At 41.2% G+C, this 144179-nt stretch overlaps 3 protein-coding genes across 5 annotated transcripts; 2 read left to right on the top strand and 1 right to left on the bottom strand.

Moving 5' to 3' along the window:
• The first annotated feature begins 4007 nt into the window (after positions 1–4007).
• On the top strand, positions 4008–10714 carry LOC110530043 (profilin-2). Of its 3 annotated transcripts, XM_021612817.2 has the most exons (4): positions 4009–4343; positions 6575–6767; positions 8587–8642; positions 8911–10714. In XM_021612817.2, the coding sequence occupies exons 1-4, from the start codon at positions 4215–4217 to the stop codon at positions 8914–8916; spliced, it is 384 nt and encodes a 127-aa protein (XP_021468492.1). In that variant the 5' UTR covers positions 4009–4214; the 3' UTR covers positions 8917–10714. The 3 variants fall into 3 exon arrangements, with proteins under 3 accessions (XP_021468490.1, XP_021468492.1, XP_021468491.1); XM_021612815.2 differs by lacking the exon at positions 8911–10714 and having other exon boundaries at positions 4008–4343; positions 8587–8904; XM_021612816.2 differs by lacking the exon at positions 8587–8642 and having other exon boundaries at positions 4013–4343.
• Positions 10715–23271: 12557 nt separating this feature from the next.
• LOC110530928 (protein crumbs homolog 1-like) lies at positions 23272–48642 on the bottom strand (the record flags this gene model as incomplete). The annotated part of the gene is made up of 7 exons (XM_021614224.2): positions 23272–23530; positions 24433–24555; positions 24748–24789; positions 25006–25927; positions 33394–33559; positions 45718–46271; positions 47604–48642. Coding segments are annotated over 7 exons (3105 nt in total), but the record flags the coding sequence as incomplete, so codon positions are not given.
• A 24814-nt stretch (positions 48643–73456) lies between these two features.
• Positions 73457–135455, top strand: LOC110530042 (potassium channel subfamily T member 2). Its single transcript, XM_021612813.2, has 28 exons — positions 73457–73779; positions 73987–74066; positions 74314–74413; positions 77573–77621; positions 77804–77863; positions 78274–78348; positions 78799–78882; positions 79135–79229; positions 87592–87772; positions 88462–88626; positions 88901–89037; positions 89299–89362; positions 93832–93940; positions 94171–94279; positions 94548–94697; positions 100091–100293; positions 100547–100763; positions 101621–101726; positions 102022–102194; positions 103934–104005; positions 104355–104489; positions 121869–121980; positions 125185–125286; positions 125718–125801; positions 126242–126370; positions 129877–130189; positions 132964–133054; positions 133942–135455. Exons 1-28 carry the CDS (start codon positions 73685–73687, stop codon positions 134054–134056), a joined length of 3405 nt encoding a protein of 1134 aa, XP_021468488.1. The 5' UTR covers positions 73457–73684; the 3' UTR covers positions 134057–135455.
• Positions 135456–144179: the final 8724 nt, after the last annotated feature.

Here is a 144179-nt window from a genome sequence, read left to right as displayed (position 1 = left end):
CTGTGCAATGGACCATATAGGCAGGGTCGGTTCCAGGCATAAGCGTTTGCTTGGTCATGGATCCCTCTGACATTTTCATTGCGCACACCTGTCCCCTATTCCCACTGATTACTATTTGTATATACAGTTGAAGTCGGACGTTTACATACACCGTAGCCAAATACATTTAAACTCAGTTTTTCACAATTCCTGACATTTAATCCTCGTAAACATTCCCTGCCTTAGGTAAGATAGGATCACCACTTTATTTTAAAAACATGAAATGTCAGAATAATAGTAGAGAGAATGATTTATTTCAGCTTTTATTTATTTCATCACATTCCTAGTGGGTCAGAAGTTTATATACACTAAATTAGAATTTGGTAGCATTGCCTTTCAATTGTTTAACTTGGGTCAAATGTTTTGGGAAGCCTTCCACAAGCTTACCACAATAAGTTCTGTGAATTTTGGCCCATTCCTCCTGACACAGCTGGTGTAACTGAGTCAGGTTTGTAGGTCTCGTACCGTGGGTTAATCATTGTGCGAGTGTATTATTTATTCGAGGTACTCCTCGCTGTTTTGTTTTGGGTTTATACCCTGTGTTTTGTTACGTGTTTGTTTGGTCTTCGTCCCCATGCCTTTACACGGCACGCCGTAATTTGGGCTTAATAAAAAACCTTATTACGCATTCCTGTCTCCCGAATCATTCATACCAATGTGACATGCTTAAACAGCGAAATTGGAAATCAGCCTTGTTTGCATAGCGATGATGAAAATAATGTAATTTAGGCTTTAATGACATCCAACATTAGGTCATCACACCGTTCATATAGCAACAGACGCTAATAATTTATCGAATCCCACTGTGATGTAGAAGGGGACACTATTTGGCATGGGGACATTATTTGGCCCCCCAAAAATGTAATCTCTCTATACTGTACATACATTACCAGTCAGAAGTTTGGACATGCATACTCATTCCAGGATTTTTCTATATTTTTACTATTTTCTACATTGTAGAATAATAGTGAAGACATCAAAACTATGAAATAACACAAATGGAATCATGTAGTAACCAAAAAAAAAAAGTGTTAGGAACATTTGGGCGGTCATGATAAAATATTTTGAAAATAACTACAATGATTCATTGGATCAGTCTAAAACGTTGCACATACAGTGCTGCCATCTAATGGACAACATCGAAATTGCACCTGGGCTGGAATAATACATTATGGCCTTTCTTTTGCATTTCAAAGATGATGGTACAAAAAATACAAGAAAACGGTTGTTTTTTGCATTATCCTTTACCAGATCTCCTACATTCATGTTATATTCTCCTACATTCTGTTCACATTTCCACAAACTTCAAAGTGTTTTCTTTCACATTGTAACAATAATATGCATATAATTGCTTCAGGGCCTGAGCCACAGGCTTTAGGCGAAAATTGAAAAAAAGGGGTGGATTCTTTTAAACAAATCAAAATATATTTTATATTTGAGATTTTTGAAAGTAGTCACCCTTTGCCTTTGATGACAGCTTTGCACACTCTTGGCATTCTCTCAACCAGCTTCATGAGGTAGTCATCTGGAATGCATTTCAATTAACAGGTGTGCCTTGTTAAAAGTTAATTTGTGGAACTTCTTCACTTCTTAATGTGTTTGAGTCAATCGGTTGTGTTGTAACAAGGTAGGGGTGGTATACAGAAGATAGCCCTATTTGGTAAAAGACCAAGTCCACATTATGGTAAGAACAGCTCAAATTAGCAAAGAGAAACGACAGCCCGTAACTACTTTAAGACATAAAGGTCAGTCGATCCAGAACATTTCAAGAACTTTTTCATCAAGTGCAATTGCAAAAACCATCAAGCAATATAATGAAACTAACTCTCATGAGGACCACCATAGAAAAGGAAGACCCAGAGTTACCTCTGTTGGAGAGGATAAGTTCATTAGAGTGAACTGCACCTCAGAAATTGCAGCCCAAACAAATGCTTCACAGAGTTCAAGTCACAAACACATCTCAACATCAACTGTTCAGAGGACACTGTGAATCAGGCCTTCATGGTTGAATTGCTGCAAAGAAACCACTACTAAAGGACACCAATAATAAAAAGAGACTTGCTTGGGCCAAGAAACACGAGCAATGGACATTAGACCGGTGGAAATCTGTCCTTTGGGCTGATGAGTTAAAATGTGAGATTTTAGGTTCCAACCGCCATGTTTTAGTGAAACGCAGAGTAGGTGATCTGCGCATGCAAACGTCCCACCATGAAGCATGGAAGAGGAGGTGTGATGGTGCTTTACTGGTGACACTGTCAATGATTTATTCAGGTATGCAGGTAAGACCCAGAACTTAAATATAACAATGGTTTAATAGTCCAACAGGGGCAGGCACTAGACAGGTCAAATCAGGCAGGGGTCAGTAAACCAGAGGTGGGGGAATGGTACTGGATGGCAGACAGGCTCAGAGTAGGCAGAGGTCATTAATCCAGATGTGGGGCAAAGGTGCAGGCAGGCTCAGGGGCAGGTAGGCAGGTTCAGAGTCAGAACAGGCAAGAGTGAAAAAAAGAGAGACTGGGAAAAGCAGGTGCTGAGACAAAAAACTCTGGTTGACATGACAAACTGGCAAGAGACAATCAGAGAACACAGGTATAAATACACAGGGAATAATGGGGAAGATGGGCGACACCTGGAGGAGGGTAGAGACAATCACAAAGACAGGTGAAACAGATCAGGGTGTGACAAGTAGTTAGTCTAGCCAGCCATCTAAACTTGTATTAATCATGGGCATGGACAAATCCCGACCTGGGATGCAGGGTCCCTTACCTCCAGGGGGCCAACATTGGCTGTATTAGTCATTTTCACTCAGATATCATATTAAATCAAATCAAATGTTACTTGTCACATGCGCCGGATACAACACGTGTAGAGCTTACAGTGAAACGTTTACTTTCAAGTCCTTAACCAACAATGCAGTTTTAAGAAAAAGTATATAGTTTTGTCTACAGTTTATCATGGGATGATTTTTAAAAATGTAACCAGGCAAGTTAGTTCAGAACAAATTCTTATTTACAATGACGGCCTTCCCGGACGACGCTGGGCCAATTGTGCGCCACGCTATGGGACTCCCAATCACGGCTGCATGTGATACAGTCTGGATTCGAACCAGGGACTGTAGTGACATGCAATGCCTTAGACTGCTGCACCACTCGGGAGATACTCTACCTCAGGCAAGCAAAACCTAGAGACTTCCTTAGATATCATGCACCAGCTGTTGTTTACAAATATACATAGACCCCCACCCTTTGTCTTACCAGAGGCTGCTGTTCGATTCTGCCGATACAGTGAATAACCCACCAGCTGTATGTTATTAATGTCTTCGTTCAGCCATGACTCGGTGAAACATAAGATATTACAGTTTTTAATGTCCCGTTGGTAGGATATACGTGCTTTTAGTTCATCCAATTTATTGTCCAGCGGTTGCACATTGGCCAATAGGACCGATGGCAAAGGCAGATTAGCCACTCGTCAGCGGATCCTCACAAGGCACCCTGATCTCCATCTATGATACCTCTTCTGTCTCTTTCTCCTTTCTCCTCCTTAAGTCATTCCAAAATGGGTATGATTGCAGGAAATGAGCTGTAACTCAAATTGTTATCTCCTCCCCATGGTAAAATGTGTACAATTGCAGAAAACTTGCTTTAAAATTGCAAAATGTTCTATATGCCCATGGCAAAATTTGTAGAATTGCAGGAAATTAAAAACATCTTTCTACGAGCCCCCAAAAAGGCTAGATACAGAGGTCCTCAAATCATGAAAGATGTTGCTTTACTGCAGCAATGTTCTACAGACACTCACCCTGTCTATTCATTCCTCAATTTATCTCACAATATAGTTTCGAGAAGAATATTACACAAATCACATAAGTACTATAATCCAAAGCGTTGCAAACTCGTGAGGACATGTTTTAAAATTATTTTGCCCCTTTAAGTATATAGTGCCAGTGAGCACATTGTGCGGAGGGATCTGATACTGACTACGCTCAGGCGCTGCATGATTACATTGGCTTTCTTTCCTGCTCGAGCCAAGACGTGTGTTAACGTTGAAGTGGGGGTAGCTATAGTTGGAGACACTAAATTGACCCGTAAGCAGTGCAACATTGGCTGTGAAGGTCTTGTCCTAGAAACGACATATTTGAGTGAATAGGAAGCTGTATATTTTTAACAAATTCAAAAATGTCTTGGCAAAGCTACGTGGATAACCTGATGGCCGACGGCAGCTGTCAGGATTCCGCCATTGTTGGGTATACGGACGCCAAATACGTTTGGGCAGCACATGCCGGTGGTACTTTTAGCAACATAACGGTAAGAAATGAAAGGGAAACCAATTGTTATATATAAATAAATAAATAATGAATGCCACTAGTGGATATTTGTCAATCAGAATGAATGCTGCCTGGGATAATCACAACCTCGCCGGACCTAGCAAAGAATGAGCTTGCTACCTAATGTTAGCCAGTTAACTAGTACAGTAGCTAGCTACCGTTAGCTAGCTTCACCGCATATCCCCTTTTGGCCAGCAAAGTCGATAAGTCAGCAAGCTAGTTTGCTATTGCTAACGTCAAATTGGTACACTGTGATTTGTTGGCCAATAATAACCAAACAACTACTCGAATGCCAATTATGCAATATTTGCTGGCTGCTATCAATGTTAGGTAGCGTTATGTACTAGCAGTCTGCTTGCCGACGTTAGACAATGAATGAGTGTCGTTGTCTGAAGCTAGCTAACGTCAGAGCCATATATTCGACCCACTAACGTTACTAGGCTAGCTTAGCCAATAGCCAACTATCGTTAGTTGGCTAGGTAAGTAAATTAAGACTTGTCTTGCCAACGTTAGCTAACGTTAGTATACACGAATAAACAGTTGAGGCCGCTAGCTAACGTTAGTTGCTTACTGCTAGTAGTAAAGTTATTTGGCTAATAGCCAAGTTGGCTACCTAATGTTTCGAATTGGAGACGCTAGCCAATATTTGTGCATACATTTCGACTTTATCATATCTAACTGTCTGGATAAGTAAATGTACTTGGTAGCTAGCTATTTTCTTAGCTAACTAGCTGAAAGAATGCTTAAACGGTTTGCTCAAATCAGGACCAAGATGGCTGCTCCCCATGTCATCCACAATGGGTAAACTTGCTAACTACCTAGATAAGTTTGCAACCAGTTATTGCATTTTGACATCAGATTAGCTAAATGCTGTACTACTTGAACCATATTCCCAGGTGTAATCAAACCAACTGGTAATTCGTCATGTGTTAAAAACAGAGGCTCCCTAGAGCAAGAAGGGGAGGACCATCAGTGAATTTCAAAGAGTAAAACATATAAAGTTAAAACTATACAAAATATATTCACGTCACCAAATAATTAAAACACTGTTTTGCAATGAAGGTCTACAGTAGCCTCAACAGCGCTCTGTAGGGTAGTAGCTGGAGGACAGCTAGCTTCTGTCCTCTGGGTACATTGACTTCAATACAAAACCTAGGAGGCTCATGGTTCTTACCCCTTTAATAGAAATACACAGTAATTATGACCACTTCCGTAGGACGTCCTCCAACCAGTCAGCGCTCTTGTAGCATGAACTGACATGTTGTCTACCCAATCAAAGGATCAGATAATGAACCTAGTACTGAAAGCATAAGCTACACGTAGCACTGCACAGTGCATAACATGTGGTGAGTGGTTGACTCGGAGAGAGAAAGATGATAGTTGAACAGTTTTGAACCAATTAATATGTTACATGAAGGAGAAGCAAGAGAGCAATATTTTGCTATGAAAGTGATCTGTATTTACATGTGACCAGGAGTGTAGTCATTCTGGTGGTGGGGGGGGGTCTTAAATGGTAGCAAATGGAGATAAATATTCTGGAATTTGCCCGATAGAAACTCGTTTGCAGTTGTTGGACTGATTACACCCTGGATTAGCTAGACGCAGGCAAGAGTGCAAGGCGGATATTGAATGTGTCACTGTCTGTCACGTCAAATTTTTCTTTCAACCTGTGTTCAGCTTCGTTGTAAATGTTGATGTTACATTGAACTGAATGACTAGAATATGACTGAGAGCCATGAAATATGGACATGCTCGTGAAGAAAAACAAATCTTCCTCCCTCGTCTTAAACGTCACTGACCGCCACTGGTTCAAAAGTAACATTCATACTCCCCTTCAAACTGTATAAATTAACAATCAATTTTGGCAAACATGAATACACCTGTGATTACTACAGCTGTGTGTTATGAAAGGACCAGGGTGGTGTAAAAAAAGCTAATGGGTGCTTTTATTAATAAGTGGTACCACAACCACCAATAAAATCAAGATTTGACTAAGACAGGTTGAGGTTTGCAGTTTTCTTAAATTAATAAAAGATCACCTGTGCATTAGAATACTTCTGTTGTGCTCTTTTTCGGGAGATACCGTCGCCCTTTAAAATATGACTTAAACCCAGATGAGCACCCCATTCCATAGAAGCTTTTAGTGGCCCATGTCATTTCTAAAGGTAACATGTCTGCATGAACTTTCTGTGTACTACCACTGTTTTTCAGCCTCAAGAAATTGATGTCCTCATTGGAAAGGACAGGACTAGCTTCTTCACCAACGGCATGGCCTTGGGTTCAAAGAAGTGCTCGGTCATCAGAGACAGCCTCCATAGTGAAGGGGACTGGACAATGGACATCAGGACAAAGAGTCAAGGAGGAGAGCCAACGTACAACATTACTGTAGGCAAAGCTGGCAAAGGTAAAGGGTGACCACTTTTTATAGTGGTAAAAAAAGTCAGGTATTGCAACATTCTAGGATGTATCTGTGGCTATAACATACTCAAGTGTTGTCCTTAATCAACGCAAGCATCTTGCAGATTGTTGGTGGTTATTTATTCTCTAATGCTCTCTGTTCTCATATTAGTATATGTAGTTTAAAATAAAAAAAAACAGCAGAATATATTGTTAGTCTGAGCATGAAATATTGCAGAGGGAAGTGTGCATTTGTTCCATCAATTTAGACGAGGGGTACAATTTAAGGTATGACATTGTAAGCCACAGCAGACAGAAATTGGAGAACTGTTAAATTCTCACTGGTCGGCAAGATGTCCATTGTGGCAAAGTTCATGTTACTTCCTTGGATCCATACTTTGTTTGAGAAATGCTAATGGTGCATTAGGCTTCATTCTATTTAGTGTGTTGAGGTTCAGAAATGACATGAGAAAAAAAACAAAAAGCCCAGGTTTACCTACTAAGTCAATTTGCCTTTGTGGTCCTTGAGGCTTGCGCACATCGCACAGAATGTTGATCTAGAGTTCGTATGCCGATCGTTCAATGTGCTGTAGATTTCTGGCTCCAGACATTTTTCACAGATGCTACATGTGAAATCAGTGTGTACTCGGGCTCACAAATTACTTTGAGGCGCTAAGTGCTCTTGGTCAGCTAACTCTATTGGTGTGTCTGAGCCCTTTACTCTGATCGTCTGTCATCATATGAGTCTAATCAACAACTCTGAGGGTCTTTACCTTTGATTATTTTCTTAAGCTGCTCCTTAACTATTGGGTGGTTGTCAACCTAACTAACATTTTAGCTGCATGCTTTGGGTAGTCTGTTTAATGCCTATATTATTCCTAGCCATCTTGTCACTCTGGACAGTAGCCTACAATGTCTCTTCACATGTTGAGGACTTGATTGCAAGCAGTATGGGTTTATAGCCGGCTTAATTTTGGATAAACTAGCAGTCCATTGACTTCTGTTTTCAAGTCAGTCTGTCACGTTTTGAAATGCTACATGAGATAATAATATTCTGGCTCAAATGTTTTTGGGCAAGACGGATGAAGAGAAATGGTAGGTGACTGTCCAATCACCCTGTGAAACTTTGCCTCTAACATCACTAATAATCCTGACTCGGGTGCCAGTGAAGAAGTGGCTCTAAAAACACCACACACATCCCTCACATTACTCTTCAGGTGGAAGGTTGTGTGTGTGTGTGGGGTAAACCAGGTGGTCGGTAGTGGTTATGATGACCCTGATAAAAGTAGCCTAATAAACCAGAGATTATACGAGCCTGGCCTGTATACACTCCTATGGGGCAGAAATCTTTTTGACTTGCCTTTTTTAGAGTCAATTTGGCTTTTACCTGGTGTCTGTACAGTTGACCAGTTTCTAAAAACATTTGTCCTCCACATTTGCAAGTGTGCATTGAACTTGTATGCAAGTATTCAGTGAACTTGTGAAGGATAGATTTTTCTCTGGAGTTACTGTGTCTACTTGGTTTAATGTAAAGCTTTAGAGCTTATAGTAAATACTTTATTTGCTCCTACAAAAAGGATAAATCATACCATAATAGTTGGCTGTAGTATTGTAGGTGTTTTGACCACTGACAAAGGCTTTATGGGTATTTCCCTGCAAGCATGCTCTTCCCTGTAATACAAATGTAAAACAAGTAGCCATAACTTTATCTTCAGTTGTGCCAACTGTACACCTCCATTTTGTTACTAACCTTTCCTTCACGTGACTGCCTTTTCTTTAACCTCTTAATACTCTAAACTTTTCCCTTTTCCTTTCTTCTCTTTCAGTCTTGGTTCTTGTAATGGGCAAAGAAGGGGTCCATGGAGGCGGATTGAATAAGAAGGCATACTCAATGGCAAAATACTTGAGGGATTCGGGGTTCTAGTGTCACCAAGCTTGCTTAGTTAAAATTGAGGGACAAAAAGAAGAGAATAAATATTGCTTTTAAGATTTCTTCTGCAAACAGGCAAATGTCGTGGAAACTTTAATAGCAATGAAGAGTAATGGTCGTGGTGGGAACATCCTATGTCACTTTTATCCCCACTCTTAGTGGGGAAAAAGACTATTTTCAGTTTTGTTCATTTTTCTTTTTGTTTCCTTGTGTGCTCCAGCATTAGTTTTAGTCATGGGAAAGGAAGGGGTCCATGGCGGACAGCTCAACAAGCAAGCATTTACCATGGCTGAGCACCTGAGGAAGTCTGGATATTGAAGCAGCCTCTACCCATCATCTTTCTCACCTCCATTGTGTTGACAGTACTTTGAGGATTAGTTAGCAGACACATTAGTACTCTTCCCCAGTTCCATTTTTATGTACACCCTTTGTTTTATTTTTTGTTCATTCATGTTTTTTTTGTCCCTTTTCCTCACCATTCTTTCTCAGAGCATTAACACTATGTACCCTATTTCTGACACTAAAGTAAGAACATGTTCATCAGAAATGGTTGAAATGTATATTTACCAAAAGGGAAATGTGCAAAGAAATTCATAAAAAATATAATTAAATTGTGTACCAAATTTGGACTTGGCTTGTATAAACAAATACTTAGTAATTGGAAAATGACAGGAGGAAGCATCCCTTAATTGGTTGCGTCGTTCGATGGTGCAGACAGTTTCGCATAGGAAAATGTATTTTCAGAATTTTGAAGCGATGACCGTCTGGTGTGGTCTCTTTCCTCAGCATGTCAGGGTTTGAAAGTTGCATGCATATCTTTTAGTCGCCTTTCCCAAACCTTTATATTCCATCCAGAAATGTTATTTTAATTCAGTCCTTCTTGCATTGTCATTTGATACATACATCCATTAAGGTAAAGATTTCCTCCAGCATAGTCCTCTAAACATACTTTGAACCCCCTCAGCTGAGTCAGCCCACTATTTCGATTTTATTTTCTTTAGGTTGCATTATCTTCCATCAACTGCTTTTGCTGTTGTAACTTGAATGTGGTCTTACAAGTCATTGATGTGGTGTTGGAATATTGTTTGAAAGTAATGGCAGATAAGATCAGCATTGCTGAGTTAAAAAATATATATATATTCCTCCCATGAACCTTCAATACGTCTTAAAGTCCTCATGGACATTCCATCTTTGCAATAGCTCAGGCACATATCTAGGATATGCCAGCTCCTGCAATTTTATTTCACGCTGCTGACATTGCGCAGTGTATCGTCCCTACAAACCATGTTTTGGCAAGTTATTTTCCATAGGACCAATTGTCTGTCAGGGTGATTTTCAGAATAGCTTCAAACCATTGTGAAAGATTGTTGCCCTCATTTTGTCAGTCATTAGACACTATACTTCAGATGGCTTTAAAACACTTACTGCTTCTTTAGATTACTTAGAAACTAATTGATTTACTGCTAATTTGTTAACGGGTGAAATTGCAGTCTCATTGGACAACTGGTAATGAGTGTATTCTTAGTGAATGACCGTAAACCCAAGCTCTGCTGGGCAAAACTCTTTGAATGAGTTGCCTTGTGCTCTACTCATCAAAGATGTATCAGCAACTGTCAGCACACTACTTAACAGTATATTAAAAACAACATTGAAAGTGTTTACACTAAATTGGTGGAAAATGGTGTTGGTTGGAATAAGAACACTAGTGAGTTGTCTTGTGAAAACTTTCAAAGAAAACTATCCTGTGCCATAACGTAGATCTGATTTGTTGCTACTGTGAGTTAGATTTTGAACTTCTGCCCCAGCAAGGACTATGGCTCTTTCCTCCTGTAAAGGCTTTGTGGAATATGTCCAGAACTACACATTTCACACTGATTAGTGATTTTTCTTTCCCCTATGCATTTGGATTCAGTCAGTTATTAAATTTGCATTTTGATACATGTTTGGGGGAAAATGCCATAAATTGATAAATCACCTTGTTTACAGACAGATCAAATAAAAGTTATTCCAACCAGAACTGTCAACCTGTGTTTGTGCTTTATTTCCTGATAAAGTTCTGTTTAGGTTTTAATCCATCTTTATGGTGAAAGTGCTCAAATAGAAATGTGGGGAAACAGGCAAGACACTTTACAATTTCTATGTTTACACAGGCAGCCCAATTCTGATCTTATTACACTAATTGGTATTTTGACCAAAAGCTATTTTGACAATAATTGGACAGGCGTTCAGAATTGGGTTGCCTGTGTAAACAGCCTGAGAGGATTTCGTGTGAAAGCAATATTGCTTATGGCTTTCATGCATGCCTAATTCAGTCTTTCAACCAATCACCGATCTTTACACATCAGGTATTTTTCAGAGCTGAGGGGTATATTATGATTGAAGCTAAATCTACTCTACTCTCTCAAGCCGCTAAGGCTTGTAACTGCACATGCATTTAGTACGTGTCAAGTCAAACGCTGAACTCGTCATTGAGGCAATGCTGAAACATCAATCAACAGGCGAGTCTGTGCCACATTTGAACTTTTATTTCGTTTTTGATCTCAGCACAAAGTCATCTTTCAAATTCTGCGGGCTATGGTATAAAATAGGCTTGTTGAGGTGCTGTCTTTATTGATTAACGTTAATGCAGTCTTTGGTGTGCTTGTCAATGCACGAACACCTTCCCCCTCAGTTGACCAGTTACCTTGATGGAAAATATTCTAAGCATGTACATCAAAGAAATACCACTAATTCATCATATTATCAGTTGCTTTCACATGGATAGAAATATAGGTTGTAATGTAGAGAAGACATGCCTCATGTAGAATAGGGACTTTTAGCTATATACAACAAATTTACCCTCCTGAATGTGACACAGGTCATTTGATTAGAGACACCTGTGAATGGGAGTTCTGAAGTCGGGTCGGTAATTATCTTCAGCCCACAAGTAACCTTACAGCTGTATAAACCCAGAATCTGGTGACAGTGAACACCTTTACATGCACACCAATGTCCTGTTATTATTCGGGATACTCAAGTATTCTGTTTTTGAGTTGACGCATATAAACATCCTATCCCGTTTACAATGACCCTAAAAAGCTTGTATCCCGGTTATGATAAACCCGGATAAGATGCCTGTGATAGGCTGATCTTAAATGGTATACTGTTGCATGTCAACACCTTATCCTGTTTACTGTTGTTTTTTGCAGTCTGGCATACTCAGTTTCACGTGATGGTGTTTTCATCGGAATCTCAAACCAATCGCGTTAAAAAGTAGGATATACCTGCACATTTCGAGCCACCATAGTAATTCCATAACTTATTTTGCCTATACACTGTATTGGACCTTATAGCCAACTGGCTTAGGCTACTTTCACCCCTAATTTAGATATGTTTCTGCTTATAATTTCCGACATTTATTAGGCCATTTGTTTGTCAACTATAGTTCTAGTAAGTAAAGTAGTGCTCACAAGAATGTCTTACATCGGTAGAATTAATGCATTCATAATCTAGTTAACGTTGGTAAAGTTGTCTGTTTCGTTTAGGGACTGGGGAGAAAACTGAATAACTCCAAAACAGTGGAAAGATTGTTCCTGTGCAAAATGTCCAAATGTCATCAAATTTGACAGGTTTTAAAGAAATGAAAATCTGATAAAACGATTAAACACGTTTCTGTTAAGACTTCAGTTTGTCTTGGGTGCACATTTTGTGGTTGAAATACTGTCTGCTTGCATAAGTGTCAAAGATAACACATTACATGCACATTTGCATTTTCTCAAGAGATGAAAAAAAGAAGTCCTCATTTCCTGGTCCCTAGACAAAATGAACATTTGTTGTATAATTGAACTTCAAGAAATGCATAATTCTGCAGCATTTAATATTATATTAGGCTACATGTGAGAAGTTATAGGCCTACAGTCAGTGTCAGTGTCTATTTCAGTTACTATTCCATTTAACCCATATGAATTTAAATTAGGAATATTCTGTTTATTCATGGTACAGGGAGATAATCGTGAGTGGAATATCAAAGGTGCATGTGAAAAGCGTATCCCGAATAAGACCTTAAACGGTGTATGAGCTAATATCTGGAATACGGTGTGCATGTAAACTTGGTCACAGAAAGAGACCGAAATACCTGAAAAAGTGGGAGGAGTGGTTGGGGAAATTCACTTCATCCATACTTTGATGAAGAGTCTCTACCTTCTCATGTAACGTTCTGCTTTATGAGATCCTTCGTGCCCAAATCCCCTCAGTGTAATAATTGCAAAATATTTGGTCATGTGGCAAGTGTATGCAGATGGGAAGAGTATTGAATGCCAGTTGAGGTCATATGCTGGTGAACATGTGCCTGAATTCCCAGATTGTCCTGTAAGGGTAAATTAAAGTTAGGTGAGGATGGAGAACAATCCACACTTTTTTGGGGGGGACTTTTTGATTGTTCTCCATCCTCCCCTGATTCAGAATGTACCATTTTCATGCCATGCTTGGTTCAATAGCTATTGATGAGAGAACTGAATATACAGTTGAAGTCGGTTTTCCTCCTTACTGCCAATCAGTTGTGTTGTGACAAGACAGGGTAGTACAGTTGAAGATGTACACCTTAACCGAATACATTTAAACTCAGTTTTTCACAATTCCTGAAATTTAATCCTAGTAAAAATTCCCTGTTTTAGGTCAGTTAAGATCACCACTTTATTTTAAGAATGTGAAATGTCAGAATAATAGTAGAGAGAATGATTTATTTCAGATTTTATTTCTGTCATCACATTCCCAGTGGGTCAGAAGTTTACATGCACTCAATTCTTATTTGGTAGCATTGCCTTTCAATTGTTTAACTTGGGTCAAACGTTACGGGTAGCCTTCCACAAGCTTGCCACAATAAATTGGGTGAATTTTGTACTATTCCTCCTGACAGAGCTGGTGTAACTGAGCCAGGTTTGTAGGCATCCTTGCTCAGACACGCTTTTTCAGTTCTGCCCACACATTTTCTATAGGATTGAGGTCAGGGCTTTGTGATGGCCACTCCAATACCTTGACTTTGTTGTCCTTAAGCCATTTTGCCACAACTTTGGAAGTATGCTTGGGGTCATTGTCCATTTGGAAGACCCATTTGCGACCAAGCTTTAACTTCCCGATTGATGTCTTGAGATGTTGCTTCAATATATCCACATAATTCTGTTGCCTCATGATGCCATCTATTTTGTGAAGTACACCAAATCCACAATTAACTTTTAACATGGCACACCTGTTAATTGAAATGCATTCCATGTAACTACCTAATGAAGCTGGTTGAGAGAATGCCAAGAGTGTTCAAAGCTGTCATCAATGCAAAGGGTGGCTACTTTGAAGAATCTCAAATAAAAAATACATTTTTTGATTCCGTATGTGTTATGTCTTCACTATTATTCTGCAATGTAGAAAATAGTAAAAATAAAAGCCCTTGAATGGGTAGGTGTGTACAAACTTTTGACTGGTACTGTATATACGTATATTATTTATTTTAATTTTGTTATTGCCTCTTGTCATACATGTTGGCTCCAATAGACCCTAATCGTCCATGTTGGCCCCTATCTGCTGGTGTTCCTGGTCGATCTCCTGGCCATCCTCATCAAGGCGCAGGATTATGTAGGAAATGAACTGGAAGATGTATTGCCACAGCACCAGGGCCAGGTACAAGTAGAACTCGCTGCAGTCGACTGTGCATTGGTTGCCTGAGAAGTTGCTCTCACAGTCACAGTGGAAGCCATTGGGGAGGTTATGGCAGTAGCCTCTGTTATCACAGGGGCCTGATGAGCACTCATCGAAGTCTAACTCACACCTGTACAGAAGGGGGATTTTTTTTAAGTATAGTATTTCATGAAGTAAATAATATCAATATTTTATATAAATAAATACATTTTGTTATTCAAATACTTTGGTACAATATTACAAGACACAGATATTGGCTGTCGTTTACTAAACATGCGAATGCACAGATTTGTGATTACATTGTGAGGTGAGCGTAAATTGACCAACATTTTGTATATTCCCAATTTGTGTTTTTGAGTATGAGTCAATTTACAAATAAAAATGAGCTCAAATCTTCATTTAGGAGAGGGATAGTTATGGTAGCAATAAGGTCCGCGGGGGTGTGGTATATGGCCAATATACTACGGCTGAGGGCTGTTATACACAACACAATGTTGATTGCCTGGAAACAGCCCTTAGCCATGGTATATTGGCCATATATCACAAACACCAGAGGTGCCTTATTGCATTATAAACTGTTTACCAACGTAATTAGAGAAGTAAAAACCTGAGAAGTCAAACCTGTGGTTTACGGTCTGATATACCACAGCTGCCAGCCAATCAGCATTCAGGGCACGAACCAGCCAGTTTCTAATCATAATGATATGATAAACATTTCTAAATATTGACATGCTGTTGCGTTCTTCTCAACAGCTGATGTTGCGCTTATCTTGATTGATTTAAGGATTTCTCCAGTAATTAAAACAAATATTTTATACATTTGTTGTATTTGGCACATTACTTTAAGCAATCCAATAAAAGTTATTTTCCAGTTCCTGTATTGTATTTATTACGTATACGTACACAATAATATTAGAGTAGCATAAACATTAATTGAAAAATTATCGATTTAGTTTATTGTGCATATTTTATGGTGTGATAATGGATTCTGTAGAATATACAGTATTATATAGTATCTGCTAGTAAAAACATGTCTTAAAACCTCTTAAGTATCCACCCCTTTTTTTCAATTTTTCACCTAAAATAACATATCCAAATCTAACTGCCTGTAGCTCAGGACCTGAAGCAAGGATGTGCATATTCTTGATACCATTTGAAAGGAAACACTTTGAAGTTTGTGGAAATGTTAAATCAATGTTGCAGAATATAACATTTTAGATCTGGTAAAAGATAATACAAAGAATAAAAACAAGCTCTTTTTTTGTACCATCTTTGATAAAAAATTATGTGTATATACTAGGGCTATCAGAGTTAATCATTAGGGTTTCTGTAATTTTAGTGCACCCAAATACATAATATATACAGCTAAAACCAGCAATGCAATGTAAAAACAAGTTGACTTTGAGTTTAAAGGTCCAATGCAGCCATTTTTAATCGCAATATCAAATCATTTCTGGGTAACACTTTAAGTACCTTACTGTAATTGTTTTCAATTACAATTATCATAAAGAAACAAAATGGCTTCTTAGCAAAGGGTAATTTCTCAAGCAAGAATCTTGCTAGGTTTTTACGGACATGATTGTAGTATAATATAGCATTCACTGTAGTGTTTTTGTGGACTTCACTGTAGTATTCACTGTAGCTTTTTGTGGACTTTAATACTGTAATATTTACTGTAGTATACTGTTGTATTTACAGTTAACTATAGTATAAATCATGTTTATAGTACAGATTATGGTATACTGTATTATTTACTGTAGTGTTTTTGCGGACCTTAATAATTTACTCTTGTGTTTTATTATCTTTGAGATAGAAGTGGAGGCTTTTTCTTTGATGAAACATACTGGAGAAATACTAAAACAGCACATTTTCAATAACCTGTAAGTAGTTAGTATTGGCATCTATTTACTATAGTTCAGAGTTTCTGCTATTTTCAATAACTTTAAGGAACACAATATACAGTGCATTCGGAAAGTATTCAGACCACTTCTTTCCACATTTTGTTACGCTACGTCGTTCCCCCTCCCCCATCAATCGACACACAATATCCCATAATGACAATTCAAGAAATATTTGCAAATTTCTATAAAAAAAAACTGGAAATATCACATTTACATAAGTATTCAGACCTTTTACTCAGTAGTTTGTTGAACCTTTGGCAGCGATTAGAGCCACGAGTCTTGGGTATGATGCTACAAGCTTGGCACACCTGTATTTGGGGAGTTTCTCCCATTCTTCTCTGCAGATCCTCTCAAGCTCTGTCAGGTTGATTGGGGAGTGTCACTGCAAAGCTATTTTCAGGTATCTCCAGAGATGTTCGATTGGGTTCAAGTCCGGGCTCTGGGTGGGCTACTCAAGGACATTCAGAGACTTGTCCCGAAGCCATTCCTGCTTTGTCTTGGTTGTGTGCTTAGGATCATTTTCCTGTTCTAGGTTTTTATGAAGGATCTCTCTGTACTTTGCTCCGTTCATCCTGACTAGTCTCCCATTCCCTGCCACTAAAAAACCTCCCCACAGCATGATGCTGCTGCCACCACCATGCTTCAGTGTAGGAATGGTGCCAGGTCTGCTCCAGACATGACCTCTGGCATTCAGGCCAAAGAGTTTAATCTTGGTTTCATCATATCAGAGAATCTTGTTTCTCATGTTCCGAGAGTCTTTAGGTGCCTTTTGGCAAACTCCAAGTGGGCTGTCATGTGCCTTTTACTGAAGAGTGGCCTTATTGGTGGAGTGCTGCAGAGATGGTTGTCCTTCTGGAAGGTTCTCCCATCTCCACAGAGGAACTCTGGAGCTCTATCAGTGACCGTTGGGTTCTTGGTCACCTCCCTGACCAAGGCCCTTCTACACCGATTGCTCAGTTTGTCCGGGAGCCCATCTCTAGCAAGAGTCTTGGTGGTTCCAAACTTCTTCTATTTAAGAATGATAGAGGCCACTGTGTTCTTGGGGACCTTCAATGCTGCAGACATTTGTTGGTACCCTTCCCCAGATCTGTGCCTTGAGACAATCCTGTCTCAGAGCTCTACAGACAATTCCTTCGGCCTCATGTCTTGGTTTTTGCTCTGATGTGCACTGTCAACTGTGGGACCTTATATAGACCGACAGGTGTGTGCCTTTCCAAATCATGTCCAATCAATTGAATTTACTACAGGTGGACTCTAGTCAAGTTGTAGAAACATCTCAAGGATGGTCAATGGAAACAGGATGCATCTGATCTAATTTTCAAGTCTCATAGCAAAGGTTCTGAGTTCTTATGTGAATAAGGTATTTATGTTATTTGTTTTTAATAAATTAGCAAACATTTCTAAACCTGTTTTCACTTTGTTATTATGTGTAGATTGATTAGGGAACATTTTTTATTTAACCAATTTTAGAATAGGGCTGTAACATAAGAAAATGTAGAAAAATACTTTCTAAATGCAATGAATGGTCTTGCCTCTCAAATATAATCCAGTTGAATCAGGAATTCCCCAGAGTAGCTGTTTAGGCCCCTTACTTTTTTCAATTTTTACTGAGTAAAGCCAGAGTGACTGTATGCGGATGACACAACACTATACACGTCAGCTACAACAGCGACTGAAATGACTGCAACACTCAACAAAGAGCTGCAGTTAGTTTGAGTGGGTGGCAAGGAATAAGTTAGCCCTAAATATTTCTAAAACTAAAAGCATTATATTTGGAACAAAACACTCACTAAACCCTAAACCTCAACCAAATCTTGTAATAAATTATGTGGAAATTGAGCAAATTGAGATGACTAAACTGCTTGGAGTAACCCTAGATTGTAAACTGTCATGGTAAAAACATATTGATGCAGTAGTAGCTAAGATGGGGAGAAGTAAGTCTATAATAAAGCGATGCTCTACCTTAACAACACTATCAACAGGGCAGGTCCTACAGGCCATAGTTTTGTTGCACCTTGACTGGACTGTGAAGCAACACAAACATTGGCACAGACATGCATAAACACACACACAATAACATACACACTATAGATACCCATGGATCTAGTACTGTAGATATGGTGGAGTTAATCTCATTTTTGACTGCACTGGGCCTTTACGAAAGTGCGCTTTCTCAATTTACCTGATTTTGCTAACTTTGAAGTAAAATCAAGACATCAATATTCTCGTAGTATTTCTTTGTATGAAAAATCTGAAATTACAGCTTAATTTATGCAAATTCAGAATGAGCAATTAATCGCTAATAATTACAGTAAATCGTGCAATTAATTCTAATTGATACAATTATCGTTTGACACCCCTAGTATATACACAATAAATGCACAAGCTATACATAAATATCAAATGGGGTTTATATCAACATTCTGCTTCATTACAACAACAAAAAACATGCAATACCTTTGGAAAAAGTTCAGTGAAAATGTATTCAGATTGTAAGGCACAAAAACAGCCTTCTACCATTTTTTTGTGAAGAATCAACAACAAGTGGGACACAATCATGAAGTGGAACGACATTTATTGGATATTTCAAACTTTTTTAACAAATCAAAAACTGAAAAATTGGGTGTGCAAAATTATTCAGCCCCTTAAGTTAATACTTTGTAGCGCCACCTTTTGCTGCGATTACAGCTGTAAGTCGCTTGGGGTATGTCTCTATCAGTTTTGCAAATCGAGAGACTGAAATTTTTTCCCATTCCTCCTTGCAAAACAGCTCGAGCTCAGTGAGGTTGGATGGAGAGCATTTGTGAACAGCAGTTTTCAGTTCTTTCCACAGATTCTCGATTGGATTCAGGTCTGGACTTTGACTTGGCCATTCTAACACCTGGATATGTTTGTTTTTGAACCATTCCATTGTAGATTTTACTTTATGTTTTGGATCATTGTCTTGTTGGAAGACAAATCTCCGTCCCAGTCTCAGGTCTTTTGCAGACTCCATCAGGTTTTCTTCCAGAATGGTCCTGTATTTGGCTCCATCCATCTTCCCATCAATTTTAACCATCTTCCCTGTCCCTGCTGAAGAAAAGCAGGCCCAAACCATGATGCTGCCACCACCATGTTTGACAGTGGGGATGGTGTGTTCAGCTGTGTTGCTTTTACGCCAAACATAACGTTTTGCATTGTTGCCAAAAAGTTCAATTTTGGTTTCATCTGACCAGAGCACCTTCTTCCACATGTTTGGTGTGTCTCCCAGGTGGCTTGTGGCAAACTTTAAACTACACTTTTTATGGATATCTTTAAGAAATGGCTTTCTTCTTGCCACTCTTCCATAAAGGCCAGATTTGTGCAATATACGACTGATTGTTGTCCTATGGACAGAGTCTCCCACCTCAGCTGTAGATCTCTGCAGTTCATCCAGAGTGATCATGGGCCTCTTGGCTGCATCGCTGATCAGTCTTCTCCTTGTATGAGCTGAAAGTTTAGAGGGACGGCCAGGTCTTGGTAGATTTGCAGTGGTCTGATACTCCTTCCATTTCAATATTATCGCTTGCACAGTGCTCCTTGGGATGTTTAAAGCTTGGGAAATCTTTTTGTATCCAAATCCAGCTTTAAACTTCTTCACAACAGTATCTCGGACCTGCCTGGTGTGTTCCTTGTTCTTCATGATGCTCTCTGCGCTTTTAACGGACCTCTGAGACTATCACAGTGCAGGTGCATTTATACGGAGACTTGATTACACACAGGTGGATTGTATTTATCATCATTAGTCATTTAGGTCAACATTGGATCATTCAGAGATCCTCACTGAACTTCTGGAGAGAGTTTGCTGCACTGAAAGTAAAGGGGCTGAATAATTTTGCACGCCCAATTTTTCAGTTTTTGATTTGTTAAAAAAGTTTGAAATATCCAATAAATGTCGTTCCACTTCATGATTGTGTCCCACTTGTTGTTGATTCTTCACAAAAATACAGTTTTATATCTTTATGTTTGAAGCCTGAAATGTGGCAAAAGGTCGCAAAGTTCAAGGGGGCCGAATACTTTCGCAAGGCACTGTATTACAGTGAAAGAATACCATGCTATTGTTTGAGGAGAGTGCACAATTTTGAACATGAAATGTTATTAATAAACAAATTAGGCACATTTGGGCAGTCTTAATACAACAGTTTGAACAGAAATGCAATGGTTCATTGGATCAGTCTAAAACCTTGTGCGCGCGCGCACACACTCGGCTGCCACCTAGTGGCCAAAATCATAATACATTAGGGCCTTTCTCTTGTGTTTCAAAGATGACAAAAGTACAGTTTTTTTCTTTGTATTATCTTTTACCAGATCTAATGTCTTATATTCTGCTACATGCCTTTCACATTTCCACAAACTTCAAAGTGTGTCCTTTTCAAATGGTACCAAGAATATGCATATCCTTGCTCCAGGGCCTGAGCTACAGGCAGTTAGATTTGGGTATGTCATTTTAGGTGACATTTTTAAAAGGGGATGGAATGCCCCTAGATGTGATCTGAGGTCTGTTTTTCCATTCCACCCCCTAATGGTAAAGGTAAGGATATGGGGAGGGTATACTGATCCTAGACCTGTGTCTAAGAGGTGTGGGCAACATCTACGCAAAACTTTCAATCAACTCGTCATAGCACATGTTGACACCCAATGGTCCCTAGTCATCCATGTTGGTTCTCAATGGCCCTTAGTTGTCCATGTTGACTCCCAATTGGCCCTAGTCATCCATGTTGGTTCCATTAGCCCCTCAGTCTGTCCATGTTTGCGCTCAATGGCCCTAGTCATTCATGTTGGTTCTCAATGGCCCCTAGATGTCCATGTTGACTCCCAATGGCCCCTAGTCATCCATGTTGGCTCCATTAGCCCCTCAGTCATCCATGTTGGCCTCAATGGGCTCCTCGTCGTTGTCCATCTGCTGGTGTTCCCAGTCTATCTCTGGGCCATCATCAATGTGCAGGATGAGGTAGGAAATGAGCTGGAGCATGAATTGCAACTGCACCAGGCCCAGGTACAAGTAGAAGTCATTGCAATCAATCGTGCACTGGTCGCCTGAGAAGTTGATCCCACACTCACAGTGGAAGCCATTGGGGAGGTTTTGGCAGTAGCCTCCGTTATCACAGGGGTTTAACAAACACTCGTCGAAGTCTACCTCACACCTGTTACAGACAGGGAATTTAATTAAATACATTGTTATTTTATTAATTAAATAAGAACATTAAATATTAATTAATTTAATATTATAATGTCAATAATATTATTATGCATTTACATTGGTACGATATTACAAAACAGACAGATTGGTGCTTGTAGTGGCCGTAAAATAAATTGACAAAACATTTTGGCATTCATCATTCTTTCTCATCAGAAATTTGTTCTTGAATTCTATGACCGCCTCAGACCACTTTCCTTGTTGAAACAAGTCAATATACACATTTAAATGATTTATTTTAGGAGACATCAAATCAAAAAATGTGATTTAAACACCTGACATATGAATTCTTGAGGAGAAGGCTGGTTAAGGTATCACAATATGTGGTTCTGTGTGGCTCAGTTGGTAGAGGTAGAGCTTGGCGCTTGCAATGCCAGGATCGTGCGATTGATTCCCTCTGAGGTCTCCCATTAGGAAATGTATGCACACATGACTGACTGTAAATTGCTTTGGATAAAAGTGACTGCTAAATGGAATATGTTATTATCAGGGCTGTCAGAGTTGATCAGTTAACTTTTTGTAATTTTAGTCCACTCGTTTTATTTTTATCGTAATTAATCACATTGTCTGAAAGCCTTTTAAAATACACTGAAAACATCCAAAATACATAATCTACACAGATAAAAACAACAATCCAATGTAAAACAAGTTTATATTGAGGTTAAAGAAAGTGTGCTTTCTCAATTGACCTAATTTTGCTAACCATTACTTTAGACAAAATCAGGATGTCAATATTGTTTTGTTTTTGTATGAAAACCTGTGTGCAAATTTGTTCAAATTCAGGATTTGCAATTAATAGAAATGAATCACAGCAATTCCTGAGATTTGTTCTTTAATAACTCGATTACATTTTTTTTATCGGAATTGCAAGGAAGTAACCCGAAAATGTTTACAAAGTAATTTTCCATTGTCACTATTCCCTTTTTGTTTACAAAGCTCTACTACACAAGCCTATGGCTTTCCTAACTTCGTTGAAGAAGTATAAAAACATGAGTTGCCAAACCCGTTCACAGGGTTGGTTAACATTTGAGGTTCCTCGGGTCTCCACGGGTCCCTCGGGTCTCTTGTGTCAAATATTCAGTTTCTTATTATAAATGACCTGCTAGTAACAACATTTCACAACTATAGATGTTCTCACTGTTTTACCGGCGCGCAACTCAAAAGAATAGGTACAGTATGTACAAAATATATACACAAGTTATACATCCATGCATGCATGCATGCATACATACATACAAACAAACAAACAAACAAACAAACAAACAAACAAATGGGGTTCTATTAACATTCATCTTCTTAAATTAGAAAACATAAACACCTTTAGAAAAAACATTGTTCCCACAAATATTTTCTTGTTGTAAGGCACAGAAAAACAGCCTTCTACCATGATGGGCTTTCAGTATGAAAGTCAGATCTGGATGGATATAGACATTAAAATGAGCATACTCTATGGTAATAGGAAGAGCTGCAGGTCACTTAATTAGAAGCGTTAACTTTAATCTGTTCTAATCACGTCACCTTCTTTGGCTGACTTGTTTAACGCAAGCCATGTTGATACACCATACAGTACAGAAATATGTACAGTATCACTTCACCTCTAAATTGTCCAGATTAGCTAATTGGGAGTGGGATGCCCCAGGAAATACTGAGGATAGGATTTCTATGTACCCCTTAATGGTGAAGGTAAGGATTTGGGAAGGGTGCACTGATCCTAGAACTGTGTCTAGGAGGTGGGGGTAACATCTACCCAGAAAACTCAATCAACTCTTCGTAGCACATGTTGGCTCCCAATGGGCCCTTAGTTGCCGTCCATCAGCTGGTGTACCCAATCAATCTCGGGGGCATCGTCGAGGTGCAAGAGGAGGTAGGATGTGAGCTGGAACATGTATTGCCACAGCAGCAGGGCCAGATACAGGTAGAAATCATTGACATCGATCTGGCACTGGTCACCTGTAAAGTTGATCTCACAATCACAGCGGAAGTTGTTGACGAGGTTGTGGCAGTAGCCTCCGTATTCACAGGGACACGACGCACACTCATCAAAGTCTACCTCACACCTGTTGCAGACGGGGGATTTCATGAAATATAACTCTATTACTTTATAGTTATTTGATATTTTAATAATAAGATTATTATTATTAATATACATTGGTGCAATAGACCAATTAGACCAGAAGTATCAGCTATCCCACTGTGTAAGGTAACAATCTCCCAATTAAAATGTTTTTATAAAATGCACCTACCTGGATTTATGTAAACTCTTTCAGACACCATAAAAGGCATTTCATTTTCACATTTATTGTCCAACAATAAATGTGTTTAAAGGCCTTGATTGTTTAATTCTAATATTAGATTATCCAAATATGTCATACAAATGTATGCAATGCAAATCTCCAAACTTATTTTTGTTTGACTTATACCACTATATAATGCTCCAGTGCTAATTCTGTTGATAATTCATATTTTATCTTAATCTTCAAGGGAGATGGCGTTGACAGGTTATGGTTTTGACCATGGTGATATCAATATGGTTTGTTTAAATCTATCACAAGTAGAGAACTTATCTGACCCTATGAGGTCTCGTCTTGTTACACTATATGCAATCAGGAAATGAAGATGGGGTCCTCATGATATAGTTGACCCTGTTCATTCCTCAGTCATTTAGGATTTTAAGAAAAATCATTGACCAAACCACGGGACACATCTTTAAGGAGTCACAGTTTAAAGTCACAGAGGGTTAGTGCAATGAACTATATAAGAACCGTTTTTGTATTTTTTTGCCAGTTACAGTTTTGGGGGGGAGTTTTGGAGATTGAAATTGGGATCCTCTGCTCAGGACAAGGATTGTCTTTATCTTCAAGAATGCTTGAATTACATTTAAATTACACTTCGGCTTCATTAAGATTCAGTGATGCAAGCGTTTACTACAGATGTACTATTGTTTACAGCCATGGCTTACCATTGCCCTATAAAACCTGGCAGACAATCACAGGTGTTGTCCAGTTTAGAGCAATTCCCCCCGTTGAAGCAGCTGTAGTTCCATCTGTGGCCAGGACACATGGATACGGGCAGGTTGGGGTATCTAGAGTAGAGCGACACAAATGTATAAGAATGAGATATGACAGTTAAGAGTCTGATAGCTAGCATCATGGTTCAAACAGGATTGTTAGCTAGTTGACTCAGTTGATGTGTCTAGTCACTCTGCGTGAACCTGTATTGGCTTGAGACAAGATTATTTTTTACAAATGACTTGAAAGAACTTAAAATTTCTTACGGTATCTTTTCAATGTACCACGGGACTTCTGGAACCTTCTCACTGAAAGAGAATGATTTTAAGGGTCATTTTGTGTTCACATCACCCTTTTATGTAATATGTCACACACACAATTGAATCATAGCTTTGGATGGTTTTGTTGTGCTTTGCATATTTGTCTCTGGACATGTTCTCTTAGCGTTTAGCCTTATGTTAGCTGAATGGGGATTGTAGATAGGTTAGGGTTTAAGGGCAAAATGGGGAGTGTTTGAGACTCACTTGCAGAGGGGCCCGGTCATGTTCCTGGGGCAGAGGCAGGTGTTGTTTTGGAGGCCCCTGAGACAGGTGGCCCCTGGGCCGCACTTGTTGTTCTCACACGTATCCACATCTTTATCACACCTGGCCCCTTCGTACCCTGGCTCACATGCACATACGTAACCCTCCCCTAGGACAGTGCAGTTTCCATGTACGCAGGGCTTGACAGCGCAGGTGTTCGCATCATTCTGGCATTGTGGCCCAATCCACTCAGACGGGCACCTGCAGAGAGAGAGGTCAAAGAGGTCCTCACATACCCCCTGGTTCAGACAGGGGTTGGGCGAGCACACACTGGCTCCCCAGCAGCCATATTGTGGGATGGCGACACCGGGGATCCTCACAAACTGCTCCTCTTGAGGCCTGGGAAGGTTCAGGTCGGTGTCACCATAGTAGGGCAGCGGGAGCCCACCGATCTGGACGGGGCCCAAACATCCAGCCAGGTTCCCCCCAGCCTCAGGCCCCAAACCCCCCAAGAGGATGTCCACTCCCTCCCTGAGGAAGTCCAGGCTCCCAGAGGTGGCTTCAGACACCTCCTTCTCTCCTCCCTCTCTTCCCCCGTCCAGGACCATGATCCACCTGGAGGTCTGTAGATCCGGAGCTTCCATGGAGATCTCCACTGTGTGCCACTGGCCGTTGCTGAGAAGGCCTTGGCTTTGGACAGTCAGCTTGGGGGAGGCCTCGCCACTGCCTGCCTGTAGCTCCAGCACCAGGCGAGAGTCTTGGAGGGAGATTGTGAGGAACTCAGAGCCTTTCTCGGCATGTAGTAGCGTGGTGTCCGTTTGCCTGGTTCGCACACTGAGGAGGATGCTGCTGAGGTGGCGGCTGATCTTCTCATTGCCTCTGTAGGACAGTATGCTGTCATTCCAGAGGGTCACGTTGGACACACCTGGAATGCAAAACAGCAGAGGGTTAATTAAGACGTAGGGTTCTATTTTAACAAACTTAACATAAACCTAGTGCTGCCGGTAGCGCTATAGGCCCCGGGTGTGTCAGAAATAATTGTTCTATTTTCACAGCCGGAATTATGAGCGCAATAGCTGGCGGTGGCATGAAATGGCTGGGTTTTGATGAATAAACAAGTTGTAGGTATGATGAGGGTTTGCCAATCAAGGCATTCCTTGGCTTCATACTGCATGCATTTATCTCAGGTTGTGTAAGTTATTGACGGTTTTGCACCGTTATCAACTCTAATTCGGCCGGGGACACGGAATATTCTTGTCCTAGTCCATTGTGGATTTATACTAAGATGTATTAAAGAGCATAGGTTACAGTAATGAGTGATGGCAACATCCAGCATTTGATCAATATGTTTGAAGTGTTGACAATCAACATTGTTGTAATTGGCTTCAACGAGGCTTCTCCTCAAATAAAAAATACTAGGCTCCAGCATGTATGAGGCACATTCTCAGTAAGCAAGACATAGCCTAAGCCTACCGTTAATGATGTTTTTTGACTGAAAAATTTGAATATGTTTGGAGGAGTGCGTCTTTGGTAACTGGATAAGACGCACTCTTTGGAAATGGGGATGGATACAAGCCGAATGGAGTATGCACTGTCCTATGTGCAGTGGCGACCCGTCATTCAGGGCAGGTGGGGTAGACTCACATTTTCAGCAAAAAATGCCTGTTTTGCATGTTATTTTGGCATTAATACGTCAGATATCAGTTGGCAAACAATGTAAAAAAATAATATATTTCATTCAGTTAATAAAGCCGCACACAAACATGGTCTCTTGTTTGTTTTCTTGAGAAAGGCAGCTCCAAAATGTAGGTGTTTCAGCCTAGCTCAATGCTTTCTGTGGTGGTGGGTCACTCATGGTGACACTACGTCACTGCCAAGTCTAAGGGTAGACTTCGAAAATTCTAGCCCCTTGGGTGCTACGAGTTACATCAGAAGTGGCCAAGAAGGCTCAAGGTCATTGGCCACAGCTAAAATGACATCAAATCACATTATATGTACAGTAGTTTGATTGGCCTGATCATGTCAACATTACCGATCGCTGCCTGCACCTGCCCGCCTGTCCAACATCACTACTCTGGACGGCTCTGACTTAGAATATGTGAACAACTACAAATACCTAGGTGTCTGGTTAGACTGTAAACTCTCCTTCCAGGCTCACATCAAACATCTCCAATCCAAAGTTAAATCTAGAATTGGCTTCCTATTTCACAACAAAGCATCCTTCACTCATGCTGCCAAACATACCCTTGTAAAACTGACCATCCTACCAATCCTCGACTTCGGCGATGTCATTTACAAAATAGCCTCCAATACCCCACTCAATAAATTGGATGCAGTCTATCACAGTGCCACCCGTTTTGTCACCAAAGCCCCATATACTACCCACCACTGCGACCTGTACGCTCTCGTTGGCTGGCCCTCGCTTCATACTCGTCGCCAAACCCACTGGCTCCAGGTCATCTACAAGACCCTGCTAGGTAAAGTCCCCTCTTATCTCAGCTCGCTGGTCACCATAGCAGCACGCACCTGTAGCACGCGCTCCAGCAGGTACAGTGCCTTGCGAAAGTATTCGGCCACCTTGAACTTTGCGACCTTTTGCCACATTTCAGGCTTCAAACATAAAGATATAAAACTGTATTTTTTTGTGAAGAATCAACAACAAGTGGGACACAATCATGAAGTGGAACGACATTTTTTGGATATTTCAAACTTTTTTAACAAATCAAAAACTGAAAAATTGGGCGTGCAAAATTATTCAGCCCCCTTAAGTTAATACTTTGTAGCGCCACCTTTTGCTGCGATTACAGCTGTAAGTCGCTTGGGGAATGTCTCTATCAGTTTTGCACATCGAGAGACTGAAATTTTTTCCCATTCCTCCTTGCAAAACAGCTCGAGCTCAGTGAGGTTGGATGGAGAGCATTTGTGAACAGCAGTTTTCAGTTCTTTCCACAGATTCTCGATTGGATTCAGGTCTGGACTTTGACTTGGCCATTCTAACACCTGGATATGTTTATTTTTGAACCATTCCATTGTAGATGTTGCTTTATGTTTTGGATCATTGTCTTGTTGGAAGACAAATCTTCATCCCAGTCTCAGGTCTTTTGCAGACTCCATCAGGTTTTCTTCCAGAATGGTCCTGTATTTGGCTCCATCCATCTTCCCATCAATTTTAACCATCTTCCCTGTCCCTGCTGAAGAAAAGCAGGCCCAAACCATGATGCTGCCACCACCATGTTTGACAGTGGGGATGGTGTGTTCAGCTGTGTTGCTTTTACGCCAAACATAACGTTTTGCATTGTTGCCAAAAAGTTCAATTTTGGTTTCATCTGACCAGAGCACCTTCTTCCACATGTTTGGTGTGTCTCCCAGGTGGCTTGTGGCAAACTGATGAACTGTTGATTCTTCACAAAAATACAGTTTTATATCTTTATGTTTGAAGCCTGAAATGTGGCAAAAGGTCGCAAAGTTCAAGGGGGCCGAATACTTTCGCAAGGCACTGTACTTCGCCACCATGGCCTTTTTTGCCTTTACCTCCCTTATCTCACCTCACTTGCTCACATTGTATATAGACCTATTTTTCTAATGTATTATTGACTGTATGTTTGTTTTACTCCATGTGTAACTTTGTTGTTGTATGTGTCGAACTGCTTTGCTTTATCTTGGCCAGGTCGCAATTGTAAATGGGAACTTGTTCTCAACTTGCCTAGCTGGTTAAATCAAATATATTAGCTAGCAATCCTTTTTAATCCTTTTTATATGAAGATAAATAATGATGAGAAATTATAGATAAAATGTATCGTTGCTCATTGGCCATAAACATTACAGAAGTTGGAAATAGCAAATTTAACAATGAGTGGTTTGGAAGGAATCCGTGACAGTGGCTGTGTGGTCTCAAATTTGGGATTAAGGGACTCTTTTCCAAGTTTAAAATGATAAACATTCAACATTGGCCATGCTGTCAATGAAGCATGATTCGTGTCGCTCTCAAAACATATTAACTCGGACCTCGAAAACTTGACTTCAGTGAGATCAAGACAACTGGGAAGTCGGGAATAAACGAGCTCCGACTGGGAAAATACATTTTGAACGGTCATCCAAATCGGAATTGTAAATCCAGCCTCTTTCTAGAGCTACGACCTGAAGAGCAATGACGTCATCATGATTCAACCTTGTTTTTTTCAAAGTTCCCAGTTTTGAAAGCACCATAAATCTAAAGAATGCCAGACTTTGATCACAGAATTTGCCCACGAAGTACCGCCGCGACACCTTCATGTTCATGTGAGCACAGCACAGCAAGGTGAGTCCAAAAATGTATTGTATGCTGCTGAATCAATGATGTAATATGCTAGGGAGATATGTATTCTGTAGCTAAGAAACTAACATTAAATGTATATTGTGTAGTAAGATGTTAGTAGCCCATGTGCCTCACCCTAATAATTTGGTCTATTTATCCCTCTTAATTTCGTCTACTGTTCTGACCTGGTGGTTCACATGTAGCCTATAACCTATTTTTGAGAAATGCAATCAAATATTGTAAGAGTTCTCATTGTCTGCTTATATGCCCCCTTTATTTATCCTACGGTTCTGACTTGGTGTACAGGGAGAACACTGTAAGAATGGCCCATGTTCTGATTTATGTCGCTGGACATTTCAAAAGTGCTAACCAAATAGCTATATTGACTACGTCCGTCCTAGCTCGCTCATTAATGTCTTAATTGAAATTATGGATTGCTCTATCCGCTTGTCGTCTCCTTATGCCATAGTTTGTAAATCTCAATTGTCAGTAGAAACCACATTTGTTTAAAGCAAGTCAGGCATATTAGCTATATATATTATTTTAAAGTAATTGAGCCTGAATTAACTGTTTCGCTGCCAGACAAGGCTCCTCTGATAGTCAGGTGTAGTAGTCGTAAGATGTGGGGACTGCTGTTGGGACTGCTTTATGTAGGCCCTAACAGTTTGTGGGCACCGTTTGTCACCGTTATAGTGCAATTAAAGTATTGTTTAGTGTTTTGTTGTGTTGCTGGCATGCATCCCACATTTTTTTGTTTGTTTGCCCCACCAAGATTTACATGCTAAAAATTGCCACTGCCTATGTGAATAATGCAAAAGCATGATGGCAAGAGCCTTGAGTAGACCCTTTAGAAACCTTTAATGGATAGGCTACTTGCCTAATTTATGGTCAGGATAAGAAAGACACCAGAGGCATCAAACTAAACGGAAAATAACTTAAATGTTTCTAAATAGGAGTGTCACTGGATTATTTTATTATCCATCTCTTCTTCCATTTGACAAACATCCAAAATAATAACAGGAGCTGGCTAAAATAATGTACAACAATTGTTTTGCTGCTCCCAAACTTGATATTTTAATAAAGCTTTGGTGATTAAGGTTTATTTCAAAGCAGTCTCACAAGCCAAACCCTGTATTGATAGTCTTGACTACTTGGCGAATGCTTTGGGCAGGACAAAATCAACTGCCTTCATTGAGAGGAATGGAGGCTATGCTTGGTTTTTAATCAAATTAAACAATTAAAGGCACATCTCTCTTGTTCCCTGTGCATATGGGCACTGTGCGTCACGGCTGGATAGGCTGCGCTTCCGCTGTCAAAATCCATGCCATAGCCAACTGCTAAAATCAGCTTTTGGTTGGTCTTAAATATCCTCACCAGCACATACTGAAATTGGCACACGTTTTTAAGGACACAACTCAAATATTGCTACCCCCCCCAACCTCAAAGCTCATATGACAGGTAAATTACCACTCTTGGCACTAGGATTAGAAAATAGAACAGGTTGAAATTGCAAACAATTTGTTAAGACACAACAAGTGGGCTGTTGACTGGAAATCAAATTACAGATTGCACCTATATACATTGTATGTTACAGTACACATCAGTAAGCTCTACTGGATGGGGGGAACCTTACATGACACGTTATCAGCGTTATCCATCCATATGGTCTGGATTTACTAAGTGGTTGCACCAGGTGCAAAGGTTGCAGTACTTCCAGATTGAGACAGGTTGTTTAATTGGGAATTAAAGGATAAGTTCTCTATTTTAGACCTTAGTCAGTAGATGTATCTGCCAGGAAAGACTGTAAACCATGGTTTGAATTCATTATAATGGATTCTATTAACATTCTATTCAGCTAATTTTAGCCACTGCCAACCAAAAATCTACGAGAGAGATGGGTGCAAGTGCAATGTTCAACAACTGGGCCAAATCACCTTTCAGTTAGGACTATGACATTTTGAACATTGAATGGTTGTTGCATCTCTCCAACTGATTTTTTTGGTTAGCCTTAGCTAAAGTTGTCTGAAGTTGTTAGTGGCTGTTTAAAGAAAGCAGAGCCATGGATTACAGTCTCTCCTGGCCCATAGACTACTTTCAGGGTAAGGAACCATATACGCTGCCTTCGGAAAGTATTCAGAGCCCTTGACTTTTTCCTCATTTTGTTACGTTACAGCCTTTTTCTAAAATTAAATTAATCTATGCACAATACACCATAATCACAAAACTGAAATATCACATTTACATAAGTATTCAGACCCTTCACTCAGTACTTTGTAGAAGCACCTTTGGCAGCGACTACAGCCTCCAGTCTTCTTGGGTATGACGCTACAAGCTTGGCACATCTGTATTTGGGGAGTTTCTCCCATTCTTCTCTGCAGATCCTCTCAAGTTCTTTCAGGTTGGATGAAGGGGGCGTCACTGCACAGCTATTTTCAGGTCTTTCCAGAGATCGGGTTTAAGTCCGGGCTCTGGACACTCAAGAACACCTGAAGCCATACATGCATTGTCTTTGCTGTGTGCTTAAGGTTGTTGTCCTGTTGGAAGGTGAATCTTCACCCCAGTCTGAGGTCCTAAGTGCTCTGGAGCAGGTTTTCATCGAGGATCTCTGTAGTTTGCTTCGTTCATCTTTCCCTCGATCCTGACTAGTCTCCCATTCCCTGCCGCTGAAAAACATCCCCACAGCATGATTCTGCCACCACCATGTTTCACCATAGGGATGGTGCCATGTTTTCTCCAGACAAGACGCTTGGCATTCAGGCCAAAGAGTTCAATCTTGGTTTAATCAGACCAGATAATCTTGTTTCTTATGGTCAGATTCCTTTTGGTGTCTTTTGGCAAACTACAAGCGGGCTAACATGTGCCTTTTACTGAGGAGTGGCTTCCGTCTGGCCACTCTACCATAAAGGACTGATTGGTGGAGTTCTGAAGAGATGGTTGTCCTTCTGGAAAGTTCTCCAATCTCCACAGAGGAACTCTGGAGCTTTGTCAGAGTGACCATCGGGTTATTGGTCACCTCCCTGACCAAGGTCCTTCTCCCCCGATTGCTCAGTTTGGCCTGGCGGCCAGTTTGGCCAAACTGTGTTCTCGGGGACCTTCAATGCTGAAGAAATGTTTTGATACCCTTCCCCAGATCTGTGTCTCGACACAATCCTGTCTCGGAGCTCTACGGACAAATCTACAACCTCATGGCTTGGTTTTTGCTCTAACATGCACTGTCAACTGTGGGACCTTATTTAGACAGGTGTGTCCTTTTCCAGATCATGTTCAATGAATTGAATTTACCACAGGTACACTCCAATCAAGCTGTGGAAACATCTTAAGGGTGATGAATGGAAACAGGATGCACCTGAACTCAACTGTTTTAGTCAAGTATTATATCTGTTTGGGCCTCTGCAGTCAATTTGTCCCCCTGACCATCTGCTCAAGAAGAAAATCGGCCCCCGGCTGAATCTAGTTGATCCATGCACTACATAGTTATTCTCTTTAAACCTAGACGTATCCTCTATTTGCTTGTGTTGTAGTGATTATGTAGACAAAAAGAAACAGAGAAACAGAGCCAGAGCTAGATGTATTTTGTCAGTGTTGGAAAAACGCATTTGCAAAAATGTTTGGGTCTCACAATCACTCCATCAAATAAGTCTATAAAGGCAGAATAGCCAACAGTCCATTCAATGGATACACACTGACAGTATGAATAGGCCGACATAATAGCCTACTCTATACACAATATGCCAAATACAGAGAAACAATTGCTTTATGTCTGTATTTCCTAACCCGTCTTTGAGAACCCCCAGACAGTTTCACGTATTTGATCTATTCATGTACTGCACACTTGATCCAACTAATTAAGCAGACCTAATTCAACTAATCAAGCAGACCCATTCAGCTAATAAAGGGTTTGATGATTAGTGAGCTACCGGTAATTGAATCACGTGTGATGATACTGGATTAGGTCAATTAGTTTGAACTCTTTGGAGGTATTGAAGGAGAGGTTTTGGAAACATTGCTGTCAGTAATAGTGAATTCTGCAGAATGGAATTTGATTGATAATCTCTTTATAATCTGTTGAGGAAGGGATTCTCGAACTAACAACTCACACTCAAAGCCCTGGGAGAGGGACTGGCAGGCTGCAGTCGAGGGGCATGGAGACCGCTCACACCACTTGACCTCCTCACAGCAACGCCCTCCAGTGTTGGGAGGACAATTGCAGATGAAGTCGTCCCACATGGAGTAGCACACTCCGCTGTTCAGACACGGGTTTTTCTGTAGGAGACAAACAATAACTCTGTCAAGCAGTTGACTTTGTCATGGCGGGGCAACTGTGTTGGGTCATGGGGCAACTGTGCTGTGTCATGGGGCAAATATGTTGTCAAAGAGAATATGAATGAAGAGTTCCAGGATCTGCTTCTCCAATAGACATCCTTAAATCACACTTATAAGCGATGTCATTAGCAAGCTAAGCTCATGCTCAGAAATGAGAGAAAAGGGACAGACCAAGCAGGCAACGAAAGACTGAACTGAGTATGGTAGAAATATTAGAGGGTTTATTTTCCTAAACCTTAAATTACTCTACATGACCAAAAGTATGTAGACACCTGCTCGTTGAACAAATCTTATTACAAAATCGTGTGCATTAATATGGAGTTGGTCCCCCCCTTTGCTTCTATAACAGCCTTCACTCTTCTGGAAAGGCTTTCCACTAGTTGTTGGAAAAGTGCTGCGGTGACTTGCTTCCATTCAGCCACAAGAGTATTAGTGAAGTCGGCATTTCAATTCATCCCAAAGGTGTTCGATGGGGCTGAGGTCAGGGCTCTGTGCTGGCCAGTCAAGTTCTTCCACACCGATCTCAACAAACCATTTCTGTATGGACCTCGCTTTGAGCAGGGGGCATTGTCATGCTGAAACAGGAAAGGGCCTCCCCAAAACTTGCCACAAAGTTGGCAAGTGACATTCTAGAATCATCTAGAATGTCATTGTACGCTGTAGCATTAAGATTTCCCTTCACTGGAACTAAGGGGCCTAGACTGAACCATGAAAAACAGCCCCAGGCCATTATTCCTCATCCACCAAACTTTACAGTTGGCACTATGCATTTGGGCAGGTAGTGTTCTCCTGGCATCCGCCAAACCCAGATTCATCTGTCGGACTGCCAGATGGTGAAGAGTGATTCATCACTCCGGAGAACGTTTCCACTGCTCCAGAGACCAATGAAGGCGAGCTTTACTTCACTCCAGACTACTCTTGGCATTGCGCATCGGGATCTTAGGCTGATCGACCATGGAAACCCATTTTTCATGAAGCGCCCCACAAAGAGTTCTTGTGCCGATGTTGCTTCTAGAGGCAGTTTGGAACTCAGCAGTGAGTGTTGCAACCAAGGACAGACAATTTTTACGAGCTGTGCGCTTCAGCACTCGGTGGTCCCATTCTGTGAGCTTGTGTGGCCTACCACTTCGCGGCTGAGCCTTTGCTGCTACTAGACGTTTCCACTTCACAATAACAGCATTTACAGTTGACCGGTGCAGCTATAGCAGTTTAGACATTTGACAAACTGACTTGTTGGAAAGGTGGCATGCTATGATTGTGCCATGTTGAAAGTCACTGATTTTTTCAGTAAGGTTATTCTACTGCCAATGTTTGTTTATGGAGATTGCATGATGGTGTGCTTGATTTTATACACTTATCAGCAATGGGTGTGCTGAAATAGCTGAATTCACTAATTTGAAGGGGTGTCCACATACTTTTTTGTATATAGTGTATTTACAAAGTAAGATAATCAAAACCATAATGTGCATAAAATAGAATACATACAGTATAATGTCTGTAAATAAATACAAGTGAACTGATCTTAAGCTTAACTGAGGTTTACATAGCAAAAGTCATTCCGCAAAAGTCATTTGTATTTGGGACAAATAATTCACTAAACCCTAAACCTCAACTAAATCTTGTAATAAATAATGTGGAAATTGAGCAAGTTGAGGTGACTAAACTGCTTTGAGTAACCCTGGATTGTAAACCGTCATGGTCAAAACATATTGATGTAACAGTAGCTAAGATGGAGAGAAGTCTGTCCATAATAAAGCACTGCTCTACCTTCTTAACAGCACTATCAACAAGGCAGGTCCTACAGGCTCTAGTTTTGTTGCACCTGGAATTACTGTTCAGTCGTGTGGTCAGGTGCCACAAAGAGGGACTTATGTTCAATTGGCTCAGAACAGGGCCAGCCACAGAGATCAATCATTAATAATATGCATGTCAATCTCTCCTGGCTCAAAGTAGAGGAGATATTGACTTCATCACAGAGCTGTCTGTTTAAACAACTAGCACACAGCTCTGACATCAATGCATACCCCACAAGACATGCCACCAGAGGTCTCTTTGCAGTCCCCAAGTTCAGACCAGACTACGGGAGGCACACAGTACTACATAGAGCCATAACTACATGGAACTCTATTCCACATCAGGTAACTGATGCAAACAGTAGAATCAGATTCTAAAAAAAGGATAAAAATACACCTTATGGAACAGCAGGGACTGTGAAGCAACACAAACATAGGCACAGACACATGCATACACACACACACATGGATTTTGTGTTGTAGGTATGTGGTAGTGGAGTATGGGCCTGAGGGCACACACTTAGTGTGATGTGAATTCTCTAATGAATGAATGCATTGTAATGTTTTTAAAATTGTATAACTTCCTTAATTTTGCCGGACCTCAGGAAGAGTAGCTGCTGCTAATAGGGATCCATAATAAATACAGATACAAATAGCAGACCAGGAGCAACTCAAATGAAGGGTTTAACGAAAGCCTTTCGGACAGTTCCAAAAATATGAGGCGGGTAGGCTGTGAAGATACACACACATTTCATCCAAGGATCTAATCTTTTAACATTTTTACCATAAATATGATTTTAGTTATGCATTATCATTAACACGATTTGTTTTAATTACATCCATTTTAAATAGTGCATTCTAGCATATTTTGAGATGGGGAAATCAATTTCCCCTACATGCTGGATGGAGGTGGTATCACCCGACACCCCTTGATTCAGGATAATAGGAAGTGACAATGAGGGACACGCCCTCTAACAAGAAAACCTGGCAAACATGCTGCAGACATGGCACCACACCAAAAAAGAGCTGCGAGGATGTAACAAATGAAGAGTTTCATTACGAAATGCGCTATATCCATTTTCGGAAAAGTTGGTACATTTGTTTTTATTGTGTAGCCCTTTCCACTCTCAGCCAGTCATCCTGTATACATACGGGTTTAAAGTGTCAGATTTGGTCATTGAGAAGCGCCTGACTTGAAACGTAGTAGCTGTACAGTAACATGCTATACATGAAGTCAGGGCTCTGCTTCACAGCGCTGTATGGGTTTTGACTGACAGCCGCTATAAACTTCAGCACCGTGCGCCACAAGAATATGCCCCCTTTCCCTCCCGCTACATTTGTTGTCTGAGTGAGGGAAATGTGTTCTGAAAGATGAGAGGTTGAGGATTATAATGAATACCACTTTGATGTCATACAAGCAATCCACACACCCATGAGTCCAAATGTGCACTTCACATTTCCAATATTTGAAAACTCATGTCATTGTCGTTATCAACATTTATGATCACCATGTGTGATACACAGTTGCAAGGATAACATGCGTTATACCCTGGGTTGTCCTGAATACAATGAGCCTGTTTGTCATGTTGTGAAGAAAATTTGTCACGGAACACCCACTTGAATGCACTCATGACTCCTTTCTATGCACACCAACATTACAATCTGTCTGTCTGAGGTGCCTTTTGAAAGCCAAAAACTGTAAGATTGTATTTTATAACTTAGCTAGTCATGTTGGAACATTTAATAATGGAACATTTTTGGATTGCGTAAACAACAACAGTAATTGTGTGATGGTGGTGACGCATCACACTGGGCACACACTGGTTGAATCAACATGGTTTCCAAGTCATTTCAATGACATGACGTTAAACCAACGTGGAATAGATGTTGAATTGACTTTAGTGCCCAGTGGCAGGGCTGTGTTCCAAACAAAAAACTACAAGGGTGCTTGCTTCAGTTCCTTAATGGCAAAAAAAATGCACCTTATAGTTGAGGCTCTTTCCTTAGGTCATAAAAGTGCATTGAAATTATTAGCCTGAACTGTGCACAGTTTGGAGAGGTGTGTGGCCACTAGGAAACACCACTTAGACCTCTCACTCAAACCCGTGTAATATTTTTTTCTTATTAAATTGCAACTCTCCAAAATGTCAATGAATATTTGTATTATGCCACTGTAAACTCCAAGGCATTTTTTATACAAATACTTCTAGTAAGTTGAACCCAAGTCAATGAAAATAAATTATTACTTAAAATGTTTGTGGTACTGACTCAAAACTAAATGAGAAGTTACACCAACTCTCTTTTTAAAGTATTTTTCCCAGCATGCTCTACTGCAGGTAGATTTTTTTTACATGTACATTGAGTGATTAATCAATCAATCGTATGCTAAACAAAGATAAATTATATATACACTGCTCAAAAAAATAAAGGGAACACTAAAATAACACATCCTCGATCTGAATGAATGAAATATTCTTATTAAATACTTTTTTCTTTACATAGTTGAATGTGCTGACAACAAAATCACACAAAAATTATCAATGGAAATCAAATTTATCAACCCATGGAAGTCTGGATTTGGAGTGACACTCAAAATGAAAGTGGAAAACCACACTACAGGTTGATCCAACTTTGATGTAATGTCCTTAAAACAAGTCAAAATGAGGCTCAGTAGTGTGTGTGGTCTCCACGTGCCTGTATGACCTCCCTACAATGCCTGGGCATGCTCCTGATGAGGTGACGGATGGTCTCCTGAGGTATCTCCTCCCAGACCTGGACTAAAGCATCCGCCAACTCCTGGACAGTCTGTGGTGCAACGTGGCGTTGGTGGATGGAGCGAGACATGATGTCCCAGATGTGCTCAATTGGATTCAGGTCTGGGGAACGGGCGGGCCAGTCCATAGCATCAATGCCTTCCTCTTGCAGGAACTGCTGACACACTCCAGCCACATGAGGTCTAGCATTGTCTTGCATTAGGAGGAACCCAGGGCCAACCGCACCAGCATATGGTCTCACAAGGGGTCTGAGGATCTCCTCTCGGTACCTAATGGCAGTCAGGCTACCTCTGGCGAGCACATGGAGGGCTGTGCGGCCCCCCAAAGAAATGCCACCCCACACCATGACTGACCCACCGCCAAACCGGTCATGCTGGAGGATGTTGCAGGCAGCAGAACGTTCTCCACGGCATCTCCAGACTCTGTCACGTCTGTCACGTGCTCAGTGTGAACCTGCTCTCATCTGTGAAGAGCACAGGGCGCCAGTGGCAAATTTTCCAATCTTGGTGTTCTCTGGCAAATGCCAAACGTCCTGTAAGCACAACCCCCACCTGTGGACGTCGGGCCCTCATACCACCCTCATGGAGTCTGTTTCTGACCGTTTGAGCAGACACATGCACATTTGTGGGCTGCTGGAGGTCATTTTGCAGGGCTCTGGCAGTGCTCCTCCTGCTCCTCCTTGCACAAAGGCGGAGGTAGCTGTCCTGCTGCTGGGTTGTTGCCCTCCTACGGCCTCCTCCACGTCTCCTGATGTACTGGCCTGTCTCCTGGTAGCGCCTCCATGCTCTGGACACTACGCTAACAGACACAGCAAACCTTCTTGCAACAGCTCGCATTGATGTGTCATCCTGGATGAGCTGCACTACCTCAGCCACTTGTGTGGGTTGTAGACTCTGTCTCATGCTACCACTAGAGTGAAAGCACCGCCAGCATTCAATAGTGACCAAAACATCAGCCAGGAAGCATAGGAACTGAGAAGTGGTCTGTGGTTACCACCTGCAAAACCACTCCTTTATTGGGGGTGTCTTGCTAATTGCCTATCATTTCCACCTGTTGTCTATTCCATTTGCACAACAGCATGTGACATTTATTGTCAATCAGTGTTGCTTCCTAAGTGGACAGTTTGATTTCACAGAAGTGTGATTGACTTGGAGTTACATTGTGTTGTTTAAGTGTTCCCTTTATTTTTTGAGCAGTGTATATATGTTTTTAAACGGATCAATCTGGAAGCGGCGATATGGTATATAATATTTGTGAATACATTTTAAATGAATTAACTGGTGAGATAAGTATTCTGATGAGAAATCATTGTTCCATATCACCTTTCAGTTCAAATGTTCTCAGAACAACCTAGAAGTTCTCTGTTCCAGATGGAAGTGACCGCAGTTGCACTCTTGTCGGTAGAGTTACATTTGGAGTAGAGAGTGGAGACCAGGCCAATAGATTTGGGAATATTCAAAAGTCTTAACCAGGATCAGAGAATCCCAGGCTCTGCTCGGCTCTAAAAGCCTTCGGAGAAGATGATATGATTCTTTGAGGTCTTAAAAAGTTTGAAGACCTGAATTGTTAAAGATGTCACTGAGGGTTAAAATATTTCTACTAGAGCATTGAGGAAAATCAAATGGATTTAAGCCTGATAAGATTATGTTATTGTTTCATAAGTGAAAAGGACTGTGAAAATGGAATGAGATCATAAGATGGGCATTGGCCTGTCGCCACACTTTAACTGCATTAGCAATTATTGGACCCATTCTGAGACATGTAGATTTTTGTTTACAGCCAGAGAATACTTGTAGTCTAATAGGTTTTTTTAAAGCCTCTTCATTGGGTCCCAATGTGGCTTGATTAGTGGGATCTAGACAGATTTTCAGAAATCTCAAGTGGAAAGAAAAGTAATTATTTAAAGTTAGGTAGAGCCAGATACCAAACGGTTTGGGGCGCTGCAGGGTATTCTGGGTCGTTTGTCTTTCCAGATGAAATTCCTGCACAATATATACAATTCTTTGAAATATTGAAGAGGGGTGAATTGGGAAGCATAGAAAATACAAAATTAAAGCAAGGAAGAATGTTCATCTTAATCACTGAAATTTTACCCTGAAGTGTAATATGTAAGGGAGACAAGTGGGCCAAGTCCTCTTTAATTTTCCCAATAGTAGCTGAGTAATTGTCTTGTACCATTAGTTGGAAAGTGGGCTAGAATTTGATCCCCAGATAGGTGAAACCTATTGGATTTAATTGGAGAGTGTGTGTTGTGGGGAGATAATACTCCTCAGCTGCAGGATTTAGGGGCTATAAAATGGACCAATTTATATTATATCCTGAAAAGAAGCCAAAAGGTTCAAATAATTTAAAGGTGCAATCTGCAATTGCTACAGCCATTTTCGGGACTTGTGAATTAACAATGTGCACCCACCCATTGATTCTTGAAGAATATAATTCATAATTGCCTCATGAGCTTAGTTCAACTGTCAAAGCCCATCAGAACCAAAAATATATTTTACTCCAATGTTTGTAAGCAACGTAAATGTAAACAAACACTATAAAAACATGGTTAAAACTATCATTTTGATAACAGGGATGGCCAGTCTTTGCATCCATAGCTCCGTCTATGAATATGAGAGTGCTTACATTTCTTAGCCCCATCCCTCAGCTTTTTACAGAAACAGGGGCGCTCTGTTATTGTTTCAACTGCTGATTGCCATTTTAAGAGAATGACATGGAGTTAGAAATATCTGATAAGAAAACTAGATCATCTGCATACAAGGAAATATGCTGGACAGTACCTTTAATAATAATAGGTCTCTGGACTTTGTCGCACAGCCTGGGCAAGAGGCTCAAGAGACAAGGCAAATAAAATTGGGGATAATGGACAACCTGGTCTTGAGCCTCTTTGCACCCTAAACTGCGGAGAAGTGGATCAACCGGTGAGAACTCGAGCAAAAGGCTCGTTGTAGAGAGTCCTGTGAATGACAGAGGATCCCAACCCAAAACACTTTAACACAACCCATAAGTATGTCCATTCTAAGCAGCCAAGGGACAGCACCGAGGAACAGCACTGCACAGGAAGATTATGCACAGGAGCTGAGTCGATAACATGAAAGTGACATTGGATATTATCTCAGACGAGTCTGCCTCTCATAAAATGTGATCAAAATGGATCAAACCATGCACCTGCTTCTCCAATCTCTTTGTCAGCACCTTAGAATAGATTTTAAAATCGCTGTTCAAAAGTGCAATAGGCCTACCTATAGCTTGAGCATTCAAGAGGGAAGAAATAGGGAAATTAGAGCTGTTTTTTGGTCTCAGTGGAAAGAACCCATTTGTAAAGAGTAGTTTATTGAATTTAAAAATAATGGGCTATTTAAATACCAAAGTGCTAACAGGAGTTTTAGAGGTATACCTCCAGGCCTGGGGTTTATTATTTTTCTGCATAGTTAAGGTGGCCAATTTCAGTTCATGGATTGAAATGGGACATTCATCTTCTTCCGCTTGTTGTAACGAGATGGAAATCTCAAGTAGTTCAGATGAGGTTAGTAAATCAGGATCTTAAGAAGATTTGGATGTGTAGAGATTAACACCTGATTAATTTGGGAGGGTGAAGAGCATTAGAGTCTTTGATGGCGTCGATAGAGGCTAGACATTCAGATTGTTTTAGCTCCAAGAGCCTGCTAGGTCTATCTGCATTTTCATAATTTGATTGTCTAGTTTGTAAGTATAAGAATTCACATTTAGCATTTGGGAATGTTTCATATTCTGGTTTTAGAGAGGCTAGTTGTTTAGTTCTGTCTATTTGGAATTGTGATTTTTGTAATGGTTCTAGATGTGCTATTTCTTTCTCCAAACAAGCAATTTCAGAATAACAGTGTCTATTGAAATTGGAGAATGAAGTACAAGCTCCTGAAACATTTAGTGACTCCCCAAAGGCTATGAGGATTATTTGTTGTTTCAGAGTTTAGGTCTAAAAATTCTGTAATTCTATTTGAAATAAATGTATGGAAATAAAGATGTAATCCATGCGAGAGCAGGTCTTTCGCTTTGCAGATTTTTTTTTAGTCGCCACCTGTCAACAATGTTGAGCTCCTTTAGGAATGATTGGAAGTAAATTGAAGCGGTCAACGGGATGTAATTGTCACGCCTACTCCCGCTCCCCCTCCCAGGCTACCCGTCATCATGCGCAACTCTTACCATAATCTCTTGAAAGGCCTTTGGTGTTCAGACTCAATATATTAACATTGGTCATTGAGATATAACAAATACACTTTCTTGGTGAGTGAAGTAAAAATCTTACATGATCGAGAACTGTTTATCCAATATAGAAATGACTAACTTCACTTTAAATGTAGGAAAGGGATTACCTCAATTGTATCAATTAGCCTTAACTCAAATATAAATCAGTAAATGCAAAACAGTTAACTACACTCAAAGCAAAAATTCAGAAGCATTCTGTCTTCCTCTGTGTTGACTTTAGCCTAGAGCTCAAAGAGAGCGGTTGAGACCTGAGACACACGTGTAGTAGTTATCGGCCCTGTCATTACTCAAAACCATTCAAGAAACCTGTTTCACTAAATATATCTGAGTACAGTTACATTAAGTGATTTTTTAGTCATTACTCAAACCAATAGCAGCTACTGAGTACTGTTACATGCACACAATAATGTGATTATTGTGAATAGTTAGATTAATATAATAGTTTGATTAAAATGTTTACGTGCTTTGCAAGAAGAACGATTTCCCTTATAATCCTGTTACATGGACACATGAAATCAGGCTACCTGATGGCACTCTATTCAATGCAGAATATTGGCAATCAAAATAAACGTTCTACCACAGCGGCCATGTTATTTTTGGGAAGCATATTTGATTCTAAGTTCGGACATGTAAAGTTTGTATGTGAAAACTACTACTAAGACACATACATTCAGTTGTTTTGAACTCACTTCACTCAAGCTAAAGAGGTAGGCTCGCTCGGCTAGTGCTAGCACAAGCACAGATCAAATGAATAGTGTGCAGGGGCGTTCCTGCATGTGGGTATACGCACAACGTCTTCATGCTTGTGACACTTTTGAATGTACAGTACCAGTCGAAAGTTTGGACAACTTCTCATTCAAGTGTTTTTCTTTATTTTTCCTATTTTCTACATTGTAGAATAATAGTGAACACATCAAAACGATGAAATAACACATATGGAATCATGTAGTAACCAAAACAGTGTTAAACAAATCAAGGCAAAGGGGTGGCTACTTTGAAGAATCACATTTAAAATAAAACATCTATTTGTTTAACACTTTTTTGGTGACAACATGATTCCATATGTGTTATTTCATAGTTTTGATGTCTTCACTATTATTTTACAATGTAGAAAATAGTCAAATAAAGAAAAACCCTTGAATGAGTAAGTGTGTCCAAACTTTTGACTGGTACTGTAGGTCAAAAGGGAAATAAAAGTATTATCTAAGTTATTTTGCTCTCGTCTCTGGAGTCTCCCTTGCTAACTAGTAGGAGCGAAAGCAGTAGACAGCGTCCTTCGCTCCCACCTGCCGAACACCTGCTCTCACCATCATTAACAGAACTGAGGGAAAACAGTGCTCGACAGCCAGGGGCAAAGGACACTACCGGTCGCCCCTGCCTCCCGCTAGCACAGCAGGTGGGACGCTGAGGCGACAGTGTGGTAGCTAACTAGCTAGCTTGCTATACTGTGTGCTAGCTAGCTAGCTAGCTAGCATGTTAGTTAGCTAACTAACTCACACCCACCTTCTGTGTACTGGACTAGCTGGCTAAGTTAGTACACAGTGTTCTTCACTCCTGCCTGATGAACACCTTCCCTCGCCATCGTAAACAGAACTGCTGGAAAACAGTGCCCGACAGGTGGGGACAAAGGACACTGTCTACCGGTGTACGGCTAGCTAGCTACCATTGTCGCCCTCGCCCCTTCATTTTGTGGAGTTTATGGGCAGCTGGCATCCAATCTTATTGTGCATTAACGCCACCAACTGTACTGGAGTTCCCCACCTGTCCTAATAATTTTAAAAAATTGCTCGGAAAACTAGATGTTTTTATCAGTGTATGCTTACTTCGATTTTGCCTTTACACCAATTAAGTTAAGCAGAGTAAGCTGTTTAAATGACTATTGCACAATCTGCCTACTTCCATAATCAGTTTAATACCAAATGATTACTGAGCATGTAAACATGCCCACTGTGATCCTGTAGGGTTTGAGTTGTATCAGCGTGAAAAAAAAATCTAACGCCCCCACTAAGCCACACCTTGAGTGAATTGTAGTACCACCCATGACTGTATTTGATAGTGACAGTCATGGTTGTTGAATTTGTTCATTTTCAATCCTGTGGCCTTCACCAAGTGAGTTCCCAGGTGAATATTATCATTATTATTATATATCTCATAAGACCTCATTTTGAAGCCTAGCTTTACCCTAATACAGTGGCCTGAAACTCAACATAACAGGCCACATCAGCCCTGCAAGTAGGGTTGCAAAATTCCAGTAACTTTCCCAAACTTTCAAAAATTCTAGGTTGAAGGATTTCCAATCTTCCAATCGGGATTTCTGAAAAACCTGGGAGATTTTAAAGAATTTTGCAACCCTACCTGCATGTCACATTATGCTAGATTGTAAAGTGATATGTAGTTCATATTGGAACACAGCCAGAATTAGGATATCCAACAGTTGAAATTTGTATTCACCTGTAACCTGCATTCATAATGATTGCTAGGGTTAGGAACAGTCTACGAAACCATTTAAACTGAAACAACCATTTCAATAACTCTTAGTTCAGTCCGGAGCTATGTACATACGCTTCGGGAATGCCCAGTGGTCTCTGACCTCTGGACATACAGTACGTTAAATACCTTTTTCGCACCTTGATAAAGGTAAATGTACCTATGTCCCCTGGTCTGTTTCTACTAGGAAATATTTGACATTCTATTGGATTAGATGAAATTGAAATTGTTAATGTGTGCCCTAACTGCTGCCAAAAAGGCAATACATGTTTTGTTGTTGACCCAAATACTTATTTGAAATCTTGCTGGAAAATGTACATTTTGGACATTCTTATTCTAGAGAAATCCACAGCTAAACTGCATGGCACAGCTACAACTCTAGTGGGCAGGTTAAATCAAAGACATTTGTTAGGTACCCCTCATGTAATATTATCTCTCAATTGTTGTATCTTGAACTGCTTGTCAATCCCCCCTTCATGCTCATGTTTTGTTTCTGTGCAAATCATGTGACCGCTATCTCTTGTTTGATTGACATTGATACAACCCACTCCCACAAAAAAAGCATAGGGACATTTAGCTGTACGACTAGATGTGGCCTTCACACTAAGGAAGTTATTTTTCACGCTCCCTTTGGCTTCCCAAATCCCAGTCTGTTCTGTTTGGTCTGCTTTGCGGGCATCCCCGGAAATATTGGCCACTTGGAACTCTGGGTTTAAAAACGCGTATTTTCATGGCGCAACTATGTTGTGGCGAAATACCTGTATGTGTATAGTATACTGTATATTCAGCTACTCACGCTACAGGCGTCGTCACTGGTACATCCCTGTGTGACATTGACCAGCTTCACCAGGCCATACGAGGCCACTGGGGTTGGTATGGGGAAGAACTGCAACCGTTTACTGTTAATCCTCAAGTCCTGGACACAGCCTTTCAGGTAACCCCCAAAGGAGGCCGAGGCTCTTTGGTCGGCCAGGCCCCCGACGTAGACCAGGTCCCCTGGCTGAGCCACCACGGGCCGGACGGGAATGGTTCCCTGGCTATGGGCTGACTGGAACAGGGTCACAAAGTCGCCCTCCAGCCGCACCGTCACCAAGTGAAAGTGGCCGTCGCTGACCACGACTCGACCCGACAGGCTCTCTAAGTTGTTCACCTGAAATTTTATCCGGCCATCGTCCAGCCACAGGTGGAGGTACTGGCTGGTGCTGTTGGCCAGGACCAGGAGGAGGCCGTTCGAGCGCCGCGTGCGCACAAACATGGATATGGTGATGGTGCCTGGACCCGGGGGGTCATCCAAGGAGAAGACGGCATAGCTCGCCGCATCCTCGTTGCCGAACCTGGCCGGGTTATACTCTGTGTTGGTACAGAAAGAGAGAGAGTTTAACAATTAATAAAGTTCCATACACTATCCTACCAATTACTAAATGGATAGATGAAGAACTAACAGAGAGAGAGAGAGAGAGTCAAAATACAATAGCATGATTTCCACTACCTTTCGATCTCCGGGTGAACTACTGTGTGCTAGTGCCTTTTTTTGGTTTTGTTTACTGGCCTGGGTAAAAGAGTTGGTGCCAATTCCATTTCAACTGAGTCAAATCAGGAAGTGAATTCAAAGTTTTCAAATCATGAATTTAAATTAAATTGCCCCAAACTTTGACTTGGTATCACCCTGATATGTTTATATCACTCCTTCAAGTCACAGGGATGGGCAATTCCAGTCCTCAAGGGCCAGATTAGGTAAAAAGTGATACCAACCAACACACCTGATTAAACAAATTGCATTCTAAACTTAAGACCATGATTAGTTGATTGTTAGAGTCAGTTGTGTTAGCTGGGGCAATCCGGTCCCGAGCAGTTGCCCATCCCTGATTCTAGGTGAAGTGGACCTGTACGCAGAACAGTTATTTCCACCTATCATGTTAGAGCACGTGACAAACTCATTCCACGGAGGGTCGAGTGTCTGCGGGTTTTCGCTCCTCCCTTGTACTTGATTGATGAAATAAATTCAGTAATTAGTAAGGAACTCCCCTCACCTGGTTGTCTATGTCTTAATTGAAAATACAAAATAAAAACCTAGGCCTTCCATGGAATGAGTTTGACACCCCTGCGTTAGAGGATTGTTGCGAGAGTCCTTGGGAAACCCTGTTTTACGTCAGGTGAAGGCGGTCCTTAATCCCTAAACATTTCCTTAATCCTAGAGTCAGGTGTACGTGTGTGTAAGTGTGTGTTTACATGGTTGTGTGTGTATTATACATGCTATTTTAGCTAGTTCTCTAAGCTCCTTTGCAGTCTACCACAGGCTACTTTTATCCACCTCTTATGTGCCACAGGAGGATGTCAGCCATTTAGATTTTGGAGTGATTCTATTGAGGCTGAACTGTTGACCTCAGGTGATTAGTTTATGAAACTCATACCAGAGTCCTTAGTGAAGTCCAAAATGATCCCTACTTTCTGAGTTTGAACGTTTTGTCGTAAGCTACATTTATCAGAGCTCCATGATAAGCACACTGGCTCTAATAGGATATGTGAGATTATTGCATTGAAATGGAATAGATCTCATATTGTATCATTTTACTGCTTCGTTATGCCCATTGTTTTCATATGTTGCACTGTTCAAGTGTTTTGCTGCTACATTTACAGTGTTTTCAGACATGCAAGCGCAACACCACATCCCTCAGGCCTTACCCTCAGCGCAGTCCGTTGTCCCCTCGTACGGTCTGTAGCACTCACACACATAGCTCCTCCATCCCTGGTTTATGCAATGCCCCCGGTTCTGACACGGGCTGTCGTCACACTTGTCCCTGTCGTTGCACCCGGCTGTGACGTTGACCTGAGCTGGTGAGTTGGCGACAGCGGGCACTACCAGCCGTGACTCCACAAACACGTCCCGGAAACAGCCCAGGAAGTAAGCAGCTAGACCAGGTGGATCAGGCGCGTCTGCAGCCTCAGCATCCCTTTCCCCTACCACCCCACCGGAGCCCCAGCCCAGTCCCACCCCTCCTAGAGAGAGGCTGTGGCGAACCGAGCTGGGCTCTCGTAGGCCGGAGCCTTGCTCCAGCAGGGGTGTCTCAGTGGCGGGGAACTCCCTGGTGCAGCCCACCTCAGCGCAGGGGGAGTGAAGCAGCCTCACACTGCTCCCCTCCTCCTCACAGCCCAGCCAGGCCTCCACCGTGTGCCACTGACTGTCCGCCACACTCGGCGGTAGCTCCAGAAATACTGGGGTTCTTGTCCCTTGAGCTCTTAGCATGCTGAGGCGTAAGCGGCTGTCTACCAGCTCGATGGTGAGCAGCAGGTCGTCGACCCGGCGCTGGAGGAGGGTGCCGACAGGCCGGTCCGTCTTGAAGCTAAAGGTGACGTTGAGAGGGACTTCAGGGTCCGATATCTGGGTCTCCACATACATGTAGCCGCTGGACTCGAAGGAGAAGATGGTTGACGTCTGACACTTGGAGCCGGTGAAGCCTGCGCGGCAGGCGCAGGTGTAGGTGTGGCGGTAGTTCAGGAAGAAGGGAGAGCAGATGCCACCATTCTTGCAGCGGTTGCCGTCACAGCCCAGGAGGGCGACTGTGCAATTCTCGCCTCCGTACAGTAAGCCATCTTGGCTCTGTTGAGAGCAGAGGCACCTGTAGCCGCCATGTTGGCTTTCGCAGACGCCACCATTCTGACACGGTTGCAGTTCACATGCATAAGTGTCCTCCTCACAGAGACCACCTGTGTAGATAGGTAAACATAATCAGATAACATAACCAGTTGGCAATTCATTTTGCATCTATTTGGAATTGATATGTCATTCATATTATATTGGAAATGGACAAATTCTATATATTTTTTTGCATGTGAATTTGGCCATACTAAGAAACATTAATCCAAAGGTTTGGCCCATGACATGCCAGTGATTACTAGTTTGTTGTAAACAAATCTTCATCCATCATTATTGTCCAATATATCCATATTCATTCATAATATATCCATATATTATATCCATATTCACACTTAACTAGTTAATTACTTCATCTAGGGAAGTATGACACTATTGGTTGGTAAAACATGTTCACGTACTTGCACATGTTCATTACTTGTTCGATATCAAACAATAAATATAACTTTAATTCTGGAAATAGATACTTGTAATTTATTTTGTTACATTTAGTTTCAACATGATAGAAAATACATCATTAGGTTAAAAAGGTACAGTTGAAGTCGGAAGTTTACACACACACACCTTAGCCAAATACATTGTAAAAATAGCCAAATACATCCTTGTAAAAATTCACCGTCTTAAGAATGTGAAATGTCAGAATAATAGTAGAGAGAATGATTTATGTCATATTTTATTTATTTCATCACATTTCCAGTGGGTCAGAAGTTTACATACACTCAATTAGAATTTGGTAGCTTTGCCTTTAAATTGTTTAACTTGGGTCAAACATTTCGGGTAGCCTTCCACAAGCTTCCCACAATAAATTTGGTGAATTTTGGCCCATTCCTCCTGACAGAGCTGGTGTGACTGAGTCAGGTTTGTAGGCCTCCTTGCTCGCACACGCTTTTTCAGTTCTACCCACAAATGTTCTATAGGGTTGAGGTCAGGGCTTTGTGATGGCCACTCCAATACCTTGACTTTGTTGTCCTTAAGACCCATTTGCGACCAAGCTTTAACTTCCTGATGTTTTGCGATGTTGCTTCAATATATACACATACTTTTACTTCCTCATGAAGGAAGACTTTTACATACTTTTCTTTCCCCTTTTACTTCCTCATGCCTTCTAATTTTGTGAAGTACAACTGTCCCTCCTGCAGCAAAGCACCCGCACAACATGATGCCGCCACGGTTGGGATGGTGTTCTTCGGCTTGCAAGCCTCCCCCTTTTTCCTCCAAACATAACAATGGCCATTATGGCCAAACAGTTCCATTTTTGTTTCATCAGACCAGAGGACATTCCTCCAAAAAGTATGATCTTTGTCCCCATGTGCAGTTGCAAACCGTAGTCTGGCTTTTTTATGGCGGTTTTGGAGCAGTGGCTTCTTCCTTGCCGAGTGGCCTTTCAGGTTATGTCGATATAGGACTTGTTTCACTGTGGATATAGATACTTTTGTACCTGTTTCCTCCAGCATCTTCACAACGTCATTTTCTGTTGTTCTGGGATTGATTTGCACTTTTCACACCAAAGTACGTTCATCTCATAGAGACAGAACGCGTCTCCTTCCTGAGCAGTATGATGGCTGTGTGGTCCCATGGTGTTTATACTTGCGTACTATTGTTTGTAGAGATGAACCTGGTACCTTCAGGCATTTGGAAATTGCTCCCAAAGATGAACCATACTTGTGGAGGTCTACAATTGTTTTTCTGAGGTCTTGGCTGTTTTCTTTTGATTTTCCCATGATGTCAAGCAAAGAGGCACTGAGTTTGAAGGTAGGCCTTGAAATACATCCACAGGTACACCTACAATTGTCTCAAATGATGTCAATTAGCCTATCAGAAGCTTCTAAAGCCATGACATCATTTTTTGGAATTTTCCAAGCTGTTTAAAGTCACAGTCAACTTAGTGTATGTAAACTTCTGACCCACTGGAATTGTGATACAGTGCATTATAAGTGAAAAAATCTGTCTGTAAACAATTGTTGGAAGAATTACTTGTGTCATGCACAAAGTAGATGTCCTAAAAATATTGTTTGCCAAAACTATATTTTTTTAATAAGACATTTGTGGAGTGAAAAGAGTTTTAATGACTCCAACCTAAGCGTATGTAAACTTCCCACTTCAACTGTAAATGTAAACATTAGCATGATGACACAATTGTATATGCTCATTGTAACATTCAGTGCACACTATATAGCATGGGACCTCACAGAACAAACAACAAACAACATCCACTGGGCAACAACTAATTGAGTCAACATTGTTTCCATATCATTAAAAAAATATGCTGAATCAAATGTGGAAAACTGATTTGATTTTTTAAAAGTCATTAAGGTGAGGGGATTTTTCTTTTTTTTCACCCAACTTTTAACCTTGAATTCACGTTAGTTGACAACTCAACCAAATGTAAATCAAAGCTAGATGTAAATCAGAACTGACGTCTGTGTCCAGTGGGCATGAACAAGAGAGCAAAATTACCTGTGTAGCACAACCACAAAATCCAAACACACACGTTGATTCTCAACATGGTCCTTGCCAAGTCCTCCTAATCAGAAGAAAATTGAAATATCGACATATGACTCCATTGCATTTCATAGAAGTGGTTTGGAAACCATAACAACAGATATCAGCTTCTTCCCTTGTGTTTCCCCCATACATGAATGGCTGCCCAGTCCAGTCTAATGCTGGGATCACTACAAGCCATATAGCCTATTCTGGATTAAGTTAATGCACTTAAAATGTCTTACAAATCGAGTGTTGTCCAGGGAGGAGTTTACAGGACTAATTTGAGCAATGGTGAACATCTCCATTCTAGCAACACGAAAGCTTACATAATAGACTGGAACCTACCTCACATATATTTAGGAGTAGGAGGACCCGTCTCTTACCTAGTTGTTAAAAGCAGTGTGCATTTAGCCAGTTGAGGCAGCATCTGCATTGGCCAGAGGCCAGCGGAGGCAATATGGCTTGAGTCTGTCTCGCTGTGGCACTTCTGTCACCAAAACATGTTCCATAATGCAACACTGTTACAGGCGTTGAATCAAACCTACTGTACAGTAAAACACAGCGGTAGCGCACTGTACATAGGGAGCCAATTTGCATGACGTCATTAAATCTAACTGAGGCCTTGTTTTTACGTTTATGCTGATTAATTCATATTTGTTGATGCTGACATACTGAGTTGCCTAATGTACTGTATGTAAATAGCATGTCATAATCAAAATACAAATTGCAAGTGGGTCTGAAATGAGGGAGAATAAGGGCAGAACAGTAAAGGGGTCTATACTGTTGAAGTAAAAGGAAGGTTTGCTGCCCAAAGAAGACATGGAGAAGGACGAATGGGGATGAGATGAAGAATGCAGTCACCACGATTGTCAAAAGAGTACAGCTACGACTGGAAGTTACTTTTTGTAGTAGGTCAGGAGAGCACTCTAGCTATACCTAAACCTTTCCCTAACCATAATCTAATTATCCAAACCTGCTAAGTTAACTTACCCAGCAGGTTAGAGGAGTTTTCCTAACCTGTTTCTAAAGGACATCCCTGCCGGCCAAACCCTCCCCTAACCCGGACAACGCTGCTCCAATTGTGCACGGCCCCATGGGTCTCCCAGTCATCACCGGCATCGACAGAGCATGGACTTGAACCAGGATCTCTAGTGGCACACGACCACTGTACCACTCGGGGGCCCCTGATGTGTCTCTACACTGAGTATACAAAACATTGATAAAAAGAGATTTCACACTGGGATATTATGTTGATCTTAACAAGTGAAATGGCATGAACACTGAGTATGCAAAAAATGAAGAACATCTGCTCTTTCAACGACATAGGGGCTCCCGAGTGGCGCAGTGGTCTAAGACACTGCATCTCAGTGCAAGTGGTGTCACTACATTCCCTGGTTTGAATCCAGGCTGTATCACATCTGGGGTAGGCTGTCATTGTAAATACAAATGTGTTCTTAACTGACTTGCCTAGTAAAATTATAATGCTTTCGACACCTTGTAGAGTCCATGTCCCAGCTGTTCTGAGGGCAAAAGGGGTGGGTGCTGCAGTGGTCTAAGGCACTACATCGCAGCGCTTGAGGTGTCACTACAGCCCCAGGTTCAATACCAGGCTGTGTCACAACTGGCTGTGACTGGGAGACCCATGAGGCGGTGCACAATTGGCCCAGCGTTGTCCAGGTTAGGGGAGGGTTTGGCTGGGTGGGATGTCCTTGTTCCATTGTGCTCTAGTGACTCCTTGCGGTGCAAGCTGACTTCAGTTGCCTGTTGGATGGTGTTTCCTCTGACACATTGGTGTGGCTAACTTTCTATAAACACCCACTAGAGGGAGCCAAACAACACAATATACTGATAATGGCATACTGACAAAATACTGCTATTATGGCTGATGTAATGTGGACAAATTGGGGAGGGATGCAGCCATGGGTGGGCCTGGGAGGGCATAGGCCCACACACTTGGGAGCCAGGCCCATGCCAATCAGAAATTGTTTTTCCCCACAAAAGGGCTTTATTACAGATAGAAATACTCCTCAGTTTCATCAGCTGTCCAGATGGCTGGTCTCAGACGATCCCGCAGGTGAAGAAGACAAACGTGGAGGTCCTGGGCTGACGTGGTTACACTTGGTCTGCGGTTGTGAGGCCGGTTGGACGTACTGCCAAATTCTCTAAAAATATGTTGGAGGTTGCTCATGATAGTGAAATGAACATTACATTTTCTGGCAACAGCTCTTGAGGCGTCTGTGGCATTGTGTTGCATGACAAAACTACACATTTTAGAGGGGTCTTTTATTGTCCCCAGGACAAGGTGTACCTGTGTAATGATCATGCTGTTTAATCAGCTTCCTGATATGCCACACCTGTCAGGTGGATGGATTATCTTGGATTATCTTATCCATTCACTAACAGGTATGTAAACAAATTTGTACGAACAATTTGAGGGAAATACGCTTTTTTTTGTGAGTATGGAATATTTTGGGGATCTTTTATTTTACCTCATGAAACATGTTACATTTATACATTTTGTTCAGTGTATATAAATGCAATCACTTCCTTATTTACATGTCATGATCAGTTATGTGACATTGTTACTGTGTTGTTAAGTGCTACTAGTCATTCAAGAAATCTAATCTTTCACCATCCATTTCAAAACATTTGTTTTTGTTTTGCCTAACTTGTAACAGTACTAAAGAGACATAGTACAAAAGAGGGATATGAAACCTCATTTGTCAGCAAAAGTTCTAAATGTTTGTTGTCAAAGCTAGCTAGCTATTTAGCAGCCAGTGTTAGAGACCATGCTAGCAAAGCTATCTAACTTACAAATATTTTGGAAACACAACACATAAAAAATAACTGATACCCCCTAACATGTTTATATAGAATGTGTTGTAATTGTAGTATGTTTCTGACTATGTTTCACCTCCACACACTTTATCTTCTCCAGCACTTTGACTATCTGATATGGAGGAATACCAAAATCCTGCAGGATTCGGTTCTTCAGGATCCGTGTTGGGATATTCTTGGTCCTGCGGGAATTGCCAGGTCCTGCGGGAATTGCCATATCCTGCCGGAATATGAAAATCCTGAAGGTTTTGGTCCTGCAGGAATTGGACTGTTCTCTCTGTCACCGCAGGGCAAGCGGTACCGGAGTGCCAAGTCTAGGTCCAAAAAGCTCCTAAACAGCTTATATCTGCTGCTACTCACTGTTTATTATCTACAGTGCCTTCAGAAAGTATTCAGACCCCTTGATTTTTTTCCACATTTTGTTACGTTACAGCCTATTTCTAAAATTGATTCTTGTTTTTTCCCCTCATCAGTCTACACACAATACCCCATAATCACAAAGCAAAAGCAGGTTTTTAGAAATTTTTGCAAATGGATAAATAATAAACTGAAATATCACATTTACATAAGTATTCATGACTGTTTACTCAGTACTTTGTAAAGTACTTCTTCTTGGAGATGATGCTACAAGCTTGGCACAACTATTTGGGGAGTTTCTCCCATTCTTCTCTGCAGATCCTCTCAAGATCTGTCAGGTTGGATGGGGAGCATTGATGCACAGCTATTTTCAGGTCTCTCCAGAGATGTTCGATCGGGTTCAAGTCGGGGCTCTGGCTGGGCCACTCAAGGACCTTCCGAGACTTCTCCCAAAGCCACTCCTGCATTGTCTTGGCTATGTGCTTAGGGTTGTTGTCCTGTTGGAAGGTAAAACCAGCGATGGTTTCATCAAGGACCTCTGTACTTTGCTACGTTTATCTTTCCCTTGATCCTGACTAGTCTCTCAGTCCCTGTTGCTGAAAAACTTCCCCACAGCAGGATGCTGCCACCGCCATGCTTCAGGCCAAAGTGTTCAGTCATGGTTTCATCAGAGAAGAGAATCTTATTTCTTATAGTCTGAGAGTCTTTAGGTGGCTTTTAGCAAACTCCAAGTGAGCTGTCATGTGCCTTTTACTGAGGAGTGGCTTCCATCTGGTCACTCTACCATAAAGGCCTGATTGGTGGAGTGCTGCAGAGATGGTTTTCCTCTTGGAAGGTTCTCCCATCTCCACAGAGAACCTCTAGAGCTCTGTCAGAGTGACCCTCGGGTTCTTGGTCACCTCCCTGACTAAGGCCCTTCTCCACTGATTGCTCAGTTTGGCTGGGCAGACAGCTCTAGGAAGAGTCTTGGTGGTTCCAAACTTCTTCCATTTAATGATGAAGGCCACTGGGTTCTTGGGGATCTTCAAAGCTGCAGAACATTTTTGGTACTCTTCCCCAGATCTGTGCTTCAAGACAATCCTGTCTCGGAGCTCTACAGACAATTCCTTTGACCTCATGGCTTGGTTTTTGCTCTGACATGCACTGTCAACTGTGGGACCTTATATAGATAGGTGTGTGCCTTTCCAAATCATGTCCAATCAATTGAATTTACCCTTAGGTGGACTCCAATCAAGTTGTAGAAACATCTCAAGGATAATCAATGGAAACGGGATGCACCTGAGATCAATTTCGAGTCTCATAGCAATACATTTTTTTCTAAAAACCTGTTTTCGCTTCGTCATTATGAGGTATTGTGTGTAGATTGCTCCGGATTTGTATTTATTTAATCAATTTTAGAATAAGGTAGTAACGTAAGAAAATGTGGAAAAAGTCAACATACATATTACCTCAATTACCTTGACTAACTTGTAACTCCGCACATTGACTCGGTACCGATGCCCCCTGTTTATAGCCTCGTTATTATTATTTTTTGGTGTTATTTATTTTTATATATTTTTTCACTTGAGTTAATTTAATAAATATTTTCTTAACTATTAATTTTCTTAAAACTGCATAGTTGGTTAAGGGCTTGTAAGTAAGCATTTCACGGTAAGGTCTTCTACACCTGTTGTATTCGGCATGTGACAAATACAATTTTATTTGATTTGATTTGAAAATCTGGGACACTCAAATGAATATGATATGTTAAGTTTGGTTACATAAGACAGAAGGTTACTTAAGGCAAAAACAAAAAGAGGATGGTTGGTCGGGGTGGCTATATAACTCAAACGTCTAGCAACCCAAAGGTTGCATGTTTTAATCTCATCAAGGTCAACTTTGCAACTGGCACATCAGATACACTCCAAGAGGCACCCTGCACTTCTCACCACAGCATGGTGAACTCTGACCTTAGTGTGAGTATCACAACAGCATTAATGCATTTTATTATAAACAAATTATGGCTTGTCATATTCTGGGGAAGATAAATTACATATTTTAACATAGTCAACATTACTCTGATGGTCCATTAATGTTACCACATACTAATTGATTTTGCATTCAGTCCCTGGGTTTCCCAACATCTTAAGGGTGATGATTTGAGGGCCTCTTCACAGTTATTACAATGGTTTACTCTACAGATAGATGACACATTCTTATCGCTCAGGTTGAAAGTTGTATCCGCTTTTGGCCACAAGGTGGCAGTCTTGAAACGTTAATGACAGGGAACTGTATTGACCTGCCCAGATTTAATTTCTTCCTGTTTTCTAAGACTTCTCCGAATGGTATGTTATACACAGTTTTGGTACTTCACTGGTGACTATTACTATGGTGACATAGTCTCTTGGACTCTAGGGAAATTTGGTTTCCTGACGGACACCTTGGTTTTCCCCACCCTCCCGGATTCTTATGGGACTCTAGTACTGCTTCTATTAGTTACCACAGCCACAACTTCAAATTGGCGATATCGTACAAAATTTATGAAAACAAAAATTAGCTTTTTGGTGTTAATTTAAGGTTAGGGTTAGGCACAAGATTAGCAGTGTGGTTCCATCTTGGAGGGCGGTCAAAATGATTAGCCAAGCAAGGAAAGTTTGCAACGTAAGTCCCTCAGCCCTCATTTTTAGTCGAGTTTGCGTGTACAACTATGTTCACTTCAGGGCCTGTAACTCCCCATAATTCAATTCGCGACGATTGTACATCCGCCAAGAAAAGTTAGCCAAAAATGAAAACCACAATGTCAAAATGGAGTCAACATACAAGTGTAAGTAAAAAGAAATGTAAATAAGTTAGAGATTATGCTACTAATGCACATGACGGACGCCACAAACACATCACAAATACAAATGCTGTCACATGCGCCGAAGTGTAGACCTTACCGTGAAATGCTTACTTACTTAACCAACAGTGCAGTTCAAGAAGAGTTAAGAAAATATTTACCAAATAAACTCAAGAAAAAAAAAAAAATTGATTAAAGAGTAACACAATAACAATAATGAGGCTACATACAGGTTAGGTAGGGGTGAAGTGACCATGCATAGATAATAAACAGCGAGCAGCAGCAGTGTACAAAACAAATGGAGGTGGGTCAATATAAATAGTCTGGTGGCCATTAGATTAATTGTTCAGCAGTCTTATGGCTTGGGGGTAGAAGCTGTCAAGGAGCTTTTTGGTCCTAGACTTGGCGCTCCTGTACCGCTTGCCGTGCGGTAGCAGAGAAAACAGTCTATGACTTGGTTGACTGGAGTCTCTGACAATTTTATGGACTTTCCTCTGACACCGCCTATTATATAGGTCCTGGATGGCAGGAAGCTTGGCCCCAGTGATATACTGGGACGTACGCACTGCCCTCTGTAGCGCCTTACGGTCAGATGCTGAGCAATTACCATACCAGGCGGTGATGCTATCAATGGTGCAGTTGCAGAACCTTTTGAGGATCTGAGGACCCATGCCAAATCTTTTCAGTCTCCCGAGGGGAAGGCTTTCTCCCTATAGGCTTTCTCATCATTGTCGGTGATCAGGCTGGTGAGCAGGATCACTGTTGTTGTCCGCAAACTTAATGATGTTGGAGTCGTGTTTGGCCACGCAGTCGTGGATGAACAGGTAGTACAGGAGGGGACTAAGTACACAACCCTGAGGGGCCCCAGTGTTGAGGATCAGCGTGACAGACGTGTTGTTGTGACAGGTTAAAGGAAATATTCATAGCCTGTTAAGTATTAGTAAGTTCATAGTATATGAGGATCTTAAAACATCTAAGGTTAAAAAGGTCATGCATTCAGTATTAGTTGATAGAGATTGATAACATTCATATAATTGTGTTAAAGTTCAAATCCGTCAAGCGTACAAAGGGTACGAATTGTGAGAGTAATGTGTAAACGTTATATTGATCACTTTATTTTGTGGTGCCTAAAAGTGTTAATATGTGATCTACTAAATGCTCTTAATCTATGAGCCTGAGATCGATTGCTCTGGTCTCCACCCATGTTCCCGGGGAAATCGTGGTCTTTTCTCTTTGCACTAAAAGTTATTATTGAGAAAACAAGACCATATCATTCTCCTGATTATTTCTCCCCTTTTTCAGGAGCGTAATATTGTTGCCTACCCTTACCACGTGGGGGTATCCCGTCAGGAAGTCCAGGATGCAGTTGCAGAGGGAGGTGTTTAGTCTCAGGTTCCTTAGCTTAGTGATGAGCTTCGTAGGCACTATGGTGTTGAACGCTGAGCTGTAGTCAATGAACAACATTCTCACATAGGTGTTCCTTTGGCCCAGGTGAGAAAGGGCAGTGTGGAGTGTGATTGAGATTGCGTCATCTGTGGATCTGTTGGGGCGGTATGTGAATTGAAGTGGGTCTAGGGTGTCCGGGAGGATGCTGTTGATGTGAGCCAAATAATGATGCTTTTGGAAATTGTAGAAATAAAACACAATTTTCCTTTCTCAGAAGTTCCAGCTAGGCAGGCTAATGTTATTTAGCTAATTAATTTGCTAGCTATCATACAGTAAGCATATATTAATAATTATATATTTAATGTAAGTAGACATGCATTCATAATTGACTGTAGTGCATATAAAGCACCCACAAGCTACCGGTGGCTGAAAACACAATCATCACGGGATGAACAAGTGACGAATTTCCGGGCAAAGGCAGTCCACTTAAAAATCATTCCTTCCTCCCTTGCCCTGCAAGTGTAAACTCGTCAGACATCATGATATGTCATCAGAAGTTTTCCACTTAATTTGAGGGCTGAGGGGATAGGGTGCGTCTTTTAAGTGTTTGGATTGCAGACATTGTCTCAAGCAAGGGGCCATGGTTCTGGTCTTGAGTTACGGTTTCGACAGTTGAAAAGTAAGAAAAGATTAGCAAGTAAAAAATAAAATAAAAAAAGGAAATAGTAACACAATAAAATACAAATAATGAGTCTATATACAAAGACTACTGGTACCGAGTCAATGTGTAGGGGTACAAGGTTGTTGAAGTATTTAGGTAATGTGTACAGTACATGTAGGTAGGGGTAAAAGTGATTATGCAATCAGTGTGAGTGTCTGAATGTGTGTGTGTGGCGTCAATATGCATGTGTGTGTGTTTTATGAGTGTGTGTCTGGATGTGTTTAACTATTCTTGTGGGGACCAGAATAGTAAACAAACCCCCCCCAAAAAACAATTTACCAACTGGGGACATTTTGTTGGTCCCCACAAGGTCAAATGCTGTTTCTAGGGGGTTTAGGGTTAAGGTTAGAATTACGTTTAGGGTCAGGAGCTATGGTTCGTTTTGAGGTTAGGTTTTTGGGTTAAAGTTAGGGTTATGGTTAGAGTACGGGTTAGGTTTAGGGAAAATATAATTTTGAATGGGACTGAATTGTGTGTCCCCACAAGGTTAGCTGTACAAGATTGTGTGTGTGTGTGTGTGTGTCGGAGTGTCAGTTTAGCATGTGTGAGTGTAGCATGTGTGAGTGTGTGGGTAGAGTCCATTGAGTGTGCATAGGTTGTGGGCAGGCAGCAGTGGAGAGTTTCAAAAACTTCAAGGTCCTCAGCATGCACATCACTGAGGACCTGAAATGGTCCCTTGTCACCGACAGCTTGGTGAAGAAGGTGCAACAGCTCTTCTTCAACCTGAGGAGAAATTTGGTTTGGCCCCACACAAATTTCTTCAGATGCACCATCGAGAGCATTCTGTCGGTCTATATTACCACCTGGTATGGCACCGCCCGCAACCGCAGTGCTCTCTAGAGGGTGGTGAGGGTAGACCAACGCACACTGCCTGCCCTCCAGGACATCTACAGCACCCGTGGTCACAGGAAGACCAAAAAGATAATCAAAGACCTCAGCCACGGCCTGTTCACCCCGCTACCATCTAGAAGGCGGAGACAGTACAGGTGCATCAATGCTGGGACTGAGAGACTGATAAACAGCTTTATCTCCAGGCCATCTGAGTGTTGAGCTCAGTACCCTGCCCTGAATCTTAGACACTGTCACTAGCCGGCTACCACCCGGCACTCTACCCTGCACCTTGAAGACTGCTGCCCTATCAGTCATTGAACACGGGTTAATAATGTATACATACTGTTTCACACACATTATACAGTATGTACAGTACATTCAGAAAGTATTTATACCCTTTGACTTATTTCACATTTTGTTGTGTTACAGCCTAAATTCAAAATATATTAAATAGATTTGTCTCACACATACCCTCAAAATACCCTCAAAAGACCAAGTGAAAACATGTTTTAAGAAATGTTTGCAAATGTATTGAAAATGAAATACAGAAATATCAAATTTACATAAATATTCACACCCCTGAGTAAATACTTTGTAGAAGCACCCTAGGCGGCGTTTACAGCCTAAGACCTGGATTGTACAACATTTGCCCATTATTTAACAAATTCTTCAAGCTCCATCAATTTAATTGTTGATCATTGCTAGACAAGTCCAGTGTAGATTTGGCCTTGTGTTTTAGGATATTGTCTGTTGGAAAGAGACTGAACCAGGTTTTCAGCTAGTATTCTGCCTGTGCTTATAGCTGTATTCTGTTCATTTTTATAAAAACAACTCCCTAGGCCTTGCAGATGACAAGCATACTCATAACAAGATGCAGCTACCCCTATGCTTGAAAATATGAAGAGTGATTCTCAGTGATGTGTTGTATTTGCCCTAAACATAATGCTTTGTATTCAGGATAAAACATAATTATAATGTTGTTGAATCATCATCAGTTTTCTCCTATCACAACCATTAAACACTAACTGTTTTAAAGTCACCAATGGCATCATGGTGAAATCCCTTCCTTTTCGGCAATTGAGTTAGGAAGGGCTCCTGTATCCCCCCCAAAATAATCTACAGTTGAAGTCGGACGTTTACATACGCTTAGGTTAGAGTCATTGAAAGTTGTTTTTCAACCACCTCACACATTTCTTGTTAACAAACTATAGTTTTGCCAAGTAAGTTAGGACATCAACTTTGTGCATGACACAAGTCATTTTTCAACATTTGTTTAGATACAGTGAATTATAAGTGAAATAATACGTATCACAATTCCAGTGGGTCAGAAGTTCACATAAATTAAGTTGACTGTGCCTTTAAACAGCTTGGAAAATTCCAGAAAATTATGGTCATGGCTTTAGAAGCTTCTGAAAGGCTAATTGACATAATTTAAAAATATATATATATATTTTACCTTTATTTAACTAGGCAAGTAAGTTATGAACAAATTCTTATTTTCAATGATGGCCTAGGAACAGTGGGTCAACTGCCTTGCTCAGGGGCAGAACAACAGATTTGTACCTTGTTAGCTCAGGGATTTAAACTTGCAACCTTTCTGTTACTAGTCCAACGCTTTAACCACTAGACCACCCCATCATTTGAGTCAATTGGAGGTGTACCTGTGGATGTATTTCAAGGCCTACCTTCAAACTCAGTGTCTTGCTTGACATCATGGGAAAATCAAAAGAAATCAGCCAAGACCTCAGAAAAGAAATTGTAGACCTCCACAAGTCTGGTTCATCCTTGGGAGCAATTTCCAAATGCCTGAAGGTACCACGTTCATCTGTACAAACAATAGTACACAAGTATAAACACCATGGGACCAAGCAGACGTCATACCACTCAGGAAGGAGACGTGCTCTGTCTCCTAGAGATGAACGTACTTTGGTGCAAATCAATCCCAGAACAGCAGCAAAGGACCTTGTGAAGATGCTGGAGGAAACAGGTACAAAAGGATCTATATCCACCGTAAAACGAGTCCTATACCAACATAACCTGAAAGGCCGCTCAGCAAGGGAGAAGCCACTGCTACAAAACCGCCATAAAAATGCCAGACTACGGTTTGCAACTGCACATGGGGACAAAGATCATACTTTTTGGAGAAATGTCCTCTGGTCTGATGAAACAGTAATAGAACTGTTTGGCCATAATGACCATCGTTGTGTTTGGAGGAAAGAGGGGGAGGCTTACAAGCCGAAGAACACCATCCCAACCGTGAAGCACGAGGGGAAATTATGTGGATATATTGAAGCAACATCTCAAAACATCAGTCAGGAAGTTAAAGATTGGTCACAAATGGTTCTTCTAAATGGACAATGACCCCAAGCAAACTTCCAAAGTTGTGGCAAAATGGCTTAAGGACAACAAAGTCAAGGTATTGGAGTGGCCATCACAAAGCCCTGACCTCAATCCTATAGAAAATGTGTGGGCAGAACTGAAAAAGTGTGTGCGAGCAAGGAGGCCTACAAACCTGACTCAGTTACACCAGCTCTGTAAGGAGGAATGGGCCAAAATTCACAAAACTTATTGTGGGAAGCTTGTGGAAGGCTACCTGAAACGTTTGACCCAAGTTAAACAATTTAAAGGCAATGCTACCAAATACTAATTGAGTGTATGTAAACTTTTGACCCACTGGGAATGTGATGAAAGAAATAAAAGCTGAAATCAATCATTCTCTACTATTAATCTGACATTTCACATTCTTAAAATAAAGTGGTGATCCTAACTGACCTAAGACAGGGAATTTTTACTAGGATTAAAGGAAAACTGAGTTTAAATGTATTTGGCTAAGGTGTAAGTAAACTTCTGACTTCAACTGTATATATGTTCTCCTCTAATTGGCAATTGGCACCATATCAATCAAGTCAAAGCATCAGCAATTTTTTGGTTTACAGTAATATCATATGGCGTAAACTAAACAACATTACACTTACAGACTTGCTTTTTAACTAGTTGTTTCAGGGGTGGAATCCTCAGTGCTTGGGGCTAGAAACAAGTGGGAAAATGGTTGCAATAGTGGGATCAGGCACTAGACAGTTCCTGTAGGTCTGAAAGGATCACAAAATGTATGTGTAAATGTACAGTATGTGTTTGTTTGCCATATTGCTTACATCCTTAAAATACTTTGCATTGTTGTTGCTATATATTTATAAATCAGAGCTTATTCATATTTATTTTTTAAATATATATTTTTAGGGTGTAGATCACTAATATGGCAGAGAGATTGTGGCTTCTTTCAATGTAATTGTCGGCATCTTTTCCAACACCCCATATATATATTTTTTGTAAATATACAGTACCAGTCAAAAGTTTGCACACTCATTCCAGGGTTTTTCTTTATATGTACTATTTTCTACTTTGTAGAATAATAGTGAAGACATCAAACTATAAAATAACACATATGGAATCATGTCGTAACCAAAAAAGTGATAGAATCCTGTCCTTTACACGGAAATGTCTGACTCGCTCCTTCCTTCACAAACATATATTTTGTAAGATCCAGCAGGTCTAAAGTCCTTTGGTAGACTGTACAGGGATCTGGTATATAGGAAGTTGATATAAAAGACAATGATGGTTGATATATCATGAGACAAGACAGTTGGATGTGTGATTGTATCTTGCTCATTTTAGCTAGTGATTCATTTAATTACCTATACAAGTGGATTTGCTTGACCATTTGTGACCAACCGGCTCGATTCGGTCTTATGTAGCAAAATTTGAAATGGTGTTCTTTACAATGAATAAAAGTAGAGACTCAGAGCTTAGAAAATGGTACAGTGGGGCAAAAAAGTATTTAGTCAGCCACCAATTGTGCAAGTTCTCCCACTTAAAAAGATGAGAGAGGCCTGTAATTATCATCATAGGTACACTTAAACTATGACAGACAAAATGAGAAAAAAAATCCAGAAAATCACATTGTAGGATTTTTTATGAATTTATTTGCAAATTATGGTGCTTTTTGACTGACACCGGCCATATTCAATGGTTGTTGAGCGTTCATAAATTCATCAACTAGATAGCCAGAGCGAATTGACCAAATACGTCTATCAACAGTTGTCGCAGTGACATCATTAACATTCTATTGAAATGGTTAATTGCATAGTGGAGTCTTTTGTTAAGACATGTAGCTAGCTAAACAATGAACCATAATCCCAACTCATGACGTTACTACCCTGCATGAATCTGCAGGTAGCTAACCAACCAGGGTCAATTTATTTATTTTAATTTTACCTTTATTTAACCAGGTAGGCTAGTTGAGAACATGTTCTCATTTACAACTGAGATCTGGCCAAGATAAAGTAAAGCAGTGTGACACAAACAGCATCACAGAGTTACACATGGAATAAACAAGCGTACAGTCAATAACACAATAGAAAAAAAGAAAGTCTATATACAGTGTGTGCAAATGGCGTGAGGAGGTAAGGCAATAAATAGGCCATAGTAGCAAAGTAATTACAATTTAGAAAATGAACACTGGAGTGATAGATGTACAGATGATGATGTGCAAGTAGAAATACTGGTGTGCAAAAGAGCAGAAAAGTAAATAAAAAACAATATGGGGATATTAGCTAGCTAACATTAGGCTATAACTAGTGAAGCAAATGGCTCTGAGATACGAATAATATTACTACGCAGATCAATGTTAGCTAGCTAGATAACAGTACACTTTTACTTGAAATGAAAACAACTTTCTGACAACTTTAGAGGCGTGTAATATCTGACAATGTATCTTACCAGTATACATGGATGGACACTTCTCCCTCTGACATGGATGCCATGGTTGCCCTTAGTTTGAAGTTGTAATCCGGAGACAGGTGTTTTCTCCATCCCATAGCTATCATACTCTAATTCCACTGATTTCAAAATACAGTCCTCCAGAAAGTGGAGAGCAACATTTATGCACTTCTACTATGTGATATATTAAAAAAAAATCTTTGTTAGAAAGGATTACCTGCACATACTGACCAGCTCAAATAGACACAAGCGTGCTACATGGCAGACCAAACCGAAATCATCTCTCGGCAAGTCCAGCCTGTTCATTATTTCAGCCAATCGTGGCTAGTGGGAAGGTTGCTGGCTTTTTCTGTGGCTAAACCAATTTAACAATTGTATGGGTATTTACAAATGGCTTACAAGTTTGTTATCAAGGCACAAGAAAGTTCACATGTTCCAGAAGGCATTTCTGCCAAAATACGCAGTTTACGTTTGAATGGCTCTCCTGTGAAGAAGTGATGCCGTTTCCCGAAACTAGTCACATTTTCCATCACTATGACACATCACTTGCTCTGGGCCCTCAAGTTTATAAAAGTTACTACATGTGTAAGTCAATGCATTTCGATCGTTGTCACTGATAAAATCCCCATTAAACAACTGTTGGCTTCTCTCCACATCTAGCAACTGAAAAACAAGTACAACTCTTAAGGATAACAAGGATATGCACATATTGTTCTGAGACATTTCAGCTCATCAAGCAGGCCACTGCCAGATGAAAGGAACCGGGGTAATGTCAGGCAGCCGAGGGTAGAATGTAGCCGTACTACGCCACCTAGGTGTGATATAAGCCCAGTAAGAAGTCAATGGAATAATTACAAAATAGCAAGATCTTGGTTTAGGAGGGGAGCCGTGTAACAATTACACAAAAGGAGGCTGAAGTAGTGTACACAATTATAATTTTGATTATATTGTTTTGTATGATGAATTCTAAAAATAATGTCTACAGAAAACTATTCAGCCAAAAATGACAAAACTATTATGCTAATTTGATGTCCGCTAGAAAAAGTCACTTTCAAAAGACAGTCTTATTCCAACAGATGGCACCAACGTCATCCTCAGTTCAGTCCATATTCACAGGTTCACCAACAGTAGTATAGATTCTCTCACAGCAGCTCCTCAATTTCCCACACGGTGAAGCCAGATCAGCGAATCACCTTAAGGTACACAATACTGCTGTATTTCAGGCGTTCCGAAGGCTGGCTTGGTCTAGTAGTTGCGGCTCCAGAAGTATATACAGGTTGGCCTTCCTGCTACACTATAAATCTATCATGCTTTCCACAGCGGTCTGACATTTGTCCAAAGGTCACACGTTAGGAGCGTCAGGATAAAACTGCTCTGTCCTGCCCAGTGGGCTCAACTGCAGGAGCAGTATAAAAAACATCTACTCCAGTCACTGTGCTGCCTTCCCCTACCACACCGGCTTACCTAGGACCTGGGAGGAAGTCTGGGTATTGTGGACATGGTTCTGCCTAATGCTTCTTATTAACTGCTTCTACCTCCCTACTTACAACAGTGGGGCTTAAGGGGACTCTAGTCTCCACTGTCTGCAGGCAACAGATAGTCCCCCAAGAGTGAAAACCCCATACATCTTCTACCATGCGTGGCCAGAAGAAGTGCTGACGAATTTGAGACACGGTCCTCCTCCACCCCCACATGGCCAGCACCTTCAATGTACTTTGTCCACACGTCCTGGTACATGGATGTTGGACAATCTGTAAGCGTTGCTCGTGGATGTTAGGGTCTGTAAATCTCCTACACAACACACCAACATGCCCCTGGCATCAACTCCATCTCCACATACCGTTTGACAGCTTGGATGTCTGGATCACTCAGCAGACCAGTCTGCCACTCAATAACCTGTGTACCAGAGTCCCCCTGCTGGTCAGGTACCACCACCACATTGGTCACACTCCGGTCTTGGGCTCCATGGGCACCCACATCCACAGTGTCTGGATCGGGCGAGGAATACGGGTCTCATGACGGCCAATAGGCCCAACATATCCAAAAGACCCCTCCTTCCAATTGGCAGTATCTGTCCACCGGCAGGTTCCTCTTTTGACCGGCTGAGGACGGGGGATCTGGCAAGGCAAAGTCACTGCGTTCCCATGGCTTTTGAATAACAGTGTCTGTCCAGCCATGCAATTATAACATTCATACCAATAATGAGGGGGTCAGTTGAAGGTTCATCCTTTACAAATCCTTAATTTGGTATTTTGACATCTCCAACTTCAAAGTTCATAACTTACCCTAATGTAAGGAATCTCAATGCCACTAGCAGCCTTGAGTGTCAAAACCGCAGGGTTCCCCCCCCACCCTCATACTACAATGAAGGAAGCATTGCTTCAGTAAGTGTTGTTGCATCAGAGTTACTTGCGAGCCTGTGTCTGGCTCCCTTGGAAGTTTAACTCCATCTACATGAACGTCCACTGTTGGACAATCTGCAATACAAGTTGCGGTGGCCCGTTTAAACAACCATTACCAGGTGACCGTACTGCTCGGACCTCATCAACAGGGCTAGCTAGTTTAAAGTTGGGCCAGGTTCTGAGAAATGCCTACTAATCTCTTGCTATGTTTTCGGCCTGGCAATGGTGGCAAAATGAGTTACCTTCAGCCCATATGTTAGAGTAGGATGATGGCCTCCTCCATTCGGCCACAGTAGGTCAGCTCTTTGAAAGGGTTTCAGCTCCTGGATGATGTCCCTTGTTAGCGCCTTCATCTGGTCCTTAACCTCTTCCATGATTTCTCTTTTTAAAGCCTGCTTCCAGTCAGTTTCCTGTGGACGAGATCGCAGAACATTATACTCTCCTAAAGCAGAACACATTACCTCAGCCAACCTTTTGCCATGATGTTCCTCAGCACAGCCTCCTGGCATATCCGCAAATCCCTTTCCTGGGTTACAACGGGAAAACAGTTGAAGTCGGAAGTTTACATACACCATAGCCAAATACATTTAAACTCAGTGTTTCAGAATTCCTGACAATTCATTGTAGTAAAAAGTCTTAGGTCAGTTAGGATCACCACTTTATTTTAAGAATGTGAAATGTTAGCATAATATTTTATTTCTGTCATCACATTCCCAGTGGGTCAAAAGTTTACATACACTCCATTAGTATTTGGCAGCATTGCCTTTAAATTGTTTAACTTGGGTCAAACATTTTGGGTAGCCTTCCACAAGCTTCCCATAATAAGTTGGGGGTATTTTGGCCCACCCCCCCTGACAGAGCTGGTGTAACTGAATCAGGTTTGTAGGTCTCCTTGCTCGCACACACATTTTTTTCTGCCTACAAATGTTCTATAGGATTGAGATCAGGGCTTGACTTTGTTGTCTTTAAGCCAATTTGCAACAGGTTTGGAAGTATGCTTGGGGTCATTGTCCATTTGGAAGACCCATTTGTGGCCAAGCTTTAACTTGACTGATGTTTTGAGATGTTGCTTCAATATATCCACATAATTTTACTTCCTCATGATGCCATCTATTTTGTGAAATGTACCAGTCCCTCCTGCATTAAGGCACCCCCACAACATGATGCTGCCAGCCCCTTGCTTCACAGTTGGGATGGTGTTCTTCGGCTTGCAATCCTCCCCCTTTTTCCTCCAAACGATGGTCATTATGGCCAAACAATTTTATTTTTGTTTCATCAGACCAGAGGACATTTCTCCAAAAAGTACAATCTTTGTCCCATGTGTTGTTGCAAATCGTAGTCTCGCTTTTTTATGGTGGTTTTGGAGCAGTGGCTTCTTCCTTGCTGAGTGGCCTTTCAGGTTATGTCGATATAAGATTTGTTTTACTGTGGATATAGATACTTTTGTACCTGTTTCCTCCAGCATCTTCACAAGGTCCTTTGCTGTTGTTCTGGGATTGATTTTGCACTTTTCGCACCAAATTACGTTCATCTCTAGGAGCGGCATGACGTCTGCGTGGTCTCATGGTGTTTATGCTTGAGTACAATTGTACAGATGAACGTGGTACCTTCAGGCATTTGGAAATTGCTCCCAAGGATGAACCAGACTTGTGGAGGTCTACAGTTTTTTTCTGAGGTCTTGGTTGATTTCTTTTGATTTTTCCATGATGTCAAGGAAAGAAGCACTGAGTTTGAAGGTAGGCCTTGAAATACATCCACAGGTACACCTCCAATTGTATCAAATGATGTCAATTAGCCTTTCAGAAGCTTCTAAAGCCCTGACATAATTTTCTGGAATTGTCCAGGCACAGTCAACTTAGTGTATGTACACTTCTGACCCACTTGAATTGTGATACAGTGAATGATGGCCACGCACGCCTCCAACTCAATCATCAAGTTTGCGGACGACACAACAGTGGTAGGCTTGATTACCAACAACGACGAGACGGCCTACAGGGAGGAGGTGAGGGCCCTCGGAGTGTGGTGTCAGGAAAATAACCTCACACTCAACGTCAACAAAACTAAGGAGATGATTGTGGACTTCAGGAAACAGCAGAGGGAACACTCCCCTATCCACATCGATGGAACAGTAGTGGAGAGGGTAGTAAGTTTTAAGTTCCTCGGCGTACACATCACAGACAAACTGAATTGGTCCACCCACACAGACAGCATCGTGAAGAAGGCGCAGCAGCGCCTCTTCAACCTCAGGAGGCTGAAGAAATTCGGCTTGTCACCAAAAGCACTCACAAACTTCTACAGATGCACCATCGAGAGCATCCTGTCGGGCTGTATCACCGCCTGGTACGGCAACTGCTCCGCCCACAACCGTAAGGCTCTCCAGAGGGTAGTGAGGTCTGCACAACGCATCACCGGGGGTAAACTACCTGCCCTCCAGGACACCTACACCACCCGATGTCACAGGAAGGCCATAAAGATCATCAAGGACAACAACCACCCGAGCCACTGCCTGTTCACCCCGCTATCATCCAGAAGGCGAGATCAGTACAGGTGCATCAAAGCTGGGACCGAGAGACTGAAAAACAGCTTCTATCTCAAGGCCATCAGACTGTTAAACAGCCACCACTAACATTGAGTGGCTGCTGCCAACACACTGACTCAACTCCAGCCACTTTAATAATGGGAATTGATGGGAAATTATGTAAAATATATCACTAGCCACTTTAAACAATGCTACCTAATATAATGTTTACATACCCTACATTATTCATCTCATATGTATATGTATATTCTGTACTCTATATCATCTACTGCATCTTTATGTAATACATGTATCACTAGCCACTTTAACTATGCCACTTTGTTTACATACTCATCTCATATGTATATACTGCACTCAATACCGTCTACTGTATCTTGCCTATGCCGCTCTGTACCATCACTCATTCATATATCTTTATGTACATATTCTTTATCCCCTTACACTTGTGTCTATAAGGTAGTAGTTGTGGAATTGTTAGCTAGATTACTTGTTGGTTATTACTGCATTGTCGGAACTAGAAGCACAAGCATTTCGCTACACTCGCATTAACATCTGCTAACCATGTGTATGTGACAAATAAAATTTGATTTGAGTGTGAAATAATCTGTTTGTAAACAATTGTTGGAAAAATGACTTGTGTCATGCAGAAAGTAGATGTCCTAACCAACTTGCCATAGCTATAGTTTGTTAACAAGACATTTGTGGAGTGGTTGAAAAATGAGTTTTAATTACTCCAACCTAAGTGTATGTAAACTTCCGACTTCAACTGTGTATATATATTTTTTTTAAATTTTACATTTTTATTACATTTTTTATCCCAGCCCCAGTCCCCGCAGGAGGCCTTTTGCCTTTTGGTCATAGCATCCCACCTGGCCAAAAGCCAGGGAAAATGCAGAGCGCCAAATTCAAATAAATTACTAAATTACTATAAAAATCTAACTTTCATTAAATCACACATGCAAGATAGCAAATTAAAGCTACACTTGTTGTGAATCCAGCCAACATGTTAGATTTCAAAATGGCTTTTCGGCAAAAGCAAACGATGCTGTTATCTGAGGATAAACATTCATGTACTACTTAAGTCATTTTTGGGGTGTCTGTACTTGACTGGCCACCCCTTAGAGCCTGGTTCCTCTCTAGGTTTCTTCCTAAGTTCTGGCCTTTCTAGGTAGTTTTTCCTAGCCACTGTGCTTCTACATCTGCATTGCTTGCTGTTTGGTGTTTTAGATCTGGGTTTCTGTACAGCACTTTGACATCCGCTGACGTAAAAAGGGCTTTATAAATACATTTGTGCAATTGTTATTACGGGTCTCATCCTGTGCAATTATTAGAGATTTAATCTCACTCTTTTGTTTTGGGTTACATCCCTGTGTGTTTTGTATACGTGTTTGTTTTGGGCTTCGTCCCCGTGCCTTTCATGGCGTGTTGTGTAGTTTGAGTATTAAAACCTCTATTACGTTTTCCTGCGCCTGTCTCCAACCATTTATACAACGTGACAGTACTTTACTATTTATATTTGACCATTTTTAATTCAATACATTCCTAAAGAAAATATTGTGCTTTTTACTCTATAAATTTATCCTGGCAAACTCAAGGTACTCGTTATATTTTGAATGCTTAGCAGGATAGGAAAATTGTGAAATTCAGACTCATCAAGAGAACATGTGGTCATCCCTACTGCCTATGGTCTGGTGGACTAACTAAACACAAATGCATCTTTTGTAAATGTTGGAGAGTGCACCTGGCTGTCCGTACATTTTAAAAACAAGAAAATGGTCTCTGCTTTGCTTAATATAAGGAATTTGAAATGATTTCTACTTTTGATAATTATATTTGAGCAATTACAGGTACTTTTGAAAAAACCAAATACTTTTAGACTTTTACTCAAGTGCTATTTTACTGGGTGACTTTTACTTGACTGACTTTCTATTAAGTTGTCTATACTTTTACTCAAGTATGACAATTGGGTACTTTTTCCACCACTGCATAGGTCTAAAAGGCCTAGCCCAGGGTGCCATCTTCAAGTCCAAGAAACTGGTCCAATAGGTTTCGGTCGGTTGAGGCATCCTCTGGGCTGTGCTGCTGTAGCCTGCAATTTAGTTCCCTTAAACGTAATACGTAAGCTTTTAGTCTCATCAGGCTTTTGCTTGCAACTATAAAACTGATCTTACTGTAAAGGGAATCTAAAAACATAAATATATTGGTGGCTCTGTCGCACTCCCCCTCTTACAGTACCTGTTGCTTAGCTTCCCTAATTAAGGTCCTCATTCGGATTTTTGTTCCTGTAAATTCTTGAATGCCATAAAGCGCCTGAATCGGCTCTTTCCGTTCACCATACTTCAAATTACCATTAGGGCCTTTTAATTTTTCTTGGCCGCATTTCCTTCCAGTTCTCTGCTGCCAATGACTGGAACGAATTGCAAAAATCACTGAAGCTGGACACTCATATCTCCCTCACTAACCTTAAGCACCAGCTGTCATATCTCTGCGCCTGTACATAGCCCATCTGTAAATAGCCCATCTGTAAATAGCCCATCCAACTACCTCATCCCCATACTGTTTTTTTCTTCTCCTTTGCACCCCAGTATCTCTACTTGAACATTCATCTTCTGCACGACTATCATCTCCAGTGTTTAATTGCTAAATTGTAATTATGTCACCACTATGGCCTATTTATTGCCTAACCTCCCTTAGTTTCTCTCATTTGCACACACTGTATATGGACTTTTTTTGTTATTTGGGGCGGCAGGGTAGCCTACTGTTTAGAGCGTTGGACTAGTAACCGAAAATGTCCTAGTTCAAATCACCGAGCTGACAAGGTACAAATCTGTTGTTCTGCCCCTGAACAGGCAGTTAACCTACTTTTCCTAGTCCCTCATTGAAAATAAGAATTTGTTCTTAAATGACTTGCCTAGTTAAATAAAGGTAAAATAAATTGACTGTATGTTTGTTTATTCCATGTGTATTTATTCCAACTCTGTTTGTGTCGCTTTGCTTTATCTTGGCCAGGTCGCAGTTGTAAATGAGAACTTGTTCTCAACTAGCCTACCTGGTTAAATAAAGGTAAAATAAAAATATGGGCAAAATATGGAAAAGTGGGAAACAAAAAGCGGCTGCTCGGCCGTGTAACAGTTCTTGTGCTGATGTTGCTTTCAGAGGCAGTTTGGAACTCAGTGAGTTTTGCAAGATGAGGACAGGAGAGTGTAACGAGCTACGCGCTTCAGCACTTGGCAGTCCTGTGGGTTTGTATGGCCTACAACTTTGCGGCTGAGCCGTTGTTGCTCCTGGACGTTTCCACTTCACAATAACAGCCCTTACAATTGACCGGGCAGCTCTAGCATGGCCAAAATTTGACGAACTCACTTGTCAGAAAAGTGGTATCCTATGACGGTGCCACGTTGAAAGTCACTGAGCTCTTCAGTAAGGCCATTGTCCTGCCAATATTTGTCTATGGCGATTGCATGGCTGTGTGCTCAATTTTATACACCTGTCAGCAATGGGTGTGGCTGAAATAGCCAAATCTACTACTTTGAAGGGATATCCACATACTTTTTTATATATAGTGTATATTCACATCATCATTATTAGCTTAATCATTATCACCAATAAAGCGACGACTCCAATGACTGAGATGTGCGCTTTGGATGATGCTTGCAGTGAGATGACACATGCACAACGTCTCAAGAGCATAATGATGCTCTTGGGTGTCTAGTCGCAGACATGCACTCAAGGATGCTCAACAATGGGACGACTTTGAATAATTAGCCTATATAGCTGCTTCCTTGTTTTCCAAATAATTAAACCATATTTTTGTGATGGATGCAGTCTTTTCGAGAGCTTGGAATAAGGATGCACGACTGAGTGCAACAATTGATTTGAAACATTGTTATAAAAGTGTACATTTTTAGATCTGGATTGAGCTTTTGTTTCAACTGATGTAGCTACAGCTAAGGAGAACTATGGTTGATTTGGAGAGCGAAGTACCCCGTCTTCCCCCGAGGTATAAATTCAGGGACTTACTCCTCGGGGACCAGAATTTACTAAATGATGACAGGTAGGTTGAGTTTGTTTGACATGTTAGCTTCAATTTAAAAAAATGTGTTTTAAATCATGTGGTTTAACATTGTTGTATATTATTTAAGAGTTTGCACCTGTGGAATCCTTGCACTTAACATCCAGCCTTACCCATGTTAAAATGCTTAGTAAATGTGGCATTATTCATTTTATTTATAGAAACTAATTATATTACTCTTTTTTTAAGGGTGCAAGTTGAATTTTATGCCAATGAAAGTACTTTCAAAGAGACACTTAAACTGTTCTTCATCAAAAACCAAAGATCAAGTAAGTCATGTTTTTTAACTGTGTAGTCACAGTTGAACTACACTATATGCTGTTACTATCCATCTAATACATTTTTTTTGTACTTTGTTTTAAAGACATAGTAAAAATACACCCGTTGCATCGGTAACAAATAGCAAACTGTTGAACCAGTTATATCAAAGGGGCCCGGAGATGTTCCTGGTCAGGTCACATGGTGAGGAAGTACTGACCCTAGGTATGACATATAACCTCTGTCTTTGTCTCCCAGGCCTGAGAATACAAGTGTTTGACTTCTCCCTAAAGGTCCTGAGCTGTATCTTATACATGTGTCGCGTATTGACAGATGACCCATCCAAAGGACATGGCTGGTAAGGATAGTAATTTAATGTCTCGTAGGTACAGGTAGATACCACCTGGTCTTCACTGAATTGTCACAGAAATGTTGCATTTTTATGACTACAATTTGACAACAGCCTCTAACGATGGCCCTCAAGGTATAGTAATTCTCAGAGAAGAAACCAGGGATAATTAGTAGAGAATGTGGACTATTAGCTATTTCCATGCCATGGAAAATGTCTTACTAACCAGGTTTCCATCCAGCCATTTCATGCGGATGAATTACCTGTTGCATGAAAAAAAATCGCAATCGGGCTAATGGAAACAGAAAATGCCGGTTCACCTTTATAATGTCGACAGAGAATTAGTTCATTCGACATGGTGGGATCTGTTTGTGTGGGTATAATGAATTACGCAAGTACAAATACAGTAGGAATACAATGTCAGGTATTTTGTTTATTTATACAACTGAATGTGTTATCACTGTGCATCATCGACTAGCAGAACCAAAGGACCTGGATTGCAGTTGAGATTACATTAAAATACATGGTGCAAGTGATCAGTGCCGTTCGAGGTTCTGCTCAGATTATTATAGCAATTGTGGAAATCTCCACAGACCTGTGACAACCTATGCATGCTATCTTGAACATGATTACATAAAAACAATTAATAGTTACAGTAACCTCAATGTGGCCATGTATGTGTTAAACATTTTTAAGGGTAAATGTTACATTAGTTTGTAAGATAACCTTAACTTTAGGCTATTTGCTGTATTACAGAGGTCATACTGAATTGTGTTCGGTTGGCAACGCAATGCAACCAAATATCCACATTTAAAGGTGTTGTATCCACAGCTTGAATAGTTCCATCTGAGCCACTGGCATAATCCCATTCTTTAAAGTGGTGAATTCAGCATATCATTTGTTAACTTGTTGCCAAGTTAATAGGCTATGCATTGTATTTCAAAAGAGATATTGAATTGTGTTTAGCTGTCAATGCAACCAAATATAAACATTTAAAGGGGATTTATATTCTGCTTGGATAGTTACATCTGTGCCACTGACTTGGCTTTAATTCAATTTTTTCTACAAATTAATAATTGATATGCTGGATTCATGTTGGAAACGCAAGGCCAATTGTATTGTATATTTTCTGATGAATTCTGGGATGAAATTAAACAATAGCCGTTGATGACTATATAGGCCTAAATAGCATCATTGATTTATGAGGGATAAAGTATGGTTACATTTCATTTGTTCTTAAATCTACCCTTCGGAATGATTTCAATAGCAACAGGGAATCTATTTAGTTTTTACATGGCGATCTCTCAACAATCATTCTCACAGTAGCTCATCGGTAATAGTCAGTGACAAATATCTTACATAGCTAAGAAGGGCTGAACTTGGTTAAAATCCTGGATAGGAGACCAAATGGTAGGTGTAGATAGATCAACTCTCCAGTAGGACGTTCTGTCCGGTGTATTTTTTTTCTTTCTGATAGTGGATATAATGTTGAAGATCTGACATTGTTTTAAAGGTACAAACTTGACATATTTCATACAAGGTTTGTCTATGTTGAAATTTGGTTATAATGATGATGTCATCCTGTGGCTGAAATGTCACCATCAAAACAACAGTTTACATTGATTACTTTTTTCAAATCCAATGTATTCTCCACTTAGATTCCATGCCACAATATGTTGACAAATGATGTTGAACCAATGTTGATTCAACCAGTTTGTGCCCAATGGGATCAGTAGAGTTGAAGATTCTATGGAAACCCATTTAACTTGCACTTTTTACTCGGTACATGGGAATTTAACCACAGTTATTTTTATGTGCACTATGTCATCATGCACAGCCTTTTATCCGCAATAAGTCAGTTTGATGGAAACGCATTTCTGGTGGGGAAATGTCCGTATTGTTTTATGCAGATTTGATTAATATTCACATGAAAATCTGTCGCCAATTGTAGGGAAACCTAGCTAACGACAATGATTTTAATACTTTCATTTCTATGCCTGGAAACAGAGGAAGTGAATGCACTGAACATGTACGGAATCATTCAATTCACTGTCTATCATTCTTTCTAGACACTAGCTCAGTGTTTCACAACTCCAGTCAAAACAGCAGTAAAAATGTAAAAAACTGAAACTCATTTTTGTGATTCATGTCTGGGACTACGACAAAAATGTGTTTCAGTTACATTTTTTTCATACATTTGTAAAAATGTCTAAAAACCTGTTTTCACTTCGTCATTATTGGGTTTTGTGTGTAGATTGATTAAGAAAAAATAGAATTGAATCAATTTTACAACAAGGTTGTGTACGTAACAAAACGTGGGAAAGGGGAAGGGGTCTGAATACTTTCCAAGTGCACTGTATATCAGTACACTCGTAACAACCAAAGCATTAAGAAACTTCTATTAGATCAAATAAGTCTCATGTATCAAAATAGCAATACAGTCGGTTTCCTTGCCGTTGTCCTTGTTTTGAAATGACTGTAGAATTTCATTTTCTTCAATATTATTGTACAAGGTGCATGTTAAATATTTTGACATTTTTTCTCTACAGCTGGGGGTGCCTCAATCAAACATACATCTTTTTAAAGATTGACTGGTGAGTGTTTACTCTCTCTACTCTTATCTAATAGTGTTAAATAAAACAGAAGCATATCCAGACCTAATAATATCAATATTACCCGGTAACAATGCATCGAGACACACACTCACTTAGAGAGGAAACATAGCAGAACAACGTGGTTCTGACCAAAATATCGGCCGCCATTTTCCCAACAATTCTACATGTTGAATTGGCACAAACAGGTGGTTGCTAGAACACACCACGATGACTGCAAGCAATAGGACAGCCATCCACTGCTTTAAGCTGTTCGTCTTGTCAGATGTTTGTAGTGGTTTCATGTCTCAACATTGTCCTACACCAGTGTCCCTAAATCCACTCTCATACTAGGGTACCATCCTGAACAGAAACATTGTCCTACTTAGTCTAAGTTTGGGAAAACTCCTGGACAATATATTGTTTTCAGGGTCTCTTTAATCCAACATCAAGCACAACCAATGAGTTATTCTCTACACACCACTGATGGCTAGTTATTCTCTGGACATGATTCAAATCTCTCTCTTTCATCTCAATCTCCAGGTGTAAACTAACACACAGCTTTTTCCCCCGCCAGGTCTCCCATAATGTGGGTCGAACGAAGTCTTCTAATATGGCCGTTACAGGTGAAATTTCTGCCAACAAATTTCCTTCATAATTTATCCAATTGTAGTCGTTTGCTAACTACTGTATACATGGGCACTATGCGGTTACTGCTGTTTGTCGTTTATTTTCTCAGTCAACCTGCTTCTCAGTCATTTTTTTATGAGCCTCGATGAAAACAAAGAGTCTTCTATTTCTTCAACAGGTGTCTGTGGCAGTTATCTGTCTTTTTGAAACTGTTCTATTGACTTACCTGAGTTACAAGGTAAGTACCATCCCACTCCATAGGGTGTCACTCAGTCTAAGGAAACATTCATTGTAATGTCCACTCTACAGTCATGTCAATATGTATATCTATATACAAAGTCAATAGATTGTGAAACAGATTAACTGTGATTAAAAAAAAAAAATGTAACCTTTATTTAACTAGGCAAGTCAGTTTTAAGAACAAATTCTTATTTACAATGACAGCCTACTGGGGAACAGTGCCTTGTTCAGGGGCAGAATGACAGATTTTTACCTTGTCAGCTCGGGGATTCGATCTGGCAACCTTTTGGTTACTGGCCAAACACTCTAACCATTAGGCCCCAAAAGGAAGCAGCGGATAAACCCCCAAAAGGGCTAAAAGAGATACAAAGAAAGAAGAAACATGACTGCTCTCTACTTTGTCCTCAGGGCAACATTTGGGAGCAGATCATTCGGTTGACGTTTATCCTGGAGATGGTGAACACAGTGCCTTTCCTGCTCACCGTAAGAGTTAACACACTCTAACAGGGCCTAGGATCAGATTTTCCATTTAAATAATAATTAAGAGGGGAGTGACCTGATCCTAGATCAGCACTCCCACTCTGAGACGTGAATATGGGCCCTGGACTCTAGCAAAACACAATGCTATGGCAGGGCTATTATGGTCTCATCCCATAGTCACAGCTAATGAGGAACACGGCTGAATTATACATTGTATGTGGTTTTAACTGGGATTTTAAGATGTTTTAAGTTACATCATATACTGTACGTACCTACAAACTCCTAGTAGTATATTTAGTCTCAGAGAGTATCATGACCAGAGTCTTCCCAGGTAACACAGCTACATTGCTGAAACATTGTGATAACCTATCTCTTTGTATCTGGCAACATTGTCAGGAATGTTTTGGGCTTCTATAGATGGGATAGCCTACAACAATCTCTGTGCTCTTTCAGGTCATGTGGCTCCCTCTGCGGAACCTTTTCATCCCAGTGTTCCTGAACTGCTGGTTGGCCAAGCATGCCTTGGAGAATATGATTGTGAGTGTTAACCTGCCTCAACTCCGATACGGCTGAATCAGCATGTCGCGATAGTGCTGCTGCCTCTGGACCACACATTACATCTGGAGGCAGTGGTTCGATCCCTGGTCCTGCCACTGCTCTATCCCTCTGTTCTGTCTCCCCATCTCAACTATGTGTGCCTACCTTATTCAGCAATGAAACATTAAAAAACATCCTTTACAAAAATAGAGGTAAGAGGTTTACCAACCATCCGTAACCTCTCCCCCCTAGAATGACCTGCATCGTGCCATACAGCGAACACAGTCTGCCATCTTCAACCAGGTGCTCATCCTCATCTCCACCCTCTTCTGCCTCATATTCACTTGGTGAGTGTGTGGGTGCGTGCGTGAATGTGTGTGCACTGGTAGATTGCAGTCTGCAACCCAAACATGGGCACTTCGAAAACCAATTTTAAATTAAGCAAACAATTAGTTTCAGAAACGACGATAAACAACAACAACAAAAAGATGTTGGCACTTAGACTGAGAGGACATGCTAAATTGCTAACTCAATAAGTGGATGGAGGAGGCAAAGCACCCTGCTTTGGACCATCTCTCCCTCTCCCACATCCAATAGGATCTTACGGGGTCAGCCCAGATTGAATTGCTGGCCATTATCTGTGGTTTTCCACCTCAGAGCTTCAGGCACTTACAGTCATTTGCCACTAATGCACCACATCTGACATCATATTTCTGGGTTACCAAGTGTACAGCTCTGGGACCTATTTTCTCCAGTGCACTCTGTGTAAATGGCATTACAAGGTCAATTACCTCGGAACAATTCCCTCAATATCTGGCTTCCTGTTGACTGCCACAAGACCATTAATGTAATGTGTGCGATGCCACAAAAGCAAGGTAGTGGCAGCAATTACTACTAGATCCTGGAAAATGTATTTTTTAGGAAAGTTGAAGGCACATATTCCAAAGAACCAACCCTGCACTCAACAGACAGTATTTCACTGTGTTTATTCACATTGCCTAGAACATTAAATATTCCACTGGGCACAGATGTCAATTCAACGTCTATCCACATTGGTTCAGCGTAAGTTTGCTGAAATTACGTTTAAAAACGTTGACTGAGTTAGTGTGCCTTGTTTTTAAGGTATAATGCTAGCACGATGTTGCCGTTGCTTTTTGTGATGGTAATAGAATGTCACAATACTGAATTGGTTTGTTATTGGTCAATAGACAGCTAGTCAGTAGACAGTTAGTCGAATGACCAGATGGAAGTGAAATGGAAGGACAGTGATTAGCTATGTTATCTAAGGTAGGGGTCCCCAATCTAGGGGCAACATTTTGTGTAGGAGCGTGGGACCTTCCTTGATTTGAGGGATAAAAAAAATATATATATATATTTTTTACAATTTGCAAATGTTTATACCTAAAACACTCATCTGCTATGCTTTAGGCTAGAAACAAGTGGTAAAATGCCCGAGGACGACTCGACTCTGATGCACATGGGAATATCTTTGGTTTGTCTCTATGGCATTCAGAAGCTGAGCTACAACCTAAAGTTGAGATGTCAAACAAATTGGACTTTGCTTGGGAAGTAATCTTATACAATGTGTGAATCTGTCACTATGATTTGATCTTTCCAATGTCATCCCATATGAAAAAAACTGTCATATGTAGCACATTTGCATCTTTGGTCAAATGCATGTAATGCCTTAAAACGTATTCTGAGGGCTTTATTAGTCATGAATGTGTCTGTTTATGATGGACGTGTTTTTATTTCTGCTTGCATTTTGTATTTACAGTACCTTCGGAAAGTTTTCAGACCCCTTGACTTTTTCCACATTTTGTTACATTACAGCCTTATTCTAAAATAGATTCAATAAAAAACAATTCCTCAGCAATCTATACACAATACCCCACAATGAGTGAAGTGAAAACAGGTTCAGACATTTTTGCACATTTATTAAAAATAAACAGAAATACCTTATTTACATAAGTATTCAGACCCTTTGCTATGAGACTCGAAATTGAGCTCAAGTGCATTCTGTTTCCATTGCTCATCCTTGAGATGTTTCTACAACTTGATCGGAGTCCACCTGTGGTAAATTCAACTGATTGGACATGATTTGGAAAGGCACACACCTGTCTATATAAGGTCCCACAGTTGACAGTGCATGTCAGAGCAAAAAAACGAAGCCATGAGGTCGAAGGAATTGTCCTTGAATCTCTGAGACAGGATTGTGTCGAGGAACAGATCTGGGGAAAGGTACCAACAAATGTCTGCTGCATTGAAGGTCCCCAAGAACACAGTGGCCTCCATCATTCTTAAATGCAAAAAGTCCAACAGGACAATGACCCTAAGAACACAGCCAAGACAATGCTGGAGTGGCTTCAGGATAAGACTTTGAATGTCCTTGAGTCCATGCACTGTGTCATGGAAATTCAGTACTGAGAGAGACTTTCTTCAAACAACCATCTTTATTTAATAGTGATTAATTATTGCAATAATGAGTCTGGTCCTCCCCACACCCTTGAGTGTTGGACAGACTAACCTAATCTTTACACAAATGCAGAGTACTATATATAGCGGACACTACCAATGCTCAATCATGGTTGGTTCAACCCGCCTCTTGCAGACCAAGTGGCATCATAAGCCACTCTGGGTTCATCCTGTCATTATCTGCACGTGGGTTGTTGTCTTAACCCCACCCTCGCTTAGTTTCCCAGATGCAAGGATGATTTTGAGACAACGAGGGATTGTTCTACTCCTAAGCTTTCTCTAGTAAAACACATTCTTGTCTATGCGATGCAGTCTTTAACTCATTTGTAATCTCAAGTCATCTCCAGTGACCATACTGTACGCCAAAATTAGCTGCAGGGAACGAGAGTGGAGCCCATGAAAACACAGACACTAGTAGGACAGAAATCTCTTACTATTAGTTAAATATGAATTGTTAACCATTAATATCAAATGGATCAGTTAAATACAGTTGAAGTCGGAAGTTTACATACACTTAGGTTGGAGTCATTAAAACTTGTTTTTCAACCACTCCACACATTTTTTGTTAACAAACTATAGTTTTGGCAAGTCGGTTAGGACATCTACTTTGTGCATGACACAAGTAATTTTCCAACAATTGTTTACAGACAGATTATTTCACTTACAATTCACTGTACCACAATTCAAGTGGGTCAGAAGTTTACATACATTAAGTTGACTGTGCCTTTAAACAGCTTGGAAAATTCCAGAAAATGATGTCATGGCTTTAGAAGCTTCTAATAGGCTAATTGACATAATGTTAGTCAATTGGAGGTTTACCTGTGGATGGATTTCAAGGCCTACCTTCAAACTCAGTGATTCTTTGCTTCACATCATGGGAAAATCAAAAGAAATCAACCAAGACCTCAGAAAAAAAAATTGTAGACCTCCACTAGTCTGGTTCATCCTTGGGAGCAATTTCCAAATGCCTGAAGGCACCACGTTCATCTGTACAAACAATTGTACACAAGTATAAACACCATGGGACCACGCAGCTGTCATACCGCTCAGAAAGGAGATGCGTTCTGTCTCTGAGAGATGAACGTACTTTGGTGTGAAAAGTGCAAATCAATCCCAGAACAAAAGCAAAGGCCCTTGTGAAGATGCTGGTACAGGTACAAAAGTATCTATATCCACAGTAAAAACGAGTCCTATATCGAAATAACCTGAAAGGCCGCTCAGCAAGGAAGAAGCCACTGCTCCAAAACCGGCATAAAAAAGCCAGACTACAGTTTGCAACTGTAGAAATGTCCTCTGATCTGATGAAACAGAAATATAACTGTTTGGCCATAATGACCATTGTTATGTTTGGAGGAAGAAGTGGGAGACTTGCAAGCCGGAGAACACCATCCCAGCTGTGAAGCAAGGGGGTGGCAGCATCATGTTGTTGGGGTGGTTTGCTGCAGGAGGACTTCACAAAATAGATGGCATCATGAGGAGGTCAAATTATGTGGATATATTGAAGCAAGACATCAGTCAGGAAGTTAAAGCTTGATCGCAAATGGGTCTTGCAAATGAACAATGACCCCAAGCATACTTCAAAAGTTGTGGCAAAATGGCTTAAAAAGTCAAGGTATTGGAGTGGCCTTCACAAAGCCCTGACCTCAATCTTAAATGTGGGCAGAATGTTCCAGTATGGAACGAACGGAGTACGCCGGGGACCCCTCGGTGTTCAGAGGGGGCGGAGGAACCTCCCGCACCTCAGACTCCTGGAGCGGGCCAGCCACCACCGGCCTGAGGAGAGACACATGGAACAAGGGGTTTATTGCCCCACAAACCGCGGACCCAGCTTCCAACAGGGCAGGCGGAGGTGCAGGTTTCGGGTCGAGAGCCAGACCCGGCCCCTCACTGCAATGACGGTCTGCGCCAACTTTCTGGCGCAGCACTGCGCGCTGAAGATGGACATGGGTGGCGTCCCATGTTTCCTCCGCGCGCCGGAACCAGTCGTCCACCACAGGAGCCTCGGTCTGACTCTGAGGCCAAGGAGCCAGAACCGGCTGATACCCAAATACACACTGGAAGGGAGAGAGGTTAGTGGAGGAGTGGCGGAGCGAGTTCTCGGCCATCTCTGCCCAGGGCACGAACGCTGCCCACTCCCCTGGCCGGTCCTGGCAGTAAGACCTCAGAAACCTAACCACATCCTGGTTAACTCTCTCCACCTGCCCATTACTCTTGGGGTGAAAACCTGAGGTAAGGCTGACCGAGACCCCCAGACGTTCCATGAACGCCCTCCAGACCCTCGACGTGAACTGGGGACCCCGATCAGAAACTATATTCTCAGGCACCCCGTGCCGGAAAACGTGTGTAAACAGAGCCTCCGCAGTCTGTAGGGATGTTAAAGTTAAACAATTTAAAGGCAATGCTTCCAAATACTAATTGAGTGTATGTAAACTTCTCACCCACAGGGAATTCTGATGAAAGAAATAAAAGCTGAAATAAATCATTCTCTCTACTATTATTCTGACATTTCACATTCTTAAAATAAAGTGGGGATCCTAACTGACCTAAGACAGGGACTTTGCATTAGGATTAAATGTCAGGAATTGTGAAAAACTGAGTTTAAATGTATTTGGCTAAGGTGTACGTAAACTTCCGACTTCAACTGTACGTACTGTTCCTACCACAACTGTCAACTGTGGGACCTTATATAAACAGGTCTGTGCCTTTCCAAATCATGTTCAATCAATTGAATTTACCACAGGTGGACTCTAATCAGGTTGTAGAAACATCTCAAGGATGATCAATGGAAACAGGATTCACCTGGCTCAATTTCGAGCAAAGCAAAGCGTCTGAATAGTTATGTAAATAAGGTATGTGTTTTTTATTTGTAATACCTTTGCAAAAATGTCTAAAACCCTGTTTTCACTTTGTCAATATGGGGTATTGTGTGTAGTTTGATGAGTAAAAAAATTTATTATCAATTTTAATATAAGTCTGTAACGTAACAACATGGAAAAAGTCAAGGGGTATAAATACTTTCCGAATGCACTGTGTGCTTTAAATACATTCTATAACATATTCTGGAATGTATTTCAAATCTATTAAATATACAGTACCTGTCAAAAGTTTGGACACCTACTCATTGAATGGTTTTTCTTTATTTTTTCTATTTTCTACATTGTAGAATAATAGTGAAGGGATCAAAATGATGAAATAACATCTATGATATCATGTAGTAACCAAAAAAGTGTTAAACAAATCAAAATATATGTTATATTTGAGATTCTTCAAAGGAGCCACGCTTTGCCTTGATGACAGCTTTTCACACTCATGGCGTTCTCTCAATCAGCATCATGAGGTAGTCACCTGGAATGCATTTCAATTAACAGGTGTGCCATGTTAAAGTTAATTTGAGGAATTTCTTTAATTTCTAATGCGTTTGAAGAAATCAGTTATGTTGTGACATGGTAGGGGTAGTATACAGATGATAGCGCTATTTGGTAAAGTCCATATTAATGAAAGATCAGCTCAAATAATCAAAGAGAAACGACAGTCCATCATTACTTTAAGACGTTAAGTTCAGTCAATTCGGAAAATGTCAAGTTTCATCAAGTGCCGTCGCAAAAACCATCAAGGGCTATGTTGAATCTGGCTCTCATGAGGACCGCCACAGGAAAGGAAGACCAAGAGTTACCTCTGCTGCAAGGGATAAGGGGAGACAGGTAGCCTAGTGGTTAGAGCGCTGGGCCAGTAACCGAAAGGTTGATGGATTGAATCCCCGAGGTGACAAGGTAAATATCTGTCGTTCTGCCCCTGAACAAGGCAGTTAACCCACTGTTCCTAGGCTGTCATTGTAAATAACTGTTCTTAACTGACTTGCCTAGTTAACTCTAATTAACTTTTTTTTAAACCTATATTTAACTGCACCTCAGGTTGCAGCCCAAATAAATACATCACAGAGTTCAAGTAACAGACACATTTCAACATCAACTGTTCAAAGGAGACTGTGAATCAGGCCTTCATGGTTGAATTGCTGCAAAGAAACCACAACTAAAGGACACCAATAATAAGAGACTTGCTTGGGCTAAGAAACATAAGCAAAGGACATTAGACCGGTGGAAATCTGTCCTTTGGTCTGATGAGTCCAAATTTTAGATGTTTAGTTCCAAGCACTTTGTCTTTGTAAGACGCAGAGTAGGTGAACGGATGTTCTCCGCATGTGTGGTTCCCACCGTGAAGCATGGAGGAGGTGGTGTGATGGTGTGGGGGTGCTTTACTGGGGACACTGTCGCTGATTTATTTAGAATTCAAGGCACACTTAACCAGCATGGCTACCACAGCATTCTGCAGTGGTATGCCATCCCATCTGGTTTGTGCTTAGTGGGACTATCACCTCCAGGCTGTGTAAGGGCTAGTTCACCAAGGAGAGTGATGGAGTGCTGAATCAGATGACCTGGCCTCCATAATCACTCGAACTCAACCTAATTGAGATGGTTTGGGATGAGTTGGACCGCAGAGTGAAGGAAAAGCAGCCAACAAGTGCTCAGCATACTTGGGAACTTCTTCAAGACTATTGGAAAAGCATTCCAGGTGAAGCTGGTTGAGAGAATGCCAAGAGTGTGCAAAGTTGTCATCAAGGCAAAGGGTGGCTACTTTGAAGAATCAAAAAATATATGTTGATTTGTTAAACACTTTTTAGGTTACTATAAGATTCCATATGTGTTATTTCATAGTTTTGATGTCTTCACTATTATTTTACAATGTAGAAAATAGTAAAATAAAGAAAATCCCTGGAATGAGTAGGTAATGGCCTTGGGGTAATGGCCGCTAAGTGATCTCAGTTCTGCCTTTTGCCGCCCTGCCCATAATGTATGTGTGTGTGTGCGCGTACGTGTGTGCGTGTGCGAACGTCGTGTTTTTTTCTCTGTCCCTGTATGGTCATAAAGTGATACTCATGATGATGGTCACACACACACACGTGCGTACACACCCTTATCTGGTAGTCTGTCAGTTATCAGTTCTCAAAACAACATATACGTTATAGATGATATTAAGATGTATACGATGTAAAAACAATATGTAAAAATGGATATTAAATGAAATCATGTTGAGACACACTTATGTCTGTGTAGACAGAATATTCCTCTTAATAAGGTCTGTTTGTCCCGGCTGGTAAATTTAGGTTTACTGGAATGACGACATTGCTCCATGTAAACGTTCCTCTAAAAAATAAGACTAGAACACTCTTTCAGTTGGCCAAGTTTTACTAATCGATGTATTGGACCAGTGGGATCACAGGTTAAGCTACTTCCAATGTCAATACACGACTGACCACAACATTCAACAACAAAAAACTGATGGGATGGATACTATGTATTCATTCAAGAATTGAAAAAAATAAGTTTCCATAATATGCAAAGCATTTTTGTTAATAAATACATCCTCAGATATATTTGAGGGCAAACAGTATATCAATCATCATTAACAATAAAAAAAAAATCTAAACAAATCACTTTCATTTGGTCACATACACATGGTTAGCAGATGTTAATGCGAGTGTAGCGAAATGCTTGTTTGTGCTTCTAGTTCCAACAGTGCAGTAATATCTAACAAGTAATCTTAACAATTCCACAACAACTCCCTAATACACACCAATCTAGTAAATGGATGGAATAAGAATATGTACATATACAAATATATCGATGAGCGATATATGTTACAAAGAGATTTCGGGATATATGCCTGGCTTTGGGGAGTTCAGTTGAAAGTCTTGTAGGTTGATGTTTCTTCTCGGCTAAAACCTTATAGGCCGGTTTCCCAGAGACAGATTAAGTTTAGTCCCGGTCCAAAAAGCTAACTGAGAATTTCAGTTGAAAGAGCTTTTTAGTCAAGGAGTAACATTCAGTAACAACTGTCCAGAAAACGGTCCCTATGTGCAGTACAAATCGTTTTTCTTGACCGTCTACCTTAGTTAAAGGTTAAAGGACACAGTGTTTTTCCTGGTTTGGTCATGTGGTCTGGAAAAAGTCTTGGCCCTACTTCATATGTTTCAGTGTAGACACCAAGGGCCAATTTCCCCAACACAGACTAAGTCTAGTCCTAGACTAAAACACAAACTCAATGTAGAACCTCAAATGAAAATCCTTAAAAATCAAAGACTTGGTTTAATCTGTGTCTGGTAAACTGTCCCCAAATGATGCAATGACACCACTCCCTTCACAACCTCTGTGTTACTGCTTCCTGTATCCCTGGTAGTATCTGTGGAATCCAGCACCTGGAGCGGGCGGGCAAGAACCTGACGTTGTTCGACTCCTGGTACTTCTGTGTTGTCACGTTCTCCACAGTGGGTTACGGCGACGTCACGCCCAACGTGTGGCCCTCCAAATTGCTGGTGATCATCATGATCTCAGTGGCCCTTGTGGTGCTGCCCATTCAGGTGAGAGAGTTGGCCTAAAACACACACACACACATACACATTGCACCGCACAGACAGACAGACAGACAGACACACACAAAATGACCACACTGTTTGCTAAAGGGAAATCAATTGGGCTAATGTTTGGACATCTAGGAAATGCCAAATCGATAGAACACATGCGAGTAGGGAGTCAGCTGAACTAGACGGTGCATAATCATGCTCGAGGCATTGTAGAGGCATTGGTAGGCCAAAAGTATCCCTACTGCTGCTGTTCTGCCAATCTCCCTGTAAACATATTGCCATAAAATGAAGACAAAAACAGGCAATTTACTGTGGCCTTTTTTTATGGACACAATTTCAATGTTCTGTTGAAGCAGCTTTTTTCTAATACTAGTCTTGGAGACCCGAAGGGTATGCAGGCTTTTGTACCGTCTAGCTGTAATAACACACCGGACTTGATGATTAGTTGACTGTATGAATCAGGCGTGTTGGTACTGGGCTGGAGAAAATAATAGCTCAATAGGACCAGGATGGAAGAACACAGCGATAAAAGATAAACGCTTGAATCTATATTACGAAATGTGTCAGATTGGGTGAACTGTATGCATTTAGCCATGCATTTAGCCTATTTGGTTGATTTGAGCATTTGTTTTACACAACATGAGCAGTATTAGTAAGGTGTGCCTGTGCTGGGCACTATTGGTCAGTTTGAGCAGCTGGCCTACCTGTGGATGGAGAGACAGAAGTCGGGGGGGAACTACAGCCGTCACCGGGCCCAGACGGAGAAACATGTGGTGCTGTGTGTCAGCTCCCTCAAGATAGACCTCCTGATGGACTTCCTCAATGAGTTCTACGCCCACCCCGGGCTGCAGGTGTGTGTGTGTGTGTGTGTGTGTGTGTGTGTATTTGTATGTGTGTGCATGCATGCGCGTGGGTGGGTGATTGAGTTTGTGTGTGCGTGCATGTATGCTTGGGTCTTGTTCATTCATGCACGTAATAGGAAAGGTTTTAAAACACTTGGCAACTGAAATGTGCATTACTTATTGGACAAGTCCAGGTAGTCCCTCCCTGTTTAAGTCCGTTTTCGTCTATTTGGTGTCGAATGAACACGACCCAGGCTGTTCCTCGGTGTTCCTCCCCATTCAGGACTACTACGTCATCATCCTGTGCCCGACAGAGATGGACCCCCAGGTTCGTCGGGTCCTCCAGATCCCCCTGTGGTCCCAGCGTGTCATCTACCTCCAGGGGTCAGCCCTCAAAGACCAGGACCTCATACGGGCCAAGTGAGTCACCAACACTAAGGGCTGTGTCTCATTCCGCTAAAATATTGGATCTTTGGTCTCCTTTCCTTCAACTGCACTGATGTGGAAGAGCTGGACTGGTAAAAAACAATAGTGAATAGGCAATAGGCATCCACCATATTGCTTTCCTTTCACCTCTCCTATGTTTAAGATGAGTGTGGGTTGGAGAGGAGATGAGAGGAAGCCACTGTAGAGTATTGAGATGTTACCACTTGGTATTGAATGGCTGTCCTTCTTTTCCAGACTGGACAATGCCGAGGCTTGTTTCATCCTAAGCAGTCGCTGTGAGGTGGACCGAACTGCCGCAGTACGTACATTTGCTACTATTACCGCTACAACAAGTGTTAAATCAGTGGCAGACTGGGACCAAGAGACCAGCCCACTGGCCTAAGGAGAGACCAGCCCACTGGCCTAAGGAGAGACCAGCCCACTGGCCTAAGGAGTGACCAGCCCACCAGGCATTTGTCCAAACTATCAGAACTCAGGATAAGACCCAGATGCGACAGCTAGAGTCACAGATGTTTATTGACCCAAAACAGGGGGCAGGCAAAAGACAGGTCAAAGAGGTCCGTAATCCAGGGCAGAGTCAATAAGGTACAGAACAGCAGGCAGCCTCGGGGTGAGGACAGGCAAAGGTTCATAAACAGGTCAGAGTCAGGCAGGTACAGAATGGCAGGTAGCCTCGGGGTCAGGGCAGGCAGAATGGTCAGAACTGGGGAAACTAGGGAACAGAACTTGAGCAAGCAGGGAGATGGGAAAACATACTGGTAGGCCCTGTCAAGATGAACTGGCAACAGACAGAGAACACAGGTATAAATACACAGGAATAATGAGGAAGATTGGTGACACCTGGAGGGGGGTGGAGACAAGCACAAAGACAGATGACACAGATCTGGGTGTGACACAGACTTTTTGTGTTAGATTGAGGTTAAATACATATTTTGTTCATTGCTGAATAGTCGTTAAAAAAACTTGCTGATTCCAAGGCATTTTAGCCAGTGTACAGTAATATTATTAGATCATTTTAGTTTCAGCTAGTCTGATTATTAAAAGTACAGATTTTTCCTCTATTTGCCCTCACCAGTACACCATTTGTCTGTTGTTCTCTCTGGCAGAGTTCACTCTGAACTGTACTTCTAGTGATTGTAGGGTATATAAACTGAAAGAAATACATGAAGTGGCTTGTAAGACCAGGCTAGAGTGGAGTTGTATTGTACTACTGAAAGTAAAGACAAAGTCATAGTGCAAATTAAACTGTGACATTCAGGGGGTGTCCTAAGCATACTAAGCATAAAGGAACATTAGTGGCTTATGTAGCATTTGCATTTTTTAAATTTATTTCACCTTTATTTAACTAGGCAAGTCAGTTAAGAACAAATTCTTAATTTACAATGACGGCCTACCCCAGCCACCCTCCACTAACCCGGAAGACGCTGGGTCAATTGTGCGCCACCCTATGGGACTCCCGATCACGGCCGGTTGTGATACAGCCCGGGCTCAAACCAAGGTCTGTAGTGACTCCTCTAGCTCGGAGATGTAGTGCCTTAGACCCCTGCGCCACTCGGGAGCATTAGCATAATGTGAATAAACAACATGTGGTCATTAGGTCAATACAGACCTGAATGGGCACTAGCAAACCATATGCTAAAGGTTACTACTAGTTAGCATAGTAATATCTACACGTACTCTTCCATGTGAATATTAAAGTTTTTAAAAATTGAAAATTATCTGCCATGACTACAAGGTCCGATAGGAATTCAGGAAACTCAGTGAGGAATGCTGTTTATGGTCCAGGAGGCCTGTACACAGTAGCTATACAAAGTGATTGAGTAGGCTGCATAGATTTCATGACTAGAAGCTCAAAACACGAAAATGCTGTCATTTTTTTTTTTGTAAATTGAAATTTGCTATCATAAATGTTAGCAACACCTCCGGCTTTGCGGGATGTGCGGGGGATATGGTCACTAGTGTAACCAGGAGGTGAGGCCTCATTTAACACAATAAATTCATGTGTTCAATGTTTCAGTCAGGCCAATCACATCAAGATTAGGATCAGTGATTAGTTCATTGACTATGACTGCCTTGGAAGTGAGGGATCTAATATTATTAAGTATCCCTATTTTGAGATGTGAAGTATCACAATCTCTTTCAATAATGACAGGAACGGAGGAGGTCATTATTCCAGTGAGATTGCTAAGGCGAACTCCGCCATGTTTAGTTTTGCCCAACCTAGGTCGAGGCACGGACACGGTCTCAATGGGGATAGCTGAGCTGACTACACTGACTGTGCTCGTGGCAGACTCCACTAAGCTGGCAGGCTGGCTAACTGCCTGGCCTGCACCCTATCTCATTGTGGAGCTTGAGGAGTTAGAGCCCTGTCTATGTTCGTGGAAAAGAACCCCTCCAGCTAGGATGGAGTCTGTCACTCCTCAGCAGGCCAGGCTTGGTCCTGTTTGTTGGTGAGTCCCAGAAAGAGGGCCAATTATCTGTAGATTTTCTCTTTTGGGAGGGGTAGAAAACAATTTTCAACCAGTGATTGAGTTGTGAGACTCTGCTCATCACTCCCCCTAACTGTGAGGGTTGCCAGAGACAATTACTCAATGCCGACAAATCTTTGTTGCTGATTTACACGCTGAAGCTATGTTGAGCTTGGTGACCTCTGGCTGTTTCATCTTAACATCGTTGGTGCCGACGTGGATAACAATATCCCTATACTCTCTACACTCACCAGTTGTAGCCTTAGCCAGCACCATCTTTAGATTAGCCTTAACGTCGGTAGCCCTGCCCTCTGGTAAACAGTGCATAATTGCTGGATGATTCGTTTTAAAGTCTAATACTGCGTGTAATGGAGTGGCTAATGACTAGGATTTTCAATTTGTCAGAGCTAATGGTGGGAGACCCCGTAACAGGAGGAGGAGAGACCAGAGAAGGCTCGCCCTCTGACTCCGACCCGTTGCTTAATATGACTATTTATGTAGCGATCGCTGTATGTTGTGGAATTTCCGCCCGCTAGCGGGTTCCGTTGCGCAGAGAGGTTAATGGGGAGAACCGGTTGAAAGTTTCTGTCGGCTGAATGAGCAACACTGGTTGAGCATTCCTACCAGAAGCCATGAGAAAATTGTCCGGGGACTGTGCGTGGGGATTTATACTACTATCTGTACTTATTGGTGGCACAGACATGGTTTCATCCTTTCCTACACTTAAATTACCCTTGCCTAACGATTGGAGGTCCTGACGAACCACGTCCAGATAAAGCGTCCCAGGGTGAAAAAGTTGAATGAAAGAAGTCGAGCGAGGGAATAAACAAAAATAAAAAACGTAAAGTTGGCAGGTAGCAAAGTAAGGTTAGCAACAAACCGCACAGCAGCACGTAAACAAGTCTACAAGTTGAAACATGCTGAAACAAGAGGTGATGGCAGCGAATGAATGGCATGACAATGGGCCTCAGGATCTTGTATGTCTGTGCATTCAAAATGCAATTATGTTCATTGTCCGTAGCTTATGCCTGCCTGTACCATAACCCCACCGTCACCATGGGGCACTCTGTTCACAATGTTGACATCAGCAAACCACTCTCCCACACAACGCCATACACGCTGTCTGCCATCTGCACCGTACAGTTGAAACCAGGATTCATCTGTGAAGAGCACACTTCTCCAGCGTGCCAGTGGCCATCGAAAGGGCATTTCACCACTGAATTTGTTTATGACGCCGAACTGCAGTCAGGTCAAGACCCTGGTGAGGACAATGAGCTTCCCTGAGACAGTTTCTGACAGTTTGTGCAGAAATTCTTCAGTTGAGCAAACCCACAGTTTCATCAGCTGTCCGGGTGGCTGGTCTCAGACAATCCCGCATGTGAAAAGCAACATTTCCTCTAGCCTGTCAAAATGTGTAAAATCGAATGGGATTAGCTATAATACTAATTTTTCTCTGCCCCATGGGGGGGGGGGGGGGGGGGGGGGGGGGGGGGGGGGGAAACTGCGCTATGACACTGTTCTGAACATGTCATTATGAGTAGATTTGCATTGAAGAATTCATGAAACCATGCCTCTAATTTCTGATACAGCAGTTTTTTCAGTGTAGTAGTGTTCGAGCTGTGCCTGTTCTGACTGGTTATAGCATGGTGGAGCTAAAATAAGTTTTATTGCAAATTGAGTTGAATACTATGATACACACTGGCAAGAGTATCACTTATAATAGGACTTATACAAGGTAGACAGACTTTGTATTGCACAAGCTTTGTATGACATCTGACATAAACATACCTCTAATAACGATAATAATAATAAATTGCGTTTGTAGAGCTCTTTTCATTTATTGAAGTAAATTCCAAAGCTCTTTACATTAAAAGCAACCATTTAAAATAAAAAAAACTTTAATAAAAGGGATAAAAACATTTGAAATTGAAAGATAGCTAGTAGCACAGTACTATACAAGATACACAACATAATGAGGCGACAAGGACAAAACAATGGAACTTAAAACTAACGTATAAGACCAACAAAAGACGCCACAAAAATGTATCACAATTGGCGAAAGCCAGTTTGAAGAAGTATTTCTTGAGCTCAGATTTAAAGGGAGTGGTGGTCTGGGGCTTGCGGAGGTGGAGCGTGAGCTTGTTCCAGAACCAGGGCCCGAGACCCCAGAGTGCTCGGTCACCCATTGTTTTTAGGCGCCAATGTTATAACCACACTGCAGTGCATAAAGCAATGTCGCTTTAAACAGCTCTAACAAATGTACCTCTGATGTGTCTCTGTTGTCTTGTTTGCCTCTAAGGACCATCAGACAATTCTGCGAGCTTGGGCTGTGAAGGATTTCGCTCCAAAGTGCCCCATTTATGTCCAGATTCTGAAGCCAGAGAATAAATTCCATGTGAAATTTGCAGGTAAAGACGGATGAATGTACTGTTAAGAAACATTTGTTTAGATGATGTGGGACCTTGGCATAGATTCTTTGGGAATATCCTGAATTGTGGCCCCAATAATGGGTTAACCCTTCCTTCTCTAGTTTTGCATTTATATTTTCTCTATGTATTCCGGTTCGTCTCATTGAGTCCCATCTCAGTAATACTCTTTTTAAAACGTAGTCAAATGTTATTATTCTCCTTTGCCTTAGATCATGTTGTGTGTGAGGAGGAATTCAAGTACGCCATGTTGGCCCTGAACTGCATCTGTCCAGCGACCTCCACCCTCATAACCCTACTGGTCCACACTTCACAGGGCCTGTAAGTACACAACCACCCTCCACCCTCATACCTAGTCAACACTTCAATGGTGAACACTCTATAAGATCTGCAAAGTACAGTAGGCAACGCGCCAACCCACCGAGTCTCTACCCAATTCTTTACTCTACCCATCAAGTAGTCGAAAAGGAACAAATGCCACAGACCCTCATGTGATACCTGTTCAATTGTCTGCAGCGAAAGCCTAAACTAAACCCAGCTAAACGGTTACACTTCATATGAATACCCTCTTCATGACTATGTGCTTCAGGGAGGGGCAGCAGTCTCCAGAGCATTGGCACAGGACCTATGGCAAGTGTTCCGGAAACGAGGTTTACAACATCGCCATGAGAGACAGCGTCTTCTTCTCGGAATACATGGGGAAAAGCTTCACCTACACCTCCTTCAAATCGCATAAGAAGTAAGTAGAAAACACCAATACGTTTTTTTGGGGGCGGGGGGGGGCTAGGGTCAAGGGTCACAGACTTGCCAATAAACAAACCTACTGACCAATGAACATATTTTCTTGTGATCCCAGTTCTAATGGTTAGATTTACTGTGCTATTTAATTTGTATCCATGGATGAGGACGGATATGTTGGCTTAAATGCTCAAGAAACACTTTTCACCAACAAATGTTATTTTATTTATCACATACTTCTTAATAAACAACAGGTGTAGACTAACAGTGAAATGCTTACTTATGGGCCCTTCCCAACAATGCAGAGAGAAAGAAAATAGATCAATAATAGAAAAGTAATAACACGCAATAATAAAAGTAATAATAAGTACATAATGAGTAATGATAACTTGGCTATATACATGGGGTACCAATACCGAATCAATGTGCAGGGGAATGAGGTAATTAAGGTAGATACAGTTGAAGTCGGAAGTTTACATATACCTTAGCCTAATACATTTAAACTCAGTTTTCACAATTCCTGACATTTAATCTTAGTAAAGTTTTCCTGTCTTAGGTCAGTTAGGATCACCACTTTATTTTAAGAATGTGAAATGTCAGAATAATAGTAGAGAGAATGAATTATTTCAGCTTTTATTTCTTTCATCACATTCCCAGTGGGTCAGAAGTTTACATACACTCAATTAGTATTTGGTAGCATTGACTTTAAATAGTTTAACTTGGGTCAAACGTTATGGGTAGCCTTCCACAAGCATCCCACAATAAGTTGGGTGAATTTTGGCCCATTCCTCCTGACAGAGCTGGTGTAACTGAGTCAGGTTTGTAGGCCTCCTTGCTCGCACACGCTTTTTCAGTTCTTCCCACAAATGTTCTATGGGATTGAGGTCAGGGCTTTGTGATGGCCACTCCAACACCTTGACTTTGTTGTCCTTAAGCCATTTTAAGCCACAACTTTGGAAGTATGCTTGGGGTCATTGTCCATTTGGAAGAACCATTTGCAACCAAGCTTTAACTTCCTGACTGATGACTTGGGATGTTGCTTCAATATATCCACATAATTCTACTTCCTCATGGTGCCATCTATTTTGTGAAGTGCACCAGTCCCTCCTGCAGCAAAGCATCCCCACAACATGATGCTGCCACCCCCGTGCTTCACGGTTTCGACGGTGTTCTTCAGCTTGCAAACCTCCCCCTTTTCCTCCAAACATAACGATGGTCATTATGGCCAAACAGTTCTATTTTAGTTTCATCAGACCAGAGGACATTTCTCCCAAAAGTACGATCTTTGTCCCCGTGTGCAGTTGCAAACCGTAGTCTGACTTTTTTATTGCCGTTTTGGAGCAGTGGCTTATTCCTTGCTGAGCGGCCTTTAAGGTTATGTTGATATAGGACTCGTTTTACTGTGGATATAGATACTTTTGCACCTGTTTCCTCCAGCATCTTCACAAGGGCCTTTGCTCTTGTTCTGGGATTGATTTGCACTTTTCGCACCAATGTACGTTCATCTCAAGGAGACAGAATGCATCTCCTTCCTGAGCGGTATGACGGCTGCATGGTCCCATGGTGTTTATACTTACGTACTATTGTTTGTACAGGTGAGCATAGTACCTTCAGGCGTTTGCTCCCAAGGATGAACCAGACTTGTGGAAGTCTACAATTTGATTTCTGAGGTCTTGGCTGATATCTTCTGATTTTACGATGGTGTCAAGCAAAGAGATACTGAGTTTGAAGGTATAAGCCTTCAAATACATCCACAGGTTTATTTTATTTTTTACATTTTATTTCACCTTTATTTAACCAGGTAGGCCAGCTGAGAACAAGTTCTAATTTACAACTGCGACCGGGCCAAGATAAAGCAAAGCAGTTCGACACATACAACAACACAGAGTTACACATAATAAACAAACATAGTCAATAATACAGTAGGAAAAAAGTATATATACATTGTGTGTAAAGGAGGTAAGATAAGGGAGGTAAGGCAATAAATAGGCCATGGTGGTGAAGTAATTACAATATAGCAATTAAACAAGGGAATGGTAGATGTGCAGCAGATGAACGTGCAAGTAGAGATACTGGGGTGCAAAGGAGCAAGATAAATAAATACAGTATGGGGATGAGGTAGTTGGATGGGCTATTTACAGATGGGCTTTGTACAGGTGCAGTGATCTGTGAACTGCTCTGACAGCTGGTGCTTAAAGCTAGTGAGGGAGATATGTGTCTCCAGCTTCAGTGAGTTTTGCAGTTCTTTCCAGTCATTGGCAGCAGAGAACTGGAAGGAAAGGCAGCCAAAGGAGGAATTGGCTTTAGGGGTGACCAGTGAGATATACCTGCTGGAGCGCGTGCTATGGGTGGGTGCTGCTATGGTGACCAGTGAGCTAAGGCGGGGCTTTACCTAGCAGAGACTTGTAGATGACCTGGAGCCAATGGGTTTGGCAACGAGTATGAAGCGAGGGCCAGCCAATGAGAGTGAACAGGTCGCAGTGGTGGGTAGTATATGGGGCTTTGGTGAAAAAACGGATGGCACTGTGATAGACTGCATCCAATTTGTTGAGTGGAGTGTTGGAGGCTATTTTGTAAATGACCGAGGTCGAGGTTCGGTAGGATGGTCAGTTTTACGAGTGTATGTTTGGCAGCATAAGTGAAGGATGCTTTGTTGCGAAATAGGAAGCCAATTTTAGATTTAATTTTGGATTGGAGATGTTTAATGTGAGTCTGGAAGGAGAGTTTACAGTCTAACCAGACACCTAGGTATTTGTAGTTGTCCACATATTCAGGTACACCTCCAATTAACTCAAATTATTTAAATTAACCTATCAGAAGCTTGTAAAGCCATCATTTTCTGGAATTTTCCAAGCTGTTTAAAGGCGCAGTTAACTTAGATGTTCGAACTGACTTGCCAAAACTATAGTTTGTTAATTAACAATAAATATGTGGAGTGGTTGAAAAACAAGTTTTAATGACTCCAAACTAGTGCATTTAAACTTCCGATTTCAACTTTATGTACATAAACTCAGCAAAAAAAGAAACTTCCCTTATTCAGGACCCTGTCTTTCAAAGACAATTCATAAAAATCAAAATATCTTCACAGAAATTCATTGTAAAGGGTTTAAACACTGTTTCCCATGCTTGTTCAATGAACCATAAACAATTCATGAACATGCACCTGTGGAACGGTCGTTAAGACACTAACAGCTTACAGACGGTAGGCAATTAAGGTCACAATTATGAAGACTTAGGACACTAAAGAGGCTTTCTACTGACTCTGAAAAACACAAAAATAGAGATGCCCAGGGTCCATGCTCATGCTGCATGCTGCAAGGAGGCATGAGGACGGCAGATGTGGCCAGGGCAATAATTTGCAATGTCCGTACTGTGAGACACCTAAGACAGGGTTACAGGGAAACAGGATGGACAGTTGATCATCCTCGCAGTGGCAGACCATGTGTAACAACACCTGCACAGGACCGGTACATCCTAACATCACACCTGTGGGACTGGTACAGGATAGCAACAACAACTGCCCGAGTTACACCAGAAACACACAATCCCTCCCATCAGTGCTCAGACTGTCCGCAATAGGCTGAGAGAGACTGGACTGAGGGCTTGTAGGGCTGTTGTAGTGCAGGTCCTCACCAGACATCACTGGCAACAACGTCACATATGGGCACAAACCCACCGTCGCTGGACCAGACAGGACTGGCAAAAAGTGTTCTTCTCTGACGAGCCGCGGTTTTGGCTCACCAGGGGTGATGGTCGGATTCGCGTTTATCGTTGAAGGAATGAGCTTTACACCGAGGCCTGTACTCTGGAGCGGGATCAACTTGGAGGTGGAGGGTCCATCATGGTCTGGGGCAGTGTGTCACAGCATCATCGGGCTGAGCTTGTTGTCATTGCAGGCAATCTCAACGCTGTGCGTTACAGGGAAGACATCCTCCTCCCTCATGTGGTACCCTTCCTGCAGGCTCATTCTGACATGACCCTCCAGCATGACAATGCCACCAGCCATATTGCTCGTTCTGTGAATAGTTTCCTGCAAGACAGGAATGTCAGTGTTCTGCCATGGCCAGCGAAGAGCCCGGATCTCAATCCCATTTGAGCACGTCTGGGACCTGTGTGATCGGCTAGGGCCATTCCCCCCAGAAATGTCTGGGAACTTGCAGGAGCCTTGGTGGAAGAGTGGGGTAACATCTCACAGCAAGAACTGGTGCATTCCATGAGGAGGAGATGCACTGCACTATTTAATGCAGCTGGTGGCTACACCAGATACTGACTGTTACTTTTGATTTTGACCCCCCCCCCCCCCCCCCCCCCCGCCTTTGTTCAGGGACACATTATTAAATTTTGGTTAGTCACATGTCTGTGGAATTGTTCAGTTTATGTCTCAGTTGTTGAATCTTGTTATGTTCATACAAATATTTGCACATGTTAAGTGAACGCAGTTGACAGTGAGAGAATGTTTATTTTTTTGCTGAGTTTATAACCAGGAGTAAAATGACTAGGCAACAGGATAGATATTAAACAGTAGCAGCTGTGTAGGTGATGAGTCCTAACGTTTGCGCAAAAAGGGTGAATGCAGATAGTCAGGGCAGCTATTAGGTATAAGGAGTACACACTAGGTATCCAATAAACATCAGCAAGTTTAAAAAAAACTGAAATTAGGACTGATCCTACATACTTAAAACCAGCCCTATTTATGAGTATTCTAATACAGGTGACAAAATGTAGGTCAAAGAACAAGAGTAGGGCCTTGGACACAATAATAATAATAATTAATAATAATAATGGATTAAACTTCTATAGAACTTTTCATAACAGAAATCTCAAAGCACTTCATAAGCACAAAACAAACAAACAAGCAATATATCATGACAGGTCAACCAATAGATGCCAAGTCTTTGAAAGCTGCATCCTACGAAGAAGGAGAGAGTCAGTTCATGGCTTGAGCTGTTCATGGCTGTTCAGAGGATGGTATAGGATGGTGATGGAGTCTGCTGATTATCTTATAGAGGGCAAGTCTGGGAACCAGCATTAATCTAATAGCCACTGGACTTCTCCTCATCCACTCTGTGAAGCACCCATTTGGGTGATGCGTCGGCAGCTCTGGGCAATAGAAAGCTCACCACAATGTTCAGAATAGTAGCCTGTCATCCTCTCTACGAGCCCTCTGCCTCTGCAGTGTATTCCTCCATCTCCAACTCCACTTACGCTTCAAGCGACTCCTCATGACCATACCTGGAAAAACCTAGGGCCTTAGCAAACACTCTGGTCTCGTCATGTGGTCAGGAAAACCTCAGGCGCCCAGTCAAATAGGCTTTCTCTCCCTCTGTTATTTTCCTCTGTGTCTCCACTCTGTATAATCTAACACTTGCCCTATATCTCTATCTCTGTCCTCAGGTATGGTGTGTGTCTGATCGGGGTGTGCCGGGAGGACAGTAAGAGCATCCTGCTGAACCCCGGGCCCCAGTTCCGAATGAGCCCCAATGACACCTGCTTCTACATCAACATCACCAAGGAGGAGTATTCTACCTTTAAGACCCAGAGAGAGAGGATGGTCAGCCGGCCTCGCCTGCCAGTACCCAGTGTCATCGCCAGCATGGGTCAGTAATATGAGCTCTATTTCAATATCAAAACTTATGTACTACGTAGTATGAAGTGATGTACACTAACAAGTGAGTAATGTATTGGACAAGTATAGTGTGCTAGTGTGGATATTGGTATATATTAACATGGATTATTCTGCATTATTGAACTACAATTGGTATTTTTCTGAAATATTGTGAATGAATTCACTTGTAAGAAAAATGCCAACAGTTTGTTGTAAATGTTGTGCTACTTTGTATCCTTGTTCAGGCACTGTGGCCATAGACCTCCAGGACGCAGGCTGCAAGCCCCACTGTGGGCCCACTCTCTGTCTCCCCCCAGAGGACTTTAAGGGTAATAGCAGGAGGCCCAGCATCAGCCCCGTGCTAGAGGTGCCAGACACTTCCTCTCTGCACACAGGTGACCTCTATAGTGACCAATCAGAGGACGAGAACCTGCCCTCCGACGAGGACGTATCAACTGAGGAGTATGTTTTATATCATTTCTATAAGAGGATGTAAGCCAAGCTTTCTGCAAAAAAAATATATACATTGAAACATTGATACCATGCAATATGTCTTACTTTTTATTCTCCAATTTGTTTAAAAATGGGGTTAAAAAAAGAGTATGTAAGCCTTTTGGTTATTTCAGTTAGGGGTCTCCAACTTTGGTCCTGGAGTGCTACTGTCTCCACTTGATTCAATTAACTACAGATATAGGATCTTAATTTGACCTATTTTGTCACAGCAAAACAATCCTGCAGCAACAGGATTTTAACGTTTAGTCCAGTGGAGGCTGGTGAGGGGAGAACGGCACATAGTAATGGCTGGAATGGACTTTATGGAATGTAAGGTGTTTAATTCCATTCCATCTACTCCCTTCCAGCCATTACTATGAGCCATCCTCCCCTCACCAGCCCCCACTGGTTTAGTCCATAATGTCGCTTGATCAGTGGTTAGGCTATTAGCTGGCCAAAAGTAAGTTACATGTCCAATAATGTTAATATAAATGTGTGTTAGTGTGGGTTTTCAGTGAATTTATGTAAATCACAAAGCTCATCTGCATTTCCTGTGGTGCAAGAACATTCTCAGCAACAAAAGAGTGATCAAATTAAGACCCTACACCTGTATGGTCTAGACTGAAGACCATGCATAGTTGATTGATTCAGGTAGGTTAGTGCTGGAACAAAAACTTGCACACCAGTTAGCTCTTGCCGAGACTGGAATTGGAGAACAACAGCAGTAGATGATGATTTGTGATACAGTAATGACATTTGTTTGGCTATGAATTTGAATGGGAGATCCATACTCATAAAATATGAATTGTGTGTCTGTTTATTTGAAGCTATGTGAAAGGCTATTCTCCCAACCTGCCCTACATCGGTAGTTCTCCAACACTTTGCCATCTACTGAAGGAGAAAGTACCATACTGTTGCCTCAGACTGGAAGGGGTAAATGAAGCAAGTCACTTATTCAGTTCAAGCAATATAGGTAGTATTAAGTCATGTTAACCATTGGCGCTATTGATGCTGATTTCCAGACACAGATTAAGTCTAGTCCTGAACTAAAATGCATGCACAATGGGTAATCTGCTTTTTAGTCCAAGACTAGGCTTAATCTGTGTCCAGGGAAACCGGACCACTAAATATCGCTTACGGTATTTGAATTCAAATACATATTTGTTTGTGTATTTGAATTAATACATAAAAAACAACAACATAAAAATTTATGTTATTTTCCCCATAGGGTTGTCAGCATAACAACTTTGAGGACGCCAAAGTGTATAGCTTTAAGAACAAGCTGATCATTGTGTCGGCTGAGACGGCGGGGAATGGACTGTACAACTTCATCGTCCCACTTAGAGCTTCCTACAGACTTAAGAAAGAGCTGAACCCGATTGTGCTGCTCCTGGATAATCAGTAAGAACAGCGTTTTATTTGATCTTCTTACCCTTTTTATTGTGCTGCCCTCTTGGTCGGATCCACATTGTAAAAGCGTTACAGATTTTCGGTGCAGGATGAAGACAATCCTGCAGCAGGAAGATTTGAATATCTGAAGGAATGTTTAGAATCGCCGCCAGGGTGCAGCTGGAAGCAGTGTTTGTATACGGCAGGGTAGCCTAGTGGTTAGAGCGTTGGACTAGTAACCGGAAGGTTGCAAGTTCAAACCCCCGAGCTGACAAGGTACAAATCTGTCGTTCTTCCCCTGAACAGGCAGTTAACCCACTAGGCCATCATTGAAAATAAGAATCTATGTAGTAAAGTAAAAGTTGTCAAAAATATAAGTACTACTTTAAAGTATTTTTACTTAAATACTTTACACCATTGCAAATCAACTCATCCACAGAAACACAAACAGTAGGCTATTATCGGGTTTCACACCTTTTATTATGTGACAGTGGATTGGAATATAATATATTGGAATATAATCAAATAACAAGGGGCATATTGCAACCATCGATGGCACTAGATTATCGCCAGCTGATATCTCGTTAGACCGTCAATACGCGCACAGCTGATCTCAATTGCAACCATTATTGGTCACCTCATTATCGCTCCCTAAAAGATGATGTCAGTGTTACTTTAGTCTAGCCTGTTGACTCACACTAAATTATTTCGGTGCTCTGTTGTTCGCGACATACTTTAGTCGTTTGTGGTGATGAGGGGCATAGCCTAGACTTGCTACTCAACTACAAAACATTTTGAGTGCACCATACACCCATGCTGCATTCATTATTTATTTCGTAAGCTAAAAACACAGAGCCTAACGTTAGCTGGCTAGCTACTATGAGGATGTCATGTCATTGAAGGAGTGGATGAGTGACTGAGTTTTTCCCCTCATATTGTTTTTCGGTGGCTACTGCTAGAGATGCAAGTGTCATTTGGTTAGCTAGCAAGAAATGTGAATAACTTTGCTAGCTAGCTATGCTGAACTTGAACGACTCTAACTGCACTGAAGCCGCTCAACATTTACATTACATTCAGTCGTCTAGCAGACACTCCAATCCAGAGTGACACACAAGAGCAACCAGGTACAAGCGCCTCGCCCAAGGGCACATTGACAGATATCCCACCAAGCCAAATCGGGGACCCGCCCAAGCTCCCAACTGCCAGGACACCAACCATCCAAGATCCCCCAACTGTTCCCCGAGAGCTGCTCCTCAACCATCCAACCCCCCCCCCCCCCTCCCACACACACACACACACCGTAATGAAATACTAAGAAAATTTAGTTTTTTTGTCAAGTTCCATAGGCAAGCAAATATCCGGCACCATTCCCAGAAAGTTGTGGGAAGGTTGTATTAAAAAATAACCATAGGACAACCACGCGCTCACCAAGCTCTATGTAACATATGTTTCTCAAAACGTTATGTGCTAGCTGGAAAGTGAATGTCAAATGAGACTGAATGGCTGTAGTTTATCTTGAATTCAGCAAGATACCCTTTTTGGTACTTTAACCGCAAGCAAATCAGCACTTCCTACCATATTTTCTCTATTTTGTAAAAGTGACTGTCTCTTTTGGATATGTCGGGTCGGGTACTGTGATAACAAAAATGACAATAGCTCTTCGTATGGACAATGAGGATCCATTCAATTGAATTATATTCCATTCTATTCTATTATTTTCTATGTTGTGATGTGTTATGTTGTCTCACCAGGCCTGACACACAGTTCCTGGAGGCTATCTGTTGGTTCCCCATGGTGTTCTACATGGTCGGCTCCATCGATAAGTATGTGACGCACAACATGACCTTATCATCTAATTTAGTGCATGTACTGCATTTGTATGCTATTAGTCTCCCTATCAAGAATACATCTAAAAGGAAATGGACTGAGTGAACCGAAATATCAATTTCTCAAATAAGTCCTGTGTCCAAAGTCACCTTTCTAGACAGCCCCTGAGAAATTACTAGTTACGATTCTCTCTCCACAGCGAATCTTTCAGAATATAGCTAGCTCATGTGCAGGGCCCAGAGGTTTTCCTGACAGTCTATAACTACGGTCTAGAATTTTTCCTGACCTTTTCATGTCAAGAAGTCAAATTCAATTAAAATGTGTGTGTGTGTGTGTCTCGCATAGCCTGGATGACCTCCTGCGCTGTGGTGTGTCCTTTGCGGCCAACATGGTGGTGGTGGACAAGGAGAGCACCATGAGTGCAGAGGAGGACTACATGGCTGACGCCAAAACCATTGTCAATGTGCAGACACTGTTCAGGTACCGGAACCATCGTCATTGTGCAGACACTGTTCAGGTACCGTAAACATCGTCAATGTGCAGACACTGTTCAGGTACCGTAAACATCGTCAATGTGCAGACACTGTTCAGGTACCGGAACCATCGTCCATCATTTGTACACTTACCTCATGTCATTCCTTCTAACTGCCATCTCTGCTTCAGAGGCAAGTCTTTCTACATATTTAGCAAAGGACTATTTCTGTCTGTAATAAAGCCCTTTTGTGGGGAAAAACTCATTCTGGCTCCCCAGTGGGTGGGCTTATGCCCTTCCGGGCATGGATGGGCTCCTGCCCAGTCGTGAAATCCATAGATTAGGGCCTAATGAATTTATTTCAATTGCCTGATTTTCTTACATGAACTGTAATTCAGCACAATCTTTGAAATTGTTGCGTTAATACTTTTGTTCAGTATATGTACATGTCGTTCCTCATGCTGAACAAATTTGCCTCAAGGACCAATAAGGATCGATTTTTATCCATCTTGAAAATTTTGGACAGCCTTTAAAAATCGTACAGTATTCTCATAAACCATATGTTGGAAATTCGGTATGTAGGCCCATGGTACAGTTGAAGTCAGAAGTTTACATACACTTAGGTTGGAGTCATTAAAACTCGTTTTACAACCATTCCACAAATTTCTTGCAAGCAAACTATAGTTTTGGCAAGTCGGTTAGGACATTTACTTTGTGCATGACACAAGTAATTTTTCAAACAATTGTTTACAGACAGATTATTTCACTTATAATTCACTGTTTCACAATTCCAGTGGGTCAGAAGTTTACATACACTAAGTTCACTGTGCCTTTAAACAGCTTGGAAAATTCCAGAAAAGGATGTCATGGCTTTAGAAGCTTCTGATAGGTTAATTGACATCATTTGAGTCAATTGGAGGTGTACCTGTGGATGTATTTAAAGGCCTACCTTCAAACTCAGTGCCTCTTTGCTTGACATCATGGGAAAATCAAAAGAAATCAGCCAAGACCTCAGAAAATAAAATGTAGACCTCCACAAGTCTGGTTCATCCATATGAGCAATTTCCAAACTCCTGAAGGTAGCACTTCCATCTGTACAAACAATCGTACACAAGTAAAAACACCATGGGGCCATGCAACCGTCATACCGCTCAAGAAGGAGACTTGTTTGGTCTCCTAGAGATCAATGTACTTTGGTGCGAAAAGTGCAAATTAATCCCAGAACAACAGCAAAGGACCTTGTGAAAATGCTGGAGGAAACAGGTACAAAGTATCTATATCCACAGTAAAAACGTCCTATATCGACATAACCTGAAAGGCCGCTCAGCAAGAAAGAAGCCACTGCTCCAAAACCACCATAAAAAAGCCAGACAATGGTTTGCAACTGCACATGGGGACAAAGATCTTACTTTTTTGAGAAATGTCCTCTGGTCTGATGAAACATAAATAGAGCTATTTGGCCATAATACACATTGTTATGTTTGGAGGAAAAAGGGGGAGGCATGCAAAGCCCAAGAACACCATCCCAACCGTGAAGCACAGGGGTGGCAGCATCATGTTGTGGGGGTGCTTTGCTGCAGGAGGGACTGGTGCATTATGTGGATATATTGAAGCAACATCTCAAGACATCAGTTAAGTTAAAGCTTGGTCGCAAATGGGTCTTCCAAATGGACAATGACCCCATGTATACTTCCAAAGATGTGGCAAAATGGCTTAAGGACAACAAAGTCAAGGTATTGGAGTGGCCATCACAAAGCCCTGACCTCAATCCTATAGAACATTTGTGAGCAGAACTGAAAAAGCATGTGCGAGCAAGGAGGCCTACAAACCTGACTCAGTTACACCAGCTCTGTAAGGAGGAATGGGCCAAAATTCACAAAACTTATTGTGGGAAGCTTGTGGAAGGCTACCCAAAACGTTTGACCCAAGTTAAACAATTTAACGGCAGTGCTACCAAATACTCATTGAGTGTATGTAAACTTCTGACCCACTGGGAATGTGATGAAAGAAAGAAATGCTGAAATAAATCATTCTCTCTACTATTATTCTGTCATTTCACATTCTTAAAATATAGTGGTGATCCTAACAGACCGAAAACAGGGAATTTTCTACGAGGATTAAATGTCAGGAATTGTGAAAACTTAGTGTAAATGTATTTGTCTAAGGTGTATGTAAACTTCCGACTTCAACCGTACATCTGTTAACCAATACCTTTTCTCAAGCTAAGTTAAGAGATGGCTGAGTTCTTGATGAATCAGGAAATCAGATTGTAGGTGTCCATTTAAATGCTTTGTAAATCCACTTCACAATGGTATCAGGCAGAGTGGAACAGAGGAACCCAAGAGCAGACGCCAATGAGGGGACTGGGATGAAGTAACCAAGGTATTTATTGAAACACAGGGGGAAGATGGAGTGCAGGCCAGGGGAAGCTCGGGTGGGTTGCAGGAAACCAGGTGCGGAGGCTAAGTTTTGCATTTATATCTTAAAAAATAAGGAACTATTAACAGCGAACTGTTTTGACTTTGTAACACTAATGCTTATAATAATCATACAAATATATTTATCTCATGGACCAAAAGTCAGATTCACTCCAGATTTGGTCTTTAGTTTGAGAAAATAATGCATTCAAAAATGGCCACACTACACCAGCAGATGCATATTACCACGTACATTAATATGCATACATTTTCTTTTTATGAACCATAGGACACCAACTTTGGCCCAAGGTACATGTCTTAACTTAGTTTGAGAAAAACTAAGGGATTGGTGAAAAGAAGATTGAGTTATTGACTAATCAAAAATCAGATTTTACTTGTCCATTTTAAACCACTGTAAATCCACTCCACAGTGGCCTATCTGGTCATCGCTATCATGGATGTCCCTAAGGTGAACTACACTGAATTTGGTATTGATATATAAAAAAACAAGGAAGTGATTAACTCATTCTTTGCATACATAGTAGTAGTAGTCGTAGTTGTAATATTAGTTCATTTAAAGGGACCATGTGCAGTTAGAAACATACATTTCACATAGTGAAATATGATGTTTGCACCAGAGTTAGCTAAACACAGCTCATTTTAATGGAGGATGGAGGATTTGAAGTCGCTAGTGCTTCTTAAGGTAGAGGTGAAGGAATTCTATTTCCTGGTGCCTGAGTTGGAGAATGTTGACTACCCAAAGGTGGTTTTGCTTTTAGGAATGACACGGCCTCCTCTTGTGGAGATCCAGGTGACTCTGCTGTTAGGTTAATATGAAATAATCTTTCAGAGGTGGCGGCGCCACATAATCTTATAAACTAGACAATCATCTGAGAAAAAACATCAAGTTGTCCACATTGAACAGACTGTACTTGTGGAGAGTATTACAGTGATGATAATGATGTGATTTCCTGTCCACGGGTCTTCAGTCCTTGTTTATATAGTGATCAAAGGGGTTTCATTGGCTGGAGAACAGCCGGTAATGGAACAGGACAGGTGAGAGAAGATCATTACATGTAAATAAAGTACATATTGGCTGCCACTGTAGAGAGTGAGTTCCTGATGTTTTGAAAATTCGAAAGACTATATGTGATTTTGCTGGACATCTTTTCAACGTGTTTTTTGAAACTTCAATGTAGGGTCTAGGCCAAAGCCCAGGAATTTAAACTCAGGGACTGTTTACATTTTTTGTCCGTGGATGAGTATGTCCAGGTAAGCCTAGTTGTTTAGTTTTGTGGAGTAGTACATAGCTACCGTTTTTCCCACATTGTGGTTGGGCCATTCAGCTACTCACGTACGTTCATCCACTCGCAACACTTTTCCAGCCTCCAAACAGTGGTGAACGGAAAGAGACATCTGTTACGCAAAACACCACAAATTGTAATGTCATTTTGCCGATTTGTCATTAGACCAGAATTTCTGCATCCACTGCTGTCCACACGCGTCTTGGTGTTTGCCATTGCAAAATTTCAGTGTTCTCATCTAACCACATCGCATTTTGGAGTGTAGGCTACACCACCAGTCTTTTAAAAAAATGTTTTTTTAAATAGATTTTCTCCCCAATTTCGTGGTATCCAATTGTTTAGTAACTACTATCTTGTCTCATCGCTACAACTCCCGTACGGGCTCGGGAGAGACGAAGGTTGAAAGTCATGCGTCCTCCGATACACAACCCAACCAAGCCGCACTGCTTCTTAACACAGCAAGCATCCAACCCGGAAGCCAGCCGCACCAATGTGTTGGAGGAAACACCGTGCACCTGGCAACCTTGGTTAGCGCACACTGCGCCCGGCCTGCCACAGGAGTCCCGGGACAACCAATTGTGCGTCACCCCACAGACCTCCCGGTCGCGGCCAGTTACGACAGGGCCTAGGCGCGAACCCAGAGTCTCTGGTGGCACAGCTGGCGCTGCAGTACAGCGCCCTTAATCACTGCGCAACCCGGGAGGCCTACACCACCAGTCTTGCTCATTTTTCAAGCCTCTGACATGCGGTAGCCTAATGATAAATAGTGGTGTAATAGCCTACAGTTTTTGACATTTCATTTTAATTATTGTGATAGCCTCGTGTTTTATGCCTCATGTTTTATTTTAAGAAAGAAATCAGCTTTGGCTTTCCTGAAACTCTTGGTCACTTAATTTCTCAGTCTCTTGTGAACTAGACGTTCAACCTCTAAGCCAGATTTGAGGGATTTCTTCAGAGCAGCATCTCTCTTATTCGTCAGGTGCCAAAGAGTGTCATTGAGCCAAGATAGGCTCTGTTTTTGTTTTTTTGTGAGGGACTTTCCTTGAGAATTTGCTTTGGATTTGATTAATTGTTGTTGCCATTTCATTGCAGTCATTGCAGGTTTTCCAATGCCTCGCAAAAAAGGACACCTATTGGTTCATGGGTAAAACAAATGCATAAATTGAATATCCCTTTGAGCATGGTAAAGTTATTAATTACACATTGGATGGTGTATCAATACACCCAGTCACTACATAAATACAGGTGTCCTTTCTAACTCAGTTGCCGGAGAGGAAGGAAACTGCTCAGGGATTTCACCATGAGGCCAATGGTGACTTTAAAACAGATACAGAGTTTAATGGCTATGATAGGAGAAAAATGAGGATGGATCAACAACATTGTAGTTACTCCACAATACTAACCTAATTGACAGAGTGAAAAGAAGGAAGCCTGTACAGAATAAAAAATATTCCAAAACATGCTTTGCAACAAGGCACTAAAGTAACAATTGCGTTGCTACGCTTTTCGCAGTAAATTAAAGTTTTGACTTAAATATGCTTGAAAATGTATGGCAGGGCTTGAACATGGTTATCTATCAATGATCAACAACCAATTTGACAGAGCTTGAAGAATTTTGAAAATAATAATGGGCAAATATTGTACAATCCAGGTGTGCAAAGCTCTTAGAGATTACCCAGAAAGACTCACAGCTGTAATCACTGCCAACAGTGATTCGAACATGTATTGACTCAGGGGTGTGAATACTTACAAGTACCAGTCAAAAGTTTGGACACACCTACTCATTCAAGGTTTTTTTTTTTAGTTAAAAAAAACCAAACTATTTTCTACATTGTACAATAATAGTGGAGACATCAAAACTATGAAATTACACATATGGAATCATGTAGTAAACAAAAATGTGTTAAACAAATCAAAATATATTTAGATTCTTCAAAGTAGCCACCCTTTGCCTTGATGACAGCTTTGCACACTCTTGGCATTCTCCCAACCAGCTTCACCTGGAATGCTTTTCCAACATTATTGAAGGACTTCCCACATATGCTGAGCACTCTTTGGCTGCTTTTCCTTCACTCTGCGGTCCAACTCATCCCAAACCATCTCAATTGGGTTGAGGTCGGGTGATTGTGGAGGCCAGGTCATCTGATGCACAGCACTCCATTTTTTCTGTCTTGGTCAAATAGCCCTTACACAGCCTGGAGGTGTGTTGGGTCATTGTCCTGTGGAAAAATAAATGATAGTCCCACGAAGCGCAAACCAGATGGGATGGTGTATCACTGCAGAATGCTGTGGTAGCCATGCTGGTTAAGTGTGCCTTGAATTCTAAATAAATCACCAACAGTGTCACCAGCAAAGCATCCCCACACCATCACACATCCTCCTCTATGCTTCACAGTGGGAACCACACATGCGGAGATCATCCGTTCACTTACTCTGAGTCTCAAAGACACGGCGATTGGAACCAAAAAACTCAAATTTGGACTCATCAGACCAAAGAACAGATTTCCACCGGTCAAATGTCCTTTGCTTGTGTTTCTTGCCCAAGCAAGTCTCTTCTTATTATTGGTGTCCTTTAGTAGTGGTTTCTTTGCAGCAATTCAACCATGAAGGCCTGATTCACGCAGTCTCCTCTGAACAGTTGATGTTGAGATGTGTTTGTTACTTGAACTCTGTGAAGCATTTATTTGGGCTGCAATTTCTGAGGCTGTTAACTCTAATGAACTAATCCTCTGCACCATTGGTTACTCTGGGTCTTCCTTTTCTGTGGCGGTCCTCATGAGAGCCAGTTTCATCATAGCACTTGATGTCGTTTCTCTTTGATTATTTGAGCCTTTCTTGACCTAATATGGACTTGGTATTTTACCAAATAGGGCTGGCTTCTGTATCCCAACCCCTACCTTGTCACAACATAACTGATTGGCTCAAATGCATTAAGAAGGAAGGAAATTCCACACATGAACTTTTAACAAGGCTGTTAATTCTAATGCATTCCAGGTTACCTCATGAAGCTGGTTGAGCGAATTCCAAGAGTTTGCAAAGCTGTCATCAATGCAAAGGGTGGCTACTTGGACCCGAGTGGTGTGGTCAGCATGTTAGTCAAAGATTTCAGATTTGTCCAACAGTGGTTTAGTTTTTTTGCTCTGCAATAAGTTCTGGTGATCCTGTAGAGTGACATGGCTTATTTCAGCTTTGTGTAACTGGCTGCTTTAGGACTGAGTTCATTGGGCTGGCCATTGCCTGACTTACAAATTGTAGCTCACTAGAAAGGGTCTTCCACTGCACCATATTGTCCTGGGTCTCTTTTAATTTGTATTTTTAGAGACAGATTGTCTGGTTGTAATTCATTCATCTGAGACCGTAGTTAAAACCACTTTGTGCCCATTTATGCCGATTTTACCAAGACAAAAAACAAAATGGACTAATATATTATTGTCCACAATGATAGATCAGCCATATTGAAGACAGTGCTGTGCAGATCCTATCCCTATGTAAGAGAACAGGTTAATAATTATTATTATAAATAAGGACGCAGAACTTGATATTCCCAAATTAACCATGGACATGTATGACAGTGGAACTGTCCCACAGTAATGAGGATTACCTTAAGTCATTTAAGGAATTCTTTACTACATTGAAAGCTGAAGTTGAAAAAGAGTCCTATTTTCTGCCAAGGATGATCACAACAAGGAACAATTTGAAGCGACATTTAATGCATCTAAACTTTCAGCTTTACATTGCCCAATACAAATAACAAATTGTAGTGCACATATGAGGCAAGCCAAATTCAGCACTTGAGGTATGGAATCATCAAAAAACAAATCTCTTAAAGCACAGATACTTTGTGATTCTTGGCATCTGTGCTTTGTAATTATTCCGGGTAAACAAACAATCTCCATAACAACGTCTTGGACAATGTTTCTCTTGAACTATGCTGGGATGATTTTTTTATATTTTTTTAATGTCAACTTTTGTTTGTTTTTGAAATATTTCAATTGTGGTTTATACAATTACTGAAATAATAAAATATTCTGAAATATAATAGTACTAATACTGACTTATAGTAAGATACAATTATGCTCAGTTCAGTATCATTAAAGGAGTAGGCCTAACTTCCCTTCAAGTGTCTCAAGTTCACTCACAGGTTTACTGATTATTTTATTATGCTCCAGATATGTAATATTCTGGTCATTTCTTTGTGCACTTGTATGTCAATACTTTAGTCCTGAGGACCTTGAAATGTGTTTTTCCGATATAGTTGTTCTCAGAAGATTTCAGTGGTTCGCTAGCTTTTCCTGAAGCTGATAAATCCTGTATTTGGTCCAGTTGCTGGAAAAAGTGCACTTCCTTTGAAGAAAACATATAAATTCGTAGCTTTTGAAAATGGCATTTAAAAAAATATATAGTACATTAAGAGTGCATTCTGTTAGCCTAGACATTTCTAGCAGGAGCTTATCTTAACTGCTGCGGTTTGTGCTCAAAATCTGCAAATCATCTTCTCCACATAAACCATACGCCAAATTCCCTCCAGATTTTGTGTTTAGACTCAACATTGCACATAAAGGAAGATAGTGCTTGCTTTGTTATCCAACTGACCTTGTGACCCTTCTGTCTTCCCGTGAACCCGTCTTCCCGCAAACCTGTTTTTTAGGCTGACGTTGAAATCCTTTTTCACATCTGGGTGTTCCAACTTGGATAGATCAAAACAATGTTTCCAGTTTGGCCCTCCTCAGCTTTATTAATATTTTTCCAATCGGCATATTATGGTCGCTGCTGATGTCTGCCATTCTTTTGACTCCTACACCTTGCAGAGATCTTCACTTGCAGTTTATCATAATGTGGTCGATCTGACTTTCTGTCTTGCCATCTGGTGATTTACATGCAAGCTTGTGTATCCTTTTATGCTCGAACAGGATGCCACCTGTGACCAAGTGGTTTTCTTCACACAAACTGCACAGATGTTCACCATTTTCATTTCTTGCACCGATGCCATGTTTCCCCATTGTCCTTTTCTCTTGCATGATTGTCTTCTCCAACTCCTATTATGAGTAGGACATCATGCTTGGGTACTTCTAATTGTGCTTGACAAATGAAAAATGGAGTCCCCACTTGCCAGTCTTTTTTTTCCTTCAGCTGGCCATATTTCTTCTGTAACCCCTAACAGAGTTTGTATTTGTGCATCTGTTGTATCGCTGGAGCACGGCACCCCATTTGAAACAGTGTTCTGACATTCCAACATCCAACTTTCATTTTGGATAGCACTCTGGATAGTCTCAATGGCCTTGAGTTGCAATCCTGTCGCATTCAAATATATCCACTCACGGGCCAGGCCCAGAGGGCCATGGCTCCTGGGTGAGAGTAGAAAATCTCCTTGTTCACTTGGGTCAAACGATCCCTGCGTAAATGGTAGCTGCCAGGGCTGGTTGTAAAGCAGGAGAGTGAACCTGTAAACCAGAGCTTCCCTGGCTGTAGAGAGACTCTAAGATGAAGGAAGAGCCCTGTTTCCTCACTATGTTTAACAGAGTGGGTGTGTCAGGCATAGAGAAGGGAAAAAGCATAAGGCATCACCCTTGCCAGGGGTGTGCTGGCGCTCTCCCCTCTTGGACTGTGCCCCTAGTGCGCAGTGACATGTTTGCAGCTACAGGTTTGGCTATACGGTGTCACCAAGCGGGGATATCGGCAAGACAGAGCAGCCGGCAGAATAACATAAGCCGTCAAACAGTGTAGCTTAAAAGGAAGAAGGAAACATATTGGTTACCCAGACGTCCTAATCCTGAGCAGTAGAGCAGCTATGTGTCTGGTCTTTCTTGTCCCTACTCCAAAGATGAAGATTAACAACAGCAAAAGTATACCCAGCCGCTCACTCCTGTAAAGGGAGGTACAGATAGCTGTATGGGGCTCTGTCGCCTGATAAGGGTGCCCTAAGGGAGTGGGCTCTTGGTGAGCCAAGAGAACCTGTTCCCCTGCGAAACCAAACACATTAAACCCAGAGATGAACTGGATGACAGAAATCCACAGAGAGAATGGGTAGGTGTTACCAGGTTTTATTCCCTGCCTCGCTCACCTAGAGTGATGGTTCCCCCTTGTGGCGTTCTGAGGAGGTGCATTCGTGATCCTATTCAACTGTGTTCGCTTGCACACACAAGACAGTTTTTAGGCAGAATGTGCAGGGCATAAGAGGAGGACCATGATAGATGGCAACTGGCAATCCGTCATCCTGATCTGTTAGTCTGAGACCGGAGGGAGAGCATTCCTCACCTTGACACCCCACCCCCCCCAAAAAAGAAATCCTGAACCAACAAAATTGCGCTTGACCCTCCCTTACTATACCTGCGATACGTGGTTGTCCCACCTAGCCATCTTAAAACTTATTTGGGATCGGTGTCCCGTCCGCGGGATGTTTGAGCTAACGTAGACTAATGCGATTAGCATGAGGTTGTAAGTGACAAGAACATTTCCCAGGACATAGACATATCTGATATGGGCAGAACGATACGATATCTGCCAGGCACGCAGGCTGTCAGAATGGGGGAAAGAGAAAAGTAGTTGAGTGTCATCCGCAAAGCAATGATAGGAGAGACCATGTGAGGATATGACGGAGCCGAGGAACTTGGTGTATAGAGAGGGCCAAGATCCAAGCCCTGGGGCCAGCAGTAGTGAGAGTATGTGGTGCAGACATACAGTGCATTGGGAAAGTATTCAGACCCCTTGACTTTTTACACATTTTGTTACGTTACAGCCTTATTATTAAATGGATTAAATTGTTCGTTTTTTTCTCAATCTACACACAATACTCCATAATGGCGAAGCAAAAACAGGTTAAGAAGTTTTTGCAAATGTATATATAAAAAAGAAAACGGAAATTTCACATTTAAATAAGTATTCAGAGCCTTTACTCAGTACTTTGTTGAAGCACCTTTGGCAGAAGTTACAGCCTTGAGTCTTCTTGGGTATGACACTACAAGCTTGGCACACCTATATTTGGAGAGTTTCTCCCATTCTTCTCTGCAGATCCTCTGAAGGTCTGTCAGGTTGGATGGGGAGTGTTGCTGCACAGCTATTTTCAGGTCTCTCCAGAGATGTTCGATCGGGTTCAAGTCTGGGCTCTGGCTGGGCCACTCAAGGACATTCAGAGACTTGTCCCGAAGTCACTGCATTGTGTTGACTGTGTGCTTAAGGTTGTTGTCCTGTTGGAAGGTGAACCTTCACCCCAGTCTGAGGTCCGGAGCGCTCTGGAGCAGGTTTTCATCAAGGATCTCTCTGTACTTTGTTCCGTTAATCTTTCCCCTCGATCCAGACTAGTCTCCCAGTCCCTACCGCTAATAAACATCCACACAGCATGATGCTGCCACCATGCTTCACCATAGGGATGGTGCCAGGTTTCCTCCAGACGTGAATCTTGGCTTTCAGGCCAAAGAGTTCAATCTTGGTTTCATCAGACCAGAGAATCTTGTTTCTCAGGGTCAGAGTCCTTTAGGTGCCTTTGGCAAACTCCAAGTGGGCTGTCATGTGCCTTTTACTGAGGAGTGGCTTCCGCCTGGCCACTCTACCATGAAGGCCTGATTGGTGGAGTGCCAGACACAATCCTGTCTCGGACCTCTATGGACAATTCCGTCGACATCATGACTTGGATTTTGCTCTGACATGCACTGTCAAATGTGGGACTTTATATAGACAGGTGTGTGCCTTTCCAAATCATGTCCAATCAATCAAATTTACTACAGGTGGGCTCCAATCAATTTGTAGAAACATCTCAAGGATGATTAATGGAAACAGGATGAATACTTTTGTAAAAAGGTATCGGTTTAAATTTTTTTATACATTTGAAAACATTTCTAAAACCATTTTCGCTTTTCAATATAGGGCATAGTTTGTAGATTGAGGAAAATCCTTTTTAGAATAAAGCTGTAACGTAACAAAATGCAAGCGTTACTGGAGTGCAAAGTCTAGGTCCAAAAGGCTTCGCTAGGCGTCCCGCTAGCGGGACACATTCCGGTGAAACTGGAAGGCTCGCAATTCAAATAAATAATCATAAAAATTATGGATATTAAACATTTAGGTACATACAAGTGTCTGATATCGGTTGAAAGCTTAAATTCTTGTTTATCTAACGGCACTGTCCAATTTCCAGTAGGCTTTACAGCGAAAGCATGCCATGCGATTGTTTGAGGATGGCGCCCCACATCAAAATATTTTTCCACCGGCACAGATTTCATAAATTCACAAATAGCGATAAAATATTAACTTTTTCAATATCTTCCTCTGATTTGTCATCCCAAGGGTCCCAGCTATAACATGTAGCGTAGTTTTGTTAGATAAAATTCTTCTTTATATCCCAAAAAGTCAGTTTAGTTGGCGCCATCGATTTGAGTTATCCACTCGTTCAGCATGGCAAGATAGGAATCCAAAAATCTGCCCATAAACTTTTTTTCAACAAGTCAAAATATGTCTCTATTTAATCCTCAGATACACTAAAATGTATTTAAACCATAATATTTCATACAAAAAAAGTATGTTCAATAGGAAAATGATATTAGCAGGTGCGTGTCCTCATCATTGCTTGCGCATACACACATTTCCAAGTCTGTGTCCCTGTAGTTAAACTCATTATTCTTACTCGTTTTGAAATAAACAAGCCTGAAACCTTGAACATTGAGTGCTGACACCCAGTGGAGCAAGATTTAATTATTTCCCTATACTTTCCAATGTAAGATCATGGGCTCTCTCTCCCAAAAAATATCTGGTTGATTTTTCTTTGGATTTTCTCCTACTATATCTATTGTGTTATAGTCTCCTACATTATGTTAACATTTCTAACAACTTCAAAGTGTCTTCTTTCCAATAGTACTAATTATATGCATATCCTAGCAACATACATTTTACTTTGGGCATGTCAATGAGGCGGAAATTGAGAAAAAGCCTGAAGAACAATTTCTACCCCTAAGCCATAAGACTCCTGAACAGCTAATCAAAGGGCTACCCGGACTATTTGCATTCCCCCCCCCCCCCCCCCCCCCCTTTTACGCTGCTGGTACTCTGTTTATTATCTAAGCATAGTCACACCTACCTGTACATATAACCTCAATTACCTCGACTAACCAGTGGCCCCGCACATCGACTCTGTACCGGTACCCCTGTATATAGCCTCGCTATAGTTATCTTACTGCTGCTGTTTAATTATTTGTAACTTTTATTTTACATTTTTTACTTGCCTATTTTTTAGCTTAACACTTATTTTTCTTAACCTCTCTGGTACAAGTGCTAGCGTCCCATCTCGACAACAGCCAGTGAAATTGCAGGGCGCCAAATTCAAAACAACAGAAATCCCATAATTAAAATTCCTCAAAAATACAAGTATTATCAACCATTTTAAAGATAAACTTCTTGTAAATCCAACCACAGTGTCTGATTTCAAAAAGGCTTTACTGCGAAAGCACACCAAACAATTATGCTAGGTCAGTACCTAGTCACAGAAAATATTTTTTTTTCCAGCCAAAGCGAGGAGTCATAAAAAGCAGAAATAGAGATAAAATTAATCACTAACCATTGATGATCTTCATCAGATGGCACTCATAGGACATCATGTTACACAATACATGTATGTTTTGTTCGATAAAGTTCATATTTATATCCAAAAATCTCAGTTTACATTGGTGCGTTATGGTCAGAAATGCATTGTCTCAAACAAACATCCGGTGAAAGTGCAGAGAGCCATATCAAATAACAGAAATACTCATCATAAACATTGATAAACGATACAAGTGTTAAGCATGGAAATATAGATTAACTTCTTAATTGAAGCGCTGAGTCAGATTTCAAAAATGCTTTACGGCGAAAGCACACTTTGCGATTGTTAGGTTAGCTCCTAGCCACAGAAACCCATACAGCCATTTTCCAAACAAGGAGAGGTGTCACAAAAGTCAGAAATAGCATTAAAATTAATCACTTACCTTTGATGATCTTCATCTGGTGGCACTCCCAGGTCTCCATGTTAGACAATAAATGTTTGTTTTGTTCGATAATGTCCCTCTTTATGAGCAAAAATCTCCTTTTTTATTTGCACGTTTTGTCCAGTAATCCGAATGCAGAAGGCGCGTGCACTAATTCCAGACTAAAAGTTTTTAAAAAGTACAATAAAAGTTCGTAGAAACATGCCAAACGATGTTTAAAATCAATCCTTCGGTTGTTTTTGTCATAAATAATCAATAATATTTCAACCTACAAAAGCTTCGTCAATAGGAAAGGAGAAACAAGAAAGGCGTGTTTACGATCAGGGCGCATGGCTGATGAATGGAAATTTCCACTGGCCACTGATTGAAAATGCTGTATCTCCCTCATTTTTCAGAGTAAAAGCCTGAAACAATGCCTAAAGACTGGTCACATGTTGAGGAAGCCATAGAGCTTGTGAACTTTCAAAATAATAGTACTTCCGGGTTGGATTTTCCTCTGGTTTTCGCCTGCCATATCAGTTCTGTTATACACACAGACATTATTTTAACAGTTTTGGAAACTTTAGAGTGTTTTCTATCCAAATGTATGTATGTGTATATATATATATGTATAATATATGTATATCCTATCTTCTGGGACTGAGTAGCAGGCAGTTTAATTTGGGCACGCTTTTCATCCAAAATTCCGAATGCTGCCCCTTACCCTAGTGAAGAACTGCATTGTTGGTTAAGGGCTTGTAAGTTAGCATTTCACTCTAAGGTCTACTGTTTGTTGTATTCGGCGCATGTGCCAAATAAAATTAGATTTGATTTACGGTGTCCTTCAGTATCTCAGCCTGATAAGCCATCAATAAAGAGATAACGTTGTGTGCTCTGATTGACTGGGCTTTGTACGTCTTCTGAAAAATGGAGGCAGAAAACCGCTCTGTCTGGCAAGTGGGGTCGAGGTGGTCAGCCAGCGGGGGAACATTTTGCATGTCCAGGCTAGGAGAGCCCCTAGCAAGGATCTTTCTGGTAAGGGTTTTTGCCCATGAGCCCTTTGCCTCCCTGAGACAAGCTGGAACTGTGGGAAGCAGAGTATTTTCCCATTGTACAGGTCCCTTTCAGAATCCTGACACCAAGGGAGTGGGCCACTTGATCCCAAAGTCTGGCCGCGGCTCGCTCGCAAATGTCGAACTCCAAGCTGGGGAGGGCAGCCCCCCCATTTTGGTAGCAGGGTGACATTGGGACTTAAGAAGGGGGAAGAACGGGGTCTTTCGGTTGCAAAGTCGAGGAGAACCACGAGATTAATCCCGTCACCATCCTCGTCATCCCCTAGCTGGCCCTAACAGCTAGCTAGACCCTAACACCAAGTCGTCAGACAGTGAGGGGAGGGAATCTAGGCTGTGACTTCGCCCCAGCTGGGCCCGGTCGCGGAGAGCTGAATCTCAGCCTCGGCCGGTGGCTTTGATGTTAGAGGGGCGGCAGAGAGAGAAGTTTGTTTTAGCCGCCTTCTCAAACCCGCCCTAGTCAGTGCTTTGTAGTGACCGAAGGACTCGGGTCGTCAAGTGCTGCTTGAGCAAGTTCCCTTCCCAGGCAGTTGATAAATAGAAGGTGAAAATCTTTCCCTGCAATCATGGATCCCCAAGCGCAAGAATGTGGTGGTTTGAGTGCTTGACCTATCCTGGGATGGGGTAGCAGTGGACATTGTATAGAACAGGGCTTGCTAATACCAAGGCTCCTGTTGTAAAAACAATGTGTCAGCAAGGAGGCTTTGAATAAGAGTAAGCTAGCGTGTTAAAAGCCTTCCGGCTAATGGCTAGCTAAGGTGAGCACAGTATTAACGCTATAGCCATGAGACTAGTAAGGGTTTAGTTAGCTAGCAGCTACCATGCGTGGTTAAGATGTGCTGTAGCTAGCACAGTGCTAGCCGAAGAGAACCACAGTGTTTAACTTCGGTCCGATATTCTCCTATGACCTTAGAACCGTGAGGCTAAAAACGGTCGGTCTAGTTGACACAAACGAGTGAACGTATATTAAACAAAACGAGAGAAGGGAGATATGCCGTCTGTGCTAGTGTGGTTAGCTTGCTTTCCAGCGAGCTAGACAAGTTAGCTTATGCTTTGCAGCATGAGCTAACGAGGTCTAGATAGCTAGCCATGTGACGCTAGCTACTAAGAAGTACAAAACAAATTCTACTTGAAGCAAAAACTTTCCTTTTTATCACTACATAACACTATCGACAGGAGCTGAGGTCCGACGTTTGGCAGCGCTAACCTGTTGGCCTGAGAACAGTTAAGCAGGAAGACGGGGATCAAGTCATGCTGAGGAGAGCTTCAGAGTGATGAGAGTGATGAGATTGAGAATAACCAGAGGGTGGTGCAAGTGGCGCCTTATAAGGATGGATGTGCTCACCTCATTTGCCACTCGACCTGTCTGTCTCTGACAGACACTGTGTGATTGGTTCTTCTTGTAGTGATCCGCCTATCAGCGAATCCCTATTGTGAGACATCGAAACAAGTATTTGAAAGAAAACCATTTTCAATATCCAGACAGGGTTACCAAAATCACTGTTAATTTTTAAATCTTTGGTCAAACTCTTTTATAGTCCAATACACCGGACCACATGTTCAGGCATTTTATGCAGGCGTTTATATGATATCAAAAATGTCATATACAGGCTAATATTTTAATAAACCTTTATTGAACATTTTAGAGGTGTGTTTCAAGATTCATTTTGATGAGATGGATTGTAGATGAAAGACAGGAAAAGGTACCCACTGCAGAGCTAGTTTCCTTGGCAACCTTACCACAATGCATCAGTGAATGAATTTGTTTTCTGATTTATTGTAGTTCTCATGTTTCATGTTGTCAAAAGGTTCATCAAAACATTTCAACTCACCTTAGTATTTTCACCAGACAACATAGAAACTTGCACAAACATGTTTTGAAAAACATTGATTTGGGGTTAATGTTTCATGAATTGCACCCACTGTTATTTTCTAGCGATATGATATAAACTATATCAGGTCATTAATATACAGTTTATTCAGAAAGTATTCAGACCCCTTCCCTTTTTTGACATTTTGTTATGTTACATTCTTATTCTAAAATTGATTAAATAGTTTTTTCCCCTCATCAATCTACACACAATACCCCATAATGACAAAGCGAAGATAGGTTTTTAGAAATGTTAGCAAATTTATTACAAATACAAAACATCTCCCCCGATTGCTCAGTTTGGCCAGGTGACCAGCTCTAGGAAAAGTCCTGGTGGTTCCAAACTTTTTCCATTTTAGAATGATGGAGGCCAATGTGTTCTTGGGGACCTTCAATGCCGCAAAAATGTTTTGGTACCCTTCCCCAGATCTGTGCCTCAACACAATCCTGTCTCGGCGTTCTATGGACAATTCCTTCAACTTCGTGGTTTTGTTTTGGCTCTGACATGCACTATCAACTGTGTTCCATATCATGTCCAATCAGTTGAATTTACCACAGGTGGACTCCATTGAAGTTGTAGAAATATCTCAAGGATGATTAATGGAAACGGGATGCAGTAGAGCTCAATTTCGAGTCTAACAACCTGTTTTCTCTGTCATTATTGGGTATTGTGTGTAGATTGATGAAAAAAAACATGAATTTAATACATTTTAGAATAAGGATGTAACGTAAAATGTGGAAAATGGAAAGGGTCAGAATACATTCCGATTGTACTGTATATTGTGTTTCTTCTCACACAGGTTGTTTTCCAGTCTCAGTATCATCACGGAGCTAACCCACCCGGCCAACATGAGGTTTATGCAATTCAGAGCTAAGGACTGGTACTCTCTGGCTCTCTCTAAACTGGAGAAGGTAAAATCGTCACTGAATGTACACAAACTGTACTTCAAGGCCGGGATACAGAGCAACACACTGGACAAAGCACATTTTAAAACCCCTATAGGTCTTAGCCCTTAGATTGGCATATATACTATGCTAACATACAGTACCAGTCAAAAGTTTGGACACACCTACTCATTCAAGGGTTTTTCTTTATTTTCACTATTTTCTACATTGTAGAATAATAGTGAAGACATCAAAACTATGTAATAACACATATGGAATCATGTAGTAACCAAAAGTGTTAAACAAATTGAACTATATTTTATATTTGAGATTCTTCAAAGTACCGATCCCTTGCCTTGATGACAGCTTTGCAAACTCTTGGCATTCTCTCAACCAGCTTCACCTGGAATGCTTTTCCAACAGTATTGAACAGATCCCACATACAGTATGTTGAGCACTTGTTGGCTGCTTTTCATTCATTCTGTGGTCCCACTCGTCACAAACCATCTCAATTGGGTTGAGGTCGGGTGGTTGTTGGAGGGAAGGTCATCTGATGCAGCACTCCATCACTCTCCTATTTGGTCAAATAGCCCTTACACAGCCTGGAGGTGTGTTGGGTCATTGTACAGTTGAAAAACAGATGATCGTCCCACAAAGCGCAAACTAGATGGGTCTGCATATCGCTGCAGAATTCTGTGGTAGCCATGCTGGTTAAGTGTGCCTTGAATTCTAAATAAATCGCAGACAGTGTCACCAGCGAAGCACCATCACACCTCCTCCATGCCTCATCGTGGGAACCACACATGTGGAAATCATCCGTCCACCTACTCTGAGTCTCACAAAGACACGGCGGTTGGAACCAAAAATCTCAAATTTGGACTCATCAGAACAAAGGACAGAGAAACTATCGTTTATTTTCTTGGTCTTTTACCAAATAGGGCTATCTACTGTATACCACCAATATCTTGTCACAACACAACTGATTGGCTCAAATACATTAAATTGAGAGAATGTCAAGAGTGTGCAAAGCTATCATCAGGGCAAAGGGTGTATATAAAATATTTTTTGATTTGTTTAACACTTTTTTGGGTACTACATGATTCCATATGTGTTATTTCATAGTTTTGACGTCTTCACTATTATTCTACAATGTAGAAAAGAGTAAAAATAAAGAAAACCCTTGAATGAGTAGGTGTGACCGAACTTTTGCCTAGTACTGTATGACATTGTTTAAAGATGGTAATAAAGTGTATAATTTAGCCATTTTATTTTGAATTTTAGAACCCCTGTAGGCATAATATATTTTTTTTAATAAATATTTGATGAAACATTGAATTTTGGCCTTTACTGCTATAGGCTAATCCATATAAACGCATTAAATAACACATTATTTAATGGCAAAACAGACTGGCAAAAATGTATTATAAGGAACAAGGTTTTGGAGTGTCTGAAAAAAATATTTAGACACATTTTTGGTCACGTTCTTTTTTGTACATTTTACCACCTATGCACATTTTGCAATTTTTACGGCCCTGTACTTGGTTACCTTCAGACGATGAAATGATGATGTCAGTGATCTTCAGGTCAGAAAGCCGGAACACTAGAAAGAGGCCAGTGTTCCCGACTTGGAATTCCGAGTTGGATGACCGTTCAAAACAATTTTTTCCAGTCTGAGCTCGTTGTCTCGAGCGCACTGAAGTTTGAAGTCAGAGATTTTCAAGTTCCCATTTCCCAGTTGTTTAGAACACAACATATGTCCTGGACATTGGTGGAGATCGCATTCATGCTGCAGATGTCAGTAAAGTAGAAGCTCGTTGTCGTCTGTTCAGTGTGCTGCTCTATATCACGCATTGAATTGTATAGATATTTTTGCTAATTATTTCTTCAAACTATTGTGTGCAGATGTCTGTAGCTCTATAAATTCAACGTTTACACCAATGTCTTGTTGTCTCCAGCAGCAAAGGCTACTCACATTGAGTCGTCTTCAAAGCAAAAGAACAGATGGTTATACATAATTATGCAAAGATTGGACAATAGCCTACATACAGTACAAACATATTGCGTTTCCATTTCCAAAGATACTGGTAATAAACCCAAGATACAGCCACCTCCCAATTATTGTCACTATTGATAAAGATGAGCAAAACATACTGTATAAAATAAATAATACAAATACTCAGCTATATTGTATTCTAAATACTGCCTTTTTCTAAAATAATTGATGTGATTGGAAAACACATTGGGAGGGATCTTAGGCCATTCCTCGATACAGAATCTTTCCATATCCTAGATATCCTTTCATCTGAGTTTATGGATTCCACTTCAATTCAAACCACATGTTTTCAATGGGGTTTGAGATTGCCATTGCAAAAGATTGATTTTGTGGTCAATAACCATTTATTTTGTTATTTTGATGTGTGCTTAGGGTTATTGTCTTTCTGGAAGATCCATTTGCGGCCAAGTTACACGTGACCAGTGGAAGCAAAACAGCCCCATAACATAAGATTCGCGACCATATTTTACAGTATGAGGTTATTGTCTGCATATCCATCCTTCACTGGTGTGCATGGACAAAGAGCTAAACATTGTGTCATCTGACCATAGCACCGGGTACAATCCAAGTGCAAATGTAATTTAGCCTACTCCAGGCTGGTTGGTTGCTCTTAATAAAAGCCAGCTGACAAAAATTCTCTGTTGGCTTTAAATGACTTGTTAAACTAAATATTTTTCTCTGAGAAATTGTATTAGTATAAAATAATCTAATGTTCAAAGTCTTTTTGAACCTATAATATAGCTCAGTATTTGTATTGTTTCATTTATACTGTCTTTGTCTTTATCAATGGTGGCAATCATTTTGAAGGTGACTATGACCGGTGTCGTTTCCAATGGGAGCAAATTAAGCATAGTGGGCAGAACAAACAAAGATGTGGGCAGAGCCAAGCACAGGCTAACGAGATTCAAGTTAATGAGATCCTATTGGCATGTATTTCCATATTTCCGTTTGGGAATGCCTAATCTGTGAAGTGTGCATGTGCGATAACAATCTGCCCTTGCACTGCTTCTAAACAATGGCCTTTTTTGAAACTTTTTGAATGGGTCAAATCTACAAAGGTCTTCTGTGTCCCTGACTGGTATACAGAATGTCTATGGGAGCAGAAAGAGCTTTGTGATTCCATCATGTATTGAAAAGCACTCTACAAATATGTATTAATATGACTTATTACTTATCAGAAAGAGCGGGAGAAAGGCTCCAACCTGGCTTTCATGTTCCGCCTGCCATTTGCTGCCGGGAGGGTCTTCAGTATCGGCATGCTGGACACTCTCCTCTACCAGGTAACCAGGCGGTAATAACCTGTACTGTACTGCAGCAGAGAGCATAGGAATGCTATTGGATGTATACTCGCTGTTGAGGTAGCTACCTAATTAGAGGTTTATGGTACTGTATACAGAGGCTAATCTCTTTAATTAGCCTACAGAGGCTAATTAAAACAAGGTTATCTCTGTGGCAGATACTGGTTTTGCTGAAGGGCATGTCCTGGAGTGATTATAGTTATTTATTGTCCAAAAATGTACCAACCAGATATTTACTTTTAAAACCCTTAATGGAACATACAATGTGTTCATATGTATCCCGGTGTTCATAGGCTATAATGCTAGTTGAATTGATCATAAATGCCCCTGTTTATTAAATGACTGTGCACAAAAACACTCTTTGACATAATTTCCTTAACTTTTCTTCTGTTTGTCCTGGTCTGCTTTCCCAGTCGTTTGTCAAAGACTATATTATCTCCATCACCAGGCTGCTGCTTGGCCTGGACACCACCCCGGGCTCTGGCTTCCTCTGCTCTGTGAGTTACTCTCTGTCGGGGTGCACCTCAATAGTCTAAAGTATCTTCCTTCTCATTCCAGATGATAGGCAAAAAGGCAAGGATTTTCTTGGTTCATCCCAATAGTTTAATGCGACTTCCTCTCCTTATGTCAGAAGGAAAGAAGTAAGGAGGCTTCTGTAGACTATTTTAAGATGCACCCGTTGTACAGTAGTCCTATGTGTGACAGCACAGCAGCTAAGATCTGAGAATATACTCAGCAAACTGCCTAAGTGCATGCTTCCTTTGTCTGTCCGCATCCTTATATTGACAGGTAAGTGACTCCAGTCGGTGTACTTCTCATGGTTATAGTGTAATGCACAGTGTGTCTGGAATCTAGATCAAATATGTTGCTGCTGCAAGGAATGTGTTTTTCCTGTATAGAGAAATGACATAGAAATGACCTCCTCCTCACCTTTTAGATGCAGATCTCCGAGGATGACCTTTGGATCCAGACGTATGGAAGGCTCTATCAGAAACTGTGTTCCACTGTCGGTGACATTCCCATCGGCATCTACAGGACAGAATCCCAGATGGCTGATTCCTCCGAGGTGCCCTCTAGATGTTCTAATAATGTTATATCATTTGTTTGGCCGTAAAATGCCAGTTTAGGTTGAATGTTTGAGTTAATTACATATTATACAGCGACATTGGTTATAGTGTCATTGTGGTTCATTGAAGTGTGTGTTTTTCTTCATTTGTTACGTGACATGTTTAGTGTTTGCATGGTTTCATGATTATTTAAGCACATCACAACACAGTAAGAGTCATTGATATTATTCCTCTTTCCTTTTTTTATTTCCCCATAAGCAATGCGAGCCATACTCCCAAGTAAGTTCCGTGAAAACCAATTAATATTCAAGCTGACATATGGAATTGTTTTAAGATGGTCATACCATGGATCATTTAAGTATTTCATGTTTTATTTTAGTTCCCCTTCAGGGATTAAAAAAATAATAAAAAATAAATGTATTTGATAAAAAATATTAAATTTGGCCTTTAGTTCCAAATCCCATGGCAACGTATTGAATAACACATTCATAAATGGCAAAAATATCTCTAGGAGATACAGTTGAAGTCGGAAGTTTACATACACTTAGGTTGGAGTCATTAAAACTCATTTTTCAACCGCTCCACAAATGTCTTGTTAACAAACTATATTTTTGGCAAGTCGGTTAGAACATCTACCTTGTGCATGACACAAGTAATTTTTCCAACAATTGTTTACAGACAGATTATTTAACTTATAATTCACTGTATTACAATTCCAGTGGGTCAGAAGTTTACATACACTAAGTTGACTGTGCCTTTCAAAGAGCTTGGGAAAATCCAGAAAATGATGTCATGTCTTTAGAAGCTTCTGAAAGGCTAATTGACCTAATTTGAGTCAATTGGAGGTGTACCTGTGGATGTATTTCAAGGCCTACCTTCAAACTCAGTGACTCTTTGATTAACATCATGGAAAATGCAAAGAAATCAGCCAAGAACTCAGAAAATAAATTGTCGACCTCCACAAGTCTGGATCATCCTTGGGAGCAATTTCCAAACGCCTGAAGGTACCATGTTCATCTGTACAAACAATAGTACGGAAGTATAAACACCATGGGACCACGCAGCCGTCATACTGCTCAGGAAGGAGACGCGTTCTGTCTCCTAGAGATGAACATACTTTGGTGTGAAAAGTGAAAATCAATCCCAGAACAATAGCAAAGGACCTTGTGAAGATGCTGGAGGAAACAGGTACAAAATGAGTCCTATATCGGCATAACTTGAAAGGCCACTTCTCCAAAGCCGCCATAAAAAAGCCAGACTACGGTTTGCAACTGCACATGGGGACAAAGATCGAAATGAAAGAAATTTACTCTGGTCTGATGAAACAAAAATTGAACTGTTTGGCCATAATGACCATCGTTTTGTTTGGAGAAAAATGGCGGAGGCTTGCAAGCCGAAGAAAACCATCCCAACTATGAAGCACGGAGGTGGCAGCATCATGTTGTGGGGGGTGCTTTGCTGCAGGAGGGACTGGTGCGCTTCACAAAATAGATGGCATCATGAGGCAGGAAAATGATGTGGATATATTGAAGCAGCATCTCAAGACATCAGTCAGGAAGTTAAAGCTTGGTCGCAAATGGGTCTTCCATATGGACAATGACCCCAAGCATACTTCCAAAGTTGTGGCAAAATGGCTTAATGCAACAAAGTCAAGGTATTGGAGTGGCCATCACAAAGCCCTGACCTCAATCCTATAGAAAATGTGTGGGCAGAACTGAAAAAGCGTGTGTGAGCAAGGAGGCCTACAAACATGACTCAGTTACACCAGCTCTGTCAGGAGGAATGAGCCAACATTCACCCAACTTATTGTGGGAAGCTTGTGGGAGGTTACCCGAAACGTTTGACCCAAGTTAAACAATTTAAAGGCAATGCCACCTAATACTAATTGAGTGTATGTAAACTTCTGACCCACTGGGAATGTGATGAAATAAATAAAAGCTGAAATAAATCACTCTCTACTATTATTCTGACATTTCACATTCTTAAAGTGGTGATCCTAACTGACCTAAAACAGGGAATTTTTACTAGGATTAAATTTCAGGAATTGTGAAAAATCGAGTTTAAATGTATTTGGCAAAGGTGTATGTAAACTTCTGACTTCAACTGTATAAGAAAGCTCAGGAAATATTATAGTTTTTTTTTTTACAGGTTTTTAACCCAATGTTTTTGGTAGGAACAAAACTAACCTCTATACTTCCATTATTTTTTTTTAACTGGTACCGGTTATCTTCAGACGAGTCCCGTTTGTGTTGGTCATAGGTTTGTGAGAGTCATCTTTCCATAGAGTAGTCAAATTAGTTTTTAGGCCAAACCGTTTTCATGAGAAGACCGATTTTCGGGATGTCTCATGGTCTGATAAACACTGCTGCAGCACGGGCACCTTACACTGCAGATGCGGAAGGCCGGCACAGAGGTGGATGCGGTGGACTGAGACGCAGCCCATGCAAAAAAAAAACACATACAGTGCTGTGAAAAAGTATTTGCCTCCTTTTTAATTTTCCTTACTTTTGCATATTTTTTAAACTGAATGTTATCAGATGTTTAACCAAAACCTAATATTAGATAACGGGAACCTGAGTGAACAAATAGCACAACAATGACATACTCATAAACAAATGCCCCCGTGTGAAAAAGTACACTCAATAACTGGTTGAGCCACTTTTAGCTACAATTGCTCAAACCAAACACTTCCTGTAGTTGTTGACCATTCTCACCACGCTCTTGAAGGAATTTTGTCCCACTCTTCCAAAAAAAATAAAAAAATAATGTGTATTTCAAGACACGCTGAGTAGATCATTTAAAACCCCTTTATTCACAGGCTACTTGGCTAATATTTGTCCAGGATGCAAATATGCACTTCTGTGAAGCTGCTAAACCAGCCTTGATTAATGGGAGGGTAGGTTGTTCTTGTTTTTTAATCTAATGAAATGAAATGGGAGGAAGCAAATAATCATCTCGTTCCATGGGCATCCCGGCTGGATGGGCTGTGCTGCGCTTGATTTTAAGGACACACCTCAAATATTTAACCACCCCTCCCACCTCAGTGCAAGTGAGCAGTTGATGTTAGACAGGTCAATTGCCTAACCTGGTATAAGGGGTGTAAAATTCTAGCGTGCCAGTTCTTACATGAAGAAATTGCAAACTAGCGTGCATTTGACTCTTGCGCCTCCTTAGCATCAGCCAAAAATAGAGCCCTAAGTCTCATTTTAGTGCAGATGAATTTGGATTTCCTCTGCTGTAATATGTCTTGGTTAAATTGTGCTTGACAAACGCGGTGAGACTTGCCACTGGTGGTAATGTCAGTAAGAAATCATCGTCAAAAACACTTATAAATTCTCTGGCCTCGCTCTTGATCATTTGTGAAACTTTTTGGGAATCAATTTAACTCCGTATTCCTGTGTGTTTTAATTGGCTTTGTTCTGGTCATTTAATTTTACCCTGTTTCACCATGGACATACTATGGACTTAATTAATTTATATGGCATTGTGTTTCGATTGTACTCAGTCACAGCTCTCGATATGTGTCGAGGACTTTGACGACGCCAAGGAGCAGACCGACATAGAGCTCCCCCCTGTGGCCGGAGGGCTCCACCGCAGCTCCACCTCCAGCGACCCATCGGACGGGAAGGCCCCCCTGCTGAGGAGGAAGAGCATGCAGTGGGCACGAAAGCTGAGCTGGAGAGGCCCACGGGGAAACCAGAGGGGGGCTCAGAGGGGGGCCCAGCAGGGTCTGAGGGCCAGACGCTCGGAGAGACAGGAGCTGGCTGAGCTGGTCAACAACCGAATGAAGAGCCTGGGACTCTCTGCCACGGCTTACGGTGAGAGACCACACCTGGGGAGGGATGTTTTTGGGGGATTGCTAGTTGGTTTTCCAAGACCTGGAATAGAAGGCAAAATACGTTATGTGTTCGAAACATGAGACTCAGGCTTAGTTGATTAATGGATGGATGGACGACAGAGATGATTGTCAGTCAACACACTGACAAAAAAGAACAATGATAAATGCATATAATTGAACACATATTCACACGTCTCAGTTTTGCCGCATTCATCATTGTCCGTTTTTCTCTGTCAAAAGTTACACTCTAGTTAACTATTTGCATTTGCGGGAAAGGCAGACATTATGAGGTTTTAAAAGAACAATCATCTCCATTGTCCATCATCCATCCATCTCCATTGTCCATCATCCATCACTGGGTGTCCATATCGATGACGTGATAGAACGCTACATTTGAGCTTTTCCCATGAGATTGATTGATTTAATTGACAATTTCAAAACACAATGCAGCCAGAAATGCATAATAAAATGTGTTGAGCATAACACTACAAAAGTTTAAAAATATATATTTACATTGTGGTCCTCTTCAGCACATTGAACATTTTACACATTCATAGTTAAATGCTGATCTGTAGTAAACGTCACGTGGTCAAAAGAATTCAACAACTGTGCAAAGACCAAAACAATAACAGATTTAAATAGTCCACCAGATGGCAGTGGTTGCACTCCTTGGGAATAGCTCACAGAACTAATCATCCAGCGACCATCACTGTCCAAACCACGTTGGCTGCGACGACTTGCAAGTAGACTGGTTTCACCTTGCCTTGCAAATATTTCCACTGCTTCGCCATCCTCGCTGAGTCAAGTCACCTCCCTGCAGCTCCTCAGTCATCAGTCCCTGCTCTGAACCAGCCCGAGTAATCTCCCGTGGTGTTCTTCAGGCTGAATAGTCTCCCAGTAATTGCACATAAAAACACAAAATACACTGAACAAAAATATAAATGCAACATGTAAAGTGTTGGTCCTGTGTTTCATGAGCTGAAATAAAAGATAGCAGAAATGTTCCATACACACACACAAACATATTTCTCCCAAATTTTGTGCACACATTTGTTTTACATCCCTGTTAGTGACCATTTCTCCTTTGCCAAAATAATTAATCCACCTGACAGGTGTGGCATACTGTATCGATAAACTGATTAAACAGCATGATCATTACACAAGTGCACCTTGTGCTGGGGACAATAAAAGGTCACTCTAAAACATAATGCAACAGATGTGCAATTAGCATGCTGACTGCAGGAAAGTCCACTGCTTGCTCGTCATTCTCACCAGGGTCTTGACCTTATTGGCAGGCTGGAGAAGTGTGCTCTTCACAGATAATCTCTGTTTTAACTGTAGATGGCAGACAGCATAGCGTGAATGGCGTCATGTTGGCAAGCAGTTTACTTAAGTGAACATTGTGAACAGAGTACCCCATTGTGTCGGTGGGGTTAAGGTATGGGCAGGCATAAGCTACAGACAATGAACACAATTGCATTTTATTGATGGCAATTTGAATGCACAGAGATACCGTGACGAGATCCTGGGCCCATTGTCGAGCTGCATGAGGCAAATGGTGGTCACACCAGACACTGACTGGTATTCTGATCCATGCCCCTGATCCACGGACCTTTTTTTAAAGGTGTCTGTGACAAACAGATACATATCTGTATTCCCAGTCATGTGAAATCCATAGATACATGTATTTCAATTGACAGATTTCATTATATGAACTGTTGCTCAGTAAAATCTTTGAAATTGTTGCATGTTGCTTTTATATTTTTGTTCAGTGTATAACAAAATTACCTGGCACACTTAGCCCTATGCTAACACAATATCAGCTGGCCACGATTATTTTCTGTATCAAATTCCGTATCACTCAATCAAAGATCTTAAACTTTATATCCATCAAACAATGGCATGTGGTGGAAAAAGTACCCAATTGTCATATTTGAGTAAAGTAAAGATACTGTAAAAGAAAATGACTCAAGTGAAAGTCATCCAGTAAAATACTATTTGAGTAAAAGTCTACAAGTATTTGATTTTAAATATACTGAAGTATCAAAATTAAATGTCATTGCTAAAATATACTTAATTATTAAAAGTAAAAGTATAAATCATTTCAAATTCCTTATAATAAGCAAACCAGAGGGCACCATTTAAAAAAAAAATGTTTTGAAGATAGCCAGAGGCACACTCCATCACTCAGACATAATTGACAAACAAAGCATTTGTGTTTCGTGAGTCCTTATTAAGATCCGAGGCAGTAGGGATGACCAGGGATATTCTCTTGAGAAGTGTTTGAATTGGACCCTTTTCCTGTCCTGCTAGGTATTCGAAATGTAACAAGTACTTTTGAGTGTCAGGGAAAACGTATGGAGTAAAACGTACATTATTTTATTTAGGAATGTCGTGAAGTAAAAGTTGTCAAAAATATAAATAGTAAAGTACAGACTACTTAGTAAGTAGTACTTTAAATACTTTACACCACTGCTTACAATAGGTCAACTTGGCCAACAGATGGATATTTTAAACCTCATGGATATTTTAAACCTCTTGACTAGGCTACCAGCTGGACGTGCTAGCATAGGACGTATGGGAAAAGCGAACATGTAGCATTCTATCGTGTTCAACTACGTCGACAATTCTAATTGGCTGATGCAAATTTTGAGATGGATAAAAAGTTTACGTTTAAACCTTATCAAGAGTTCACAAGTATGAACAGGACCTATGATCACTAGGACCTATGATTGCTGTTTTTTCCTATTCTAGATGACATGAGCGAGAACCAGAGCACTCATTCCCACACATATGTGTTGATCAACCCACCTCCTGACACCAAACTGGAACTGAATGACATAGTGTAAGTATGGCAATAAGTAGTTAAGTATGGGCTAAAGACACACCCAAACATTTGACGATGTGCGCACGAAAGCATGAAACACAGAGAATCTCACTGCCAATAGGTACTTATCACAGTGGAAGGCCATTCCTTCTCTTGCTAGAACAAAAGTTGTACCTGCTGCGTGACGACCCCGTAACAATGAACCTACCAATTAAGAAAAAGAAAAAGAGGGCATTTTCTCCGTACATCCACGGATGAGCCAGTCACACTTCATATGCAATGTAGGCTATGGGATGGTAGCACAACACTAAATACTTCCTCCAAGCTAGCTAACCACTGTAGCTAGTATTGACATAATAATTCAATCACAATGGATAAGCTACTTCCATGAAACAGCTGCCAGTGTTAGCTGCCGAGTTAGTGCAGTGTCCTAGCTAGCAATGGATGTGCTAGCTAAACATTTGGCTATGGGCTGGTACTGGCAGTATGGGATCATAGAGAGTGAATGAAATTGTTTCTTCGTCATCTTGCTATATAGCTGTGGCCATCTGGCTAGTATCAATAAGGGCTTTCTAGAAACATTAGCGCAGATAGCTTGGAAGCTAGACATTAATAAGCAATACGCACGGATATGCATTGCTAAACAACGCTACTGCCACCTTCTGGTTTATTTTAACAAGGCTGAGTGGCTGACGACTTCCAAGGTCTCCCAAGGAGTTTGACTGCCGACACTCTGTTCAATGTTCTAATGGTGTGTCAGAGCTTAAACCAGATCATAAAAGTCAAGAATCAAGAATGTCTCCTACTCGATATTACTCCCATTTCCATCTTATTTTGTGGATAAACAAATGTTTGGAAATATCAAACCACTCCGAGTGAGAGGAATTCTCCATCCTATTTTACAGGTATATCATCCGTTCAGATCCCGTGGGGTATGTCCCTAAGGCTGGTGACAGCAGAGAGAGTCTGGGAAGCAACACCTGTCTTGGGGAGCACACCAAGACAGAGTCTTCTTTTTGATCCATACCTACACACAACCTGCCTTTACAGTATTATTGGGTGGTTAAAGGGATCATTAATTTTTTTTGCACTGCTACATCCTTGCCGGGAGATTCTGGACGTTAAATTAGAAAATAATAATAATAAAACTGGCTAAATAACCAACTAATGTAAAACGGTTAGGATGAAATGACAACATCAAAAAATTAGCTAAAACCTCAACAAAGTGAACCATCCCTTTTAATGGCATAATTATGTTATGTGCTACAATTCACATTGCATTGCGCAGAGCATGGGGTGGTGCAAATCAATATAATCTTGGAATGTATCATCCCCATACTTTATCTACTTTTCAATTAACATAGATATACGTGTGTCTTAAACTGTATCTCTCTCTTTCACAATGTGGCCTTTCCAGAGGATAAACTCAGTTTAGGAACTCAATGATTTTAAAGACACTCCATGGTCAAAACTCTTCTAGGAGAGCAGAGTCCCTGCTCATCTTCCAAATATGTCTGAAACCCTATCTCGTCAAATAGTATTTTGGTATGGTATAATCCCACAGCATTCATACCCCCACTTCACCCCTCACCCCAAATATTGGTTGCCTTTCATGAAATAACCCTCACACTTGATCCCCTCCCCCCCATCCAAATAGCACTGACTTTGCTGATAGCTACTTTATTGAGAAAGAATGTACTTAGTATGACTGGGAGGTGAGGAAATCACACATATCTAGCTTAAGATGAATGCACTAGCTGTATGTCGCTCTGGATAAGAGCATCTGCTAAATAACTCAAATGTAAATTGTGGTATTTATTTGCATGTTTGAGGGGTGGTGACTGAACTGTTTGGGTTGCTATGCAAAAATCTGTTTACAGATTAGTTTACAGTATAGAGCTCGCCAGCTTGTAGTCCTAAAAAAACGCAGAAATGAGTAACCTCTGGTTCGTTCAACCATTGCTATGGCGGAAATGAATGGGGAAATGAAATGAATGGGGAAAGAATGGGGTTTCGGGATAAACGTCGGGAAAAAAGTCTGAGGTTAACACAGGCTTAGGAGATCTTATATACATTGTGTTCCAGAACAAAACTTATAAGATCTGTTTACCACAGACGTTATTTTAGCAGTTTATCAATACAAAAACCCCATTCATTTCCCCATAGGCTTTGCCCAACGAGCCATGGCAGAGTTAGTGCCTACAAAAAGACGCCACATTGCTCTATTACTATTGCTCTCTATACCTCATGATATCATATTTACTGTTTATTTACTCATTTGTATAGTCATGTGAATCATGCATTGTACTATACTCATCTGTTGAATGTTTGTTGTCATTCATATTGACTGTCATAAATAATGGAATGTTTACTCTCATTATCTTTGCACACTTTGAATGCAAATAGATTCCTGAACTTGTGGGGAACTCTTTCCTTCATTAGCTTTTAAGTTTATTTAGACTGGGATTTAATGCAAGGCATGTTGGTGCACAGCGCACTAACATACTTTTAAAGGAAATTATGGTTGAGCCAAAATGCACAGTGTTTACCATGAATGCAATAGTACGATGGGGGAAATGCGGGGATAATGCCTTTAAAAGGCGCATTATCGGCTGTATAGTGCACCACGCTTTGCATTAAATATATTTATTTTTTTGACAGGGACAGTGCACATTACTCAACACGATTATCACGATGACGGAAGCCATAATAGTATTCAAAAGTAGGCCTACAGAGTGGCCATAGAAACAACTCATTTTCTGTGAATATATATATATATATATATATATATATATATATATATATATATATATATATACTGTCTTTTAGTTATTCTAGTCTGCAGGTGAGGAGTGTTTTTTGGACTCCGGTATCTCCTGGGTCTGTGATGTGGGCGGTGCCAAAGGCATGGAGTACTGGAGATAAAGCTCTCTGTATTGGAGTGGGTGGGTGGTGGATGTGAGAGAGAGAGCACACGTGTCTATCTGTGCATGTGCAGGCACGCTTGTGTGTGTGTGTGTGGTTAAAGTTTGTGTGTGTGTGTGTGTGTGTGTGGCATTAGGCTTAAGAGCTCAGAGGAAGACAGTAGAAAATCCCTGAGGGAGGGAGATGGCAGACTGACAGCTTTACAATGCCCCTGGGAGAGGTATCTAAAGTAGGACTCACATTTATTAGACAGTAATGTACAGCTTAGTTGGTGTGATAAAATCACAACTGTCCAAACACAGACTGTATATGAAGTTGCAAATTGGAATTCTAGGTGACAGAAGCAGTCCTTGGCAATGGCTTGTGCTATGTCATCTCTTGTCGACAAATACAATCAGGAAAATGTTACATCCTTCCTAGGACCAATAGCATCCTCTGTAATTCATTATCTAGAACACCAAATAATCATCTTTTGTTATGCTGTTTTCAATTTTTTTTGTCCTATTACACACCCACCATTTGAGATTCACACAACAACACACCCAACATCAGTGAGCCTCCCAAGGGAGATTTAGAACTGTGCCGAGAACAAGACACAAAGCTGTTCTTTGATTTGCAGCAATAGCCCACATACTCCACCTCATTGGCGCTCCACAGCTGCCTCTGCCAATGCTAGAACATCTAAGTCTGAATTCACTCAAAGGAAGATCAGTGAAAATCAGCATAAAATAATATGGGGAAAGTAATCCAATGGGGAAAGTAATCCAATGTTTTTTTTTGTCAAGATTTGGATCTATTCCGCTTCACTCTGCTTCCTTCACACTCTTTCATATTTTCCTTGAATTAGTTCATAAAGAATGAATCAAAACACGTCTCATCAGCACCACTCATCTCATTCCAGAAACATCATCTTCAAAAAGAAACAGCCTTTTTTTAAAAAGGACAGGTCCTTAATGAAGAGCTGCTAAAATGCATACATACCTGGAAACAGCAGGGGACACATAAGGTAGTGGACTATCGGGGAGCTTACAGTCACATTAAAAAGTTGCTAATGTCTTCGGCTGATGTCTTTCACCGCTGAGGTGTCAACGCCTCTTCAAGTGGTGGTCTCCTGAGCCACAGCAAACGATCCCTTCACGTAATCTCAGTCGTTGTGGTCTCGTAAATTAAAAAAACTACAACCTCATCTCTGCTTATGAGGGCGGCGCTTGCTGCTCGCGTGCCACTTCAATATGCAAATTCAAGCCTTAATTGTAGCCATGGGAATCTTGTAAGATTCATCGGGGAAACAAACATCAAGGCCTGTGCGCTGACAGTGATGGTAGTTTAGATCTAAGACTCAATGGCATTTATTTACCTGCCTGGGGAGAGAGAAGGGGGATAGAGAAAAGGGGAGAGAGAGAGAGACGGGAAGAGAGATGGAGAAGGAAAGAGAGAACGTTTAGATCTGAGACCCAAGGGTACTTCTTTACCTACAATGGTGTGAGACGGGGGGAGAGGTGGGAGGGGGAGAAGGAGAGAGAGAGATTGAGAGGGAGGGAGAGAGAGAGCAGACTACAGAGACCAGCTGTCGTGTGAAGGCACATTTTTAAGACACATTTTCACACACTTTGTGAAATGTGTTTTATGTACAGTATAAGGGATGAATACTGATATCAGTGGTGATTGCTTTTCAATGGCTGTTTTATCCAATATAATCATGCACATACATAGTTGTACTAAAATCATGTCTTTCCATGATAATATATCAAAAGACAAATGTATTTCAAAATTTTGGGGGGGGACAGGTCCTCCATGTACTGTACCTAGTAAAGGTTACACCATTGGTTACTATCACAGTGTTCATCGAGGTGACATTGTTGCCTACTTTGAATTGACACAATGAGCACAAAAAAAGACTTGTTTATACCTGCCGTTAACATGCGTCATTTGCCCTGATCTTGTCCACATTCTGATTTTGCCCACCTTCTCAGAAATATGTCTACACATGGGATTAAAATGTGTCTCATATCCATCCACTGTGTTCGCATTGTGACCAGGTTTCCTATATGCAAATAATTTGATAGGTGTTCTTAAAGAATATTTTAAGACGCATATTGATGCCGTAAGTCAATGGTGCCACCTCTCAATCACTTTAGAAGTCGAGATAACGATAGAAATGGTTTCACTGTCCAGATCTGTCTGTACTTGTAAGATATCCAGACACAATGCGTGCCTGACTACCTCCCGAGGTGGTCAGGAAGATCACAATCAGATCACAATGACTCTTTTAATCGTCTACACCTGTTTTCTAGGTTTTATTTATTCACACCAAAGAAGATAAGTGAAAGACAAAACAGTACAGGTAAAAACAGTGTGCAGGTGAGTTTGGAAACCCAAGAGTTTTTATATGAAAATCACACCCCCCAAAAACAATGTACAACAATGATGATGTTTTGGCAATGTGAAGATATCAATTCCAGAGTATGGAACCTCTGTATCTGATAGAGAGGTGACAATGTGTGGTGCGGCAGTGGGGAGGGTGAAGGTTATCGGAGTGTCTTGTGTTGTATGCATGGATTTGGAAGAATCGATTGAAGGGTTTGGGTAGGATGTCTGGGAGGTATGTGTATTTGTAAATGAAGGTGCATAATTGGATATTGAGTTTCTTAAACAGAGGGGCAGATGGAGCCAAGTAATTAGAGGGGATGGCTAGCCTTGCAAATGTATTTTAGATGAGTAAATTGTCTAATTCCATTTGGGCATGAGATAAAAAATAAAAAACAACACTCAGCTTGATTGTTTAAAAAAAAAAGTGTCACCAAATTGAATATTTTTTAGAGCAGAATCTGTTGGTATTGTTTGCATTAAAGGCATGAAATTATTTTAAAATAATCAATATAGTGACAGTCAGCTGTCAGCTTCAATGATTGTTGACTAATTAGAAAATGGGAAGACAGTGGGCATGTGCATGCACCCCTTCTCACCTGTGCACTCGTTCACCCCCCTCAAAGATTAAAAGTAGTGGATTGTTGTAACTGTATTGGTAGACAATTAATCTACATCTACCCAATTCTTTTGCATCTTTAAGATGAGTTAAGGTGAGTGGCCAGAGCTAGCAATAAATGGGATGCAGCTCAAAATGACATGGCTAACGAATGACAGCAGGATGCCTCTTGCTTCCAACAAGTTTAGGATGGGATGTCGATTGCTTTGCTATCTAAAATCAAAATAATTCTTAACTGCTGAAATTACTGCAATACTGTTAATATATTTTGATCACTTTTCATGTAATTTTGGCCAGATGATAGGCTCACTCACTGATCCAAACAACATCGGAAGAAAAGTGTGAACCTCTTATGAACGTTAGCTCTGGTGTACGGCTACTTGTAGATTGTAAATTACAACTTTATACTACGACATTTATCGTGATACAAGGCGAGACCCAGATGCAGACACAGGGGGCAGATGGTTGGAGTTTTTTAATAATTCAAAAGAAGTAGGCAAGAGAATGGTCGTGGACAGGAAAAAAGGTCCAAACCAGTTCAAAGTCCAGGAGGTACAGAGTGGCAGACAGGCTCGAGGTCAAGGCAGGCAGAATGGTCAGGCAGGCGGGTACAGAGTCGAGACACAGGCAAGGGTCAAAACTGGGAGGACTAGAAAAAGGAGAATGGCAAAGGCAGAGGTACGGGAAAAGACGCTGGTTGACTTGGAACATACAAGACGAACTGGCACAAAGAGACAGGAAACACAGGGATAAATACACTGGGAAAGACAAGCGACACCTGGAGGGGGTGGAGACAATAACAAGGACAGGTGAAGGAGATCAGGGTGTGACAACATTACTAACTAGCTAGGTAATTATTCAGTGTCTAAACCAGCCTGATTTCAGTGATCTGTAGCATGTTATCTTGAATAGGCCAAGTCAGCTACGATACTTACAGTGCCTTGCGAAAGTATTCGGCCCCCTTGAACTTTGCGACCTTTTGCCACATTTCAGGCTTCAAACATAAAGATATAAAACTGTATTTTTTTGTGAAGAATCAACAACAAGTGGGACACAATCATGAAGTGGAACGACATTTATTGGATATTTCAAACTTTTTTAACAAATCAAAAACTGAAAAATTGGGCGTGCAAAATAATTCAGCCCCCTTAAGTTAATACTTTGTAGCGCCACCTTTTGCTGCGATTACAGCTGTAAGTCGCTTGGGGTATGTCTCTATCAGTTTTGCACATCGAGAGACTGACATTTTTTCCCATTCCTCCTTGCAAAACAGCTCAAGCTCAGTGAGGTTGGATGGAGAGCATTTGTGAACAGCAGTTTTCAGTTCTTTCCACAGATTCTCGATTGGATTCAGGTCTGGACTTTGACTTGGCCATTCTAACACCTGGATATGTTTATTTTTGAACCATTCCATTGTAGATTTTGCATCATTGTCTTGTTGGAAGACAAATCTCCGTCCCAGTCTCAGGTCTTTTGCAGACTCCATCAGGTTTTCTTCCAGAATGGTCCTGTATTTGGCTTCATCCATCTTCCCATCAATTTTAACCATCTTCCCTGTCCCTGCTGAAGAAAAGCAGGCCCAAACCATGATGCTGCCACCACCATGTTTGACAGTGGGGATGGTGTGTTCAGCTGTGTTGCTTTTACGCCAAACATAACGTTTTGCATTGTTGCCAAAAAGTTCAATTTTGGTTTCATCTGACCAGAGCACTTTCTTCCACATGTTTGGTGTGTCTCCCAGGTGGCTTGTGGCAAACTTTAAACAACACTTTTTATGGATATCTTTAAGAAATGGCTTTCTTCTTGCCACTCTTCCATAAAGGCCAGATTTGTGCAATATACGACTGATTGTTGTCCTATGGACAGAGTCTCCCACCTCAGCTGTAGATCTCTGCAGTTCATCCAGATCAGTTCATCCAGACACAATCATGAAGTGGAACGACATTTATTGGATATTTAAAACTTTTTTAACAAATCAAAAACTGAAAAATTGGGTGTGCAAAATTATTCAGCCCCTTTACTTTCAGTGCAGCAAACTCTCTCCAGAAGTTCAGTGAGGATCTCTGAATGATCCAATGTTGACCTAAATGACTAATGAGGATAAATACAATCCACCTGTGTGTAATCAAGTCTCCGTATAAATGCACCTGCACTGTGATAGTCTCAGAGGTCCGCTAAAAGCGCAGAGAGCATCATGAAGAACAAGGAACACACCAGGCAGGTCCGAGATACTGTTGTGAAGAAGTTTAAAGCCGGATTTGGATACAAAAAGATTTCCCAAGCTTTAAACATCCCAAGGAGCACTGTGCAAGCGATAATATTGAAATGGAAGGAGTATCAGACCACTGCAAATCTACCAAGATCTGGCCGTCCCTCTAAACTTTCAGCTCATACAAGGAGAAGACTGATCAGAGATGCAGCCAAGAGGCCCATGATCACTCTGGATGAACTGCAGAGATCTACAGCTGAGGTGGGAGACTCTGTCCATAGGACAACAATCAGTCGTATATTGCACAAATCTGGCCTTTATGGAAGAGTGGCAAGAAGAAAGCCATTTCTTAAAGATATCCATAAAAAGTGTTGTTTAAAGTTTGCCACAAGCCACCTGGGCGACACACCAAACATTTGGAAGAAAGTGCTCTGGTCAGATGAAACCAAAATTGAACTTTTTGGCAACAATGCAAAACGTTATGTTTGGCGTAAAAGCAACACAGCTGAACACACCATCCCCACTGTCAAACATGGTGGTGGCAGCATCATGGTTTGGGCCTGCTTTTCTTCAGCAGGGACAGGGAAGATGGTTAAAATTGATGGGAAGATGGATGGAGCCAAATACAGGACCATTCTGGAAGAAAACCTGATGGAGTCTGCAAAAGACCTGAGACTGGGACGGAGATTTGTCTTCCAACAAGACAATGATCCAAAACATAAAGCAAAATCTACAATGGAATGGTTCAAAAATAAACATATCCAGGTGTTAGAATGGCCAAGTCAAAGTCCAGACCTGAATCCAATCGAGAATCTGTGGAAAGAACTGAAAACTGCTGTTCACAAATGCTCTCCATCCAACCTCACTGAGCTTGAGCTGTTTTGCAAGGAGGAATGGGAAAAAATGTCAGTCTCTCGATGTGCAAAACTGATAGAGACATACCCCAAGCGACTTACAGCTGTAATCGCAGCAAAAGGTGGCGCTACAAATATTAACTTAAGGGGGCTGAATAATTTTGCACGCCCAATTTTTCAGTTTTTGATTTGTTAAAAAAGTTTGAAATATCCAATAAATGTCGTTCCACTTCATGATTGTGTCCCACTTGTTGTTGATTCTTCACAAAAAAATACAGTTTTATATCTTTATATTTGAAGCCTGAAATGTGGCAAAAGGTCGCAAAGTTCAAGGGGGCCGAATACTTTTGCAAGGCACTGTAGGTCAGGGATGTTCAAGCTAGCGTTTTCAAATTGGGCATGCTAGCTAATGTAAAAAAAAATGTGGAAATGAACTATTTTCCTTAAGTAATCATACAATATGTTTACATTACAATCCTTGAACCTTTGTTAATCGAAATCTATATGGATGACCTTGCTGATGTGTCCTCTACTGTACTTCCTATACATATTGCTGATGATACCAACTTGTTTTATCACTCAATAATTTCAATTCACTAATCAATGAAGCCAACTCAGGCATGGCAAAATGTTCGGAATGGTTCAGATAAACAAATAAACTTTAAATGTAAAAAAATATTCACCTTCATTGTAATCACTGTTAAGAATAATACATATTGTGAGTAAGCATGAGAGCATCAGCTGTTCTGGATGACTGTAATCACATTCTTCGCAGCAGATGTGAGTTAAACCTTTAAACAGGTCAGCGTTCACAAGGCCATCGGGCCAGACGGATTATTCAACATGCGCTGACCAACCGACAAGTCTTCATTTTTTTAACCTCTCCCTGTCTGAGTCTGTAATACCAACATGTTTCAAGCAGACAACCATAGTCCCTGTGCCCAAGAACACTAAGGTAACCAGCCTAAAATACTACCGACCCGTAGCACTCACGTCTGTAGCCATGAAATGCTTTGAATAGGCTGGTCATGGCTCACATCAACACCATTATCGTAGAAACCCTAGACCCACTCCGATTTGCATACATAATAAAACCATATTGGTGCTCATATACAGTGCATTCGAAAAGTATTCAGACCGCTTGACTTTTTCCACATTTTGTTACTTTAGCCTTATTCTAAAATTAAAAAAATTCCACAATAACCCATAAATAACCCAAAAAATAAAGTGACAGTTTAACAGTTCTCTTTTTTAAATTTGAGCAAATTTACTAAAAATAAAAAACAGAAATACCTTATTTACATAAGTATTCAGACCCTTTGCTATGAGACTCGAAATTGAGCTCAGGTGCATCCTGTTTCCATCGATCATCCTTGAGATTTTTCTACAACTTCATTGGAGTCCACCTGTGGTAAATTCAATTCATTGGACATGATTTGGAAAGGCACACCTGTCTATATAAGGTCCCACAGTTGACAGTGCATGTTAGAGCAGGAATTATCCATAGAGCTCCGAGACAGGAATGATTTCCATCATTCTTAAATTGAAGAAGATTGGAACCACCAAGACTCTTCCTGGAGCTGGCCGCCCGGCCAAACTGAGCAATCGGGGGAGAAGGGACTTGGAGTTCCTCTGTGGAGCTCCAGAGTTCCTCTGTGGATATGGGAGAACCTTCCAGAAGGACAACCATCTTTGCAGCACTCCACCAATCAGTCCTTTATGGTAGAGTGGCCAGACAGAAACCACTCCTCAGTAAAAGGCAAATGACAGACCGCTTGGATTTTGCCAAGAGGCACCTAAAGGACTCTGAGAAAGAAGATTCTCTGGTCTGATGAAACCAAGATTGAACTATTTGGCCTGAATGCCAAGCATCACATTTGTAAGAAACCTGGCACCATCTCTACGGTGAAGCATGGTGGTGGCAGCTTCATGCCGTGGGGATGTTTTTCAGTGGCAGGGACTGGGAGACTAGTCAGGATTGAGGGAAATATGAACAGAGCAAAGTATAGAGAGATCCTTGATGAAACCATGCTCCATAGCGCTCAGGACCTCAGACTGGGGCGAAGGTTCACCTTCCAACAGGACAACGACCCTAAGCACACAGCCAAGCCAACGCAGGAGTGGCTTCGGGACAAGTCTCTGAATGTCCTTGAGTGGCCCAGCCAGAGC

The sequence above is a fragment of the Oncorhynchus mykiss genome, chromosome 8 (assembly GCF_013265735.2).
Source record: "Oncorhynchus mykiss isolate Arlee chromosome 8, USDA_OmykA_1.1, whole genome shotgun sequence".
Taxonomy (NCBI): Eukaryota; Metazoa; Chordata; class Actinopteri; order Salmoniformes; family Salmonidae; genus Oncorhynchus; species Oncorhynchus mykiss.
Note: the sequence above shows the minus strand (reverse complement) of the source record. Positions and strands in the feature narration are given on the sequence as shown.

Bases quoted from the DNA above. Each gene is read 5' to 3' on its own strand.
- LOC110530043 (XM_021612816.2), top strand. From the start codon at position 4,215: ATGTCTTGGCAAAGCTACGTGGATAACCTGATGGCCGACGGCAGCTGT. The intron at 4,344-6,574 runs GTAAGAAATGAA...ACTGTTTTTCAG, and splicing joins GTACTTTTAGCAACATAACG to CCTCAAGAAATTGATGTCCT. The intron at 6,768-8,910 runs GTAAAGGGTGAC...TGTGTGCTCCAG, and splicing joins TGTAGGCAAAGCTGGCAAAG to CATTAGTTTTAGTCATGGGA.
- LOC110530042 (XM_021612813.2), top strand. From the start codon at position 73,685: ATGGTTGATTTGGAGAGCGAAGTACCCCGTCTTCCCCCGAGGTATAAA. The intron at 101,727-102,021 runs GTAAATGAAGCA...TTTTCCCCATAG, and splicing joins GTTGCCTCAGACTGGAAGGG to GGTTGTCAGCATAACAACTT. The intron at 133,055-133,941 runs GTAAGTATGGCA...CCTATTTTACAG, and splicing joins CTGGAACTGAATGACATAGT to GTATATCATCCGTTCAGATC.